At 37.3% G+C, this 144,179-nt stretch overlaps 2 protein-coding genes across 8 annotated transcripts; one reads left to right on the top strand and one right to left on the bottom strand.

The window, feature by feature from the left end:
• Positions 1-44,216: 44,216 nt before the first annotated feature.
• On the top strand, positions 44,217-119,274 carry blnk (B cell linker). Of its 7 annotated transcripts, none has more exons than XM_041261200.1 (24): positions 44,217-44,384; positions 45,516-45,578; positions 59,164-59,210; positions 79,475-79,540; positions 90,186-90,242; positions 94,204-94,253; positions 95,255-95,298; positions 96,489-96,636; positions 96,907-97,061; positions 97,622-97,715; positions 99,181-99,267; positions 100,648-100,673; positions 101,297-101,322; positions 109,960-110,002; positions 111,280-111,325; positions 112,739-112,814; positions 112,904-112,931; positions 113,039-113,075; positions 115,258-115,321; positions 115,412-115,452; positions 116,418-116,479; positions 116,697-116,780; positions 117,097-117,252; positions 118,368-119,274. In XM_041261200.1, the coding sequence occupies exons 1-24, from the start codon at positions 44,310-44,312 to the stop codon at positions 118,482-118,484; spliced, it is 1,692 nt and encodes a 563-aa protein (XP_041117134.1). In that variant the 5' UTR covers positions 44,217-44,309; the 3' UTR covers positions 118,485-119,274. The 7 variants fall into 7 exon arrangements, with proteins under 7 accessions (XP_041117134.1, XP_041117133.1, XP_041117135.1 ...); XM_041261199.1 differs by having other exon boundaries at positions 113,039-113,081; XM_041261201.1 differs by lacking the exon at positions 90,186-90,242 and having other exon boundaries at positions 113,039-113,081; positions 118,368-119,273.
• Positions 119,275-119,569: 295 nt separating this feature from the next.
• On the bottom strand, positions 119,570-137,339 carry LOC121321389 (zinc finger protein 518A-like). Its single transcript, XM_041260306.1, has 3 exons — positions 137,281-137,339; positions 131,469-131,529; positions 119,570-126,187 (listed from the first exon to the last, which is right to left on the bottom strand). Exons 2-3 carry the CDS (start codon positions 131,500-131,502, stop codon positions 121,773-121,775), a joined length of 4,449 nt encoding a protein of 1,482 aa, XP_041116240.1. The 5' UTR covers positions 131,503-131,529; positions 137,281-137,339; the 3' UTR covers positions 119,570-121,772.
• Between the last annotated feature and the right edge of the window lie 6,840 nt (positions 137,340-144,179).

Raw genomic sequence — 144,179 nt, 5'->3', positions numbered from 1 at the left:
ATTAATTCTGAGCGACCAGTAATGCTTAAAAGACTAGAACCCACCACAACCATTGGTGACCTTCAAAAGGCATTTAACTTCATTGGGAAAATTAAAAATGTTCAATGGCTTGATGGGAATTTTCTGGACAGTGTTTTATGTGAATGTGAGGAGCCCCTATGTGTAATGCTTTTAGATAATGAGCATCCTAATGCAGATTTCAGCCAATTCTGGTCTGTAGTTCAAATAAGTGAATGGGATTCCAGTAATGCAACATCTGGCAAGAATAAGGTTGATAATAATCAGCTTCTCTCTGATATCATTCACGATGTGACTGAGGATTTTAAAGAGCAGATAGGTGGGTTAGCAACTTTTCACCAGGCCAGTGCTATGGAAGAAAGGGGATTTTGATACTGGGAGGTTTTGCTAAGCAAGTAATTAAAGAGAGATATCTTACAAAGAATGAGAGGAGAAAAATTTTGGATAGCTTATTGCCTCCTGCTTTGAATGTTGCATTGCATGCTGGAGTCGATGCAATTGCAGAAGATTACTTCCAGGAATTGAAGAAAGCTTATGGCAATGTAGCTAGTGGTGAAAAGCTTTATATTCAGTTCATTAAGATGCATCAAAGTAATAATGAGAAATGTTCTGAGTACTTGTGTAGGCTACACACACTGCAGAAGGTTGTAGAAAGAAAAGGGCTATCTGCTGGGAAAACAGACTCTCAATTGTTGAAGCAGTTTGTTCGTGGTTGTTGGGATGAAACACTAGTAACTCAACTGAAAGCACAAGATTTCTTATCAGAGATTGTGACAGAGATCGAATGATGCTTGGTGTTAGATCTCCTTCCTGAGCTGTGAGGGCACTAGAAAGAAGGAACAGAGTAACCTTAAGCAAATGGCAAGACAATTTACTCCATAGGGTAGGTGGAAGTCGACCATATAGGAAAGGGGCGGAACTACGGCACCCAAGCTCACTGACCCGGACAGTAAACGACGTGGCATCTGGGGATTGGAGGAGCAGATGCCCTCGTTAACCTAGGGGTCATGGGCGAGGGTATAAATAGGTGGGGTGTAGCTTCAGTGATTTGTTCCTTTGCAAATGGTTAAGCTAAATAACGAGAAAGAGCGTGTATTGAATATCGAAAACCATAAGTGTTCTGCGTTGTCTGTGTAATAACGCCGTTTGTCTTTTGTGTCATTTTCTCACTAAGAATACTGAGCACAATCCGAAGCTGCAGCCGCAGGCCAGCAAAAAATCCGGACATGACCACTCACCTTCTCACTACAGGAACTTTTGTACCACTAGCATTAAAATCATGCACTGTCAATATTGTGTCTGTGTTTTGTGTGGGTGAAGGAATCTGACTTTGGGTTACAGGTCAAACCCATGGGATTATAAATCAGAAGTGATACAAGCCGCTGTACCACTTCTAACATTATTATTATTTACAGGTTCGCTATAAGGCACTGGGCATTACAATCATTTAATAAACATCTGTGTCATTTATCCGTCCTGCACTGTACTCACCTGCACGTATTTACCACTTTCCTGTCCCTTGTGTGTTCAGATCAGCCTGACAGGAATAGTGTGCCACTGTTGGTAGGGACAAATATTTTGAAGAATCTTGTTAATCGTTTGTGGTCCTATCTGACATAACAAGTTTCCCTTTCCAGTCCATCAAAAAGAGGTAAAGCACAGGTCTCCAGTCGTTTTTTCTCCAGAAAAGCCGTGAAAACCTTTTAATGGCCAAGTGAGACCATAGGAGCCGAATGAAGCCGGGAAAAAAAGGACGTATCTGATAGCCCCATGCACCACAGAGATAACATGGACATAAACAAAAGAGATAGCTGCTTCTGCATCCAGCACTCAAAGAATATCACAGACATTTGCAGAGCTTTTTGAGATGGTATAGTTAGGGGTCTACTTAAATTGCGGTAAATTTACATATTTTTCACGGGTAGGTTGCGGAATAAAATTATGATTTCGCGGACGTGTTTAAACATTAAATAAACCTGAGTAGACAGTATTTCAGAACACTATAAAGCCTAAAAATAATGGTGCTTGCTTCCTTACTAAAACATAGTGCTGTCATTTGTTAAAGGCAAGCATGCAGCATCCCCCTGCAGTTGACTTGCCCATACATTGAGACTGCACATTCTGCATCCACTGAATTAGTTGGAAGTTAAGCCAAAGCTTTGCCAAGTCACACAGATGTGGAAATCGATAAGAAACAGCTCCAAAACTCGTTTACCCAAGGGCACCTGGCATACTTTAATAAAGGCAATGTATGCAGCACGTTCGTTGTCATGTTATTTGTCCTATCCAATAATTTATTTTATTAGTACAGAGTCAAAACAAAGAGAACATGGCTATTCGGATCTAAAATTCAAACTGTGTAAAAGTAAGCAGCAGGTTGAGGTGAGGTGGCTCTGCTAGATCGCTGTAGTACTGATTTAACTGGACGACAGGAATACTTTTTGTCTGGGCTGACTTTCCAGTTTGGTTTCTGAAATCTGTTAACTTTATGTTCTGTTCAGCAGCCTCTGTAGTAACTTTTGTTTAATGTGTGATTCTGAAGTTAAATAGCAATCGATTGTATTTTCTCCAAAGACATATTAAGATATGCAGAACAATTACCTCAGTCTGCATGTACAGTTTGTTTGGGAAATATCTTGAAACGATCATCAGCCGAAATATACTTTTTTTTGTCGTCCATTTCTATTATTTTATCTCCAATGCTGAAAACTAGATTTTTAGCAACCTAAATCAAAACAATGCAGCACCAACTTTTGTCCAACCCCCTACTGCACAGTACACAGGTCACAGAATAGTAGTAAAGATGCACTGATTCATTGTCATTTGAATAGTAAACAAAAACGTTAACCGCTTTGGAGAATTTTTTTTGTAAATGTTATTTGTGGACGTTTGTTTTTTGTTTAAGTGCAATGCACCCAGGACAGCGAAGGAATAAAAAAAGGGCTGTCTACAGAAGGAAGATACGTAGTTTGCGTCGCTTGCGTTGTGCAGTAGTTCACTTAAATCGGTTTCTATTTTTTCCCCTCTCCGTAATTGTTTGTAAGTATCGGCTCCTAAAAGAGGTGAATTTCGCGGTGACCCCTCAATTTCACGATTTCCGCAAAACCCGCAAAATCGCGATTAAGGTAGACCCCAAATTGTAGTAATAAAATAATGACTTGGATCGCATTATGGAGGAGTTTGGTGATAAAAACTACTGATCAGGAGAGGATTTAGCAGTATCTACGTCTATAAAGAGGTATGTGAAAAATACAGCAAACAAGGGGTGGGGCTTGGCTGGAGATACAGTACTGATATCCTTTTGCTATGCAGGGTCTTTTTTTTTTTTGAAAAAATATATATTTTAAACAGTGCGCGTAAAATAAACAGCGCATATGAAAATAAATTGGACCTGACAAGCACTGAATAAATGGACCACTAAGGGTTAAGTACCCTACAGCTGAAGATCCGTCGTCATAGCTTTGGTAATGATAGGTATGCAGATGATTTTAGACACAGAAAGGAGGGCTTTATGGAAAGAGAGTTTTTCACGATCACTTTAATCCACTTGATTTTAACAATGACAGTGAGACATATCAAAGTTATCGACTGGACAAACAAACTATCTTGAATTTAAGCAATCTCTTATATGGTGACCTTTCAGCTGCACATAGAAATCACGCCATCCTACCTGCTCTGAAAGCAATGGTAGCACTGAGGTTTTATTCCTGTGGAGCGTTTCAGAAAGTGACAGATAACACAGTTAATATTTCACAGCTGTCGGTGTCGAGAATAACTCGGGTGTCATCTTCTCTTGTGCGAAGACTGCTGGACGTTATAAAGTTTCCAACTATAGAATGTGTTGCTGCTGTACAAGACAATTTTTATGCAATCACTTCTTCCACAGGTGTAATCGCTTCTGTTGATGGAACTCACATCAGCATTCAAGCGCTCTGTGACCACAAAGAACAGTATGTAAACCGAAAAAAGTGCCCCTGGGAAGTACTCATGATGATTTTTTAATGACTGCTGGATTGCTGTTATTTCACTTGGGATTGCTCATCAAGAAGCTCTTATATATAATATAGGGTTGGTATTTCCAATTTCATAATGTTACATGGATAAAATTTATTCAATGTGAGGAGACAGTTTTTAACCGAATTTATAGCCTGCTTGAATGCTATCCCTCTAAGACATCCAGCGAATTAAAAAAATTATAATAATTGTGTGAAGCTTTTGTTTCTGTTGATGAAGATAGCTGCATTTTATTTTTTAAATTCTTTTGATTAGCAGGTTTATTACTGCCTCGCATTTCATGAATTAAAATTCCAGATTAAAACATCTGCCTTTACTTGTAAGCCTGTTTTTTTCATTCTTTTTGTCAGTTAAATCATTTACATTTAAAAATGGTCTCCTATTAGAAAAGAAAAAAAAATAATTATTTACACTTGTTTCATGTTCATGATTTTTTTGTTTTTGTTTTTACTGTTAATGAAGATTGCATTATAAATGTTTCATTAGTAGATAATAATTAGACAGGTTTGTTTTTATGGACAAAACATAAGAAGCATTTTGAGACCTTGCGAAATGAACCTTTTCCATTAAAACCTGTTTAAACTGACATAAAGGGCTATACATTATGTTAAATGTTGTCTATTGTGATTCCACCTTGAGACACTTCATTTGTTATCATACAATTATGCATCATAGAGTTCAAAAACTATGTAGATTCAAATGATAGTTTATAATTAAAATAATAAAACATGCACATTTCTCTGCTCACAAAGCAAGGAAATTCATTGCAAAAAACTATGCTAATGCAGCAGTTACGGCTGCACTCATTACAAAAGCAAGGAAATGTGACGTTAGAGTTTTTATTCCTAACTCACCATTCTCACCCCCATACAAGCAGCCAAAGGAAAAATACAACACAGGCAACCGCAGACTACCGTCAACAGGTAAGACATAATGCATGCAACTCTTTCCAGATGACACAAGAGACATCCATCATCATGCTCAACTGGTGCTCTAGCAATGGATATACATGTACATTTTAACACACACACATTTCAGGCTGCAGAACTGTATCAACTTAACAAAAATAGAAGTATATTTCCATGTACTTTTGATCTCAATGTAAGTAATTGACATGTCTCAATGCACTATTACTAGCATATCCAAGCATTCAAATAACCATATAGGTTGGCTGGTAGGGACAGTGCTACGTGGCTTAAGGGTTATTCTACCAGATACACTATTGCCTCAAGGGTTGCTTCCAGGGATATTCCTATCCTGAAATCTGCAGGGCTGCTACCTGGAAGTCAGCACACACCTATACCTTCCATTACCATTTTGACCTTGAGTTAAGCTGGGATGCTTGTCTTGCAGCCTTGGTTCTGCAGTCTTTTCCCTACATAGGGTGTGTGCATCTTTACCCCTCCTCCCAGAGAATTGCTAGGAGTCTGCCATAAGTGTGGATAGTGTGCCTTATCCACATCCCTAGAAATGAGGATTATTCATATATTATTGTAGTTCTAGGAGTGGTATATGATGCACATCAAACAACCCACAACCTCCCCTGGCATATGACACGCCGATTTTTGTTTCCAGCGTGTAAGATTTGATGTTACAGGCCTGTGCCGAGGAGGATACCACCCGGGTAGGTAAGAAGAGCAAGCTTAAAGACCTTCTGGCCAGAATTAACCACTTCAACTTCAGATGTAAAAATGAAACCCCTTCCCGGGTACCAGATTTTGAAAATCTGGTAATTTCTATAAAATGTTAACATATGATGAATAAAACACAAATAAATGACCTAAACTGTGTTTTTTCATTAACCCTTTATGCTCCTGTGTACTACATACCCATGTTCAATATAGAGATAAAAACACGTTTTTTATTTTTTGTTTGAACAATGAAAACAAAGACGCTGCTAATAACACTAGTAACAATAATAATCAGTAAACAGTAATTATTAAATAAAAATCATACAACATCAAAACATGAGCCATTATTGACTTGCTCTGTGCCATTTATTGAAATGTTCAATACAACAGAACCCAGGGTTGTCTTCACAACCGCTTCACATTTTTCCTATCTCCTTTTTTTGTTTTCGTTTTCGTAGCACACCCTGCACCTTTGTTGCAGTCTCTGCTTCCCTTGTGTTGGAGGGATAGTCACAAATGCATGTACAGGGCTACTTTGTGCAGGCATTGTTCTAGATCTGGCTGCCCAAGATGCCTGCTTTATTGCCTATACCCAGTGCTGTGTTTTGATAGTATTTCGTCACGGCACTGCCATTTCAAACCAAACAGCTTCCCGTTTGCAGCTAGCTTACCTGTAAAGTAGCTGCATGCTGTTTTGTTTGTACAGTTTGCACTGTTCTTGGCTCCACATCCTCTTCATCATCATTGCTGAGTGATAAGTCAGCATCACTGTCGCTGGTATCAAAATCTTCTAACCAACTTCCCTCCCGTTGCTCACCACGTACATGTTTAGCTTTCGCTAAAAACGATAAAAACTACAACTAAACAAGTAAAACTAATAATTAAATTTAAAATAAATAAATAAAATACTAGAGTAATAATCCATATATCTTATATTATATTTAAATAACTATAATTTATATATTATATATATATAAACATTATTTATTGTAAAAGTTTACCCAGAATATATGGCTTCTCCACAATATTATCTCAGTTTCTAAAACATAGTATAGATATACGATTGGACATCCCTAAAAATTTGATATGAATTCCCACAATATATCTCAGTCTTCTAAACACTTACAGAAAGATTGGAATCGCTACATGAAACACAATTGGATACAAATGTCACCTGACCCTCCCCCTTCTTTCATTGCACTTTCCAAAGTACTAGCACTGCCTTAGAGAATGAAACCTGAAACGCTAGACTGAGAAACCGCTCATAGAATAGAATGGGAAACTTGACGTACGCAGGTACAGCATGGTACTGTAAGTGGGTTTTCATTTGACGTATGTGCGTCCGTCATGGTGTTGAAGTGGTTAAAGGGGAAAAATTATATTATCTGCATGTCGTTCAGGCCTTTCCGAAGCAGTCGACCCACCCATCATGCAATCTATACCTTCAAACTGAAGAGATTTTGTATTTGATGTTAGGGCATGGAGATAGACCCCTTGTGCTGCCCAGTGGCGAGCGTCCTGGATTTCCAGTCGGGACTACGGTTGACGGCCTCAAAGTGTACTTGTAGCCATATTTTTTATAGTTGATACTGTTCTGCAGCCTGAAGTGGGTGTGTATCTGTTGACCTGTACATGTGTATCCATGGTTAGAGCACCAGTGGACCATGATGATGGATGTCTCTTGTGTCATCTGGAAAGAGTTGCATGTCTTTGTCTTACTTATCTGATGACGGTAGTCTGTGGTTGCTTGTGCTGTCTGTTTTCCTTTGGCTGCTTGTGTGGAGGTGGGAAGCATATTTCCTTGTTTTTGTGGTTATGAGTTCAACTCTAACTACTGCATTAACTTAGTTTTTTACAATGAATATAAAATATATACACTGAACACAAATATAAATGCAACATGTAAAGTGTTGGTCCCATGTTTCATGAGCTGAAATAAAAGATCCCAGAAATTTTCCACATGCACAAAAAGCTTATTTCTCTCAAATTTTGTGCACAAATTTGTTTACATCCCTGTAAGAGAGCATTTCTCCTTTGCCAAGATAATCCATCCACTTGACATGGGTGGCATATCAAGAAGCTGATTAAACAGCATGATCATTACACAGGTGCATCTTGTGCTGGTGACAATAAATGACCACTCTAAAATGTGCAGTTTTGTCACACAATACAATGCCACAGATGTCTCAAGTTTTGAGGGAGCATGCAATCGGCATGCTGACTGCAGGAATGTCCACCAGAGCTGTTGCCAGAAAATTGAATGTTCATTTCTCTACCATAAGCCACCTCCACCGTCGTTTTAGAGAATTTGGCAGTATGTCCAACCAGCCTCACAACCACAGAACACATGTAACCACCCCAGCCCAGGACCTCCACATCCAGCTTCTTCACCTGCGGGATCATCTGAGACCAACCAGTCAGACAGCTGATGAAATTGGGTTTGCACAACTGAAAAATTTCTATACAAACTGTCAGAAACTCTCAGGGTAGCTCATCTGCGTGCTCGTCGTCCTCACCAGGGTCTTGACCTGACTGCAGTTCGGCGTCGTAACCGACTTCAGTGGGCAAATGCTCACCTTCGATAGCCACTGGCAGGCTGGAGAAGTGTGGTCTTCACGGATGAATCCCGGTTTCAACTGTACCAGGCAGATGGCAGACAGCGTGTATGGCATCGTGTGGGCGAGCGGTTTGCTGATGTCAACATTATGTACAGAGTGCCCCATGGTGGCGATGGGGTTATGGTATGGGCAGGCATAAGCTACGGACCACGAACACAATTGCATTTTATTGATGGCAATTTGAATGCACAGAGCTACCGTAACGAGATTTTGAGGCCCATTGTTGTGCCATTCATCCACTGCCATCACCTCATGTTTCAGCATGATAATGCACGGCCCCATGTCGCAAGGATCTATACACAATTCCTGGAAGCTGAAAATATCCCATTTCTTCCATGGCCTGCATACTCACCAGACATGTCACCCATTGAACATGTTTGGGATGCTCTGGATCGACGTGTACGACAGCGTGTTCCAGTTCCCACCAATATCCAACAACTTCGCACAGCCATTGAAAGGAGTGGGACAACATTCCACAGCTACAATCAACAGCCTGATCAACTGTCTGTGAAGGAGATGCGTCGCGCTGCATGAGGCACATGGTGGTCATACCAGATACTGACTGGTTTTCTGATCCACGCCCCTACCTTTTTTTTTAAGGTATCTGTGACCAACAGATGCATATCTGTATTCCCAGTGAAATCCATAGAATAGGGCCTAATGAATTTATTTCAATTGACTGATTTCCTTATATTAACTGTAACTCAGTAAAATCTTTGAAATTGTTGCATGTTGCATTTCTATATGTGTTGTGTGTGTGTGTGTGTGTGTGTTGTGTGTTTGTGGGTGTGTGTGTATTTATATATATATATATATATATATATATATATATATATATATATATATATATATTGATATATATATATATATATATTTAGTTACATTTTAAGTGTATATTCCACAATATATATAAATATATCTGAAAATTCATGCCTACAAAATAATAAACTGTGTCCTGCAGCTTTTTGTCTTAAAGTACTTGATGTTCTTTCTTTTTATCCACAGATTCTGCAGATAGTTAGCAAACGTAGGGTTGGCTTTCTGAATTGCATTCAGCTCAAAGTTGCCTGTCCCGTGATCACCGACATATTTAAAAATACAGTAGGTTGTTCAAATCTTGTTGTGTCAACATTTTTTTTTTTTTTATTTAGTACGTACATTTATATTGTATATTGTAAATATATATGTTGACTAATAGGTTACACCTTTTGTCGAAACCATGGAGACCACACCATCTAGATTCCTAGTTTCTAGGTATGAAATTCCCTCTTTGCCTTTCTTTACACTGTTTCATGCAAATTTGTCTTTAATTTGAACTACCGATAGTTCTTCTGAGGGCAATATTTGTTTTATGCTATGCTGTGGATGGCGCGTCTTTAAAAGTCAGTAAGAAGACATTTAATCTAACCTTACCTAAACCCAATGAGCAGAGGTAGCTAATCTCACTAGAATTAGTTTTGTCATGTTATTTTTCATTTTATGCATGATATGTAATAATGTGTTGTTTTATTATAAAGCTCAATCTGTAATTTATATTTTTCAATAGAACAATTAGAAATTATAGAAAACACTTTCTTTGTGGTTTTTCTTTTTTTTTTTTTAAATGCCCACATAAGTTTGTCTGCGGCTGTATAATGCCGTCTCTGCACTACACCATAAGGCCTCTACACACCAGACACAATACAACAATCAAAGGTGTTGTATGACACACAGCACCACGACAAAAATAATAAAACATGTGTTTTTGATACGAGTCGCTCGCACTGCCTATGATGTAACAGGTGACACTGAAGCGACACAGAAGCAATGTGAAAAATTGAAGATGTACATTAAAGGACACAAAAATTATAACGACACGGCAATGAGAGAGAACATCTAGCGGTCCATTTCCTGGGAACTGGATATAGCTGGTGTGTACAATTTGTTTACCTTTACTGAAATAAATATATATATGTATTCTAAGCTATTATGTATACATTTTTATTAGCTGTATAACAGGACTATAGTACCTGTGATTTTTTTCCAGCTGATGATACAATCTATCACACCAGGCATGCCTGTTGCTCCTGGTGTGAAAGGTAGTGTTACAGCGAAAGTACAATTTTTTCACAGGACAAATCGCATTGCATCCGGTGAGTGGAGACCTCTATCCAGTTTTGTTCTTTTAAAAACCAGATTATGTTTTATTCAGAGCTGCTTCAATGACTTCTTCAATAACATCTGCACTGCCACACTTGATGAAGGGTAAATAAGTGGTCTGAGCAAAAATCCAGATGACAATCAGTTTGGTACTGAGGTATCACCACAGGTGAAAGGTCTCAGACTAGCAAGCAGAGCACCTGTCAAAAGAAATAGCAATTTAAAAGGAAACGGTACTATATTGTCTCAATGACAGCTTTTGTTTAGTCTTCCAGACAGGGTGGGCCTTCTAGGTCTTGCAAGCTGTCGATAGCCCGAGGAAGAGATTTCAGCACTCATAAAGGCCAAACAAGGTCCTTCACTCTCAATGAACTCGTAATTTTCAGACAGAATCTCAAATGTATCATGTAGAGTAAAGCATGTCAGAATTAATGTATTTAAGTCAAAGAAATAGTGCATCTATTTCAGTAAACATTTCAACCCTTTGCAATAACTGGAGACACATGAAAGAAAGTTTCCTTTTTCTATTTATTCTATGTAGATTGAAATCTAATAGCCCTATCACATTATATTTATTTATTTATTTATTTTTATTCTTCTTTAGCAGGAAAAAAGCAGTTATTTCACATTCCTAAAAACAACATCACTCTAAAAGACAATCTCATCATACATTCAATCTGGGATCAGAAACATTTACATTTCAATAATTCTATAATTACTGTATACACACAAAAAATATATATTTAGATCAAATAAAATACAAAAAATCTTCTCCTAGTTATTAAAAAATATAAAAAAAAACATATATTAACTTAAATTAAACTAACAGTCACGTGCACACTCTGCTACTAGGATGTCCATCTTGATTGTAAGGAAAAATGAGAAGGATAAGAAGGAAAAAATAGAATAATAGAATAGAAAAAGAAAATAAGGATACAGAGAGAGATAGAAGATGAAAAGACGCAGCAGAGATATAAAAGCAAATGAAGAATTATAAACAATTAAAATACACAACTAACTAACTAATACAATAATATAACACATAACAACACAGAAACACCCCAGAACAGCTATAGAGCACCCAGCGTCCTTTTCCGATGTTCTTACATGTTTGTCGCACAGGCTAAAACATAAAAGTAGAAAATATTTTATATAGGTGTACAAAATATTTACTATTAAAGTCAAGGGATATTTTCTTTATTTACTTTTTTTAAATTGTATTGTAGGGGGAATATTTAGGGCTCCAAGCTTAACAAAAACAAACATTATATATCTATATATATATATATTTATATATATATATATATATATATATATATATATATATATATATATATATAAATATTATAGAATATATTATTTTAAGTCATCCAGGGGTCCCGTCCCTCTTAGGGGAAAAAACAAGGTTCTTTTTGTTCCCCCAGCATTGTTATTTTGTTTATTTTTAAACATGGTCCACTGTAGTTCTACCCAGTCTCTCCACTCATTATCAGTTGCTTTTCTTTGATGGCCTATAGGCTGGCTCAGTTCCAACCATAATTTTACTTGACCATAATAACCACCATGTAAATGAAAACTACACTGAGAAAGGGAAGAAAGTGGTGAAGGTATGGATACATTAAGCTATTTAGTTCCGACCCAAGGATTAATACTGAGACATCACCAGAGTTTGTATCCTTCATCAACCAGTTTGAGATTTTGAATACACATTTGTGGTTCAATATTTCCGTGCTGTGTATCTCAAATATCCTTGCGTCTCAGAACTGCTGTGCTGAAGCTGATAGTCTAGATAGCCAGTTGTTTGCCTTCACATCGTCCATTATTTGCAAGTATTTTTACTTTTACTCTTCTCTGCATTGTCATCTTACTGAAGGATCGGCCCATTAGTGCGGGATCAGGCCCTGCAGAAATCCTAACACTGCTATGAATGACTAACATTGGAGTTTGTTCAGACCAAGGCCTTAATTATTTAACAACAAGAAATTGGTTGAAAGTCCTGTAATGCAAATGGTTGAAAGAGCCAAGGTTTCCTGTTTACCCCTTGTGTTAATCAATACACTTGCTTCATCATACTGACTTACCATTGTTTATTGAACTTGGGTAATCAACACCTTTCTACACATCAGTACACAAGCAAGCTAGCGATGCCTATACATAGGGCTTGTTTCCAAACACATACAGATATATTGGTTTGCTGTAGTAAGTGGACTATTAAGTCAATTGCTTAAAGTTGATGTGAATATTTTAAAGATAAATGTAATATTATCACCTATCATCATGATACATTTTAGTTATATTATCAATCTATATTCAGGTGAAAGAATTGTAAAAGTTTGATCATTTTAAACAGTTAATAATTGGTGTGTGCAAATAATGTGTACATTTCACAACAAGAAATGCTGCATTTCCCTCACCTATACAATTCAGTGCCAGTTAATGGAGGTACTGCATTGAGTGATATAACAGCCACCTGTACTTTCACCCAGGTCACTGACATTTCTATCGGCATACCCAAGGCTGTAAACTGATGTTGTGAAACTAGCAAATGCCATTGATTCAGCATGTACATGTGGCCTTCCTTACAAGCTAGTTTTGTTCTATTTAATTAATACCGAACAACTTCAAACATGATAACATAATTAATCAAAGCATCTACATAGCCTTATTATTATGAATGGGAAATATCAAAAGTGTGATTTTTATTAAACAAGATTATTTCTTGTTCGCAACACAGTAATTACAAATTATACCAATGCTCTTTAATCATTGCCTGCATACATCTAAGGCTTTATATATACGTTTCAATCATAACTGCTGAAGTAAAACTGTGCAGAATACTGTAAATTTATGTCCAACAGTCTAAAACAACAAAACCCTTGTTCTTGATATAGTTAGAAGCTGTATATAGACACTTATGGAAAAAATAACATATAACTCAAATTGCCAAGCCACTATGAATGATTATTATTTAAAACCAGCCTCTTATAACAGATAGCCAAAATGTTTATTTTACTAACGTCAGCTCGGTCCCTGAACGCAATTCCACATACATTTCAAGCAGGCTGTACTGTGCTCAGATAGTGGGTGGACAGATATCCTAAACAGTGGCAATAGGATAATTACTGGGAAACACTAAAATACTTCTAAACTCATAGGTGAAACCAGTGACAGCAATGTCAATCTGTACGCAAGCACAGTTTGGTAACAGCCACACTATCAACTCATTTTGATTTTAATGAGGAGTATTATTTACACAATTTTTGTAACACAAATAACCACCATTTATGGTCACTTTCCAGCTATGTAGTGTGACTGAAACCTATGTGAAAGAAATAATGATCAACCAAGATCGTATACATTGATCCTTTACTGGAATGCGCTTGTAAAATTATTATTATTCTTTATGTTTTTTAGATGTGCTGTTACAATGCTTTTTCACCATGGCCTATACAATTTTTTTTTATTTTAATTCCATACAAATGTGTATTGATTACAGGGTAAACTCAATTACTAAACTGAAGCAAAACCATAGGCCCAATAGGGTTAGTAAGGAATCTTACTGTGTGTGTAGGTGGCAAAGTGGTTTGTAGTGTTCAGGAATGATAGACACAATGATAGACACAAGGCAGTTCACAGTGAAAAAGCAGCTCTTTATTTGCTGATAATAATGCCTGGCTCTGCACAACGATGTGTATCGCTCAGGTAAACCACGGGGTTCAGTCCTGAAAATAATAATACACTAAACAAGACACACATAAACACAATACGGTCACAAGTCAAGAGTGAGTGCTCTTAGTGATTTACAGGTTTATTCATGTACAATGGTGATGCAGAGTCTAGGTTTAATTGCTGGCAGTTTAGCTAGGTTAGCCTTCTATAATGACAAGCACAGACAGTTAGAAACAAATAAAACACTTAACACTCACTATTCACAAATTGATCAATTCCATTCTCGGTCTTAGTGGCAACCACATCAAAAGGAACAGATTGCTGGGGCCACTTCCCTTAAATACCTTCTGTCACGCCCTCTTTCAGTGGCGCTGCCAATCATGTCTCCTCCAATCCATGACCTACACATCACCTACTGCATTAAGGCCATGACTTTTGGTATCGTTGGTATTTTTTTGATCATGTTGTGCAGTAAGGAACACATTTGGCCATTTAAATTGCTCAGCCACAATCCATATTTAGATGATGTGATCCTTATTTCCTCGCTCAATAGGTCAAGTTCTTGGTAAGTTTCAACCAGAAGTGATACACATTTGGGACAAACAAAATGAGATATACTGCTCAATCTCATTACAAAAAATGTCACATGATTGTATTGAGCAATACTAGAATGGTGTTGTCAGTTTATGAAAGGTACAATAGTGATAGAATGCTGTTCAGACATTGAATCAATGTTATGGTACAGTACCTTGCATATGCTCTACATCTGCTTGATATAATATCGAACCCTCAAAAAACAATGCTGATGCCAGGGACATCTCTGAGGGGTCGGCACCAGATGAGTGGTCTGAACCAGACACACAGACACACAGACACACACACACACACACACTAAATGTATGATGGAAATGTCAATATATACGCATATCTGTTTTTGTTCTGATTGTCCATCACCTTCAACCTGGCTGAAGTGTATTAGGAACATCCAAATTAAGGAAATATGGCTCAGAATGGGTTGAGTAACATATTCGTATTGATAACTAAACCTTTTTGCACAACAGACGGTAAGCTGGTCTCTTCACTTGCCGATTTCATTAAAATTAACAGTTAAAATACTTTAAAATAGATATAGATGGTCCATGCAAGTGCCAATGTGCTACCATACCAGGAAAACAAAGCAGTATTTGTGACAAATCCATTGTATTGCTATTGTTGGTAATGCTGCAGTCTACTGTTATATATTAGGTATTATGTGGTAGTTTAACACTTCATCCAAATCAACCATGGTCAAGGAGAGTATTACTGACAGGCAGTTGAAAAAGGCATAGGCTGGTTCTTCAATTTATACAACGGCTCCTTAAATAAGCACCAGTGCAAAAGTATTTTTCTAAACTGTGTTATTTATCATGTATAACAAAGAGGATTGGCTCCTCTCCATTCAATCTCCTTCAGTGAAGTCATCAATCTGTTGTTATAAGCAATGTAAGTTCAGCATCAAATACTAGACCGTAGAACGCTTGTGATTTGTTTTCCATACATGTTGACAAGTTGCCCAACTAATGTGTAATTGCATTCGTATGTTACCATACACATTTTGCTGTAGTTCTTCAATGTTGTCTTCCTCTGACATGCATACTGGGAAACTGTTCCCATGAGGCACTGGGAAGTTGTCAACCACTGGATAGGTTTCTGGGATCTAGAGATTTAAGAATACAAACATGATTGTTGTTTCCTCCACTGCACATGTAGGTTTGTCTCTTTGGCATCCTGTTTCTTATTGCACCCCTCTAGTCTGGGATATAAATATAGAGCTATGTCACCCCGACTGCCAGCAAATCCTGTGGAGATGATTCTAATTGTGGCCCTGTATGAAAAGGATGGCTGCAGGGGTGACGTCAGACCAGAAACACAAAACCAAAACAAACAGGTAATGGTGGCTGAAACTGAGGCGCAATGGTGCTCTGTGCTTTTTATTAAATTATAAACAAAAGATTTAAACAAAACATAACTCTACACAAAATAAAAGGGCATGTTGGCCAAACAAATAACCAATAACAAATAAGTATCATGTTGGTGTAGACCCAGCATGTGTGTGTTTTTAACCCTTTGCAGTCCATTTATTCAGTGCTTTAATCAGGCACGTCATGTCCACTTTATTTTCACACACGCTGTTTATTTTACAACATTTTTTTCAGAGTAAAACAGGTTTAAAAGGCATTGCATAGCAAAAGGACATCAGTACTGCATCTCCATTCAAGCCCCAACCCTTGTTCACTGTATTCTTCACATACCTCTTCATAGTCATGCATACTGATAAATCCTCTCCTGATCACTCATTTTATTACCAAAATATAATAAATCGATCCAAGTCATTGTTTTATTACTATAACATCTCAAAAAGCTCTGCAAATGTCTGCGATATTCTTTGTGATATTCTTGTTTGTTTGTGTCCGTGTTATTTCTGTGGTGCAGGGACTATGTGTATTGCTTTTAACATAATATTCACAATATTTACAGGGCCTTTGGTACTATGGTAAATGTATATTACCAGAAGAAAAGCATGGGGAAACTACAAAATGATCATGTAAACTTTGAAATGCATTTTTTTAATATTTCTCCTTGGTTGAGTTCAAGGGCTTGAATGACGAAAGGGAGATGGCTGTTCTGCTTGTTAAAAGACTGAATGGGGATATCTTACTCCCTCAGCTGCTTATAAGCTGGCCTAGCTCCCCACAGTCACCCAAAAGGGCAGTTTCCAGACAACACGGATGCATGGCAAAATCACTGGCGTGCACTATAGAATCTTAGCCTGACAGAGGATTCCAGCACTATTCAATGTCTTTACTGTGTGATTTCGGTCTTGTCTGTTTTCAACAAGTTCATTGACAACAAAATGTAACAGTTGTTCATAGCTGCAGGGTGTACATGAGCACTGAAGTCTCTCAGTGACTGGTCCATTCAAGCAGAAACCGAAGCAGGTAAGGTCACAAATAAGCTTGAAAATTGAAAGGAAGTGCGTTCAGGGAGCTTGGATGTGCTGTTTTTACCTCGTTGAAGAAATATTTTAGGGCAACAAACATGTCGTCTAGTTCAGTTTACAACTTCTCGTATCATGTTTTGACTGACCCATCTTTATTTTAATTAACACGGTGGTTGGGACCTAGATAATTGACTGCAGCAACAGTTATGTGTCCAAAGCCTAAGCTGTATTTTTTGTTTTCCAGCATACTTAGCTTATAAAAAAAAACTGTATATTTACTTCTAACTTTATAGTGTACAGTTGTTTTCTGTAAAGGTCTGTAAGACACCAGGTTTTATTTTAAAGATTTAAATGGATTATATATTTAGAGCTGGCAACATTTACAGTTGAATTGGCTTTGTACATGTAGACCAGATTGCAGGACCCTCAAGTAATGTAATGATAAAAAATAAAAGAGTTTTCTTGTGTGATAAGCCCACATCAAACATAGACTTAAGGTCACATTATATTGCATTATTCCATAGAATGTTATTAAATATTTCAAAGGCCAAATTCATGAATATAAAACAGCTTTTAGCAGAGTATGTACAAATATGAATCTGAACATGTACGAATCTGAATGACTTTACTGAGTTTACATTAAATGGTATTAATGTTATGATTTTTAAGAATGTAAATTCACCAGTGTTTTCCCTTTTCCCCTTTGAAATTATAAAGTCTTTTTTTTGTATTATGTTGAAACATACAAGTATTGGTAAGCAATTTGTATGGTTACATGAGTACAAGTGTTAAAGTTACTTTCCTGTATTTTTTCTGTGATTTTATGACTTAATCAGTTAATCCATCATATTTTCTAAAAATATTTTTGAAAACATAATATATTCCTAAAATTTGTAGTATTATATTTGAAAGCATCCTAAAACTCTACTGAAACGGACATAATTAATTATTGTGAGTGTTTCGTGTTTTATTTGATTGATGCGCTAACTGTATCATTTGTCTTTGTTAGGCGGCTAAGCACTAGCCAGGAGCTGTCCGGTGAAGTGACTGTGTCTGTGTTTTGTGTTTCTTATTGTTTTTCGGAACTGTAAACCCTTGTTTTGCATGGAGCAATACACATGGCTGTGTAGCACTGGTTCTTATTCGTTAAGTGTTGTTGACATGCAACCCAGCCGAATAAAGGAGTTGTTTTATTGAACTTTTACTGTCTATGTGTGTTATTACTGTACTGCACCAACAACACCTATGTACTACCAACCACACCCTCACGGGCTGTTTTATAACAGGGGAGTACTGTATTAGCTTTTGGGCCTCTTCTCTAGTCTAAGTAATGCGTTTTGGCCAGAATAGCTAAATCTGGCTTGCTTCCCAAAACAAGATTGTATTTGGCCAGAAGAAACTGGCACAATCGAATTTGGCTGTGTAAGTGCATGTTTGAAGGAAGATCTTGTCATTAACCCAAAATAAACATAGGTAAAGTACTAATATGGTAGCCTGGCAATAGAGTCTAGTTCTATTAAAAATGATGTAGATAATAGTAAGGTGCTGTAAGGTTCCCCACAAATGCACTGTGGGGTTTTCACATGCCTTCACTTACTGGCATAAGCACCTTTAGTGCTATTCACAAAACATTGCTATTAGAATTGTTAGTTTTTCACATGAAAAAATAGCATTTGGTAACCTTCTCTAAAACATCCAATTGCAACTCTTCTTCCATGATCAAATTCAACGTTTTAATATGACGTCACTTTCAAAGCTTCTTCTCTAAATATTTTAGGATCCTGGAACCAGGTTCTATGCCACTCTCCTCTGAGACTGTGTTTCATGCTGCAATACCATGTACTGTATAGTGGGTCATTTTGGTAAACAATTACATTTGACGATTGAGAAAAAATTATAATCCATCACTTACACAATAAAATATTGATGGATTTTGCAAGAGAACCCTGGGGAACCATGGTTTCTAGTGTACTTTGTCGCTGCTCTGACGCAAACCTAAAACTAGTATGTAGTGCTTGTGGATAACTTCTACTGAAAGGAAAGTAAAAGTGATAAACAACCAGGTTAATAAAAGTGAGGTAGAATCCGTTATCAGCACACCAGCAGTTAGTACTTGGTGGTCATGAAGCCCACAGCTTGTAAATTGTACATGTGTTTAACATAGATTCCTATCCTGCGTCAATCTACTACGTTAAAAATGCTTCTGCCAGAGGCTCACATATAAGGGAATAACTGTTTTTAATGTGCTACCCAAAACACATGCGTGATTCGATGGTAAATTGTTGTTTATTAATACGCTGCTTTCAAAAAGCCTTCGGTCATCAGAATTCTTTTTTGTCCTGCATTGGACTGAATTCAGTTGAAATTTGGAGGAAGACTACTTCCAAGATGGAAGGATAGCCCTCCCACACTTTTCATCTCTCTGTCTGAAACCTGTGCTATTTAAAAGACCCAGTTCAGGAATGCACCAGTGTTGATAGTATGGAGATTTGATTATTTTAAGCAAGATAAACTCATTGAGATCTAATTTGTTTGCAGGTATATTGGACCCCGTGTTTAGGGGAAGGATGAAGCTCGAGACAGGAACTTACAATTTGGCAATGCCAAGTGTGTTTGTTATAAGACAAACAGGCAGGAAGATAGAGCAAACACTAAGTAAATGTAAAAACAGCTTTCTCATTGTTTTATATTGTATCAGGTCTGTGACACACTACCGTATGCAGTCATGTCTTTCCTCTCAGGAAGTGTGAATGAGATATAGGTGTAGAGTTTCCTTATATAAATGTGGCCAGGTTAAATTAGCAACCAATTATCCAAACCACAGTTCTGAATGTTTCAATCAAGCTTTCAACACTACAGCAGTGTTATAGGGTTTTTGTTGAGAATGTTGCTGTGATTCAGTTCTGGTTGCTTTAAATATCTACCCAAGGTAACTGGGAAATAGGAATCATGTATTTGGTTACAGTGTTCTCAATAAAAATGCCTCAAGCTTATTAGCACATAGCACATACTGGAAAAGGTGTCATTGGGTTTTTATAATGATAGCTTTAAGCAAAAAAGAACTCCACTGTAGCTATAACTTCTGCATACTTCACAACTTTTTTTTTTTTTTTTTTAAAGGCTAGAATGTTTAAAATGTAATAGTTGCAGTTACATTACATGTTTTATGTAGCAACAGTTTTCTTTGGCATATTCTACAAAAGTGCAGGTGCTAATAAAATAAAGATGCTACTGTGCAAGTTTGAGAACTTGGTGATAATTTACTCTTCATTTTCTTATGATATTAGTTAATGTAACACATTTAGGACAAAACAGTTTGAGACCCTATGGTTGTAAATGAAAACCCTTACCAAATGGATTTGCCTTCAGGGCAAAGTGCAAGGACAGATCAAGGGCTGCAACAATGGAATCAGCCACTGCTATAACGGACCACAGTAGCTATTATATAGCTGGTTGTATTTTATGTTTGCTACAGATCTCCTGCTACTATGCAAATTACCTTCAGGTGTAGGAGGAGACTGTTCTTAATGTGTTTTTGTTGGGTTTTATTGTGTTCCCCCCCCCCCAGACAATATTCTTTCATTTCAAAAACCTTTTCAAAATATTCTTATATTATGTCCTACAGCTATTCATGGTATAAATGATCTTCATTAAATGTTAGTGGTTACATTACAATTAGTTAACATCAGGCCTTCATTTACCACTGAGAATTAAATCAGATCCCCTTGAATGTCTTTTTTCTTGAAATTAAATTACTTTCATTGATTCTTGACATGAAAATGAATATATTTTAAAAATTGGACATGGGAATTTAAGTTAATTCAGACAAAAAAGAAACTAAATGCTTAGCTCATATTGCTAATGCACTGGCATTTAATTCTCTGTTCAGAATTCAACCATTTACACATTTATCATAACCATTAGCTTCAAATGTCAAGCTTGTGGTTCTTCAAATGAATGTCACTAATGCGAGTTTACTGAGACATTAATAAATGTAATGACAACAATTGTATGACATTATCAACTTGCGATTCTTATCTTGGAGAAAAGCGTGTAAAACATCATTAGTAACACAATAAGTTTGGAACACAGAGGATTCTCTATGAATGTTCAGAGTACTGTAGTTATTCCATGAATTAGAAGAGCTATATAAAGGATTGTCTAAATTCCAGTACATCTTATCTTGTGTATAGATATTATCCTGTTCATAGTACATATGACAGAATTCTAAAAATAACAACAATACTTTATTATGTTTAATAGTAGTTCCAACGTAAAATCTGTGCTTTGTGATTCATAATGTAGCAGATGGGCTGCAACAGGTACGATAGTCAAAATATGAAAATATTACCATTTTAGCTGCTTGCTGTATGTGCTACCATTGCTCCTGCACCATTGTATCAGACATGCATTCAACAAAATGTATTGAATTAAAGCTTAACATCGAGTCAGATCAATAAATATACCACACAGTTGCGATAAAGTGGAATAAAGCATACTGATGTTTGCATAACACTTATTTTCAGCTTGTATTTTGCCTGGTTTTTTTTTGTTGTTGTTTTTTTTTGCCTATACAGCATCATCTAGTGTGTAATTGTTCCAAACACATCTAAATAGTCTATGCTCATATCTAAGACCACACTTGACTTCACATGAACAGGATTGGCACTTACTCCAATGTGATGTCTGTCTTCTTACAGTTACAGGCTTCCCTGCTGCCATGCTCTCAGTAAACCAGGATATGTCCACAACTTCAACACCAGGAAGGTCCCCCAGGTTCTTACTGTGAAGCCACTTCTAAAGTTCATCAGGGGCATTCTCCTCTGCCACATTACGGGTGACAGCATCACTAAACAACGCGGGAAAGGCACCTGTATTTCTGTCAATGAGGAGTGCAAATAAAAGTTGGCCCATAATAAAATGTGTCGGTACCAATAAATGGGTTTGTCCAAACAAAGGAGTGTTTTTAAATCTGAATTGTCAAAATATATATATATGTGTGTGTGTGTGTGTGTGTGTGTGTGACCTATAGTAATTTGTGTTACTGTTTATTTCTCACTTGACTGATTCATTTGCACTTGAGACAGATGAATAAAAGTAGACTGGAAATAAGGCCTTTTTGCCCCATAGACCCCTTGTTTAATAAATCATTTGATATCCTTGAAAAGACTCTTTTTAAACTATATGCTAACTATTTTGATAAGATAAATGTTCTGGAAATGTAATGATTCCCAGATAGCTATCTATTATTATTTGATTTTCATTACCCCCAAGAAATGTGATTCTGCAAAAAAGGATAATTCAAGCAAAAGGTCTGACTGGGGTAAACTGGGCAACTTATTCTGCAGCCAGTGTATGTCATACCAAAAGGAATCTGAAATTAAAAAGGTACATTTCTCCCAAATTAACCAAAATCGTTTTTGTAACAAAGCAACATCTGCAGATTTTTATTAATTTATAGAGAAATAACCAATTGCAATGAAATTGCCACCACAAACAGACAAATACCCCTTCTCCACTGGCTCAAATTTGTCGAGCCGAGTGAGAACAAAACCGTGAAACTCTGGCCTCACATGATATCTGAATCCGGCTGTAAGCCGTGACATGGACGGGGTTAAGGATTTTTGTCACTACTTTGCATCAGAGAAGTACAGGCTCTAGTTTCGCTGTGGGCAGATAGAGGTGTTCAGGAAGATCTGCAGTCGTGTGTCAGAAATTCTGAATTCCTGATGATTTAAAGCAAATGGGCATAAACTGTGGGTACACTTACCTCACATACTCAAATTCAACCAGATTTCTCACCCTTAACCTTTATTACATTAATATAAAGAAAACAAATGTGGAAAATAAAAAATAATTCTAAACTTCTTTACAAAAATATAGTAAATAAATAAATAATATAGCTGTACCATTCATACAACTACAGCTCTTGTTGCTCTCACGCAGCTTCTTTTATTTATTTATTTTAATTATCAGGAAGTTCATCAAAAGCCATCTGCTGTCCTGGGTGAAGATACAAGGGAGCTTAACCAAACAATAAAAAGCCAATTTAACACTCCATTAACTCAACAGACCTTGTAAATGAATGTCACCTTTACACTGTGGCCAGGGCAAGAAAACAAGTGCGAAAGTCATGACGTCTGCAGCTCCAGGCAATTCAATCTCCTTGCTACTTAGCCATAATAATACTCTAGAGATTATCAGTTATCATTGGGTGCCAGTTACAATTTAGTTGATTTGAAGACAGTACAGTGACTAGTTCGCAAATAACAGAGTTCAGATGTTTCTATATTTAGTTGTAACTGTCTTAAATATTACGAGATATACATTTTAAAACATTAAAAGGTCTGGGGGGGGGGGGGGGGGGGGGGGGGGGACATGTAATAGTTCATTTAGCTTTTATTATAGCTTTTTTAATATATTTTCTTAATTACAGCAATCTTACATCTTATTCAAATACCTCCATTTAGATTTATTAAAAAACTAGTATATATGACAAAAATAATAAGACCCTGGCAATGCACCAAAATGTGTACTGTGCAGCATAAATAACAACAGGTTACAATCCCAAACAATAGACAATAAACACAAATATCGGCCACACAATAATACTAACACAGTCACCAGTCCTGGGTGCGTGCAGCAGTGCTCGTGGTGGGTGATACAGTTTATTAGTGACAACCGTGCAGGGCTGTTTCGGCTTTGTGCTGGCTCTTGGTGACAGCTCCGAAATCATGTTTAGCCGTCTAGTAATTTACAAAACAAGACAATTACAGACAAACAAACAAAAACACTCACAAACATTTAATTCTCACGAGGTCTCTCACAGTCCTTACAGGTTAAATGCTCAAACCAAACAAAGGAATAGATTACGATTCTCTGTCCCCTTTTATGATGTCACACATGACCCTTTAGTAAACGAGTGCAACCGTCTCTCCAATCTAAGGCTGCCACGTCATTTTCAGAAATTTTTACGTCAAGAATCATTGTATTTCTGGCTTTTCCAAAGGGTCATTATTAGTAAGCACCAACACCATACAATGATTTACTGTGAAGTGCAAGCAATACAATAGGAAACTTGATCCAAAAAAGCAGCTCATTGGATGGTGCTTACTCTTACTTCTTTAAAGACACTTTGGCTGATCTAAACTGTGTTATATACTCTGTGGAAGGCAGCTAGAAATCTAGAGTAATACTGAGCTCCGTTAAGAGCACCTTAACACAGACTTAAATAACACCTCAAAAACCCTAATGAGTAATAGCAATAAGAACCACTTAAAATGACTGTAAACTTTGTAAAAAGGCAAGGGGAAACATTGCTCTTTAATTGTCCGCTCCTGATTGAAATGACAAATAGAAAACCATTTAAACTGCCTGCGACATCAACCAAAATTGGACAGCTTTAAAGCTTGGCATTACATAAACTTATCGATGTTTGACCTAGTCATGAATAACACTGGGATTTCTGAGTTAAGGGAAAAGTATGTTTTAATGTCTATTTCCTGACTTCTTCCATTCCAATTAAAGATATGTAATTAGATTCACAGATGACTTTTGATGGTGTGCACTTGTCTATAATGAAAAAGTCAGTCCAATTAATTTCTCTCCAAAGCTGTATTACCAAACCAATGAACTGATTCAATAGTTATGTGAAAGAGATTGAATTGAAGTACTGTACTAATGAAATTCACTGGTTCATGTATCACAAAAGGTACCTTATGCTGTTGAAGGTGTACTGTACTGTACTGTAAGTAAGATAACCAAGGCTTTCATGCTATTGCCTTTCATTAGCATTAACATTCTCATCAGTCCTTTTCGTTTTTGGGCAAGACCCAGCTTCCTTATTCCAAGTCATGTGCAATGGGACCTTTCACCTGGCCCCACCTACTCTCTCTCTCTCTCTCAGTATATATGTAGAGTAGGTGGGGCCAGCCGAAAAGTCCCTTTGAGCCGTAAGGTCCCATAGCTCACAAGCTATGCCCAATTGGAGTAAGCCAGAGCTGCACTGGAGAATCAGCCACCTATTCTTGGTTAGCCCTGGATTTAACCTTATGATGCAATCTAGGTGGATCCCCTGGCACTGTAAAATGAGCTGTGGTATAAGTTTATCAAGTCAGCCCCTATATGTGACTTACTGTAAGAATCATAGCAGCATCCTTCAGATATAGCCTTGACTATCTAACAAAGTCTATATATTCTATCTATATATTCATACAATGTATTGTAAACGTAGCCGTCGGCTGAGACTCAATTTTCACACTACACACACACAGAGTCAGACACAGAAGGGTACTTTTGCAAAGCACTTCCGTGCACTGTTATTAACACAATAACAAAACAAAGAAACCAAACAAAACCTAACTCCACTTTGGAGCGCTAACTAACATTTTCTCCATTCTAACTACTGTGCTGGACAGCTAAGCCTTTTCCAGCCGGAAAACAAGCACTTTTTCACACAAACACTGGACCTATTCTTCAGCAGGTCTCTTCAGCAGCTGGCTTGCCAAAGGAGGCTGTGTGGTCCAGTGGTTAAAGAAATGGGCTTGTAACCAAGAGGTACAAATCCCAGCTCAGCCACTGACTCACTGTGTGACCCCGAGCAAGTCACTTAACCCCCTTGTGCTCCGTCTTTCGGGTGAGATGTTGTTGTAAGTGACTCTGCAGCTGATGCATAGTTCACACACCCTAGTCTCGTATCTTGTAAAGCGCTTTATGATTGTGGTCCACTATGAAAGGCCCTATATAAAAATAAAAATGATTATAGCTGTCTCTACCTCAGCAGCCCTGACTGCGAGGCTTCCCCTGTCCTTATGCAGGGCTTCATCAGACTCAGGTGCATCTCATTTCCTGTAGTCCCATGGCCTTCTGGGAAATGTAATTCTTATACCACCTCTCAGGCTACAATTCCTGTCCCTCTTCCACTACTCTGCCACAGTATGTAGCCTGGTGAAACCGACGTGTCTGGCACGCTCCCAGACTTGTACTAGAACATTTTGCTTCATGTGTTATTAAACTTTGCATTTTAATATAGATAAAACAAGGAGATAGTATACTGCCTTTTTATGCATACCATCAATGCTTGCATTGCCTTTAAATAAAACATTTATGAAGCTTACTGAGGACAGTGTGCTAAGCTCTTATGTCTGTCTATAAAAGCGTGTTTATAGCTGGATAACTATCTTATTTTAACATTTAAATAAAGTGGACTGTTCTAAGTCTTGTACTTGAATGCTGATTGGTCTGATGTTTAATTGCTTATGGTAAAATTCAACCCACCCATTTAATTACCTGTTTAATATCATATTATCTGTGTTCTCTATCATTAAGTTTTTTTTGTTTGTTTCTGCTTTGCTCAAGTTTTATAATGCTTACAAACAAGTCCAATAAAATGACCTAAAAGCTTAATTTATGAAGGTTTGAAGCTGTGATTTCTCTAATTTACTAACTCACAGCTGCAGTGGGGACAAAATTACACACATAGGGCCTAATTTACGAAAGGGCGCCCAACTTTATGGTGCGCGATAATTGCAATTAATGTGCATTTTAATCATTTCTGTATTTACTCTTGCAATTGTATTCATTACCTCGTGAAATAGTGGGCATATTATGGTGCACTCATTTTATTGTGCCATACTATGGTAATCAGAATGAATATGTGATTTGTATGGAAATGCATGATAATGTATTTAAATGAGCATCCAGCTCAGAATAATGAGATGAGCTGTATCCACATGGTATTTACTAAAGGACGTTAATTTTAGTGTGCACATTAAAGTGATAATTTATTAGTGCGTGTGGGAACCTGGCTTTAACCACTGATAGGTGTGCTGTTTTTCTGGCCTGAAAACTAGTGGTGTGCAGTTTGACTATTTTTATTGACTAGATTTGTTTGATTTACTCAGTTGAATGAATCGATTCAACAGATTTGTTTGTTTGATTCACTACTTGGTTATGAAAATTGGTTTGAATAGAAAAATCTGGCAGCAGGTGAGCCCCACCCTAATATATATATATATATATATATATATATATATATATATATATATATATATATATATATATATATATATAGAATAGTCATATGTCGAGTTGTTCAAGATAATTAGTCACTCCACGGAGATCACGTTCTCTTTTGCTTCCCACAACCAGGTAAGTAAGGTAGAAATAACTAACCTTTCCCAATGGCTGTGATTGAGTCTTTTAAAACTCGGCTTCCTTCCTTAAGTCTTTCCATATAAACCTTTGGTGGTTAACACTATTTAAAATAGAGATCTATCTATTGAAAATGAAGGAATCTACTCAGAACCTATTTGGGATAATTTAAGATCTGCTTTCAAAAATCCAAACCATCTGTTGATTCGTTTGAATTATGTTCATTCTATTTATTTATCTCCATTTAGACGCTACCAAATTAAACTTATCCCTCCCCTGCATTTGCACACTGACCCCTAGATACCATTGGCTCCTTTTTACATGTGGTTTGGGGGTGTCCTGTTATGCTGTGTTTTGGGATCGGGTCTCTTCAGCTCTGTCCACTGTTCTTGAGAAGAATATCTGTTGCTCTGCTAAGATATTATTACTAAATGATGCCGCATCCCTTAATCTATCATTGCAGCAGAAACGTATCTGGTTGGCTGGTCTAACAGTAGCTAAAAAAATTATAGCTCTTCGTTGGCAACCTCCCCTACTGTCAATGTTCCCTTGCCTTTCTTGATATAATTTATACGGAACTTTCTACTGCTCGGGTCCATGGCGCTGGGGAGAGGACTGTGCAGGCCTGGAGATTGGCTGCAGACTCCATTAGATCCTTGATTAATCTTTCTTCAATGTTATCTTACTGATATGGTTAGGGAGGTCCTTTGTGGGGGGTGGTTTGGGTGAGGGAGGGGGGGGTGGGGTGAAAATGTAAAATTTGGGGAATTATTGTATTGTAATTATACTGATATGTTTTTGTATTTTCCCCAATAAACATTTGATCACAAAATGTGCCCTCGACACATTCGGTGCCTCAGTGCTTCAGCATCTCCCAGTGCTCCAGAGCCTCGGTACCGCAGTGGTTCTACACCCTCAGTGATCAAATGCTTCCTGCACCCCTTGCATCGATGCCTCGACACCATCGGTTCCCCCATAGGACAAGCATATCCTCTGTGTCTGGTGCTTGGGCATGCAGCACACTGCTTCTGTCATAAATGACATGATGTTCTACCCGATATGTGCAAAGTCCCAGGAAAGGACTGCAGAGGAGACTAGCAGAGTTCACAGGTGAGACTTCTCACTGCTCAGCTGGACCTTCTGCGGCGTTGGGAGCCCCAGCCTCCCCTCTCCTCCATTTGCCCTTGAGCCCTTCACAGGACATTCCCTGTGCACAAGCTGCAGCCCAACGATCTCGCAACCACTCTTGGTCTCTTTCAAGGACAATCCAGGCAGATGAGAGATATTTCCGAACTAAAGAGCCAGGCGGTCTAGCCAGACAGCAGTCTCCTCCCCCTGCTCAGACCACAGCCTAACCTCCGGCACCTGCCTGGAACCGACCCCGGCCCCACCAGCTGTCTTCCCAAATGTCTCAGAACAAGATGTTGCAAGAGGAACAGGACGCAATCTCGATCACGGCTTCCTGGGATGTCAAGTCCTCCCTACAGGATGTGAGGTCCAAAAAATGACCCAAGGGACTAGCCTGGGTTCTGAGGTTACTTTTCCATCTGGCTCAATTCAGGCGCTTATGGAGCAAGCCTCCAACTTCCTCCTGGTCCCATGGATGGCAGCCCCAGAACAGCATCGTTCCATTTTCAGAACGGTGCAGGCTTCTAACTCTCAGCCCTTACAGGTATTCCCGGATTTTCTGGAGGAGGTACTATCCTCTTGGCACCGACTGGCTTCAGCTCCAAGCATCTTAAAGTAGGCAGCCCCTCTGGCCTCCTTGGAAGGTGTGGGAATGCTGGGCTTAGCGGAATTCCCACCAGTGGATTTTACATCGCGACCCTGGTGCGAACCCCTCTGGTAGGAGGTCTGCCTAAGGACCCTGTATACCCCAATGGCCAATGCAAGATAACAGAGGTCCATCTTAAAAAGCCCTATGCAGCTAAGGCACAAGTCATCCACCTGGCAAACACGGCGGGTCTCTTCACGGCACACCTTGATGACATGCTACAATCAGCACTTTTCCCTGAACCAGTGGCTTCGGAGCTGTGCTTGGTCTCGAGCACACTACTGCAGATTTTTAGACTTCCAATGGCAAGTTATAGGTCGAAGCCTGACAATCCTTGGGGTGACGCGCATACAGCGTTGGCTGTCTCAGGCCAGAGTCCCTGACATGGACAAGTTGGCCTTGCTGGATGCGCCTATCTCCCCTGGCCATACATTCAAGCCAGAAGTAGAGGAATTCCTGCAATGCTCCCACAGAGAATGGGAGGCGTCTAGACAGGTAGAAGCGATGCTCCCTCCCTGTCCTCCAGTACGGGATAGGATGAGATGATGGCGTCCGCCTGTGACGCATACTGTCACCAGGACTGTTCCAATCCCCACTAAGTCTAAGACATTACCTTCAGGCTTCTGTGGCAGCTAGTAACCAGGGCCATCCACAAGGAAGATGGAACACCAGACGTGGGGTCCCAGTGCAGCAGCGCTGTGTAAGGCAATTACAACGCTGTCCTAAACAGCCTCCCAGCAGGGCCCCTGAAGGCTTGCGGCCTCAGAACCACCCCTTTACACAACACCATCTGCAATACTAGCGCGCCTGCACCTCAGACACCTGGGAGCTCGCCACCGTACACACCAGCTATACACTACAGTTCCGCTCGAGACCACCTCCCTTTCAAGGGATCACGGTCACATCCGTGAGCGACCCTCTCCAGGTCTTGGCCCTCAGGCATGAAGTAAATACATTACTTCTGAAACAAGTCATTTTTCTCGTAGAACCCATCTCTCAACAAGAAGGGTTCTACTTGGGTATTTTCTAGTGCCAAAAAAGGACAATAGCCTTTGGCCTGTCCTAGACCTGAGACACCTCATCGGGTTCTTAAGGGAGAGGTTCCAGATGATAACACCATATCCTCTGGCCTGTCCGGCCGGGTGATTGGTTTACAACAAGTGGACTTAAAGGATGCATAATTAAACGTCCCTATTCGTCCTGCATACAGGAAATATCTCTGCTTTGCCTTTCAGGGAAGCATTTAGGCCTATACTTTCCATAGCTTTGAACATCTCTATATGAAGACAGCCTTTTTATTAGCTCCGCAAAGCAGGTTAGTGAGCTACAGGCTCTGTCGGTGCACAGCTCCTGTACGCATGTTTGGGATGATGGAAAGAGGATGTCGTTGCGCACGAACCCCGCTTTCCTCCCTAAAGTGGTTACAGCTTTCCACTTGAATCAGTCATTGGAGCTGGAGGCTTTCCATCCTTCTCCTTTTGCCTCGGAAGATGATCACAGATTAAATTCCCTCTGCCTAGTTGGGCATTGAGAGGTTATGTGGATAGAACGAGAGCACTGCGTCAGTCTGATCAGATCTTCTTCTGTCATGGTGAAAGGACCCTAGGTCAAGCCCCCTCGAAGCAGCGACTGTCCCACTGGATTGTGGATACAGTCTCTGCTGCATATACTAATGCCAGCCTACCCCCACTTTGGAATATGTCTACTCAGTAAATACCTGACCTGTGTCAGGCATATCCCAAAAGATATGGTTGTTGGTCATCTTCTCTTTCAGGGAACTGGGGTTACGTCCATAACCTATCTATATAACTGACAAAAAAAAATCACAAAGTAATATAATGGGAAATAGAGTATTTTATTTCAACGGAAATCTCAAACAGTAAAAAAAAAAAAAAAGATGTCATAAGTATATAATGCTAAGTCTCAGTATTTAACTTATAAATATTCCAAAATATAACATTTTTAACAGCACTGAAAAAAATACTGACAAGATGTGAAAATGCAAAATAGAAAAACCAATACAACCAATATCAATCACAATACATGTAGCATGCACAGTATGATATGTAAGCTAGCCAAATACTGTGCATGGAAAAGAATGTGTTCTCTGTTAGTAAATGGGGCACTAAATTTAGATTTATTGCACACGTTAGACTGATTACGTGCGCACTAACTCCAAATTTAGTGCCCTTTCTTAAATGAGGCCCATAGTTATACAAAAAGTAATTTCTACCTAAGCTTTAAGAAATGGTTAAAAAATAGCTTTTTTTCTGGAATAGTGTAAAGTATCCCTTTAAAATCATGATGTGTCTTTAGGAGTTTAGGAGAAAATGTTATAATATAATATTCTGGAAGAGGACTTTGAAATCACCAAATGGAATATAAGGCTTGCACTATCTGTATAAAGGTTGAACATGGATCTTCCACAGAGTCATTTTAAGGTCACCCAGCAGGTTTTTGTTATTATGATTTCTGACAGCCCCTGTCTGCTGGAATTGACAGATTGAAAGCAAAGTCACGCAACCCATAACATACGTGAAAGAATCTGGAATTATCTCAATTTTTAGCATTTACTTTTAGGACCTTGAATGTGAATGCTGCAAATTGTTTGACCCTGTTGCAGAGGGAGTTATATATAGTATACTGTATAAGAAAGCAATTCCCCTTCACAGTTCTTTGAGCACAACAAAGGGGGCTAGGGGCCCCCTGGCTTTACTCTACTCTAAAAAGAAAATAATACAATTGAAATATACAATAAAGATTGAAACACCTTGCAATAGTGTGAAACAAAAAAAAATCATATTCAAGCTATCTGTTTTAGGAATTGATTCCAAAAGCCTCTATTATATATACTGCATTAAACAGGTTCCGAGCTGGAATCATGTTAAGGTTTGTATTTGGTTCAAGGGAGTTTCAAATGAGGGGCTGTGGAATCCCCAGTTAATTTCATACTGCCTGGATGCTTCTCTGACTGTATGACACCCTGGGCATCACATGGATGTGTGTTTCCCAGGTTACTATAATAAAGAAAGTTACCCTTATTTCTTACAACATAAAAAAACATTAATGAATGTGTTTTGTCCACCATTGTGCACATACACACACACACACACACACACACACACACACACACACACACACACACACACACACATTCTGTTATTCTTTAGGTGCCTCAAGCTTAATTTGAAATGCAAGATAGGCTTGTGGATTAGCAGGCTTCATCCTATTTTTGTCATTGGAGGCTGCAGTTTAGACATTAGGCTGGGCATGATTCCAGTGTCAGCAATCGCACCATGAGTTTCTAAAGCTGCTAATCGCAATTCTAACGATTTATGCTGAAACCCTACCCCAGCACCAAGGTCTTGTTATAGGGATATTGCTTATTCAATCTATGCACCCCTTTGATAAAACAGTTACATTGTTGTTTCACTAGGTTTTGCTTTTGAAGATCGATAGGGAAGTAAAGCGCCCTGTGGACCATAGCCAGGGAACCTTAGCAAGCCGGTGAATGCATAAATGCAAGGAATTTGCCTGCATACTAATTCTGTATAAATACATTTTCAACACCCTCTTATCTCCAAAATATGCCTGCCTGCTTTTTATGAGAAACATATTTTAACAATAAAAAAGTAACTAACTATTTATTAACTTTATATGGACAATAAAACAATTTTCAATGGCAATATCCTAGGACTCATACACACAAATATCATACCAGATGGCAAAATCTATTTTTAATTCAGAGCACCCAATTATTTAACCCCCCCAACAGCTCAGAACTAAAGGTCAGTGGGCTCCTCCAATCCCCTACAATATCACAACTGAGCCAAATGCCTCTTTACATCCAGGAACACGAGTGGATGTCAGCTAGCTACTGGCCTCTGGAGGACAACCTAGCTACTGGCCTCTGGAGGACAAAGTCTGAGCTCAATAAGCACTTGGCCTTCAGGGTCTACTGTAGTCTGATGAGGAAAAACTGTCCCTGACAGTTTTGCCTCCCTAACTATCGGGAGCACCAGAGCTGATACGGTGATCCCTTTGAAATCCTCAGGAGACTTTACATACCCAGGAAAACAACCGTCCACTCCTATTACTATATAACACCATGTGGCCATGCTTTTACCAGGTGAGCCACTGAACTATGGTTTTAAGGCTGCTTCCTTTTTTTTTTTTTTTTTAAGGACTTATATTCATCTATATTTTCAAACATTATGTTTCTACTTAGTAACAGCTTTTTCTTGTGGTGCAGAAATTCTATCCTGTGATTTTGTATCAAACATATATCAAGCATATTGTATACATGTATAAATTTGAAAGCTGCAGATCTGGGAATGATGCCACTTTAACTGAGCCAACAGTGGTTATACCAGTTTCATATATAACCTTCCACCAGTACCTGTGCTGCAGGTGTGGCTTTGGCACAAACTTCAGAATGTGCCAACTGACAGACACTTCCACGCAACTAGATGTGTTAGAACTTCTATTGAGTTTGTTAATTAACTCAACTTAACACAGAGACATATTTCTCCATAGCTCAAAATGCATAGCACATTGTCTTCTGTAAACTGTTTCAATGACTAGCATTTAAACATAATGTCTCATATCTAAAGTCAAAAAAAATTTGTGACCTTAAAATAAGGTTATTTCCCATCTGCAGAAATACCTGCATTAAAACAGTATGCCTGGCAATCAGAAAATCTGGTTATGATTGAGTGGTTGAGCTTACAGTATATTGCAATAGGTAAATTCTGTATTAGACAAAAAAGGTACATTTTGAATTGAATTATTCAGTTTTCCCAATATATTTATTTACAATGATGGCACTAATGTACAAGTACTGGGCCACATGTTTTCCTAGAACATATTGTACTGCACAGTACGGTACTCTTACACACATGTACAATGTGATCTTACATGCACACACATATAACCTCTATGATCCTTAAACATACAGCATTGCAAATATGAAGTCAGTATTTCACATGATGTTTTTTTTTTTTGTATGATATCCATAAACTTGACAAGAGAGTCATACAATACAGCTGTGTACTATACATCACACATAAAATGGTTTGATACAATGGATCTTCATTATGAATCGGTTCATACTATTGCAATATCACTGGTTTGTTAAAATATGAATATGTTACTGCATTCTTTAAGTTATTCATCCCATTGGAGCTGCCCTTAAGATAGCCTTGATGTAAAACCCTTGCATTGCAACTGCACTGCCACTAAAGTTACGGCCAAAAGTTTTGCATCATCAGAAAACTATATGACATAATTTTGATATTTTATTTACCATCATGTAATCAAATAAATTACAAAATGATATTGCAAGTATGCCAGAAGCCATTATAGTAGTGCAGTATTTCATTTCATGTAACATTTTTCATTTAGTAAGCTCTATAAGCACCCTTAATTTCATTACTTATACTTTTCATATTCCTGTTTAAACTGTCAGGCAAGGGCTCAGGTACAGATTAACAAAATCATGAAACTATTTATACTTACACATTGCCTTCATCAAAACATGAAATGATCATTTAGCACTACGTGTCCAAAATCTCTAAAATGTACAATAGGATAGTTCATGAAGTTCCAGGGAGCAGAACATTGTTTATAGTCAGTGGTCCCTGTTTAGACTTATCATGTGGGAGCATTTGGATTTGCCAAGGCTGGCAGCTCTGTTCAGTTTGCTGAAAACTGTATAAAAAGGACAATGGAAAGCATGTTACCGCAGACAAATGAAGTGTCATGTGTATACTGAGGAATCAAAACCTTTCTCTCTGAAGAGAGCCTGTATTTCAATTTCAGTGCCCACTGGGGCCTATCCACTTAAATGAATCTAAATATTGCTGTCAGTTAAATCCTTAATAGGACCTTTCCTGAATTTGTTCATATTTTTACAGATTCTGTGCAGAAATCTTGGTCCATAATGTGGCAATATTTAGATACGCCACCATTTAGATCAAAAACAGACTGTGATCGAGTGGTTTCCAGTGCACAGGTCTACAGGTGATGCAGGTGATACAGGTGCTCCAACAACGAGAGACACAAAGTTCAAAAGAGTTCTTTATTTTCTGTTTTCCCGGTTTGCAATAATAATACTGGTTCTACACAACAATGTGTATTGCCAGCATACAAACAAAGGGGTTCAGTCCCAAAATAATAATACAAAGAACAACACACAACACAGACATGGTCACTTCTCCTGACAGTGAGTGCTCTTAGTACAGGTGCTCTGCAAGGCAAGTATAGTGACAGTCGTGCAGCTTGATGCTGGCCTGTAGCGACAGGTCCCAGTTCGTGTTAGCTGTCTAACAATGACAAACACAGACAGTTAGTTTCCACAAACAAAACACTTAATACTCATGATATGCTTATCACAGTCCGTTTCCTTTCTTGGCATAGCATAAATACATTAAAGGAACAAATTACATCGTCACATCCCCAATTATACCCTTAGTCACGCCCCCTGTGATACACATCGTGTACTGCATTAGGGCAAAGACTTCGGGCATTGTGACTCCACTCCCTTCCTGCATGGCTGACTTCCGACATGACAACCGTCTGGATTGAGCTAAGTAGGATACATCTCTGGGGTCTTCAAATGGGCACCTTCCATCCTCTGTGTTTCTTTAACTAGCCCCTGACAGCTCAAGAGGGCTCAACAGTGATTTTGGTGTCCCAGAATTACCCCCCTCCATCCCCCACTCAGCTCAGCCCAGCTTACTTACCTGTACATCAGTGTTGCTTTCTTTCTATTGTGCTTGAGATCCCCATCCAGAATCTTTCCATCTCAACCACAGCCAGTTGCTGCTCCTTTCTGCTGCTTCAGATAAGTTCTTCACTGTGCGACGCAACTCTTGGCCACTGAACCCGACGTCTCTGAGAAACCGGGTTGTAGAGTGTGCCACAAATCCTCGACAACCCACCTCCACTGGGTAAACTTGGACTCTCCATCCTTGCTGTTCCACTTCAGCAGCTAGTTGAGCATACCGAAGTTTCTTCCTCTCATACACCTCATCCACAGCATCTTCCCATGGCACTGTTAACTCTACCAGATGAACAAGGCATGCTGATCCAGACCACAAGACAAGGTCTGGTTGAAGGTTAGTGGTGGCAATAAGCCGTTGACCAACATCTGCCAGCATCTTCCAGTCTCTAGCAGCTTCCAGTTGTCCTGAGCGAGGCTTGATTTTAACACTTTTTCTTGGTGGTTGTTCTCCTGAATGGAGGAGTATTGTCTTTTGTGTGTAATGCTTTGATGGAACTGGTGGCAACTTATTGGTCAGGTTACACTTGTCTTCCAATGCTAAGGTCAAACATCGCAGCACCTTAGCAAACAGTCCTAGGCTAAGACCCACCTTACATCCTGTCAAAATGTGCCTTAATGTTGCAGGTAATGAACACAAAGGACATGAGGGATCCTCACTTACCCAGAGGTTTAGGTTCTGTGGTGATGGAAGAACATCATATGCTGATCTGATAAGGAAACTGATCCTGCTCTGTTCCACTGTCCATAGGTCTTGCCAGCTGATCTTGCATTGTTCCACACTTTCCCATCTCATCCATTCTCCCTGCATGGCCTGGGAAACGGCCTTTACACACCTGATCCTCTCCTCCTGCTTTTGCACCTCATTGACTACCAGCTTCCTCCTTTGAGCCTGGGTTGTCTTGTGCCATGTAGGAGGAGCTGAACTGAGACCAAAACCTTCTTTTCCATGCTGAACTTGCCCCAAAATATCTCTGATTCGAAGGGTAGCCTTAGCATCTTCCATAGCTTTCTTTGCCATCCTTTTTCTTCCAGTTTTCAACACAATTGCTGCCTCCTTTATGCATTTGTCACGTGAATCTACTAATGTCATTTCCAGTCGGACTTTGGTACACTTAAAGTCCCCGGTTAGAGCAGAGATTGGTTGCTGCAGTATTCCTTTACCATAAAGTCCCACTCTGAGGGGAGGTAGCGCGGAACCCCCAACCATTTCCTGACATATGAACTGATTAAAGCTTCCAGCTTCTCAACTGTTTTCAAGGAAACCTTGTACACTGTCAGTGGCCACAGTAGTCTTGGCAGTTGACCAAACTGAAAGCACCAGAGTTTCAGTTTGCCTGGTAAAGCACTGCTGTCTATGCTCTTCAACCCTTCCACTACTTGTTGTCTAACTTCTCCCACACAAACGGTGTCCTTTAGATCCCCGTAGTACCTTTAATTATAGAGATGCTCCTTGATTTAGTGGGCTTGAATTTCATTCATGCCTATTCAGTGTTATTGGTTCATTTGCCCAATAACAGATTAGTGCAGGCTACTGTTGTAGTCATTGTTGTCATGTCATCCATGTATGCTTGAATTGGTGGTAGTCGCATTCCAGAAGCCAAGCGCTCCCTCCCACTACCTTTCTAATTACTTCCATTGCCATGGTAAAAGCCAGTGGAGAAATGGTACATCCTGCCATTATTCTAACTTCTAGGCATTGCCATCTAGTGCTGAATTCTGAAGTTGAAAAACTAAATCGTAAATCTCCAAAGTAGGCTTTCACTAAATTTGTTATTGTCATCGGTATGCTGAAAAAATCAAATGCTGCCCAAAGTAGTTCATGTGGCACTGAACCATATGCATTAGCCAAATCCAGGAATGTCACATGGAGCTCCTTCCTCTCCTTTTTTGCTGATTGAATTTGTTGCCAGATTACGCTGATGTGTTCTAAGCATCCTGGGAAACCTGGAATGCCTGCTTTTTGTACTGAAGTGTCAATGAAGCAGTTCTTTAATAGGTAGGTTGACAATCTCTGAGCAATAATGCTGAAGAAAATCTTGCCTTCTACGTTTAATAGGGAAACAGGACGAAACTGACCAATGCTTGTAGAATCCTTTTCTTTTGGTATAAAGACTCCACCTGCTCGGCGCCATGCTCTTGGTACAATCTGTTTTTCCCATGCCACTTCCATCAATTTCCACAGGATTCATAGAACTCCAGAAGCACTCTTGTACACTCTGTATGGAACTCCATTAGGCCCTGGAGATGATGATGCCCTTGCTTTTTTCACAGCTTGCTCTAACTCTTTCCACTTAGGTGCACAGTCCTCCATTTGGTATTCGGGTGGATTGATAGGTGGGATATCTGAAGGAATTGACATAGGCTCCTGCCTTTTTGAATCTGTGTGTGTTTCCTCCAAATATCTCTCCAGCTCAAACTTAGATGATTTTAGTGTGCCATTTTTCTCACTGGTGAATATCTTCTTTACAAATTTGAGTGGATCTTTATAAAAGTTAGTTCTCACACGTTCTTTCTTTTTGTAGCGTTTCCGTAGGCGCTCAGCTCTACGCAATGTTGCAAGCTTATCTTTTATGGGCCTTTGTAACAGATTGAGTCCCTCCTTCTGACTTTGTTCTGCTTTTTTCCATTGCTTCCTCAACTGCCTCCTTTCTCTAACTAAGCTTTCAATCTCCTGCTGCCATCTAGACTTTCCAGGAATAGTTTGTACTTTTTCCTTCCTTCCCTAGAGGATACTAATGTACAACTATAAATCCTTATCCATTGGTAATTTACTACTTGATTATACGATGGAGTTATTCACCATTTTCTCTATAAAAAAAAAAAAACATGTAAAACTAGAAATAAATAACGTAAGAATTAATACAAACCACTGATTACATGTTTGGACACAGAGCTGGAGTATAGTCAGGATTTTGTAGTTGCCCATATTACCTTGCGTGCAGCTGGGTTCTGGTGGAAATAAAAGTGCAAAACTACTGTGCAGACATCAAAACGCTCCAGTGAAAAAAAGAACTGACTAAATAAGGTGTGTAAAATAGCTCATCTTGATACTATTACTCAGAAAAAAAACAAGAGATTGGGTGTTTGAAATATTGATATCCATAAATTGTTTGTTAATGCAACACAGGGTAGGAGCTTGTATTTTCAGATTACACTACAGTAAGATTTGAAACCAGTGGAGCATACTTGTCTCTCCCTTGACTGTTTGATGAGATGTTACAGCAGGGAATAAAACAGTTATCTATGATTTTTATTTTCTTCATGACCTTCAAATCAGAACCTTGTCAAGGGTAAGGTCCCGCTGCACATTTAAGATACAAAATATATTTTTTTAAAGTTTCCCTTGTCAGAGTTCAAACTGAATTTACTGTGAAAAAATGTTTTTGTTGGGATTTTAATTGCTTGAAGGTGTTTTATATTGATTTTACATGCCCTTTATGAAATATTGATTTTAAAGGTCAATTGAGGCAACCAATTCTAGGCAACCAATTTACAGTTTCAGTGATGTCAGCTTTGCTGGGAATTTTTCCTACCCATGCTACTATCATTAAGAATACTACAAAATGCTTATTTTATCTATTCTTCCACTGTAAACATTTTTTATTGTTATACTATAAAAAAAAAAAAGTCTTCCATATATCCAATTTTAAGTCAACTAACTCCAAGGCCAATGCTCTTACCAATATCAAAGCACCAAGAAACATGGAAACATTTGTCAAAATATCCTGAGAACTATAATAATACTTAGAACAACTACTGTATAATTATATTAATTATATATATTGTCGCATGCACAGGGAAGGCAGCAGTAGGGCTGGTAGGTGACATTAGGTGTTAGGCTGTACGTCTTTTGTACAGCGGTATCGGCTCTATGTTTTAGTGCGAGAGGTCCTGGGTTGTGCTGAAAGACTGCGCAAACTGTAAAAGAAGAGGCCAGAAAAAAGAAAAACAAACAAGAAGGACTGGTGTTTTTATGTAGGCTTAATTACAAACAGGAGCAAGTGGTCTAACCCTACTCTATACTTACCAATTGACCTATACTGACAATGTAGTGGAAGCACAGGGACAAAGACAGGTTGTACCATAGTGCTAATATAATACCCTGATTTAGAATGTACAATTGTGTCCCCTCATTGCAGCAATCCCACAACAGACATGCTGATGGTCAGTGGGCATCCTCTGATCCCACACCCAAGCTGATTGTCTCTTTACACCCAGGAGCTTGACAGCAGATGTCGCCAAGCTACCACCCCCCTGGAGGCCCATGGCCAGCTCTTCAGGTTTTCACTTTCAGCACACAGGTGCCTGGCCGTTGTAGTGGAGTGAGGAGAAAGTCCTAGCCGACGATCATCCCTAACCTGCGGGAGCACCAGATCAAACACATCGCTCCCTGTGGAATCTCCAGCGAAGATCATCAGCTTCCCAGCTTACACCAATCTGTAGGGAAGATCACAGGCTAATGTTCAGTTATTGGGTTGCTTTAATGGGATAAACGGTTTCTCTCATTCACATTATAATTTAACAGTTATTTAATTAAACTGGCCTAAATAATGCTTAATGTGTTTTTTTATTTAATTATTATTTCAGTTAATTGTCCTGATCAGCAATCAACTCAGTTAACTATTGTGTTGTTGCAGGACATATGAACTCTAGATCCATTCAGATACACTGTGAATAATTAAACATACATCTTATGAAACAGATTCATGTTACCAAAAAAAAACATTAGTGTGTAAATACTGAAATGTGCTTATGATCTGTTCCATAAGACAGTTTAAATTCGTAAACACATGCAAAAGTTTTACAGAGTGAGATGCTGTCACAAATTATATCTAATTCAAATACATTAATGAACACATCAGTTTAAATGTCACCTTGATTATTTCTTATAGCACGGTAAAGCCATTGGTTCCAAAGTGAAGGGATAATTCAATTTACCAACAAATACATCAAAATGCCAATAAGAAACAGCAATCCAAGTCATAAAAAACAAATACTGCACCCTATGCAAAAAAAAAAAGAAAAAAAAACAATCCCAACTGAATTTGAAGTGTTAGTTCTCCTTATGATAATTCCTTCTGAAGCATTCGGGAGTCGTTTTCTTGTTTTCTTTTCTTTATTATTGGAGATTGAAGGCTACAACATCACAAGGCTGTATAATAAAACCACTTTCCTGTTTTCCTGTTGAAGATCTAGAAACCAAGAGGACAAAGAATGTAATGTCAAATGATGTCATTGTGGCTGGTGGCATAAACATGCTAAAATAGCACTGCCTTTGTCTCAAGGTGTCAACCATACCATCCTCTTTTCCATGGTCTATTATTGCTGTGTGCTGAAAAGAACTGGGATCTCATTGAACTGAATGGAAAGGTAAGGGGTTGAAGGGAATCGGTAACCTTGCAGTTCAAAACCGAACATCCTGAACATCATCAGTTCAAAACAATGTTTTCTCAGTGCAATGCACTGCAGAACTAGAGACCAGGGAAGTAGTGACACTGGTAATCCATTGCAATACCATGGCTTTTATCACATTCAGGGTCACTGTGGAGTGCTTGTTTCAAATCCATGTTGTTCCCATTGTTAATGGTTCTGCTAGAATGTCTCCAGGGTAATAATGACAATTATGTTTGGTTATTTGTTTTTACAGAACAAAAAACCTTAACAATAAGTTACATTACAAAAGAAACAGGTTAATAAGGAGACCCATAAAAAAAAAAAAAAATACAATAAAAAAGGTAACTCATAAGATATTGGCAGACCAACGATACATATCACACCCCAATACATATCACATCAATTTTTGGAACTTCAAAACTGGCTTAAAAAAAATAAGTTACCATATTCGTTTTTGTACTATGTATCCCTGAAGGGTACTTTTAGCATTTCCGACAAATGTCTTGTCTTAATTTAATTATAGTTGTTGAAATTTAAGATAACCTACTGGTACCTGTTTCTGCTTGATTTTTCAAAGGATGGAGGTTTAGCATTAGTGCTTTAGCATGTTGCTATCTGCTAACAGCCTTAATTGATCCAGACATGTAATTCCTCATAACTGATCATTTCAGTGTTTCTGATATAGTATTATTTGCATTTTAGACAATGATCTATTTAAATGACATTCAATCAAAGCTCTGCTGTGCTCAAATTCACCCAATCTGATGTATCAGCGTGCACACTGGCAATAGGTGGAATAACCTAATGATCTGGATTATTTTAAAACCCCAAGACTGAATTTATTAGTGTGTACAAATAAAAAAAATCTCACAAAATAGTTACTTTATTGCTGAATCAGTAGCAGCTGGAGTTTTTAGTTTTGTAATGTTGTATGTGTATGCAACTTCCTTGTTCAAAGTAAAAGCCTGGATATGGGACAACACAAAGGCCTCTTCATCTGTTTCACAAGACCACTGTGGTAATGTGACAGGGTACACCTTATTTTGTATTACTGCTATTTAGATGTATTGTGTAAAAATACAATGTTCTATCATTGTTGTCTGACAGCATGGATGGGATTAAAATTCCCCATCCATGCTACACTCATGTAGAGTGTAACTGTCTCCTGATTAATTTATAACTAATTTGGAGACGGTCACATGTATGAAAACCTGTAACTTTGGCTGATCGATGTTGGTGTGTTCAGAGGCGGAACGAGATTTGTGAGTAGGATAGAAACCTAAAGTGAAACCCAAAGTAAACAGTTGCTACGTGTGCTGGGTATAAACCAGCACGATACTTGTTTGTTTGTTCTGTCTTTGTATTGTCTGTTTATTTTAGCCACTCTGCCATTTTGTTTTGCACCAGTGTTTTGTGTTTTGTTCAGACTTTTTATTTGTTTATGTATTATTAAAACGCGCAGCAGCGCTTACATACCCCAGCACTGTTGTCTGTCTACTTCCTGGCCTGCCGTCACCACAGAACTATCCGTGACAAATAGTGTTAGCAGTGAGATACAGCACCTTCACTATGCAGGCCAGGAATAGTACTGCGGGTACATAGTTTCTTTGAAAATGATTTTTTTTGTACTGTCATTGAGAGTGGAGAAGAATGGGCCAAGGGATGGATGTATACCTCACTTGCCTAAAAGGTGAAAAATTTTGCTTTGCCATTGATGAGGTCGGGCACAGGAGGTGGAACTGTACTGGAAGAAGCAGGTGCCAGCTCCAGTACCCAAAAGGGTGGAGCCCAAGCGTCTCACAATCATGAGGGGAAAGCGCAAGCAGCCAATGCAAGGAAATATGGGGCTGGCTGATGAACCCTGAAATGGACCTCATGGAGGCCTTCGACCTGCTGTGGGCCAGAGATGGGGAGCGGTGGGAAGCCTGGGAACAGCAACGCCACCCAGCGTCCCTCTCAGACATTGCAGCCTGGCTACAGATATGGGAATACCCTCACAGGTTCGATTCCCATCGGGAGGAGCCACACCTTCTCCAGATCCACAGGCAGTAGGCAAGCCTACACCAGAGCCCAAAATAAAGCTGCATCAGTCCCCAGCAAACAAAGGAGAGCCGCACCAGTCCCCAGTGATCGAGGAATTCTCCCCTCTGGTCCCACCTTCGCTGCCAGGGGGAGACTACCCGCTGCTGTTAGCGAGGTATCAGTCTAAAATAAAATAGCCATGTGCTAGCAGTACTCTAATATAGTGTCAATTGAAACTGAGCGGAGTTATTAAAGTGCAATAGGAGAGTGGGTGGAGAGGCCAGTTTCTGTTGCCTGGGTAAATCAAATTCAGAAACACTGTCACCCACTGTCAGACGCAGCTACAGCAGCCTTTATCCGGCTTGCACGTACAGCAACCCTGCGTCACTGTTGAAGTGCAACACTGTAAAACCAGCTTGGCAACGTCTCGGTCGCCAAGCAGAACAAGCACAGTCTTCTCTGTGTCGATCCACAGCACACACCCAGCAGGTAACAGCACTCTCCACTCCTCTCTCGTAAACACAAAGCAGCTGATTTAAATAGCCATCTCATGACAATTAACGCAACATATCAGATGTGTTTAATCCCGAACAAGGTAAGGGGGTTGTCAATACATAACTAACCAAAATCTCTCAATTGCTACACTTGCTGTCTTACACATAAATCTCAATGGAACATACAATAAGCATGCTGTGCATTTTTACATATTGCTTAAAAATTGTCCTTTGAGAACAATTTTACCTTGTGATAAGTATTACCAAGGGTTAGCTAAATATGTATAAAATACCCTGGCTTTTGAAACACCAAATGTCTCACATTTAGATGAGAAGTGGAAACTGAGGTAAAGAGAGTGCCTCTTAAAATCTTGAGAAAAATAGAAAGCAGTGATAATACATAACAAATTAGAAGAAAATTCCACCCAGCTACAAAAAAAAACAGTGCAGTCTAAAAAGGCGTGCCCTTCACTTTTTTATTGTCAGACGTATGTCTAAGCCCTGAAGCACTTCCTCATTGAAGTCAGTGTGAAGCAGCTGAACAAAACAGTAACCTAGTGAAGTGCATGTCCACTTTAAATTGCATGTTTGACTGAAAACTTCCTCTGCTGACAGTAAACATGGCCACAAGACTTCCAACAAGACACCACTTTGAACACTGGAGTCCGAAACAAGTGGCGGATTTCCTGACCCAGGTAAGTTAAAACTCTTTCAGCCTTCTTCCAGCCGTTAATCTGTGCAACCAAGGAATAGCCTCTTTAAAATAATTGTTTTTTGTGTTGTGAAGTCACCACACAAATTATTTGTCTTTGGAATGCTCAGTGTTCAGAGTGTTCATTTCCCACACTTTACAAAATTGTATATATTCCTTAAAACAAGCAACTTTGTTTAAAAACATGCATTTACCTTTTTTGCTAAGATAATAGAATATCACTTGAATGTGTATTCCTGCTTTAAGTGTCTGAGATATCAAAAGTGTAAATATTAGTAATGTTATCTACAACTGTTGGCATAAACTGTGGCTTTAACCGGTGTGTGATATCAACCAGGGTGATATTATCAGGTTGCCCCCAATCACTCCCATTATATTCTATACAAGACATTTCAATGTGGTGATAATAAGTGGAGGGTAACATCAACAGCGATGATTTTTATCAGGTTTGACTATACACATATTCAAGTCTAAGTCTGTCTTATGTATACAACATTTAGTGAAATACCTCAACTGTTGAGGAAGTGGTTCATCTTTATGATAGGGTGATCTGGCAATGTTCTATTTGAGTTAGACACCGGCATTCATAACACTTTATAAAGGCTACATAACACTGTATACCTACATGTCTTAATCGCTTTGAAAACCAATTTACATCCATGTAAGTATTCATAACATGCTGTCTTACCGTTTGTTAAAGCTAGAATTACAGTATGCATTTAAAATGTAGTGTTTTAACTGCATGCTAGTGAATAGCAGCTATTAACACATGTATACTGATATCGGTTAAACTATATAATGTGTACAGTATCAAATGATATGATAACACATTTCACAATAATGTTAAGAACACTGTGGGCATGCTATGTATACAGGGTTATGTAATCTAAATACACAGTGTTCAATAGGCTATTTGGAGCTAGTCACTAGAAATATATTTTTATAGTACTTTATATTTATCTTAATTCTGTTTAACTGTACTTGGCTAGAACAAGCCTTTTACTAGTCAAAAACTATTTCTGTGATGCTAAATATAAACCTGACAGCGCACTACAAGATGTGTGTTTTGTAGTAGATTGTGCAGGTGCACTCATTTAAGTTTTTGTACAAACAGAATGGAATGAAAGAATGTGCCCTAACAGTGGAGAGAATGAAGATTGATGGACGTTGGTTTCTGGTAAGTTAGAATTATTATTATTGTCTGCAAAACTGTGGTAAATTAGAACATACACCTATTTCCAGCAAGACGGTGCAATGGCCCTCACAGCTTATTATTCCATTGCTCGGTTGCAAGAAGTTTTTGATGACCGAATTGTGAGCCATGACGTATGGCCTCCAAGGTCACCCGACCTGAACCCCTGAGACTACTGTGGGGCTATTTTAAAAGGACAGTATCTATTGCAATAACCCCACACTCAGCTAAGGAACTGCAGAGAAACATTACAAACTTCATCAACACCTATACCTCAGCAGCAACTGCGACCTGCGTACTTGAACTTCATTCAGCGATGTCAGCAGAGTATAAATGCCAATGGTGAACATTTTCAGCACCGACTGTAGATGCGTTTACATATATGCATGCCAGTATGAAGGTGTGTTTTTCTTAATTTCTTAATTATACTTAAGCTTCTAAGTTTCTAATGTATTTTTTCCCTATTTATTATTGGGTAAACCTGTAAATAAAGCACTGTATATAATATATAATGGGGGATTTTCAAAGCTTTTTACTTCACAGTATAAATTATAACTTCTCAAGATAAAACATTCAGTACAGATTCTGAAATACACACATCTGGTAGCACTTTTAACACAACTATTTTAAGGAATGCTTTTTGAAGATGGTTTTAAATAATTCTTAGGTTAAACAGTGCTTAAAAAAAAAAAAAAAACAATAAACCATATAAAGCAGTTGAAATAGGGTTTACAAACTACAAACTTGATTTAAAAAAAAACATGTTTAATAAAACAGTCCTTAAAAACAGTCCTTGAAACAGTGAGTATTACATTTAAAAGGCATTTTAGGTAATCTAACCACTCAAGGCAAATTAAAATTTCAAATACAGTATACACGACTATTGCACCAGTATTCTAACACCCTGTATCGCCATACTGTCCCAATGCAGGGTATCTTACCAGAGGAACCAATCTTGGGTAATTGTGTCAGCTACTTTCAATTGTTGCTAGCACAGCACTACTATAATATTGTTTCTGATCACACATTAACACTGCAGACATTTTCACCATTTACTGCATGACATGTATTCATAAACCTTGTTTGTATCACAGTCTTTAGGGACAAGGGGAAAAGCCTTTGATAAAATTACATAGGTGAAAGAGGGCAAAGTCAAATCCAGTCAGGTAGACAAGGCAGAATAAAGTGACCAAAAATATAATAAAAAAATAATGTAATAACAAGTAATAAAACAACTTCTGACCCATAGCTAACAGCTTATAAAAGACATATCAGCTACCGAACATTTCTGGACCAAGGGCTGATTAACCAATCATTAGGCCCTAAGCAAGCATACACTTGTGGGTCCCTTACCCCTGAACAAATAGCCACACACACACATATACATACAAATATACATATACACATACACACACCTCTATATACACTACAGCCTTTATAACTAGCCCACCACCCTTTTACAACAGGTAGAATTCTCAATGTGCTAAACACATTTCAGAATAAAACCAGAAAAAATAAGTTAAAAAAGGTTATACAGTATATAGACGAGTGCTCAAACTTCACTAACAGTAGCTCCACAATAGACCACGAAAATAAAGAGTAAAAAAAAAAACATACCAGTACTTTGTTGTGCAGTCAAATACGTTACAGTTTACTGCACGCAAAATCAACAATAATGTTTCCTTGTTTTTTTGTTGATCGGGTGAGTTTTGACTGGCTTCAATCATGATTTTTTTTTTTTTTTTAACTCGACATTTACAAGAAAAAATGTCTCATGTAAAATGCTTTTTGGGCGCTCCATTCACTCAATTCGTTTATTTTACTCGAGTAAACCGGGCTTTTCACCTGACGTCATGCAAATGAATGGGAAAGGTGGGGGTTGATATGTAAATTAGCTATGCGTAAAGTCCTCGTGCTGTTTTTGAAAATTACTAGTGAAAATGTGGTTTCCATGAGCAGAGAATTGGTACACGAGTGACTCTAAGATGCTGTAATAAAGCAAAATACCTTGTGTCTGGTTGGTTAATAATGAGTTTTACTGCTCTTGCCCAAATTGTTTTTCAAATGTCATTAGTGGGGTGTCATGTTATTAGTAGTGAATACCATTTCAGCTAATTTATCTTACGATTCATTAATTAAAAATAAACTCAGAGGTATAAAATGAAACTGACCAACAGGTATTGCAGATCATTATGGCTGAAAACCGGAGGAGACATTACATATATTTTCCTTTCATTCAGGCAATACAGCATAGAGGGGATCAGGTGATGCTGCGTATACTACCCTGGCTTAGAAACCTTATCTGTCCAGATGACTGACAGCTACTGAGGAAGCATTCAACACCACGCTTGGGCATTAATAATAAAGTTTCCTCAAATATTGGTGGCAACCTAGCTGAGGAAACACTTTTAAAAAAAGAGGTAGAAATTTCACTTGATAAAAAGGAGCGATATGTTGAGTACCAAAAATTATAACATTTAAAGTAACATAAAATTATAACATAACAAAAATATTCAATATGGCACCAAATGTGTCCTTCTCTCTCAATTAAATCACTCTCATCAATGTGTCATTCAAGGCCTTAAATTTAAGGTTAGGGTTAGTATAGCATAAATGTAAAAGATGTCAAACCTTGCCATTATCTAAAAACATAGTTCTTGTCAATTTAATTACATTAACTGTTACATTAATAGGCAGGTACCAATTCTTCTAATGAAAGTCAATATATTTAATCTGGCTCTCAAACAGTAAAACTAAATAAAACTCAACATTGTTTTGCCAGATGGAAACATTCTGTGCAAGGAGTAATTAAATCATTTATAAAATGTTTAAATTCTGTGATATTACATTCATGTTTAACAGCTGTCGGGTGCTAAGAACATTTAATATTAAGCTTTCAGTTTGAGCAGCACCATATTTCTGACAGCTTTCTGAATCCCTTGGGCTATTTCATTATGACGACTAAGCTTAAAATTGACTGATTTTAATCAATAAATTATCAAACAAATTAAGGGAAGTTGCCAGCTTGAAAACCCGATGCAAATGCATAATAGTATAATGAGACTAGTACAGTAGTTAACACATGGAACTAATGATAACTAACAGCATCAAATAGCTTTTTCATCAACTCCAGCCACGACTACACCCATAATACATTTCTGATATTAAATATTATTCTACAAAAAGCATAACCCTTCTACCACAGTGAATTTATACATTTAGTTTGCAGTTTTCCCTTAGTTATACTATGCATATGTTTCTTAATATGCTTTACCATTGCTTACCTATGTCTTCCCATGCTTCCACTATGCTTTATTACACTTTTCAATGATTTTACTCTGGGATACATTTAGATGGGAAGCCAGTAAGATTCAAAGCACTGCATGGGTGCTTCTTCGGCAGCAAGTTAAATGAGTAAAACACAGTGTGACAGGGAACCGCCCGTCTCTATGAATGTGTTTGGAACTGGCAGGGAGGGGGTTAAATTTCTCCCTGCCAGGAAAACATGTGAGAATGTGGCTGGAGCTCTAATTGAATGATTATTGATTAATTGGGCTCCAGCCACAGGGGATAAAATCCGGGGGGAGAACCACTGGTTGGGGGTGTTTTTTTTTGTTTGGGAGTTTGCTTTGTGTTAGAGTTTTGTGTTTAGAAGAAAAGAGTGTCTTGTTTAAAAAAATGCTTGGAACCTGACCATTTACTTTGTAAGTTCACTTATTATTTCTGTTTGAATCTCTTTTCTGTTGACCCTTGTGCCTATTTATTTGATTATTTTGTTTAAATAACTTTTTTTTTACTTTACGTTGTCTCTGAGCCTCAGCCCTCAGTCATCCTGTCACACATAGTTGCCTTGTATGTATATAATAAGTCAGTAGCAGACCATTCATTTGCATTATATTGATTGGAATGAATCATGAGGGTTTTACATCTGTGAATGTACTTCTTGTTTTACCCTGATGCATTAACTCAACACACAAAAACATATTTGGAAGGTCTGAAAACATAGCAGCAAATGTACCAAGGGACTAACACTATATACTTTTAAGCAGGCAAGAGATAAAAAAAAAAAAATTCATGCAGTGAAGAGAATAACAAGTGACATCCCTTATAAAAGCTTACCATAATATTTTTGTAGTTTTCACATGCTGTTTCCATGGTTATGCTATGCCTTTATTATATTTTACCATGGTTTACCAAGTTTATTAATATGCTTTACCATTCCTCATTATTCTGAACAAGACTTGCCTATGCTTTACCGTGCTTTTGCTTTGCTTGAATACACTTTCCTATGCTTTGACTATCTGAAATCTGATTTATCAACTGGTTGCCCAGTAAGAGGGCTAAACATATATATTTAAATATAAGTGTCTTTCATTATTTCAGCACATGCAGGCTTTTCAGTGTGTATCATCTAGATAACTCTGAAGCTAATTTTGTTCTTCAGGGTATTCCCCTCGACAGAATATAAACTGAGCTGCATGTTTCAAATACACATAGTGGGTAACAGGAAAAGCCTATGACTATTTGAACTTATTGTGGCTATGAATTCTAAAAGTATGACAAAAAAGTGGATGACCCTGAAGTAAAGTTATGTCCAAAACTGTTGCATTACCAAGAATTTTAGGATTGAGACATAATAAAAAAAAAAAAAAAAAAAAAATGAACACAATTATAATCTTTAACATGTAATTAAAAAAAAAAACTCAAATGAACAGCAAAAAGTCTAACAGAAGTCCTAATAGTAGTACAGTATTTAAAGTTAGATTTTGAAATTACATTTTTTAAAATTTGTCAGATGTTAAGTATATGGTGTGTGTGTATGTATGTATATATATATATATGTGATGGATTGCCCTCCAATCACTTGTTTTCCTTCTTCAAATAAACGCGTTAAACACAGAATGCCAAGAAACGCCATAGTGTGTTTATTGTTTACAATATTAAAAAAAAAAAAAACCTAACCCGTTCTCGGGCCTTAGCTAAACAGTTCTGTCTCAATCTAATAACGAGGCAGGCTAAGCCTGTTTCCTCGTCGTCAAAACCAATTCACAATCCAAATCGTAATCCCAGATACCTTTTCCAATAGTTTGTTTTTCTAGTCTCACTATAATCCACTTGCTCTCCAACTGTCCAACACAAACTCCTGTTATCACCCTCACCAAACACACACACACACACACCCTTTTAAACATTAATTAATCTGCTAATTAACCAACTTTTAGTTTTTAATCCCAAACACTTTATTAATTACTTTGTTTACCAAGCAGTTTGTTTACATTGTCTTTTTGTTTTTTTTAACCAACCAATTCCTTAATATATAATGAAAGACAGTTTAATCCCAGCAGATACTACAGTGAGGCCCCAACCTTCACCCCCAAAAAAGCTTTTCATAACACTATGTAACACAATTTTTGTTCCTGGGTAGTAAGTGTTATTTCCTAATTGCTTATGCCTCAAAAGTATAGAAAATGGCTATTATTCCCCACAAACTTTGCTTTTGTGACCAGGACAGTGATATTTTGAAATTTACCTATTTCCAGTGAGAAAACAAAGTCTTTTCGTTCACATAGTCAGAAAAAAACAACATATGAATCCAAATTAACATGTATTTATACTAAAGTAATACAAAAATGACTACAAAAGATTTAGAAGGGAGTAGTTTTTCGAGATTTACGATTATACTATAAATCACTTTCACGAATCAGCCCCCAAATGTAGTCTCCCATCATGTTCTCATCATACTGTCATTGGTAGCGGCGTTCAAAGTCCAGTATATCCTGGTGGAAGCTCTCGCCTTGCTCCTCCAAGTACGCTCCCATGTTCTCCTTGAATTTATCAAGATGAGCATCAAGGATATGGACTTTGAGGGACATCCTACAGCCCATTGTGCCGTAGTTCTTCACCAGAGTCTCAACCAGCTCCACATAGTTTTCGGCCTTGTGATTGCCCAGGAAGCCCTGAACCACTGCGACAAAGCTGTTCCAAGCTGGTTTCTCCTTACTAGCGAGCTTCTTGGGGAATTCATTGCACTCCAGGATCTTCTTTATCTGTGGTCTGACGAAGACACCGGCTTTGACCTTTGCCTCAGACAGCTTAAGGAAGAAGTCTTGAAGGTACTTGAAGGCTGCCAACTCCTTATCTACAGCTCTGACATTGTTTCATAAGGCCCAATTTGATGTGCAGTGGTGGCATCAGCACCTTCCGGGGGTCCACCAGTGGCTCCCACTTGACGTTGTTCCTCCCCACAGAGAACTCGGTCCGCTGTGGCCAGTCCCGCCTGTGGTAGTGCGCCTTGGTGTCCCTGCTGTCCCAAAGGCAAAGATAGCAGTGAAACTTGGTAAAACCGCCTTGGAGACCCATCAGGAATGCCACCATTGCAGCCTCTTGATGCCATCTCAGAAAAATGCAGATATGTATCCATTTAGGCAGCTGGAACTAAACTGAACTGGAGGGCTTAAGGCCCCTGTGTTTATACTATTATTTATATTACTGGAAAGTTCTAGAAGTTACTCCAAGTTTACTCAGCACTGAATCTATCTGGAATGTTCTGGAAAATAGGTAAATTTCAAAATATCACTGTCCTGGTCACAAAAGCAAAGTTTGTGGGAAATAATAGCCATTTTCTGTACTTCTGAGGCATAAGCAATTAGTAAATAACACTTACTACCCAGGAACCAAAAATAAATAAATAAATGTGTTACATGGTGTAATCATACAGCAGCCCCTCGCTAACCGGATATGTTTGTCCTACATAAGGAGGTGTCGGGTTTAAAAACAATACAATAAAATCACACACAGATACATTTATAGTTCTCGATGTATTTTAAATATAAATCATTGCTCTGGAATAATATTAATGTGTTTTGGGTAGGCTACACATTACATTATGTAAACATATGAATCTGTACAGTAGGCCTGTACAGGATACAGTACAGTTGTAAAATCAAATGAATACATAGTGCACTTTTTACTTTAACCTACTGTCAACAAAAAATAAATCATGCTGCTGCATTGTATACATTGGTGTACAATGTGAACAAAAGATTATTTATTTAAATTTGAAACAGTGATTTTAGGGGGGGGGGGGGGGGTATTTTATTTTAATTTATTATTTTTAATCTGGCCTATTTACTAGTCTAGACTATTAACACACAATAGATCATGGTCCTATACAGATGGTCAGAATGAGCTGGAGGGGTCAGTGGCACATGTGTGCAGACTATTGCTCCCAGCACGCTGGGAAAACCAGAAATGTAATAGGAATTTGTTTTCAAGGCTTGTAAGTATACCCTGACTTTAGTGAAAATTAGGTACTCAAAAATGCATTCAGCACAACTGGCAACACACGAAAAAAATTGGATTGGGAAATGCCAGCAACAAGTGCAACTGTTTAAAACGTGCTTTCAAAAGTTCTGAACAAATTGACGCAACTGCACATGTCGCAATTGTCAGCAGCTTTAGTACATCTCATTTTAATATTTGAGAGCCCTCATTTGCACTCTGCCCCATTTTTGAGAATTTATGCAGGAACGTCCAGAAATATATATTAATCTAAGATTGAACTGCGTAGAAAAACTGCTGCCGCAAAGCAATCCCTAAAAAGTCATTCATTGCGCGTGTTTAGTACATTACACCCTGGCTTGCGACTATTGCGACAGGCACAACCTTTAGTACATCTACGCCTTAGTCTCAGCAGATGTAAATTAGATTTAGTAACACTTTACATCACGTGTCTCTAATTACTGTGAATTCACTTATTACTTAATTACTTATTAAATCCATGTGTGCTTATACATAATTGCAATGTTATTATGCATTAGCACACATGTATTTACTAAGTAACTACTATGTAAATGCATAGTGATTAGATACACAATGTAAAGTGTTACCTTAGATTGGAACTTTGTATACATCACTGTAATCAAAGTGTATGCTGAGTAATGGGCTGTCAGCCCACCTTCCAAAAGGCAAACCGAGTTCCTATCTACAAAAAGATCAGTGGTAAAATCAGATGTCCCCTCTGTCAACAATGAGTGAGAAGCTGGCAAGACAGGCACGTCCTCCGTCTCATTTCCTGTTGCTATCCTTCACGTTCCTTCATTTGCATTTACTAGACGTGATTGGCTAGCTTCCTTTTTCTAACCGAATGCATATTTGTGGTCAAAAAAGTGTCAGGCTGTAGTTAAAAACTTATTAAATACTTACACCTGCCAGAACATTGTCACTGGGGTGTCACCAGCCAGACAGCAATAAGTCAACATTAAGTGACATGAGGGCAACGAATATAATATGCTGTCAGGGACATTCTGAAGGTTGGTCCTAGCTTATAGATGGCTAGATATGATTTTTTTTCCAAGGTATAAAGGTTGCATAGTGTGTAGACTGCAGATAGAACAGACAGCACCCTTATAAAAGTTTGCCATAGTAAAAACATTAAACCCCAGAGAGGTATGGTAAAACATTAAAAACAATGATATTAGCTCTTCAGGACTTCTGTTACTACATCAGTCTCAAATGTGCAAATGTATACGTTTTAAAGAAATACTTATTTTGAATTTAAAAAATGATATCTGGTACTTGACTAGATTAAAGAAAGTTTTCCATGCCTGGGTATCTCTTACACTCACACTTCCTCTGTCATTAAACCACAGTAGTGTCTTCTGGGTTATTGCATGTCAGTAAAAAAAAAAAAACAGTTGAATAATGACAGCAAAGAAATTGTTGAAGGAGATGGGAAAATGTCACCCTTCAGGTGAAATGACCAAAGAATTACACCACTGTCCGAAAGCATGGCTTGCAAACAGAATTGTATGTATGTGTGTGTGTGTGTATATATATATATATATATATATATATATATATATATATATATATATATATATATATATATATATATGTATATATATATGTATATATATTATGTATATTAAATGTATGTATAAATACATGTTTGCTGTAACAAGTGTTTCTTTCAAAACTGGACATTCCTTTATAACGAATTGAGAGTCCACATCAGGTAAGAAATTATGTTGCTAACCACAATCAATATAAATAACCCTTGATACACATACCTTTGGACTTCTGGCTGCATTCCACTGTAAAGTTACTGGCATTTATTCTGCTGAAGTTCTATTATAAATAAAACATATAAACAACGAAAGACATAGCATACTTTAAATATTGATAAGGTATACCCCAATACCTCAGAATATGGACTTGTACAGGTTTTCCATAGTTAAAGCATAGCAAAGTGCAACAAGTGTGTCTGTAACACACACACAACATTACCATTATTGAGTTGTTTTCTATGCTCAAAAAAAAGATTTAAAGGCGTGCTGGCATAGTTTCTATTTTTGACTGCCTAACAACAGCAATGTTGTTAAACAGTAGTGACTACTGGTATGGTATGTCTTTAAAACGTTAATGTTTTGAATGTGAACACATGTTTCTGGTATGTTCATGATGCCTCTACATTTGTCTGAACTTTGATTGAATAGCACCATAAAACAGCCAAATAACACAAGGAACCTCAGTCGGTCTAGATTACCACTAGGTGTGTTATAGGGTAATAATGACCCTTCTAAACAGAACTAGTTTAGCTTAGATGATCCACAAGGTTTATGCAACAAACACCATGTGGAATGTTACTCTTGTTGTCCTGTTGACACAATCCCTTATCTGTTGGCCGCCTCCTTAAACTACTAATTTCCAAAAAATTGTGGCCCTGAATAATTACTTTTTGTGGGTGAACAGACTTCCATATTTTTTAAATGATTCTTTATAAACAATGAAACATTTCTCATATTTCTATACTGTCCAGTATTTGGTTTAGAGCACCACCCGCAGGTACTATGAGGAAGGGCATACTTTAAATTTGATATCCAGCACCTGTGAAAACTAGTTGCCTTGGAGAGATTTTATTTTCTCGTGTGGCACATACACTTTTTTTTAAATTGTCTTGGGTCACTCTGGGGCACACCATTTCTAAAGGGATTTTTTTATTTTGAGCCTAAAAATACATTTGCCATGATTTCTATAATAATTGTGTACACTAGTCTGCATATTATACTGCAAACTGTTCGCTATTTTTTAATTTTTATTACTATAATTGTGTTCTATTTTATTGATCTTAACAGTGGATCAAAATAACCCATCCTTAAACTGTTAATTCCTAAGACCTAATTATTTCTAATATATATATATATACACACAGTATATATAAATATATGTATGTTTAGATACTTTACATAGAAATCACTGGCCCCTATTTGTAATGTTTTAACTCAATAAAATGCTGTCTGATGTTCATTTAAACTGTTATCAGCTTTAAGAGCAATTGTGTAATACAGTTCAAACTGTATATTGTTCATAAAAACAGACGTTTAACAAACACTCATCAGATAAAGCTCAGTAAATATGACCCTTTGACTTTATCTCTGTAATTATGCTGTTGCCGTGGTATCTAGCAATAAACTTTTATTGACAGGCCCCTGCTGTGAAAGTGCACTGGAACACAGACCTGGTGCATTACTGGCCTGTTGGGTGGCCTATTGGGGACAGCTGCTATTATTACTAGCTGCTGACACATACAATATTCGTAGTGACTGGGGTAAAGAGGAGGAGCCTGCATCAGTTCACTGATACTTAGACCAATTGTATTGTAACTTGCTCTGGTGTCTGAGGGTTTCTGGTTGCTCAAACAGTGGGACATTATGTCTCTTATAATAAGACACCAGACACATGACATATTAACTAGTATTCAGGTGCTACTAGTAAACATAAATAAGATATCGGTTTGTTTTTTAACTTTATTATTGTACCATATGTCCCATGCATGGGATGGTATCAGTACACAGGAAAATATCTACTTGAATTTAGACAAATACGTGACGGGTTGATTTATAGTGTTTGCTTTATCTGGAGAACAGCTTCTGTATATAGTTAGAAATGTTGTAGTCTTAACTAGCTGGGTGTTAATTGATCCTGTTTGTTAAGATCAACTGACCCTGATCTGTTGACCAATTGCCAATCAGGTGATTCAAGTTGCTTCACCTGCAAGGCAGCTGGATATAAGAGACTGCAGCTTGCTTTTGTTCTCAGTTGTGAAGCAGTGGGGGCTCATTAAGGCGTGCCAGTGGGTTGCTGTTCATAGCAGATATAATGGAAACCCTACTGTTATTTCTTTAAAAATCATGTTTTGCTTTCTTTTGTTAAATGAGTGTACTCTCATGGCCATCTGATTTTTTGCCAGGTCGCTTTTGCAAGTCTTTTCCACTACCTAACATTTGTATAACTTATAAGCGTAATTTACATTATTGAGAGTGTCACAGTATATGGAAGAACATATGCATATTAATGGCTCTAATCTTGTATTTGCAGCCATATGGAGGATATTATGAACATACTTGTTTAAAGTGTTTAGATGTTTTTCCTGTCATTAGTAAAACAAACGAACAAAAAATCATTGGATCAAGAACCTTGATGTTTTCAATACAAGATCACAAATGTTTTCAATATTACCACTTTTGTAAGAGTATAATTTCTTGGAGTTTGACATATTGGCATTTTGTGCTGCAAAAATAATTAAACACAAATTTAAAACATAAAAAAATCCTGTAGGTGGTGCTATAGAAGTGTATTCAGTTTTTTAGGGAACTCTTGATCATCAAAATAAGATATAAAAGAATATACCTCTTTGCAATCATCACGGGTTGTTCTTATTGCAAACAAACTGATTTTTGTTTTTCACTTTTTGATATAGTTGAGCTAAAATGAGTTCAGGAGCTGAGGTTCTGTTCTAGTGGCCTGCCATAGACATGTTTAACCCAGGCTAGGCCATTCAAGTGCCTTTTGTACATCAAAAAGATGTATTGCATTTTTTTTTCTTTTTCAGCACAACTTTGCAATGCAACTTTGAAACTTCTTTAAACATGCACAAGGTCCTTTCACCAGTTTCTGTCACACCTTCAACGTGTCCTGTTTTCAACACCCGTCAATAATGTCTGAGAGAAACTTTCCTTATTGACAAACAAAAGTTAAACATTTACAAAAAATATATATTTTAATAGGACAACACAATGCTGTTCCTCCTAGACAATGCAGAGACCTGATGCTGCTTTTAGCATGTTGCTCTGCACCACGAAGCCGGCTTCGGCCAAGCTAGCCACAGAGTAGAAATCAATCAGAGAGCGGATGACTGTTTTTTGTCGGTTTACCAAGACAAAGTACAGGAAAGAGGGAAAGTGAAACTGACACCTGTAGACCTCTAGAAGAAGATTTTGGGGGATTCCTTCTCTGATATAAAGGAAGACCAAACAGAATTATTCAACAGTATTCATTTGATTAGTCCCCGCATTGAGTTTGGGGGTATTATTTATTATGTTATGAGGTTATTAAGCACAGTGGAAATTTAATATTTATTTTGAAGTGATTTAATACTGCTCCCTTAACATTTTCTTTTGGATACAATCCCACCATCCTAGATTGGCCACAGCTCTCAGGTTACGGAAGCTGTTTCCTGTCATTTCCGCTCTACTTGCCTTGTTGTGGAGATCCCTTAACCTCCCTTAACCTGCACAACCCCCACTTTAATATTAACTCTAGTCTGGCACTCTCTCAGGATTTAGGTTTTTGCCTTCATGGACCTTTATCCTAGTTCACTTTGCACACTTTTGGGTCCTTAAAATTGCTTGTTTTTTAGTTTTGCAACATATTTCACATCTGCACCATTACTCTTTAACACAAGAGGACCACAATTCTATAATTGCTGCCTGGAATCTTTGTTCTATAATGACCAAAAAGCATCCTAAGATGTGCAGTGTGACAGTTTTCTTTGTTATGTATAAAATGTTATTGCAAAACAACCAACGTCACAGAGTCACATTGTAGAAACATTGAGCTGTATTTTAAAAGATGTTTTATGCAGTATAGATCAAAACAATTCAAAACAAACCATAAAAGCATTAGTAGGAAATCAATTTGAACTGAATCATACAGTCCGTGAATAGGGGATTGTCTTGATCTCCTGTGCTGCTTAAAGTGGTTGTAGTTAAAACAAAATAATTTCATACACATTAGCTGGCCTTCACTTCCATTCATTAACTCAAATGTTTTGTTTCAAAAAAATGTTGCAGCAAACAAGTATTTTCATTTTAAAACATGGTATTCGATGCTACACTAGGTTACAAAAAGTTCTTAGTTTCTGTGCTTTGTTTCCCAGGAAATCTGCTACGCCTGCATTTCCTGGGTAATTTCACCTAAACAGTGTCACAGTTCCCACACCCCTTGGCAAATCTGGTTAAAATAACATTCACAGAATAAATGCAAGACCAGGTGACTTTACAATCAGGTTTATAGACTTCTGTGTTTTATATATATATATATATATATATATATATATATATATATATATATATATATATATTGTATATATATATAGATATATAAAAACAAGTTTTTTCAAAAAATACTACATTGGCAGTTGTTTGTTGGTATATGATAATTAGTTTTCTAGTTTGTATGAAATCTGTTTGTGGATTTGTTATCTGCTATTTTTTTCTTTTTCTTTTAGAAACTAAAAAGCAGTGATATGAACAGATTTAATTTCATTCACCAACCGTAAGTAACTTGTTTTACTGAAAACCTTATAAATGTAATTTTTATATTGTCATAAAATGAAGTGTTCAAGCAAAGGTAATAAAAGCATTCATACCTGAAATGTATGCTGCCCAGTGCAAAGTTCATGTGTAAATGTTTGTTTCATGCCAAAATTTGTGAAAGATCACTCACTAAAGCAATTGATTGCTAGGCAGATTCAAATTAGAGGTTTAATTACATTTACTAGAATATAAGAACATGAGAAATTCAAGACAGAGAAAAGGTCATTCCGCCCACCTATGGTCACTCACTTTGATGCAAGCGTGATCCGTTAGTACTCGGGAGAGGAAAAACAAAAACCCCTAACCAGGTTAGTAGGGGAAATGAAATCTGTAGGAATCCGTGACTAGCTGGATCGGCCTTCCTCCGGGTAGCTAGCTAAAGGTCTTATTGTGGTCAAAGAGGGTTATACAATATTGTTCAAGACAGCATCCAGTCTATTCTTGAAGGACCTGAGAGACTCTGCTTCAACAGCTTTGTCCGGCAGCCTGTTCAAATGGTTCAGCACCCTTTCTGTGAAAAAGCTCCTTCTCCCCTCGGTTCTGAATAAGCCCTTCTTCAGCTTTTGTTTTCTGTGACTTCTGAAAAATATTAAGTCACCTCTGACTCATCTTCTTTCTAGGCTAGATAGATTCAGCTCTTTCAGTCCATTTTAATATGACATGTATTTCCAAGGATTTTTTATAATATGTGGACCAGAACTGTACACAGTATTCTAGGTGTGGTTGTACCAGTGTATTATATAATTTTAACATAACTTCTCTAGATTTGGCTTGGTTAACCTAACATTCTAGTTGCCTTTTTTATAGCTTCTATTAAGTTGACTTAAGAGTTTCATCCACTACTACCACTAAGTTCTTTTCATACACAGCTTCCTCTATTTTGTTACTGCTCATGTTTTTGCGCAAGACTTTGCATTTATTCACATTAAATGGCATCTGCCATGTGTCAGCCCAAGCTTGAATCTTGTCTAAATCTTTGTATGATTTTGTAAAAGCTCAATCTGGTAATACAATAGACTGTATTAATATAATGTATTATGCTCACTAGTTTGCCAGCCTGTATTTTCATTTTGACTCAATGATAATGTATCTTGCCACCTATCAATCTAATTCCTGTGTAGCAATGATTGGGCCTCCACCCCCTGGAGCCTCACATATAGATTTAAGGAGTCCTATTACCAGTGGCACAGGAAATAATATTGTTATGGACAAAATAATTTCACCTGAGAACAAAGGGAGAAAACTAAAAGTTCAACAGCAAAATCACAAAGGAATTGTGAGACTGATGCTGTACTAATGAGAAAGTGATTAAAGGCTTGGTTAGTGCCAGTTCTAAGTTTGACGTATATTCAACACTTCAGTGTCTGCAACAGCATGTTTTATGACTTGTGGTGTTCTCCAGATGCATGTTACCCAGGTCTCAGTTCTGCTTTCCAGATCATTATATAATTACTCAGTAATTTTGTGATGGAGAGAAAAATACACACTCCATCACTGTTTTACTGCTGCTATACTACAGTGATTTAAATGCAGAGTAACTGGCATGACGAGAGGAGGTGGGCACTACCATCTTGGAAGTGCGTGTGCAGATGTGCATCATTTTTGTGGATATTCGCACACCCATGCTAGTCAATGGGGGGGGATTTAAAATGGTGAGTTATATTATAATTATAGCTAAAGTATGTTTATTAAGATTTAAAAACTAAAGGGAAAGTAACTGATTTATTGTGAAGTGACAAATCCAGGTATTTAAATGTAAAATATATTACTTTGAAGAATGGTTTTATTTTATTTTTTTTAAATATTGGACTAATCCAAGGGAGGGGTTAGTCATTGGTACAGGTATAAATGTCTGTGAAGGCCTCACACCCAAGAGGGAATGGTTCTGACAAGACCTGGGAAAGAGTAGTGGTGCACTCTGTGAATATACAGTATTTATTATTTTGAAAAGTTAATATCAGAAGGATAACTAAGTGTCCTGTTATTGTAGGCTGAGAGCCTTTTGTTTGTTTGTTTGTTTTTTGTTAATTTTTAAGGTTTCTCGGTTCAGGTCTCTCGTTTCATTGCTCTGATTAAGTCAGCTTCAGGATCTGAAGACAGCAAGCCTGGAGTGCATTAAAATAAACAGCATTATTTACAAAAAAAAAACTCAAACTGATAAACACTCTATCATTCTCAGTCAATTCTTACCACAGTGGTTAAGAATCTATCACATTTCCAAATATAACACTTTTTATTTAAACTTTAAGAAAAGATTATGCAGTCACTAAACAAAATAGAAAATTATAAAATTGGTCATTCAGTTTACGGACAGTAAGGTGGTGTACTTTCTGTTGGCATTGCTTTTGGTTCATTGTGGCAAAAGGCAGGAAATGGTGGCAATTCTATAAAGATCAAGATTCTATAAAGTGGGCAGTCGTGTACGAATAGTTAACAAGTGCTGATGTTCAACCAAATTGTCTTTTAAATGTATGTGTCAGTAATTGTATTGTAGTCTTACACAGAAACTTATGCTGTACAGTACTTTACCAAAGGGGGACTTCTTTAAGCTCTAGCTTCTTAAAATCTGAAATGATTTGAAATCCAACTTCTTCTTTCCATTCTCAACATCTGTGTGTAAGAACCTCTACAGCTGTGTTTATTTTTGTGTTTATAGAACATGTGGACTTATTTCATAACCATCTACATGTGATGAACCAAGGTCATTCCAAGTTCTGCGCATAGGTGTTTTGTTTTTTCTAAACAAAAAATGTATTTTTTTAACATGACATAAGATGGCCCCAAACAATATTCTTATAGGTACCTTAAGTTTCAGTGTGCATTGTTGTATATATTATAGGCTTAAATGTGTTAAAGCTGTTTCATCTATAAGGATGAAGCTTACATTATGTGCTTCTACCCTTGTTTTGCTGCAGTACACTTTTTGTAGGCCATTGGCGATACTTACAAAAGAAATCAACAGCAGTCTAAAAACATTTCATTATTTACCTAAAAATCTTAATTACCTTAAACAAAAATTTTCAGGGATTTCATTTACAATTGTGAAGGCATTTTGATAACTAATAAGAATGATATTTTCTTCACTAATCTTTGTTAAATCAGTCTCATCTTAAAGCCCTGGTGTCCATATTGGAGGTACTGTGGCATTTACTGTGGGTGGTATACAATTGGCAAATGAACATGTTAGGTTAATTCCATAATGAAAAATAGAATGTAAAATATGTTAGCAATTTAGCACATAGATAAAATTGATTACAATTATCCTTCCATTTAATAGTGCTCAGTTTTACTTCTAGACTGTCTTATAGAAAAACTGATAACCTATGTTACTGGAATTAATCAAAAATGTTTCCTCTTGAAGCCTGCATCCCACCGTATCATACCTATGGGTTGTTTCCTATCCAGATTTCATTACAGAAGTAGCAATAGTAACTGACTTTAAGACCACTAGGCTTTGTCCTGTTCAAAAACCCGTTGATAGACATCACATGAAGGTCTGTGTTTTTTGTTTTGTTTTTTTTTAAATTTGTTGGAAACTTAATGGGGAAACAAGTCATAGAGAAACTGAACTGAAGTAGGATGTGTGCAAATGAATTATATAAAGACTGCCCAGGGACTCCTCGGTGAAGAGCAGGTTTCTCTTTTTCATGCAAGAAAGATTTCTCGAGAAAGGCCATTTCTAGAGCATCAGTATGACAGAAAAGTTGATGACTATGATGTAAATAAAATGCATAGTGATATTTAAGACCTTGCTGGCATTAGGTAAGCAAATTAGTGTTGGTGTCTGACAGGGTGCTTGTGTCACATGTTTGGGTAACCGTTGATGTGCATGACAGAGACATGGAGTTGAAACGCCAGCACAGACGCACAGGATTTATTAATACAAAAGTAAATAAATAAAGGGGTCATGTGACATTACCAGCGATGGTAGCACACAGAGTACACATACAGCAAGCTTTACAAAAATAAAACACAGTACAAAAACTACAAATAAAAGGTGCCACACAGGGCAAGCGCTAGACTTATAAACGAGGTGTCCCACTCCAGGAACAGACTACACTACGTAACCCTCGCTATACATTACATGGGATTAGTACCCCCTAAACTAACCTACTGATGAGCCGGTATTCATACAATGACTCTTACTGCTTCATACAGCCTTGGCTGAGCATTGCCTTCACAAGCACCGCTTGCAGTTTTAGGGTTGCATAGCTGTCGTTCCTGCAGAGCGGACGCTCTCCTCCTGAGTATACACAGCTCCCCCCTGTAGCATGGCTTTGCAGTCACCCAGAGCCATCTCCACTGGATGTTTTTATGCTGCATAACTCTGTCAAGACCCGCCCACCTGCTGATTGATGACCAGCACAGCCAATCACTTGCTGCCCTTCCCCTCAGCCAAGCCTAGCAGGCAGCAAGTCTCAAACGAGCGCCTGTCTGTAAGCAATAATTTAATAGCGCAAATCAACTCCAAAAAGACACACAGTAAACCTATTAACATAACTGATTTACAGTATATGGAATAACTTTTTGTGTTCTCAAGATACATGTAAAAATTTAAGTCGACGATTGCCTGCATCTAACATTACCCATAGTTGTATAAGGCTTTGTATAAGGCTTTCTATAAGGATACAGGTGAGTGCAGTGCAGGTACAAATCACACAGACAATTATGAAAAAGGGGCAAGGGTGTTTACTGAAATGGTTTACAATGTCCAGAGCCTTATGGCGAATACCTGTAAATAACAAGATACAAAGGTGTGTATCACTTCAGTTTGTATAATCCCACAGGTTTGACCTGCAACCAAAAGTCCAGTTTTATCACCCACACAAAACACAAAGACACAGACACAGTTCCTATGGTGCGTGAATTAAATGCTTGTGGTGAAAATACTTTCCTAGTGGAAAGTGAAGTGCTGGTGTCTGGGTTTGATGCTGAAAAGTAACAGTTTCTTTTAAATGCAGGGACTCCTTTTAGGTCTTTCTAACCATTTACAAAGGAACAGATTACTTTGCTATGCCCCTATTTTATACCCTCCCTCATGACCCCTTGGTTAACGAGTGCATCCACTTCTCCAATCTGTGGATGCCACGCTATTTCCCATTTTGGTCACAGAGTTCGGGTACCGTAGCTCAGTCCCTTTTCTAGCCGTCCGACTTTCACCTACCTACGGGAATAAAGTGTCATGCCTTTTAGTCCAGGGTACTCTGCTCCTTTTATCTAGTACCCTCTCAGGTCAGGAGGGAGATCTAACACCAAGTGCCATTTGATCTCTGTCACACTCCCAAATCAGGGTACTTTTTCTCTAACTATGCCTTGATCTTGCCATGAGCTGCTTTCAGCTTGTCTGGGGTATCCTAAGTGGGACTGAACAGATTATGCAATAATGTGACTGTTCAACACTAGCCCACCTGCTCTACTGGGTATGACAGATTTAAAAGCTTACATTGCCACATGATTTAGATGGAAGGGGGAGGGCTGTTAGTCTCAAGGCCAGCTAAAGGGAGATTGAGACAATTGTAATAACTCAAAATTGGAGCCACAGAATCCACCAATTACATTTGAAGCAATTTACTGTTAATACCAAGCTATGTATTTCCCCTCAATAGAAAATTACCCCAAGTGGCTTTCTCTTTCCATTTGGTTGACACAACTTCATCTTAGCTTGTGCAGGTGGGCCTCAGAATTAGAACAAACAGTCCCTAAAGTCAGTGGAGCAGTCAAGTGTAGATGCTGTTACCTCAAACTGTTCTTTTCTTACACTACAGTACGTATATTATTTGTCACATTACTATTGCCCTCAGTACACCGCGCTTCCCTGTTAACTAGTTGATGTCGGCTACAAATTCAGTTCAGTGCAATCCAGTTAATGTTACAATATGAAACACAAAACAGATTGAAAGTGCTTAAGAGAACATGTTTGGTTCTAGTTGGGTAAAATTAACAGTATAAACATATCAATTGAAAGATTAAAGGGTAACATCATAGATAAAAAGAGGATACAAGTATGGTTCTAAGTGGGTAACCAATAAATGAGTGAGGGAAGGCATAAACACTGAAGCCAATTTAAACCATCATGTTCTCTGTGTATCCCATGTGTAATTATCAGTTTAACCATTTTATTTTTGTTTTACGGATTAAACATAAGAGTTGATGTGGATAGCTCTGAAATCAAACCTCTGTTGTGACATCACTGCTACAAGCTGATCATTGAAATATGAAAAACGAGACACCCACAAACCAGGGTCCTTTTATGAACCCAACTTTATTTTGTACATTCTCACAAGTATGGTTTTTCTTATTAAAGTAATAGTCTGAAGTAAGGCTTCTAGTCAAATTTTTTACAAAGAATGTTATTTATCTTGTTTTTACTACCTGTTTTATCACTGAGTGATTTACAAATCTGGATGAACAACCTTTGTTTTTTTTCTTACTTTGGAGGGTTTGGTTTTAAAGACTGTATTCACTTTAACTCATTTAAAGCCATTATACTGTGTTCTGCCACAAAAAATATGTTACAGACCCATTTGAAGTACAAATAACAAGGGAGTAATCATTTGAATAAAGCTGCATCTTAACTGTTCCTTCCTTTAAGTTGTTTCCACACAGTTTGTTGCAGTATAAAGTGTGTTTACAACGCACTGTAGCACAGGGTTATGGCACCTGTATAAAGCATACAGTTTGATTAAAATATGAATTATGAACATTTCTTGGAAGCAAGGAACAACTGGTTATGATACATATAGCACAAATCAGTATTTGTATACTGAATCTGCAAAAGAGTAAAAAGTGAAAATGGCATTTAGGAACTATATCCTTTCCAAACGCTATACATAGATTGCCATATTGCACTCTAGCTATACATCACTCATGTGAACAACAGCATAGTTGCCTGGGCAACTGTAAGGATTTAATGACAAGTACTGACAAGAGCGATCTGACTTTCTCTGCCAATACAGTATATGGGACACAGTGTAAATTGGCCTATGTTAATGTTATGGTATATAGTGTTAGGGAATATTCCTGGAGTTTCACTAGAATATTCTCTCATTTTCTAATACTGGTTGTTTCTCTGAAATGGTGACATATTTTTACAAGGAACATTTGTGTTTTGGACTGCTCCATCTATGCTTGGAGAGCTGTTAATGTTTACTTGTTTTACAGCTGAAATTGTTAATAGGGAGTGATGGGTCCTAACTGCATATGTACAGAGCTGAAGATATGGCTTCCTTCTTTATACACCAGCCTTCTGGTTTTTGGAGTAATACTTTTCAATGTATGTGCATTCTGGACTTAACCCTGCGGAATACAATACCTTTAATTTGATTTTCAGTAAGAACTTTGGATTTGGTTTGCATGAGTAACTGCTCTAGTCGTGCCTTAAGGCCTCTTTTAGACTTTTGGTCTCATGAGGCCATTTAGTGGAAGATAAATACATACATTGTTAACCATATTGATTGTACACACTCACTACTGTTCCTATTAAAATTAGGTGTAATTATACTCTCACTGAAAGAGTTGCAGAAACCAATTTAATAGCAGAATAACAGCAAGGCTATTAATAATTTCATTCTAGTTTCATGCTATTCAAATGATTGTGTTCCTCCTATGCTATGAAATTTTGCAATGCTATGACATTTTGTAACGAGATCTGAAGCCTACAGTTGTGATGACTCAGGTATGGGACATTCTCGATAACAGACTTGGCAACAGATTTCCATAACTGACCGACGTCCCTGAAAGAGCTGGAGGTGGCAATCTTTAAAGAATGGTGCCTTCACTGCAGTTTTGCTTGCAGGCATCAGTGCCATCATGGTTGCTCACACCCTATTGACAGTGTTTTCTTTTTTTTTAAATAGAGGCTGATCATGTCCGTCGGTCAGTCTCACATGGTGAATATGATTTTGCACCAGTCTTCACCAAACTTTTATCATACACTGCTAGCCTCTTAGAGACTTTCGGATTGCATTTGGCTATACGATAAGCTCTCTGTTTTATACACATATTTGTAACCTTTCAGCTACTGTGTGATTCTTACATGATTATGAGGACCCTCTGTATGTGCATGCACTGTTTTTTTTTGTTGTTGTTTTTGTATTTGTAGATGGGAATAAAGTGTATTCCATTGAGAGCATTTAAATATGTTGTCACCAAAATATTGAATAAGCTTGTTTGACAAGACTGGCCACTTCAATTTAAAACTCACTTTATATTCTTTTATCATATTGAACATTATGGAAACTTCTGAGACCATTATTAAAACTAGGGAGCAATCATATGCACTGTATATAATAATAATATATCTAATATTCGACATACAGTTTGATTGTTGTGCTTTTAAAATATATAGGTGTCAAATTGTATGTAAAATATGAACTACAGTATTGTACACTTTATGTAAATATGCTTGTACCCAGGGTTAATGTTGAATGGTTTTAGCCACTACAATGACTACAAATCTTCATGAAATTCAGCATACTAGAAGAAATTGAGGTGAACTAGGGAATGCAATTTGTAGTCGGGAACACTTCTATTAATTGTTTTAGCTATTTACTACAAGTAGTATATTACCATGGTCACTTGGTGGTTACAGTGTGACAGCATCCAAATCAGTCACTCAAGACAAGTTTGTATAAGATAAAATAGCAATTTGTGGAGTCAGCATGGCCTAGAAGCACTGAAGACCTGAAGCACTGTATTCAGGTATTAGTCCATCCAGGAGGCGTTGGTTCAACACTCAAAAGTGTTCACAGAAGTAAAAAAATAGCAAAAATGGGGAAGTGACCTAATCATTACACAAAAACAGCCAAGTTAGAATAATAAGATGTTTTGTTTGTTTTTTTTATTTGGCCCATTTTATAGATATTATATTAAAGAATACAACTGAGCCTAGTAATATGGGTGTTTTCAAAAGCACTGAGCCTATGTGCCTGCTCAAGAGAAGCAGTGCACTATCCCAGGCTCTGAAAGCAAAAATACCTTTCCCTGTGTCGGTTTGGCAAAAAGGTACTTTTGATGTTAAACTTGAGTTGGCCAGTGGGTGATGGGTTTTTAAACATGTAAATTATACATGCTTTTATAAAACCAAGTGTGATGGGGTATTAAAATTAAAATTCCCCATCCATGCTAAACTTGTGTAGAATGTGACTGTCTTCAGATTGATTAATGCATTGCTAACTGGTTACATGTATATAAACCTGCAGCTTTGGTTGAACGGGGTTGGGTGTTCAGAGGTGGAGCGAGAGAGCAAGACAGTAAGAATTGAAATTAAAGAATTAATTAACAATTACTATGTGTGCCGGCTTCACATCAGTGCGATACTTGTTTTATTTAGTGTCCACTTTGCTTTGTGTTTTGTATTTGTTTTGGCCACTGTGCCGTTTTGTTTGTTTTTTTTGTTTAAACCATTTATTTACTTTATAATAAAATGTGCGCCTCAGCACTTTTCTTACCCCAGTGCTGTGTGTGTCTTTTCCTGGTCACCCACAAGGCATCCTTTCCACACCAAGCAAGACTTGTAAACTGGTTTGATTTTCTGCCAAGAGAATCCACCCTTAACCAACATCAGCAAGCACATAAAGACTTCATGTGTTATTCTCCCATGTCGCTTCTTTTGTTTCAGCTTCCTCCTCCCCAGCCAGCACCTTGCAGCGTGCTTTGTCCTGGGGGGAGCTGGCCCATAGCCACTTCCTATCTGTGGCACTGGGATGCATATAACTGTTCATGTTTTTCCAGCCGGCCTCGCACAGGTAGCCGTCGAGCACCCAGCCTCCAGCCAAATTTATCATTCACTCTGGCCCTGAAAGCCCATGACAGTCATCGGGTCCTGAGCGCCCATCACAGTTCATTAAATCATTGTGGATTCTCCTTGATGAAAACTTAGTTCTGTATACTTTGCATGTAGCAGACACCTTTATGCAAATGAGCATCCCTCACATGACCAACAGCTCCCTGACTTTTTCTACTGTAAGACAATTTCAGTCATAATGGGCAAGACAGTAAATCTGACACACAGTGATAGAAGGCCCTTGATGGCAGGTTCTTTCTTGTTTGTGTTTGATTGCGCTATGTAACACAATTTTTGTTCCTGGGTAGTAAGTGTTATTTCCTAATTGCTTATGCCTCAAAAGTATAGAAAATGGCTATTATTCCCCACAAACTTTGCTTTTGTGACCAGGACAGTGATATTTTGAAATCCAATGGGAAAACGGGCAAATGTGTGTCTTTTGGTTCAAAGTCAGAAAAAAACAACATATGAATCCAAATTAACATGTATTTATACTAAAGTAATACAAAAATGACTACAAAAGATTTAGAAGTGAGTAGTTGTTCGAGATTTACGACTATACTGTAAATACAGTATAATCGTAAATCTCAAAACTACTCACTTCTAAATCTTTTGTAGTCATTTTACTACCCAGGAACAAAAAAAAAATAATTGTTACACGATGTTGTTTATACCATGTATTTACCAAGCTATTATTATTATTATTTATCCTGCTCATCTGTGCTTTACCATGGGCATTTGTCAGGACATAACGCATTTAACTTTTACAGCTAGTTTCATATATAACAGCATTAATCGCAACCCTAATCTCGGCGTAACATTGGATAGTTCAAGGTTAGTGCTAATTGGGGTCTGTGAAACCAGCTGTTAGAAGTGTCATGGTAGGTTTCAGGGTCAGCCATTTTTATAATGTCTTCTTTCCACATTGGGTATTATTTAAGTTATATTTGCATTGGACAACTGTGTTTTAATATATATATATATATATATATATATATATATATATATATATATATATATATATATATATATACACACACACATACACATACAGCGCTGGAAAAAATTAAGAGACCACTGCAAAATTATCAGTTTCTCTGGTTTTACTATTTATAGGTATGTGTTTGGGTAAAATGAACATTTTTGTTTTATTCTATAAACTACTGACAACATTTCTCCCAAATTCCAAATAAAAATATCGTCATTTAGAGCATTTATTTGCAGAAAATGACAATTGGTCAAAATAACAAAAAAGATGCAGTGTTGTCAGACCTTGAATAATGCAAAGAAAATAAGTTCATATTCATTTTTAAACAACACAATACTAATGTTTTAACTTGGGAAGCGTTCAGAAATCAATATTTGGTAGAATAAACCTAATTTTCAAGTACAGCTTTCATGCGTCTTGGCATGCTCTCCACCAGTCTTTCACATTGATGTTGGGTGACTTTATGCCACTCCTGGCGCAAAAATTCAAGCAGCTCGGCTTTGTTTGACTTGTGACCATCCATCTTTCTCTTGATTACATTCCAGAGGTTTTCAATGGGGTTCAGGTCTGGAGATTGGGCTGGCCATGACAGGGTCTTGATCTGGTGGTCCTCCAGACCTTGATTGACCTGGTTGTGTGGCATGGAGCATTGTCCTGCTGGAAAAAACAATCCTCAGAGTTGGGGAACATTGTCAGAGCAGAAGGAAGCAAGTTTTCTTCCAGGACCATCTTGTACTTGGCTTGATTCATGCTAAAGCTGCCTGATTCCAGCCTTGCTGAAGCACTCCCAGATCATCATCGATCCTCCACCACATCTCACAGTGGGTGCAAGACATTGTGGCTTGTAGGCCTCTCCAGGTCTCCGTCAAACCATTAGATGACCAGGTGTTGGGCAAAGCTGAAAACTGGACTCATCTGGGGGTGCTTCAGCAAGGCTGGAATCGGGCAGTTTTGTCTTTGTGAAGGGCGCATGAATCAAGTCAAGTACAAGGTTGTCCTGGAAGAAAACTTGTTTCCTTCTGCTCTGACAATGTTCCCCAACTCCAAAACTATTTGTTTACTTAGTTTCTTTGACTTAATATCTTTGACTTTACACGCACCGACAAACTGCTTGATTTGTCATAGAACAAAACTATACTAATAATATTTTTTATATTGTAAACAAACTTGTTATGCCTAACCCCTAAAATACATTAATTAACCAAAAAAAAAACACAGGCACTGGTCTACTTTTCAGTGTATGGTGTATGTATTACTACACAATAAACGCATAGTTTGATTAACAATTTATGTTGGCAGGTCTTTCAATCTCCCCCTTCTACACTGGCAAAGGAAACAGGAGAAAATATTTGTGTTTCCTAAGCTTGTGGCTTTAAACCATAGTAGATGGTTAGATCTTTATTTATACTTACTGAGCAGGTGTTTCTTTTGAGAGAACTTAGAGTCTGGCTCACCCCCTGTTGCATCAGGTTTATGAAGGTTAGCTGTGCAGCCAGTGAAAATCAAATATGAGGTCAGGGAATTTATAGTCAAGTTGGCATTTATGAAACAAGTTCTGGTGGCTTGAGCACATACTGTATCTGTTTTGGTAGAAAGGCAAATTGCAGTCTGTCTGGTCCAAGGATTGAATAAATATAGCATAGCGCAATTCAGGGGGCATGCAACTAGGGATCTCTAATTTCAAGTCAATTAGTCTCTAATTACCTATTTAAGCCCTGATCACCTGCAATCCCATTGTATAGTGTTTCGTTGACATCCTCCTCCTCCTCCCCTCCAACACATTTTTGCATGTTTCTTTCACATCGGTCCCTCTTGGGTGGCAAGTGAATCTCACTTCCCCTACATTAGGTCCAGGCATCTGCTTACCTTCCTTTTAATAGGGTGGGTTCTCACCGCCGTGATTCAGAGCGGATCCCCGGCCACACTCTATCCTATCGCAGCTCATGCACTATCTTACCTCATCAAACCTGCATGCTTTCTTTTTACTTCAGGTCCCACGCAGCATGGAGTCTCAGCCAATCACAGGGTTTAACGAGAGCCCCTCTGCCCTATCCTTACATACCCAGTTCGCACTGTGAAATGCTTATTAAAATAAATCACAAAAATAATTATAAATGCAATGCCCAATGGCTTTTACATAGGCTATTCATTTACAAGGCATGAGGGCCTGATGTTATATTAGAAGCATGATTTTTCTGCAAACACCTCTAGTGAATGGACTTTTCTCTCACTCCTTCAAGTACAAGGCTTTAAAAATATGTTAGAATAACAACCTTTTCATAACCCTTCCAGTCCTGAATTATTTTTGTAGAGTTGAAAAATGCAAAATGAAGTTATATTATTAAAAAGGAACTCCTTTACTGAGTATACATGAGACTAGGACAACATTTTGGTTTACTCTTTTGGTAAATGGGACTTTAAAGTCCCGTCAGCACTTTAAGAACTTTAACTGGCGTTAAAGTAAGGTGGGACATTTTCACTGACACAGATAGAGCCCATTTTGCCTTGAACACTATTCGTTAACTTCCTTGGTTACAGGTAATAGGACTCTACTTGAGTCTTACACTCATGGGAACTTGGGAAACGTTATGTTGTGGAGGTAAGTTTGACAAAGCAGCTAGTGTAGTGTATAGGTATTTCTGAATTCAGCCTCCTAGTACAATATGCCCATTGCATTGCAAGAGATTGAGAATCATTCTTAACCACATCTATGTTAAATTGTCCAACTATGGTTACACTTAACACTATTCACAAAATGTTACAATTTATTTAAACCTGCTTTAATCAATAAAGTATGCACTTGTGGGTTCAATAAATACCTTATATCCCTGAAAATAATTAAACAGAACTGTTGTTTGGAGATTACAGTAATGGACTTGCCTATCTTAATGTTGTCACTTTTAGTGGAAAAATTGAAAAATGTGCTTGTATTTGCTGATCACATGTGGAATGACACACTTATCTGAATCATGACAAATAGAAGAAACACACTGTCAACAAAGTCTGTCTCAAAAAAATAACTATATTCTAAATTAGATTAAACAGAAACCAATATATTTTATATTTATATTATACTGGATTGTGGTACACAGCAGAAAGGGATAATTAGAATACTAAAAGTCACTTTTCAACATGATTATATCAATCCCAAAAATGATTAACTGGTATTCTACTTTAATGAATTGCAAACAAAATCAACTACAAGAAAAGGAAACCAATGAAAACACAATGTCTGACTGCATTCAAGCGCTTTTAATATCACTTCAAAGCAAAACTGCAGACAATAACAAGTTAAAACACTGAGGTGTTAAAACAATAAATAAGTAATAAAATCAATGACAAACGTGTCGACTAGAAGTCTTTCGCAAAGTACTTTATGTGAGATGATGTCCATACTGTTGTATAGAATTTTTCTAATGTTATACTATTAATTCACAAAGTGACATTTATTTATGTGAGGTGGAAATAAGTTGTACGATTGATAAATGTGATTGTTATTATGCAGAGTGTCACAATAACAGAAGAGACATTTTCAGGTGCAACAGTAATTACATTCTGGTTGGGTTATTTCAATATGATAATAAGCAGAGCGCGATATTACCAGTGGCAGTGTGCCTCTAATTCCACATTCATTTGTAAAATAGAGAACTATGGAAAACAATAGGCTACACATTCAGAAAAAAAAAAAGAAAAAAGACAGCAGTGAGGACGTGTCACAGCAAAACTGAAATGGAGATAGCCTAAAAATATCTACGAGCAGGAAGTTAAATGTAGCCTCCATACCAGCTCATGACATAAACACCATTACAACGAGTAACGTAAACAAATACAGAACTATTAAAACAATACCACGGCATAGCGAGTACAACTTCCAGATCCCATTCTCAGATGCTAGGTAAAGTTGAGCGCTCCGAGCAATTAATTATAACAAAAAATGTATTTGGGCATGAGCACCATTTAGTCATGTGACAAGAAACCTGAAACCACAAACTGCGCCCAGATAGACAATGCTCGCTGGTAAAAAGGAGTACATTTATTCGCCCACACGCTGCCGTGTCATAAGTGACCCATGCCACGATCACGGTGTGTAATTTTAGCAATCTTGTCGAGAAACCTGTGAAGGAAATCACAGTGCAGACCAAAAGAGAACTAGTAATGTTGTCTACAGCTTGGATCTAGAAGTCAAGTTTTGGAACGGATTTTTTTTTTTCTTTTTTTTTTTTTTTACCTGAGCCTGTTAACAGCAAGGGGAATGGAAAAAATAAATAAATTCACTGCACCAGCCGGGGAGAAGTTCAGGTGAGAAGTTATGTGAGACATACATTTTACCATACGCTATGATTCGGTGTCATGATTTTATTACTAACACCAGGAGGAAAGCTTATTGGTTAAATTAAGATTATAAGAAAGTTTCCCGTCCACAAAGAGCCATACGAACAGCGAGCCCAGTGTACACCTGCCTATTTGCAAGCATGATAATATACTTACCTATTAAGTTTGTTTCCGGAAAGTAGCCTGGCAGCAATACATTTTTAAATAGTTTATTAAGTGGTCTGTTATATACAGCCCGTTAATTTATCTGGTGAAGTAATAGGTTCTTATAGCTTCCATGTTATAGTTTGGTGCTCATAGCTCACAATTAAAAAATAAATAAAATAAAATAAAGTTTAGTCGATATGGCGATGTTTATCAGAGAGTATAAATTAAGCTGTACTTTTAATATAATAGAAAAAATAAATACATTTTAAAAAATACATACAATCTGTAACTGAAAGTGAATGTGGTAATAGTAGGGGCACAAACGCATTAGTTCCATGGCGACCCTGGCATAAAGAATTAAAATAATTAGGGGTCTACTGATGTACAATGCCCTAATCTGTTTATAAAACAATACATTTTAATGACACCAGCCCAAAATGTGTAAAAACAAGTAATGTAAAGATCATCCTTTTTCTTTTTTTTTTTAAGAGAGAGAAGGATACAGAAGTGGGTCAGTCACCCACCACATGTGGTTTGCAAGATCAGTGGCGTAGCGTACTTACTGAGGCAGCTAAAAATCAGCTAGGCATTAAAAAAAAAAAGTACAAAAATATATCTAAAAAATGTTTTTTTTAATAATGTGCCCACTTAAATTTTTAAGACTGATATAACCGACATGTTTTCGTATTATTAATTTTTTTATTTGCCATTTCTTCGTAACATTATTGTTATCTTATAAATTTGACAGCTGACTTCGTGCAAAACAGACGTGTTTGCTTTTCGTTCTCATTGGTCAGTTTCCCTAGTTACGCCGCGTGTAGGTCCAGAATTGGATCCAACATATCTGTTTATTATTCAACTCTTGTGTATTCGGATCCGTTCCCATGTTTTGTTCTCGTTAGTGCAACCAGCCCCCAGGAGCAGCGGGTAATCCCGTATATTTGCAAGCATGATTGAAGCTGACACCCTGGGATCCTTCAAGAAGCTGCTTGATGAGATTCTGGGATCAATAACATTCTAACAACCAAAGGAGCAAGATAGGTCGAATGGCTTCCTCTCGTTTGTAAACGTTATTATGTTCTTATGTTCTTATATTATTTAGTGGATGGTTCGGTACTGTTCATACTCAAAGATGAAACGAAGAAATCAATCTGTAATGCATTTCTTTAAGAAGAAGCCAACTCTGGGTACGAATGTTTAGTGGTTGTATTTCTTATATTAATATTGTTTTTTTCTGCTGACAGTCCTGTGCAATGTGATGTTTAGCTGTGATATACCACTCTTCTAGAGGTGTCAGCACCAGTCTTACCAGTCCCAGCAGTGAAGGCACCAGTCTTACCAGTCCCCGCAGTGCAGGCACCAGTCTTACCAGTCCCAGCAGTGTCAGCACCAGTCTTACCAGTACCAGCAGTAGCAGCACCAGTCTTACCAGCTCCAGTTGTAGCATCAGTGTCACCAGTCTCAGCGTTAATTTCAGTAGCAGTGACCCAAACACATGTCTCTCAGTGAAGGTATAAACCATCTACTTATTCATATTTATACATTCTATTCTTCTTGACCTTTTGAGATATTTCTAACAGTTTGAATAGACTATTTTTAGGTGGGTGTTGTTTTTGCTGGGAGATTTGTTTAAAAATACTTGTCATGAAATTTCAAACATCATCCAAGGTGTGTCACTAACTAAAAAGAATCAGCGATTTACATTAGGCTCTGTTTAGCATTGCTATGCTAGGACTAAGAAAAGGTAAGGTTCCGTGGTTTGTGTAATTGTGTGGCAGGGGGACTGTAAAGTAACCTGGCTCTCTTGCAGTCCTGCTGTGGCTGTGGCTATGGGTGTGTGTGTAGGGTGGGGGCGGAGTTGACATATTCATTTGAAGGGTGCTATCTGCTGTTTTGCATGTCCCTGTGAAAATACAACATTTTTGTTTTTAACATTGCATCGATAATGGAACACTCCCTCAGGGAAAACGGTTCTAGCACTCTTGACCCATGGTGTTAAATGTTAATCCCATGATTTGGTGTCTCCACCTGCCAAATAATTATATTAATCTTGTACATTGTGGTTTAAAATATATATGTATATATTTTTTGGTGCATTCCTGCTTATTTTTTGATAAAGCGGGTAATGTAAAAAACCATACAGTACCAGTCGGGAGTATTCCATCAGTGTTGTTGGACACACAATTTCATCATGGCACAATGCAACTAGATGTTTTGCTTTCTATAATGGAATCATCAAGCCACGGTGACGACTGTGCTGCTAAAAGGACTGGAAATCACAAACACACAAATCACGTCAAATTAAACCATTTAAGAATGTAACAACTAGGTTACGTTTAGTAAAACTAAAAAGCTTACTAAATATGATTTTTAGCTATTAAGTGTAAGTGCCCTTCCCTAAGCTGTGCAACGTAAGGACCCTGCTGTATATTGATGTAATAGCAGCACAGCACACTTCAGGTGAAGACATGACTGTACAAAACCATGAGGCTGCAAAACAGCCCTGTTATATTCAATAATAATAATGATAGGCCCCAGAACTGATTCTAGAAGGCCAACCATATAATTAGCTATATAAATGATATGTAATTTATAGAATGCTTTATTTGCAAAACATGTTGGTTATCCTTGGTATATATACAACTGCTGTATAGTTTCTTAATACAGAAATATACTGCTTGCAGTTTCATGCTGATTAGGGTTATATAGCTGCCAGTGCAGTAGTTTCAAAATGTGGTTTCATGAACTATTCGAAAAGTGCCTGCTCAACCAATGGAGCTCAGTCACTGAATCTGGAGCCTGGGTTCCATCCCCAATCACTGCCTCTACATTTGGCCCCTGTTGTATTAAAGACACTGATGTGTGGTACCAGTGGTTCCTTAAATTGTTTTTTTATTATTTAACTTTAATGTTGTTAATATATGATGGGTGTTAGTTAGTGTTATCACTGGGGGAGTCCATCATGTGTGGTTATTTATGTGAAGTGACGATGCGCATGCATGTTGAGAGAACAGCTCGAGAGGATCAGGTTTGTCGCCACAGAGAGGGATAAGGTCAATCTTATTTACCCGTGAGCAAGTCGTAAAACACAGGAAATCCACACCCATTTTCACATGGAAACCTGCATTTCACGTGAAAACGTCCACTGCTCCCAATCCAGACAACTTTAGGAGCATACGTGGAAGGTGTCTGGCACAGATCTCTATAATCCTACGTCTCTGCCGGATTTCAGCCATGGTGATCTGCAATAGCTGGGTTGGACAGTTTCATTACATACCTCGGGTTAATTATTTTCTTCTTCTTTAATTAATAAGTCATGTGATAAATGAGTTGAAATATTATTCACTACTAACGACATGCCAACCCACCAATGGACATTTGAAAAACTATTTGGGCAAGAGCAGTAAAACACATTATTAAACAACCAGGCACGAGGCATTTACAAATCACAGCTTTATTACTTGAGTTTAACTGTGCTTTTAAGTTTCACTCAAACAAGATGTCACCTAACAACCATTGATTTCCAGGTGAGATTCTCTCCTGTACCTGTTCTGTACGTATGGAAACCACATTTTCCCAGGCTTCCTGCGAAAACAGCACGTAAATGCTACGCATGGCTAATTTGCATACCGACCTTCTCCTTTCCCCTTCATTTGCATAACGGCAGGTGAGAAGAGGGTCTTGTCGAGTAAAATAAACTGAGCCAATGGAAACCTGAAATGTATAGGGTCATTTTTCATTTGGCTCGAGCATAATGTCTCGAGAAAAATTAGAACACACCCTCAACGTGGCCGATTTATAAATATACTGTCTTGGAGAATAGTTTTATGTTTTCTTAGGATATTTTTGTCAGGGATAGAAATACGACTCCTATTGCATAGCAGTTTCACACATGCCATGTTTTAATATAAGCTTAATTAGCCAATGTGTAGGTACAAACCTCAGGTGAGTAGTAAAACCAGGAATGGATCCAACCGCTGTGCAATGGGAGACTTCTTTTCACACTGTTTGCTGTTGATGTCATTTATTGATTTTTTCCATATTTCATTGTATTTCTCCTGTTTCCCTTTATATATATTAGCAATCAAAAGATCTGTAAATAATAATTATACTTGAAGGAATTAATGCCAATAGGCATTAAACTAAAATACTAGATAGCAAACATGAGTAAAGTAACATTTGAGTTATAAAAACCTTTATACAAAAAAATATATATTTTCAGAAGGGAACAGAAGCAAGAAGTAAAAGTGACTGAAGAGAGTTTGCGTTTAACAATATGGTCCGGATATCTCATTACCTGAGATTACCTTAAAGCCTTTTCCATCACTGTAATAAACATGCCATGCAGCCAGGCATACAACCCAGATGTGTCTATGAAATATGTATCCCTACAAATTGAATGAAAAAATATCTGCCTGTTTGATCAAGAGACTTTCTCAAATGCAGCCACCACAGCAGCCCCCCTGTAGCCCCCACAACAACTCTCTTAATCAACCTTTATCTTAATCGACGCCACTGTCCAGTTTCATACCCCACAGTTCATGCTGCTTGCATTCTGACTTCTAAGACTTCATCTGTAGCTGCTATTGGCCAGCATTAAGTCAGTATAATCACTGCATGTTGATTGGCCACGCTTTCATTCTGATCAGATTTCATTTTTGGCATGTGTCACAAATCTCCGCCCATTTGTCCACCATAAGTTATATATTAGATAGATATTAGTAATACCTATTACAACATGTTTTGCTTAGCACAGATATACCATTTTGCCAGAATTTGTTTATAAAATGGCAAGTGTGGGAAAATAAACATACATTTGTTTTCTTTTTAATTGTAGAGATAAATTGTTATACAAAATTACATATTTAGCTATACATACAGGGTTTTGGGGTTCATAACAGGTTGATTTGTCTAGGTGAACAATGTATCAAACTTTTTTCCAGTAATCAAGACTTATCCTGTTTTCTTAAAGGCAGCTTCAGAAGATGGTACAAGACATCAAGAAGAATGACGGAGGCCTTATGAACAAGTTCAGAAAGTAAGTTCAACAGCCAGTTTATATGGAATAGTATATGAAAATCAAATCAGTACTCAAGATCAGTACCAAGTGTGATAATGGAAGGGCTAATTGATGAATGAGAAAGTGTATATAATGAACGTAGTTATCCCAGGTCAAGGTTTACATGCAGCTTGCGTGTCTGCCGATGAAACTGCACCTAGCAACGAACGATGGATAACACCTTCAAAACTATAGCTAACAGTTTAGGTTAGTTATACATTGCCTTATTTCTCAGCCATACATAACTTAGTTATGCACTAAAATCCATACAAACATATGGACGCCAGGTTTGAAGAACCTCTGATAACATAATGTTAGAGTATTCAGAATGAATCACTGCGAGATACAATTCAGGAAGGAAGGACATTGCCCAACTGCACTTATTTAATTTTTTTTTTGTATCAGGGATGCTTTATCGTTTTTTATCAGTTAAAGCCGAAAATCAGAAGCCCTTGTTATATTATTAGATTCATCCCGGAACAGAGGCTGATGTTTACTTTTCTGTGTGGACTTTCCTGCATTCAGTGTTTTTTCTGATACATAATTTTTTTTTTGACCAGTGTCTATCTCATGATTCACCATGTGTCAATATGATTTCACAATGACAATGCTTCTATACAGAACCCCACAAGTTTATGGCCTCTGGCCTTCCCATTTACCAGATCTGAACATTATTTAACTTTTGTGGGTCATTCTAGAGAGCAGACTTTCCTGCAAATTAGTGACGTATCCCTCCAAGTACATTTCAGGCTTACCACTAGGGCTGTGCAAGTACTCGGATTGTCCCTGTTTTTCCCTCGGCAGGTATTAAATGAAACCTCTCCTAAGACAAAAAGCTGCATTTCTCTGCTGCACAATTAAGTACCAAGAGTGATTTAGAAGCACATTTTCCTTTTACCCAGGGTGCTGTTCTGTTATTTTGGCTTTTTGCTTGTTGAAAACTGACCTTGAAAAGTAAGTCAGTCATGACTCACAAAATGAATCAAGTCCATCTGTAACTAGGCTTGCTACTTTTCGATTTTAATCAGTAAAGCTCTTAAACATTGAATTCTCCCAAAAATATGAGTTTGACTGAAATAATTTATACAGGATAAATGTGGGTAAAACCACATGCTATTTTTTTTTCTTACCAAAAATAATAATTTAGAAATCATCACTAGTCTGTGTAATTTTTATATTTGCTGTCTGTCCCATCTCCTTTCCACTCTGAATGGCTAGGAGTCACTGTCAGTCAACTCGGTGGTCCCTCAATAGGCTAGTGTAGTTTCACCATCAGTCATTTCATCCTATTCTGACTGATCTCGTTGGCTAAGCAGTGTTAGAATGCTCTCATTCGTTTAAATGACTGTCAGTCATCCAGACCAACTGTGCACTTTCATTTGCCAGCTACAGCGCCTGTCATTCAAAACGCCTACTTTGAAATTAGCGGGTTAAGGTGTAGGTAAGCTTTTGCTATTATAGGTATATACAGTGACAGTTACTAATTTGATTTCAAAATGGGGGGCAAGAGAAAAACACTTAATGAATATTGTGCACAATACTCTGATCGACGGCTGAAGTCTCCGTGGCAGGATGAAGCAGGCCTGTTTGCCTTGCCCCAGTGACTGAGTCCGGCTGTGATGAAGCAGGAGAGGGGCGGAGCTCAGAATAATAAGTGCAAGTTCGTTCTGTTTAGCTGTCTAATGTTTTGTTCTGTGCATATTAGTTTTACTTGTAAATGTATGCTTTGAAAGTCTGTGTAATACTTTGCTGTGTTTTCTACAATTTATTTGAGACAATTTTCTTTAATTTGTGAAGGAACTTTATCTTTACAAGGTATATCTTTGCTGTGACCAAACGTTATTTCAATTAGAATGTTGGTAACCATGGTTTTGTTGCATGTTGAATATGATAAAGGGGTTTCTCTAAATGAGACATTTCTCAATGGCATACATTTACTTTTTTTTTTTTTTTTTAGCATAAAGGTCGATTTCACCCATGTTCTGCTTGAATTGAAAAATAAAGTAAAGTAACAGTAACAGTAATTTAAAAAAAAAATAAACATTGATATTGATCAAAAAAATAAAAATCGAATAGGAGCAAGTCTACTTCTAATTCATTCTGAAACTTAGTCTACACACATGCTAGTTAAAAACTATGTATGTATGTATTTCAGTGGCTTATCTGTATAATAGATACAACAAATTGTAATTCACACTTTATTGGGTGTGTCTAATAAATAGCTTTGTCATTGTGTTTTTTCATGCTGTCATGCAGGGTATTACCCAGCTTTTTTTCCCTAGACATCTACTCTGCAAAGAGCTGCATTTATGGACAAATTAAACTTAATCTTGGTAGAAAAGACTAACCACAGCTTCATCTGAGAAACAATACATTTTTCAAGAGGAAGTTGAATTCTTTACACAAAAGTTTGACAACTATCATTGGACGATCATTGTTACACATGTTTATCACCAGTAATGGCTGCACAGCATATTGGATGTTGATGGGTTAAATCCGCCGAGTATGATGGCATTGATCCACCAGAGTCAATCCGGAAAAAGAACTGTCGGCAGATTACCATCCGACCAGATTGATTTTCCTGTGAAATGCAAATGTTAAAAAAGTCAGCTCAGCAATAAGCTTATCAAGGTTGATAGCTATGCCAACAGGCACATTATAATTAGGAAAGGCAAATTTTTGTTTTGTAAGGATACAATTGGGGCAGTATAAGGCAGTAGAAATGTTAAAAGTAGAATACGTCATGGCGTTTGGTCTCTTTGATATTGATAAGCATATAACTGTGGGTTAGCACCATTTTCCTCTTGCTGTCGCCAATTGAATTAGCAATGCAACCAGGGTTCCTCGTTGGTTGACTCTTATACGCTGCCAGACTTGTTTTAATACAGTTCATTGCACCTTCCTCAGACTGGTCCAACAGCAGAACAAGGCTCTGTCATTGGCTCAGACACCAGGCTTTCTGAAAAAAAGAAGCTTTATTCATAGTAAACAGTGAAATGTTATACACATCTGAGATAAAGTTAAAACCAACTGCATAAAGTAGAAACACATTTATCAAAATACTTCCATCCATTAACAGGGTAAACTATTTTAGTTACTGTATCACAATTAAACACAGTTTTTAGAAACATGTACTGTAAATGTAGTTTAAAAGCAAATATGTTTTTTTTTTTATTAGGCTTGTCTTCCGTACTTACACTGTGTTTGAACAACCAATTGCCTCAGGGTAGATACTGTATGTAAAGCAATGTGCAGAATGTAGATTCTTTGATTAAGCATTACAAATCAGAAATGACACATAAAACATTTGAACATTTAAAGCACTTCCCTGAGCAAGACAGTTCCTTTTAACATGGGTCTTTTGAGGAACTCCTGCATACCATCACAGAGACAATAGTGAAAACATCAATTGCTAATAACGATATTTTGCTGTTTATTTGCTTGCCTTCCGGAAACCAGCCCTGTCAAAATATTTTTTATTCAAAACAGAGACTCAGATATGGCTAAAAACTAGCCACATCTGAGCCTGCGCCAGAGCAGCCCCCCAATAGCCCCCTCCCTTACCGTCAAATTATCTCCAAGATCAGATGTAGGCAGATCAGAGGTGGCCATTCTAGTCCCGGTCTTTCCTCCAGCCATCCACTTCAATATTAAACCAACTAAATGTAAAACTCTCTGACCAGGTTTAAACTTTTTAATTGTTTAACTATACCTATTATTATACAGGGCCACCTCGATACTTCCCGATTTGATAATTCACTCATTTTTCACATATATATATATACACACACACACACACAGAGCCTCGCTGTAACACCCTTCATTATAACGAACCTTCGGCTATAACGAACCTAGACACCAAATAAAACAATATAAAAAGATATTGTTGGCTTATTACCATAAGCCTGGTTCCCTGAAAGAGAATGACAACCATTACCGAATGGGAAGAGCCTCTCTGAACAGCAATCACTGCGCATATATAAAAAAGCAAGGGGGAAGGCCCTCCCACCTCCTGTTGAAGAGGGACGTCCTCACAGTAGCACATCGACATTTTTTTTCGAAAACAGAGGTCAGCTGGGGACACGACCTCGAAGGGTAATGGTTGTCATTCTCTTTCAGGGAACTTGGGTTATGGTGATAACCTAATGTTCCCTTTCAATTCGAATGACAACCATTACTGAATGGGAAAGCTGTACCAAACCTGTCGTGGTTCCAGATTACCGACAGTACAGCCCCACTGCGATATCCTCAGAGCCCTCATGACGCCTAAGGGCATGCCGCCTGCAAAACTCTAGAGCCCAGAGAGGGTCTCGCTCGGTTTGCAACATCAAGGCGGTAAAAATGCGCAAATGTCTGACTACCTGTCCATGCAGGAGCACTGCATAACTCATACAAGAAGGCGCCATGAAGGAAAGCCCACGAAGTTGCTTGGCCCCTGGTAGAATAGGCCATACTTTCCCCCGGTAACGGGGAGTCCGTCTGTTCATATGCCAAGCGTATCGCATCTGTCACCCAGTGCGCTAGACGTTGCTTCTATAGGGCCTGACCTCTAGAGCGGGACCCACAGCAGACAAACAGCTGGTTGGTCTCCAGGATGCTGTCCTATCCAAATAACAGCACAGAGCCCAAACTGGGCATAGCATGTGTTGTCTACAGTTTTCCTCTGACTTGTGCGGGGGAGGTCTGAAATTTCCAAAACCATTGATTGGTTAATATGGAAAAAGGACACCACCTTTGGCAAAAAGGATGGATTTGTTCTTAATGTTACCCCCGAGTCATTCCCAGTGAAAGCCATACATGTGTCATCGATGGACAGCGCATGAAGCTCACTTACTCGTCTGGCAGACGTAATGGTTATTAAAAATGCCACTTTCAGTGAAACAGGGCGCAGTTCTGCTGTCACCATGGGCTCAAATGGGAGGCTGCCAGGTAGACCTTCAAAGTGGACGCTGATTTTCCTGCATCAAACAAGTGTTGTAAGAAGGTTAAGCACCAGTCTTGGAAAACTTTCCATTTATATGAGTACTGGGCTCTTGTGCTCGGGGCCCTAACAGACTATAGTGTTTCTACTACTGCATCTGGCAAACCTCGTCTGAATAGACGGCTCCGTTCAACGGCCAGACCCGGAGTTGGAGCTGGGCTGGGTTCGGGTGCCATAATAGCCCCTCTGCTTGGCTCAGAAGGTCCTTGTGCAGCGGGAGCTGCCACAGCTGATCTGACAACATGTCGGAGAGGAGAGCAAACCAGGGGTGTCTCGGCCATCTGGATGCAACTAGCAAAACCTGTGTTCTCTCCACCCTGATCCTCTCTAATGTCAGTGGTAATTGTGGTAGCGGAGGGAACGCATACAATAGCCCCTGTGGCCAGGGGTGAGCTAGCATGTCTACTCCCAGGGGGCCCCAGTTTCTCTCCATGGAGAACCGTAGGGAGCAGTGAGTGGACGCAGCTGTGGCAAAGAGGTTGACTCGTGCAGGTCGAAACCTCTCCCAAATCTGTTTCACCACTTGAGGATGCAGTCTCCACTCCGAGCTGTCTGGAGCTCTTCTGGACGGGAGATCTGCTGCATTGTTGTCCACACCGGGGAGGTGAACTGCCCTGATGGAACGCAAGTTTCTTTGCGTCCAGGACAGGAATCTGTGTGCTGTGTAGTGAAGGCCCGGTGAGCTCAGGCTACCTTGGTGGTTTATGTATGCTACCACTGTGGTATTGTCCGTCCTGACCAGCACATGTTTGTGCGCTAATTGCTGGCGAAAATGGGATAACGCCAGGATCACTGCTTGCAGCTCTTGTGCATTTATGTGCACTTGCTGCCGATGCCTCTTCCACTGGCCTCTTATTCCTCTCCCGTTCCAGACCACTCCCTAGCCCAGGCTGGAGGCATCTGTAGTGATCACTTCCCTGTGAGGGGATCCGAGGGGAGATCTGAGGTGCAGATTGCTGGGATGGAGCCACCACTCCAGTGTCTTCCGGCATTTTCTGGACACCAGCCGGTACCGATCTCGGGCCTGGTGCACCTTGAGCATATTCACCCAGGCTTGAAGCGGGTGCATTCTCAGCAGCCCTAGTGGAAGGATTCTCGAGGCGGCTGCCATCAGCCCCAACAACCTTTGATATACTTTCACCTTTACCCGGAGTAAAAGCCGCTGAGGGCATCACTTGGACTTACCAAGTGTACAGCGTTCTTCCTTTGAAGATTGTCAATCTCCTGTTGAAGGAGTATCACCCTCACTGGTTCGACGGTGGTGAGGAGCACACCCTTGAAGGGTGGCGGACCTGTGCGGAATTGTGGAGTGTATCCATGTCTCATAGTCGATAGCACCCAGGAGTCCTAGGTGCAGCCTTGCCATGGGTCGTTGCCGTTGGTCAGTCCGGTTGTGGGGGGGTTTTGGTGGCAGCCGGGGCCCCTCAGGGACGGTCTCCCTTGGGCTTGGGAGGGGGCAGGCCTTTCTTAGGCCCTGGCCTCGGTCTCTAGCTGGAGAACTGGTTACCCCTGGCCTGCGGTGATCCCCTGACCCTGCCGCTGACTCTGCCTCTGCCTCTGCCTGCTTGCCTACTCTGGGGTGGAGGGTGGTGTTCAGACCCTTTTACCCCAGCAGGCTGCAACTCTTTGATGTGTAGTTGTTTTAGATGTGTATCCATGTAGCTGTGCATACATTAAGAAAATGCTTTCAATTGGTCTTTTATCATTATATTTGTATTACTATTAGGATTATTATGACTGAAATTGGTTGCATCTTTCTGAAGAAATGTTTGTAAAAAAGGCTTATAAAACTCTGCTAGGCTTAGGTTAGTAGAGACTCATTTTCTCTGCAAGTAACAGCCTCTCTGATAATGTACCTTCGTTATAATTAAAATTCTGCACTATCCTCCAACTTATTTTTGAGTTATAAAATTGATGACTTGATGATTTAATTAAATACTGTATACCTCAGTTTATTACCTTTTATATTTTGCATAGAAACATACATACTGCATTACATAATAATGGAGATTAAATTAATTACATAGCTTGTTTCATATACAGCAATTAGCGTGCTTAAAACGCAAGGAGAAGTTAACTATTTGAGATTGAAGAAGCTTTTCCCATTATCAATGATTGGTACAGAAAACAACACATAGATTGAAGATGCATGCAAAAGTAGGGAATCTCATCTTGTAATTACACGTTTTTAATACCTGATATCTGATTGTAAAATGTGTTAGAGGGGAATATTTGGAAATACCATTAAACTTCTGTCAGCCCCAACCACACCAGCCACCACTGAGATATTTCATTGACTAATAAGTATCGTTTAACAACCAATATTTATTACACTTATCAATTAGTGAATAATCTTGTTTCATATACATGGTGTCAATACTTATGTCTGCAACTGTAGATACGTGTATGTGTGTGTGTGTGTTTGTATATATATATATATATATATATATATATATATATATGATCATTGAAAACTTGACACTGAAAGATAAAGGATGTATCATTCTGAGTGTAAAAGACAAGACTGCTGATAGTTAATGGATAGTTGAGTGTGAAAGGGGATTTCCACTCTTATGCACATTAAAATATAGTTAGCATGACAATGCGTGATGCAATAATGATGTGAATGATGTAATAATAATGGCCGAGATAAAACTCCAGGCAGAACATATTATAGTTCACACTTAGAGAATGTCATAATGATAAATAATTTGCTTTATTTATGTATTCATTTAATATTTTGAGTAATTTGGTTTGGTATGTTCACAAACCACCATTTGCAGCTATGTTCAGGGAGTTATCCTTTATGTCTGGAAGTCTGATTCAACAGAACAGGGAAATAATACAGGGGATAAAACTGCTGTGGTTGTTAAATCTACCCATAAGTGTGCAATCTGAAGCTAGATCACAACATCTTGGATTTGTGTGTTGCCAAAAGTCTTATTACCTAATCTGATGATGGTGTTTAATAATGGAGGTAACACCCTTTGACTCCCTGCCACAGAAATGTCTTCCATCTACAGTGTATGAAATTAAAGTATTCAGCTTCCTGTAAAATATCTGGCATATCAGGGTGGAGTACCTGCCCTCCCTAAAGGCAGTTTTTATACACATTATAAATGGTTTCAGTACACATTGTGACGTATACAGAAAGAAAGAATACTGAAATGCTGTGCAGGAGCTGAAAAGGGAATGGCCATATGCATTTCATTCAGTCAACCTTCTCATTTCTTCTTTCTGTTATATGGTTTGTTGGTATTTAGAAAAAAGAAAGTTAAAGGGATTCTTTAGACCAGCGGGTCTCAAACTTTTGATTGTCACATACCCCCTTCCAGACCTCTAAACATTCTACATATTCTTAGCATACAGGTTTATATTGTAATGTTATTTTTAACATATGCTTTAATGATACACATTTTTATACACATACACAATATAATACATACAATATAAATGACTACAATAATACAATTTGACCTGCATACCCCCTAAACACGTCTCAAAAGCACACCACAGTTTGAGAACCGCTGCTTTAGACCATTCTACATTTTTGGGACTATCTAATTTCTTGCATGTTATTTGCATGACTGTCTAATTTCTTGCATCCTATAATGTTTCAGCTTAGATAATTATTTACCAGGCTTATTAACTAATGTCCTTTTTCAATCACAGGGGTTGCTTCTGAAAAGACACCTAAATACAGAATAGTGTTTTTACAAGTGATAACTTAGGATGTGCAACTGTCATTTTTGCCCCCTGTATAACTGTGAAAAAAACCCTATATAAATTCACAGTTAGTGGTCATTTTTTTAAAACCTTCACCCAGAAATTCAGCTTTTAGACATCTTATCATAAGCAGATCTACAGTAGCTGGAATAAGTCAGCAAGCACATGGTAAATAGTGATCTCAGCAGAAGAAACACAACCTAGGATATCAAACAGGTAAGAGATGTAGTAAAATCAAAATTGTAAAAGTATCCCTTTAAGAAAATATTTTCTAATCCCGTCATTTAAGTTACAATATGTTGCTGATGAATTTTAGTTTTCAGTTCCACAAAAACAATTAGTCAGGATATAGTCAGTGGTTAAAGAAACAGGCTTGTAACCAGCAGGTACCTGGTTCAAATCCTAGATCAGTCAGTATTCTTTCTTTCTGTACATGTCACAGTGCTGTCTTTGGGGTGAGACGTTGTTGTAAGTGACTCTGCAGCTGATGCGTAGTTCACACACCCTAGTCTGGTATCTTGTAAAGTGCTTTGTGACAGTGGTCCACTATGAAAGGTGCTATATAAAAATAATTATTTTATTACATGATTAAGCCTATACAAACTGATGGGTAGAAAAAAAATTCCCAGGCTAGTACACCTTAAATAACAGATTGGCACAGGTACGAAATATCACAGATATCTGAACTAATGTATTCTTGTTGATTTGGAATCACTTTGTATGTCATTATCGGCTTCTGTTTCAGAACTCTAAAGTTTCAAACATTGTTGTGTCTTCATAAGGGCTCTCAAACATGTCTTCTGTCCAAGTACAGATAGTACAAGACTACAACCATTGATCTGTCCTCTTGCAACATGCTGCCCCCTATGGGTGCGCTTTAATCTTCACAGTTTTAAAAAGTGCCCAGGTGTGATACCTGAAACAAAGTGATTATAATGGCTGTGTTACGATACTCGTATTTTCCGAGTAATTGCCTTTAAGTAGTCAGGTATTAAATAAATAAAAACACACCTGTTTATTAATGTGTTGATTTCAAAACAAGAAAAGCTGCCATTCCCTCACCTTTGCAATTGAGTATCAATCAGTGGCAATTAACTTCCTGATCAAGTGTTTTAAAAACAGGTGAATGAACAATTGAATGTTCCTCTCATCTGGGGCGCTGGCGTCTGTATTGCTGCACTAAGGGTGTAGGCTGATAATGAAAATATTCTGCAAAACTAGCAAATGCAGCTGATTCGTCACATAAACATGGCCTTTCTTTAAACCTGACACAAGCTATCGCTGGGGAAACTGGGGTATGTATTTCTTTGTTCAGTTTAATTAGAGATTACACCTTGCCCAGGGCTTCAGTCCCTTAATCCACTGCAGAGATGACACAATTCTAAGGAAATGAATATCAAAAGGATAAAAGAAACATAAGACAAATAATCACATATAAAATGTAAATGAGTTTTAGTTGGTTTGATCACAACAAGTTCTGTATTAAGTAGTACTGTCAGATTAGTATTGATTGATACTCAATAACTGTGTAAACAAGTTTCATGTTGAGAAAAAAAAAAAACTTTTATTCCATTTTACTGATACCTAACAAATTCAAATTTCTTAAAGGTAATTACTCGGCACACCCCTAGTGATGATTATTAAGAACAAAAAAAACACATTAGTTATAATAACTGTGATATTTCAGACATATACCAAGTTACTCTGTAATGCACTATAATTGTTAAATACATTTTTCAATTAATTAAGTCTTCACTCTTCAGTTCATAAAAATGAAACTTTGCTATCATTGTGATTTATAGAAAAAGTTTTTTATTGTTTGTTTGTTTTGGGTTGGGTTTTTTTGGGGAGGGGGGTGGTGTTGCTTTTCTGTTCACATAAAAATAACCCAATCATTTTCCTCTATTAATTACACAGGTTTCAAAATGAGCAAGTGGCTAATATGCGCAAAACTGGAATAAGCACATGGGGCCGGTATGGATGTCTTCAGCAGCAGTGTCATTAGCTGAGCAGCAATCCTGTTGGAATGGCATTGCTGTGTAATTTTACTTACTCCACATTGCTTGTTAACTAGCATGTTTTTTTTTTTTAAAAGCGTTCATCTTTCTAACACGTGCCCTAATAAATCCCCCAAGTCTATGGAATGATTGTTTACAGTGCAGGAATTATGACTTTAATGAAGCATTAAAATAAACTGGTGAATATTGCCTAACTTACACTTCGGTGGTTACATAATAGCTTAAACTTAAGGTCATCAGCAACATATTAAGTCTGGGTATTTTTGGAACAAGTATTGGCAAATGACAAGCGTTTATCATTATTAATAATTGAATCTTTAGTTTTTGAGCATGGTACCTAATTTAGAACTAAAATTAATTGTTTGCGTTTATAAGAGGAAAAGGCCAGGATTTTCAAAAGCAAGTGTTATTGTATCAACTGTGGTATAGTAATGAGGGCTTTAGTAGCAAGTGATTTTCAAATGAAATGTGTTAATTAAATCAACCCGTTAATGCTTTGAAATTGAGACGGTGAGGTCGTTAATGAACGCATTTCTCGTTAAAAAGCTTAATTGTTGTAGTTCACCTACATCACTTCCTGTCTCAATGACTAGATAAGGGGAATTCGTTAATCAAAATGCATGTTAACGAGATCAAGAAAAATGAATGGCAGCATAATTCACTGTTATGGAAACTACCAGCATACAGGGAGACGGCTCTCCCACCAGTGAGCAGAAGCCATATGGAAATAAAAAATACTGGGAATATATATTTTGTGAATAATTTGTAAACTTCATTTAAAATTGTGCATTATGTCATGCAGAATGTACATTTATTTAGAAGACTTCACATATAAAATGCTAATACTATTATCTGGTGTGTGGGTAAAAATCGGACGGCGCGGATTAAAAAAAATTATAAATACATAAAAATAAAACTCCACTAGTCATTTACCATATTTCAGGGGGAAATTTTGTCACAGCTTACTATAGACAACTCTTTTAATGTGCATTTTGCAATATTTTTCTGGTTAAAAAGAAAAAATATCGTAAGCCATCTATTTTGACATCTACTTGTGTATGTATTTTAGTATGTACGATTGTAGGCTATAAATAAATATGTTTGAAGTGTCATTTGTGATTGTAGTTGTTAGCTATATTATACATGTACACCATGCATGTAACACTTGATTATTATGCTTTTAAAATGACGATATAATTCCTCACCCAATACACAATTTGTTTATAATTAATTGTTCGGTGAATCTTGTAATCGTGCATTATTTATTGCTCAATAAATAAACTCAACATGATTAGAAGTAGTCACGAACACTTACAATATTTTAAGAACATTTTATATGCATACAAACGTGTGAAGGTGAAAGTGTACTTTGTACATAAAGTGTGGAGGAGTCTGACAACATTAAAATTCCATGTCAGTGATCTCAGTCACATTCCTAGTGTATCTGTGTGCTCTTGTTCTTGTGTGGATGAGACACAGGTGTTAAAAGCCAAGGACACATTGCAGATCCGCAATCACCTAAGGAAACTTTATTGTAATATCTAATATGCCGTTTTCTATACCATGATTTCAGTTGTATAATTCAAATAAAATCTACAGTAGAGGTCAGCTGTCATATAATGTATGTATGCAGAATTCAAATAGGCTGCAGTTGCATTGATAATTTCTTGGTAGTAACATTACACTGTTCAAATAATGGTATATCATTTTAGCAATACAACAATCATTCTGTAAGGTTACAAATGTGTACAATAAGTGAATAATTCATATAAAAAAAAGACTAAAATACTTTCATAACTACAGATATTGTAAGAAATTAACCCTGGTCTTGTACACTGTCTCTCTCTGTCTGTATCGTCAGCCAAAGTTTGTTTCAAGGTGAGTTATATACTGTTTCGTTAATTAAAACCATCCTTTTCCAAGTGCATATTAACTCTTGATAAATTATGACAATTAACACAGATTTGCTTTTAAATTCCCAGGCAAACAAAAGAAATAGTCACAAGAAGCACTGTTCATTAAGATGTTAACATTATTTTGTAAATCAACATCATTTCGGGAATCGCATTAGGACGATTAATTAATAACAAAATAGGCATAACGACTGCTTGAAAATGCCAAAGTCAATACTACATAACGACTGGAGTCCCAATACTGCATAACATGTTGCGGTTTAAAACATGAAGGGATACTAAGGGATATTAAGACTGTGGTTTCATATATGATCTTGATGGGTTTTGAGCAGTTTTGTAGATGATGTATGCCATGGGTGGTCAATTCCGGTCCTTGGGAGGCAGTGTCCCTCCTGGTTTTAGTTCCAACTGTACCCTCAATTAATTAATTGGACAAATTAAGCTTCTAGTAAGCAATTAGTTGGTCCAGTTAAGTAATTTAGGATACAGTTGGAACAAAAACTAGGAGAGACAGTGGCCACCCTGGACCGGAATTGTCCACCCCAGGTGTATGCATTGCGCTCTGGTTACGCATGTGGTCATGTTAAAACAATCATTCCATATTAGACAATGCAATCTAACCTGCAATGTATGAGTTAACTCTATTTGTCTTTACTGTAAACCTCATTAACACCATTGCCTAATACAGCTAAACTACGCATTGGTTTTATAAGCCAGCCTTAATAATATTTAACCAACAAAGACAATTGCAGCCCTTCATGCAACAACATATCAAGTGTTTTTTTTTTTGTTTGTTTTTTTTGGAAAAAAAAAATGCAGTCTGATCCATGCTGCTAATCTTGGGACCCTGCAGGGAGCACTGCTTCGACTTTATACAAGGGCTGGGGAGGGAAATTGGTGGGGGAAGTTCGCCTCATTATGCTGCACTGACCCTTACTAGCTAGGATGACACTAGCCAGTCTGGGCCTTGCCTTTGTTGCTTATGTACCACTAGAGAGCGGCTTCCTTATGAGATGGGGGCTTGGTCCTGGACCAAATTGTGTCATCAGGCACTTGATTATCTCTTTGCCATTGTCCATTCTCCAATCCTTTCTTGTGTGATATCCAAATACATTACATTTTGCAAGCCATAAGATTTCTGGACAAGAAATTTCTATTATCAGGGAATACAGTGCAACTTTAAAACAGCAAGGTCACAATATGTTGTTGACATTGTTTTTGCATGAAGGAATTCAATTGCGCTTGTTTGAAAAGAATGTTTACTATGTAAGAATTGCATAAAACATTTTTTTTTTTTATGTTTTTGCTTCTGCGTTTTGTAAGTGACCCTGTTCCCAGCAATGCAATGATTTGATGTTTTAGCATAAGGTCTTTGAAAGATCAACGTGATTCACTCTTCAGTTCATATGATTGACAGATCTGCTGATAGAACTTTAGGTTGAGTTAATATCTGCTGTGTTTTCACCCAAACTTTCATTCTGAACAGTGACACAACATTTCACCCCCTTTTATAATTCTAAAATGTAGCAACCAAAAGCAGACTTGTCCACAATTACAACTAAAGTCATCCAGCCATTATATCGGAAATGTTGACCAACAATAATTAATGTTACTGTGGAGTTCAAGTTTAAACCTTGAAGGCTTAAAGCTTAACAAAAATCACCAAGCAGTATATATGTATGTATTCTTATGTAAAAATACTAAACTTGATTTGTATTAATTTATTCTCAGTATTTCCTTTTTTTTATTTCTAAAGAAGTCATCTTTCTGAAGAAGTTGATAAATAGATTCAACTTTTAAAGTTTAGTTCAAATGGTCATAACCTTTCTAGAGCTATGTAGCTTTACAGAACGACAATCCAATTTCTGTATTATTCCTAACGTACACAACTCAAGGAGATGTGTATCAACTTTATTTTATCAACACAAGGAAGGCATCAAATAGCTGCTGACCAGTAATGCTTTACATTTGACCTCATGATCTCTCTTTCATTAAATATCACAGGCTAACCAACAAAGGACCGCCATCTGTACCCACAAGAGACTATAATCCAGGTAAGGCATGGAAGGCACACCATTTTCTGCATTTAAATGAGGTGGTATAGCCAACAAATGTCTTAAGTTACAATAATACATTTTCAATAGTGCCTTAAAAACAAGTGTTTCAGCAAAGGTTGCAAATTTGCATTTTCGCTTTTATACTTTACAACATTATTTTTTTTTTTTTTTTAATGCAACTGATGCCACTACTGTATGAATTAAAATGGATCAAGTTTTCACTAGACTTCAATAGACTGGTCTCTCTATTGTTCACCTTCACACTAAAGGGAAATCCGAGAACAAATGCACCTGTGAACAAAATAATCCTGCCGGTGGTTAATTGGCAATGTGCATACACATGGTTACCTACAGTGTATTAGCTTCTCTTCACAATCAAAATAGATTTGGTGCTTATAACTTCAATCCTAGCGTACACTGAACCACGGCTGAAGTTGTAAAAAGATAAGATTGAGGGTTTGACTGGTAGACAATGCCAAATACAGGTAACATCTTTGAAAAACACACGCTACTTCAGCATTTTGCTGGTTTAATGAAACTGTATGCAGTAGCGACACACCATAGAGAGCCATTGAACTTCAGCATTGGTCAACAACGTCTTTCCCTTTAAACATTAAACTGTGCAAGATTTCAGTTTCTAGAATGAAGTATGTTTTATTTATTTATTCTTTTTAAGTCCATTTTATAATAAGTTGACCATAATTTAAAACACTCAAACATAAAAAGTAAACAATAAGACACATTAGACAAATGACAATTGAAGGCATAGTAAGTTTTTAAAATTAACAATCTTGATGAAAGTACTTCGACACAAATGGGTGCATGCCTGTTAGGCAGATTTAGTGCACAAGTGTTTGATCCTGAATTTAACACTATAGCAGCTGCAAAGCAGTCAGATTTAAAATAGAGTCATTAGCCATTGTCTTCAAAGTATAAAATCTCATTTTCATTTTAATGTTTGACATCCTGCAAAAACTGAAATTATTTTTTTTTTGTAGATGATGACAATGAACAAGATCAAGAGTGGTCTGACAATGAATTTGTAAGTAAATGTAATCATGGCTCCTGAATATAGCCTGTAGTTACATATTCATGGAAATTTGATAAATCTTGATAAAGGTAATCTTTAGCACACATAATTGGAGTTTCAGGGTCTGGCTGTTTAGCTGAATCAAATATTCTCTATTGTGATTAATTAAGGTTGAGGTCTGTTTAATTGATCTACATAGTGGCAGATTGTAACTCTTAATGTCTAGTATTTTACATTAAGAGCTGCCATTTGCATATTATATCTGTACAGTTAAGGAGTATAGTGACAGTATCATTAAAATACAATTATTTGGTGTCTATTTACAATATTTATCCGACATTAGGCAGGGCTGTCTACATTCCCCATGGATATACTTTAGCAGTAGGGGTAAAACTCTTTAGAACTGTTCTGTGAGCTAAATTGCCATTTTTCTGTTCCATCTTGCAGCAGCTGGGTGTTATAGATTACATATTCAAGCTGTTTTCCAGTTCACAGTTTTAATCTTATTGTTTTAAAATTGTTCTATGTAACCTTGGGTACATTCTGACTGCTAGTTGACTACATTAGACCATTACTTCAAATAATCTAATAGTGTGCTTTACAAAGCTTAATGGTAGTCCTAACTTACCAATGGTTGTGCTCAATCAAATTTGTTTATATGTTGGATGAGGATGAACAATTAATATATGCAAATTTGTACTTATTATAAGTAAAAATGAGTTGTCTCATGTCCCTTGTTTTGCTGTTTATCTTTTTTTACTTTATTTCCACTGTGACTCAGGTGAAGCCTGTTTTGTGTGAAAAAATGTATGTGTACATCCTGACTGTGGGGTCCTATTACCTCTAACTTAGTACTTCCACTAAACTTACTATTTTGTAGTGTAAAGCCACAGACATATTTTCAGAGAGGAATAAAAACAATGAAATGGTCCAAAACAAGAGAGAAACTACTCAGGACAGTAATTGAACTGTTGCTTCCAGCAGTTAAATTGTTTCTTGTCAGCTTTATGCTGCTACAGTTGTTTTATTCATCTCAGAGAATTTGCCTTTGCCTCAAAATAGGTTGCAATGTTTTGGCTGGATAAATTAGCTTCCCTTAAAGATAAAGTCTGGAAAACAATCTTTAACTACAGCGTTCAGGTTTGCTGGTAATTCATATGATCATTGATTAGTTCTGCACTAACCTGGCATTTTCCTTTTAGGACAGCGATTATGAAAATCCTGATGACCATTCCGAAACATATGAAGTTCCAGAACATGAGAATGATGATAGTTATGAGCCCCCTCCGTGTGAACAGGAGAACAGGAACACTGCTCCAGCCCTTCCTATTTCCGGTGGGGAATACGCAGGTAAAGCACATACACGGGGATGAGTCAGTTTGCACTGCAGATGAGTGAAACTTGGGAGGCGGATTGTCTATTTAATGTTTTATAGTTTTACATAAATAATTATGATGTATAATATTTAAATGACCCAGTTTTTTTTTTTTTTTGAACATTGAAATTAGGTGTAGTGTACTGTGAACGAGATCATATCTGTTTGCAGGATAAACTGGAATTTATAATCATTTGAAACTACATGGTAGATGGTCAATCTGACACAAGCCTTTTTATTTTCAGACAACAGAACTGAAAGCAAGAGGCTGTCTCTAGGAAAGCCCCTTCCCCTCATGCCAGGTCATTCAGCCAGTAAACCCAGGCTACCACCTCCTCAGAAAAAACCATCCCAGCAACAACACTCTAAACCCGAACCAAGGGAAGAGGAGGCTGACGATGTAATGTACCCACTGTGTTTTTTACCAATTAATGTCTGTGCAGCTGTGTATCTTAAAGAGTGAAAAGATGTTCCAGTCCATTTTTCCAAGTCATTACTTAGAGACTTGAGAAAGTCAGGCTTTTGGGTCAGTATAGTATGTCTTGAAAGTGTATTGAAATATGACATGCTTAGCCTATACAGACGTGTGAAATTCACAAAATAACAATTATAAAAACTTCAATATATGAAAATGTTTTTATTATTATTATTTTAAGCCAATAAGTCTAAATTAATCTTTAAACACTCTAACCAGACCTAGATGTAAATAAACTTCAACTGTTTCTCTACTGCAGTGGACATAAAGGTCTAGGACACATGTGTGTCAGATCCTATATATACAGATATATATAATATATAATATATATATATATATATATACATATATACACACACACTGACATCCCTGTTAATTATTTTGTTACTGTCTGAGAGACTCCCCTCCCACTCTACTACTATATTTGTGTGATGTAGATTTCTACAAGATACGCTGTATATTGCAAAATCTCTCTTTTTCATTAGTGTGATTATGTGTGCCCGAAAGATGATGATGATGATGATGAAGATGATAATTACATTCAACCCACAGAAGAGTTTGCTTCTGCAGCTTCTCACCGTGAGTTCCACAGGATCATTGTTTCAGTTGTACAGTACATCAGGATTTCAATGGCAATGCTGTGATAGAACAATGCCCATTCAATGACTCTGTACTAATAAAGAGCAGTGGTAGCACAAGTTACATTGATATGAGCCCTGTTTCATATTTTGACATAAGCGTTTATGTGTAGAAATAATGCATTAAAATTACTTCTTGTTTTTTATTTTTTATTTTTTTTATGTTTAGGTAGTTTTTCTATTATAGTGTTATTGTATTATAAAGAGAAAATAAAGGTATGGCAATGAGACAAGGGTATGGATATTTTTTCTGTTGTAAAAGCAACCATTAACTGCACTTTATGCAAGTAAAAGCTTGGTCTCTTGCATTTTGTGATAATTCTGTATTACAAAATGCATCAGGTAGACTATTAGTATTACATAGTATGTTGATATATCAACACGTGTTAAACCGTCTTTCTGTTCCAGGCCTTTTTTATTTTTAAACCTAAATATCTTGTACTTTTTTGTTTATAATAGGCATGCTTAAAATTGAATTCATCCTGCAAAGCTATAATTTCATTTAAATGTATGAAAATTAGACTTGCTTAATTTGTACAGAGGTGCCAGGGTGCAAACAGAAAGATTAGTTTACTACTAGTGTTACAAGTTGGTTGGCCGTGGTATATTTCTGTCAGTGTTATAACTGGTATTGCAACGGTATCATGTTTACCATAAATGAGTTTGTGTACAGTAATAGCGGTTAAAAACTACTATTTTAGTTTGACTTCTTTTTTTGTAGCTCAAAAAATTCTGGCTTCAATGCCTGTGAATTTCTCGCTTACCCTAATATATACACCATTGGTATTGCTTAACATTTCCACAATGATGGCCGCACGAAAGATAAACTTTATAGTACTGTACATCTAACAGCATATAGTATTCACCCAGCGTTTGATGACATAAAAACAACAACTGAGAAGTGCACGTATATGATCTTCGCTCGTTGAAATTCCACTAACTTCAATGTCATCGTCTAAAACACGTATTATTCTTTTTGAAAACAACTAGAAATTCACAGGCATCGAAGCCAAACTTATTTGTCAAATGTTGTCTAACTAAAATAGTAGTTTTTAACTGCTAGTATTACTGTACACAAACTCGTTTACGGTAAGCATGATACTTACCATTGCAATACCAATTATAACCCTGACAGAAATATACCACGGACAACTAAGATACTTAAGACTCAAGTTGTGCTTTCTAAACAGCTTCAGCTTCTCCAGAAACAGGTGGAGAGTCTGTGCTGGGTTATCTGGGGGACTGGCCTCAATCGTCACTTCCATTGCATTGTGGGACTTTTATATTTGTGTTTTTTTTTTTTTTTTTTTTTTTTTTGTATTTGTGTTTTGCACTTCAGGGTCACCATAGACCAGTGATACAATCCTGACACAAAACCAACTAACACAGATTTTTTTTTCCCATAGCCCCACCTGTTGTTAACAGAAATGCTAAGCCCACAAGAAACCATTCTCCGTCTACCATCAGAGCAGATAATGTGGCTGAAGGTCCAGGTATGCATTGTTTATATTAGTGGAGGAATACAGTACTTCAGACAGATGTTTTCATGTATTAATACCGGAGAAGTAATTTCGTTATGCTGATATATTAAGAATGAATGTAGGTCAGTGACTGCTCATTATAGTAAAATGATAACCTTGCAGTTGAAGATGCAATTTTTGTAACACAACTACAACAAAAGGCTACTTAATAGAAACAAGATCTGTGGGTTACAGGCACATAAGGCCAACAAGGAGTTTGAAAGAACTTTAGGGTTCCTGTGATCTAACCAGAAATGTCTAGTTTTCTGATCAGCAGAACTGAGAAGTGTACTGCTGTATTACAGAAATAATTATCTGCAATTTATAATCATTGTCATTCCGAAGCCCATATGAATGAAAAGTCAAAGCTTTGTTTTTTCTTCATAACTTGGGTTATAGTTCTTCAATCATTATACATATGGTATCACTGAAGCAGAAAATTAGATCTCTAATGAATAAGAGAACAAAATAGAATCAGAGCCCAGTAAATTCCACAAAAAACCCTGGGAAATTTTAAATGTCAGTTGGGCAGGCTGATCCCTTTTTTTATACATGTAATGTTTTTGTTGTTGGAACATGACACCTATCAAATTTAGCATATTGGCACATATGCACACATGTTCCCTAAGTGTGCTGAAAACTGCTTTGTATTGGTGTTGCATCATGTGTATGTATACCGAGCATCAAAGAAACATCACTATTATAGCACATTTTTGTTTTTAAAAATAAGGTATATAAATGATGGATGTTGACAAAATGTTTTTGGTTTCTTTTTAATTACCGAGTCATTCATCCTTGACCATGATCATGACATGACTGAAGCATATGCACTTAATCACCTAATTAGTGAGACAGCTGTTGAATTGCAAGCAAGAATAAAAGCAATAAAGAAAAATCACAGAAAAAAAAAAAACTATGCCACATCTGTCAAGAGAGCAACGCCAGTCAGCATGTTGGAGACTGGACTAGGGCTGCATACTGTGGTTCGTTGTCTTGAGTGCTCACAGCCAGCAATTTCAAACCTGGCGAGGTGGTATAACCAGACTCTGTCAATGACAGGCCATGAACTGGGAGACCAAGAGTCACAACACCTGCCCAAGATCGACAGATCATTTTGCAGCATCTTCGTGATGTCAGTTGTTAATCAGCACAATAAAAAGTCACTGCACCTGCGCTAAAACAGAATTTGTCATTTTTCGATCACATCTAGTGAATTTTATCCAAATATAAGTGATAAGTTTTTTTTGATGCTCAAATATAAGTGATACATTTCTTTTGATGCTCAGTTTATATGCAGTCAGCTGTATGTCATTTATAATGTAACTCGTTGTTCATATGTCTCTTCTCTTCCAGTGGTGTGTGATATACCAGCTTTGGAGGTTGGTTTGAAATTATTTCATAAACTGTTTACAGATTAATGCTTAAAAACACAATCTTAAAAGTATGTACATCTGCTGTCTGTAGTACAAGTTGCTGTAAATGGTAATTTCGTCAAGCGATTGGTCGATTTGGTATGCCAATGAAATCCTTGGCATTCTGTAGTATATAAGAGCTGCATCTCTCCTGTTGCTGGTCATGATGACAAGACAACATGGGCTAGTTGTAGGCACTTGGTTGGCAGGTACGTCTGTAACCAAGACTGAAGAAATTATGGATGTGTTGTAGCAAAATTGTGGTGAGAAGAAAATGAGAATCTGGGACATTTAATCATAGAGGATTAGTCACTTTGAATCATGGGGCTTAACACCCTAGTTAAAATTTTGTGTGAAGATTTCTCCTGCTGTGACCCAGATTTTAAAGGTTTATAGTTTGTGTATTTCTGGTATAGAAATACAATATTAAGTTATTATAGCACTTCCATTACAATTTGCATTGTGAACTGATCTCTTTTTTTTTTATAAAACTGATCCAACCATTAAGATAAAATGTTTATACTACAGTAAGTGATAATACTAATTAACAAGATGTTTGTTTGAATTAATTACCTGCTTTCTTTTAAAAGGAAAAGCCGTCTCCACCAGTCAACAGGTACGTCTAGAATGATAGAAACATTTTGAAATGCTGTACCTCAATATCGACATTTTAATTCATAGCCAAGTATTGAATCAATATGCTGCAGTATACTGTAGTTTTTCCTTTAAATAATTCAAAGGTGAGGCATGCTGATTGGCTGAACTTTCATGAACACCTCTTTATCCAAACAGCCCCCTGATAACCAGCCCTATTGTGTATAATGGCCTACGTTCTATTGTCATAGAAAGACGCATCCCACCATCCCTGGAGTTTACAGTGCAGTGCAGTATATTGCTTAATATATTTCAGAGGTGAAGGGGGCTGTATAGTAATCTTAAAAGAGTAAGTCACTTCAAATGTCATTTGAATTGCATTTTACATTTCCCTAACTATTATATAGTCCTGGTGATCATTCTGAGTGATGCTGGGTTCTGTTGCTTTCATATAGAGCTATTTTTTACGGATTAGCCTAACCTACTCAAAGTTTACACACCCCAGTGGAAATGTGTAATTTCTAGAAATTTCTCGAAAACAAATAATTTTAGGAAAAATCTTTTGTAGCAAAAGTTTTACTTTTTTGTGAATGAGGAAAAAAAGTTACAAGTAATAGATGTCTACAATTATTTATTTCAGCAATTGTTGCAAAACTTCAAAATTGTTAATTCAAAAGTATTCATACCCTTTGATGCCATGATAGTATTGTCTACAAGGTGCTAGAAGTTTCAATATGACAATGGAGAACATAATTCTAGAAAAGTTTAGAAAACAATATGAGACTGATTGCCAAAGATATTCAAAGTGAATTGACTGTAAGTGGGACTGGAGTTTCCATTTCAGTCATAGGTCAAGTATTGCATGGTGAAGGTCTCAATGGTCGCAGGCCAAGGAAAAAGCCACTCTTAGGAAAATGTCAATCACTTAAAGTTTGCAAAATGGCATTTTTAATGATGGATACAGTGGCTTGCGAAAGTATTGACCCCCCTTGGCATTTTTCCTATTTTGTTGCCTTACAACCTGGAATTAAAATTGATTTTTATTTGGATTTCATGTAATGGACATACACAAAATAGTCCAAATTGGTGAAGTGAAATGAAAAAAATAACTTGTTTCAAAAAATTGTAAAAAATAAATAACGGAAAAGTGGTGCGTGCATATGTATTCACCACCTTTGCTACTAAGCCTCTAAATAAGATCTGGTGCAACCAATTACCTTCAGAAGTCACATAATTAGATAAATAAAGTCCAGCTGTGTGCAATCTAAGTGTCACATGATCTGTCACATGATCTCAGTATATATACACCTGTTCTGAAAGGCCCCAGAGTCTGCAACACCACTAAGCAAGGGGCACCACCAAGCAAGCGGCACCATGAAGACCAAGGAGCTCTCCAAACAGGTCAGGGACAAAGTTGTGGAGAAGTACAGATCAGGGTTGGGTTATAAAAAAATATCCAAAACTTTGAACATCCCATGGAGCACTATTAAAGCCATTATTAAAAAATGGAAAGAATATGGCACCACAACAAACCTGAAAAGAGAGGGCCGCCCACCAAAACTCATGGACCAGGAAAGGAGGGCATTAATCAGAGAGGCAACAAAGAGACCAAAGATAACCCTGAAGGAGCTGCAAAGCTCCACAGCGGAGATTGGAGTATCTGTCCATAGGACCACTTTAAGCCTTACACTCCACAGAGCTGGGCTTTACAGAAGAGTGGCCAGAAAAAAATAAGCAAACACGTTTGGTGTTCACCAAAAGGCATGTGGGAGACTCCACAAACATATGGAAGAAGGTACTCTGGTCAGATGAGACTAAAATTGAGCTTTTTGGCCATCAAGGAAAACGCTATGTCTGGTGCAAACCCAACACCTCTCATCACCCCGAGAACACCATCCCCACAGTGAAGCATGGTGGTGGCAGCATCATGCTGTGGGGATGTTTTTCATCGGCAAGGACTGGGAAACTGGTCAGAATTGAAGGAATGATGGATGGCACTAAATACAGGGAAATTCTTGAGGGAAACCTGTTTCAGTCTTCCAGAGATTTGAGACTGGGACGGAGGTTCACCTTCCAGCAGGACAATGACCCTAAGCATACTGCTAAAGCAACACTCGAGTGGTTTAAGGGGAAACATTTAAATGTCTTGGAATGGCCTAGTCAAAGCCCAGACCTCAATCCAATTGAGAATCTGTGGTATGACTTAAAGATTGCTGTACACCAGCGGAACCCATCCAACTTGAAGGAGCTGGAGCAGTTTTGCCTTGAAGAATGGGCAAAAGTCCCAGTGGATAGATGTGCCAAGCTTATAGATACATACCCCAAGAGACTTGCAGCTGTAATTGCTGCAAAAGGTGGCTTTACAAAGTATTGACTTGGGGGGGGGGGGGGGGGGGGTGAATACTTATGCACGCTCAAGTTTTCTGTTTTTTTGTCTTATTTCTTGTTTGTTTCACAATAAAAAATATTTTGCATCTTCAAAGTGGTAGGCATGTTGTGTAAATCAAATGATACAAACCCCCAAAAAATCAATTTTAATTCCAGGTTGTAAGCAACAAAATAGGAAAAATGCCAAGGGGGGTCAATACTTTCGCAAGCCACTGTAGTAGTTCTGGTCAAAGGTTTTGTGGAGTGATGAAACTAACATCGAGCTATTTGGTCACTCTGATAGAAGTTACATTTGGAGAAAAGAACACCATACCTATGCCAAGCATGGAGGTGATAATATCCTTCTATGGGGCTGTTTTAAAGGCACAGGCAATTTAGTTCCAATACATGGTAAAATTGATTCCATAGCATACCAAAGGGTATTGGCCAATCATCTGAAACCCTCTGCTACAAAACTTGGTTTAACGCGCAACTGGACATTTCTCATTGACAATTATCCTAATGGTTTAAAAGAGGTTATTATCGCTAAAGGTGCCTCAACAATCTATTAATTTCATTTCCTTTGTTAGGCTATGAATACTTTTGAATTTAGAATGTTTGGAGTTTTGCAAAAAAATTGCTTAAATAAATCATTGTATACATCTATTTCTTGTAACTTTTTTTTTCCTCATCCACAAAAGCAAAACTTTTGCTACAAAAGATATTTCCTATAAATATTTGTTTTCGAGAAATTTCTAGAAATTATAAATTTCCATTGGGGTATGTAAACTTTTGACTACAACTGTATGTATGTGTGTTATATATATATATATATATATATATATATATATATATATATATAATATATATATAATATAATCTGTAATTTTATTCATATAGACAAAAAAAAAAAGTAGGAGAGTCTGAAAGCGCTAAGTGGTCACATGGTTTGAATGGAATGAGGCTGTTCAATCCTGGCAGCTCAAACCCAGGTAAAGACATTTAGAGAAAAGTTTCAATAACTACATACTGGAGTAATAGAATCAGGAACCCTTCACACTGATTGCAAACACCATTAGCAGTAAGGGAAATGAAAAAAAAGGTAATTGCATGATATTTTAAGCTACTTATTCTTTGACAATGTTTTGGAATGAGCTGATAACACTATGTAACACAATTTTTGTTCCTGGGTAGTAAGTGTTATTTCCTAATTGCTTATGCCTCAAAAGTATAGAAAATGGCTATTATTCCCCACAAACTTTGCTTTTGTGACCAGGACAGTGATATTTCAAAATATCACTATTTCCAATGGGAAAATGGGCAAATGTATGTCTTTTCGTTCACATAAAGTCAGAAAAAAACAACATATGAATCCAAATTAACATAAGAACATAAGAAAGTTTACAAACGAGAGGAGGCCATTCTGCCCTTCTTGCTCGTTTGGTTGTTAGTAGCTTATTGATCCCCAAATCTCATCAAGCAGCTTCTTGAAGGATCCCAGGGTGTCAGCTTCAACAACATTACTGGGGAGTTGATTCCAGACCCTCACAATTCTCTGTGTAAAAAAGTGCCTCCTATTTTCTGTTCTGAATGCCCCTTTGTCTAGTCTCCATTTGTGACCCCTGGTCCTTGTTTCTTTTTTCAGGCTGAAAAAGTCCCTTGGGTCGACACTGTCAATACCTTTTAGAATTTTGAATGCTTGAATTAGGTCGCCACGTAGTCTTCTTTGTTCAAGACTGAATAGATTCAATTCTTTTAGCATGCCTGCATATGACATGCCTTTTAAACCAGGGATAATTCTGGTTGCTCTTTTTTGCACTCTTTCTAGAGCAGCAATATCTTTTTTAAAGCGAGGTGACCAGAACTGCACACAATATTCAAGATGAGGTCTTACTAGTGCATTGTACAATTTTTAACATTACTTCCCTTGATTTAAATTCAACACTTTTCACAATGTATCCGAGCATCTTGTTAGCCTTTTTTATAGCTTCCCCACATTGTCTAGATGAAGACATTTCTGAGTCAACAAAAACTCCTAGGTCTTTTTCATAGATTCCTTCTCCAATTTCAGTATCTCCCATATGATATTTATAATGTACATTTTTATTTCCTGCGTGCAGTACCTTACACTTTTCTCTATTAAATGTCATTTGCCATGTGTCCTGCCCAGTTCTGAATCTTGTCTAGATCATTTTGAATGACCTTTGTTGCTGCAACAGTGTTTGCCACTCCTCCTACTTTTGTGTCGTCTGCAAATTTAACAAGTTTGCTTACTATACCAGAATCTAAATCATTAATGTAGATTAGGAATAGCAGAGGACCTAATACTGATCCCTGTGGTACACCACTGGTTACCACACTCCATTCTGAGGTTTTTCCTCTGATAAGTACTTTCTGTTTTCTACATGTTAACCACTCCCTAATCCATGTACATGTGTTTCCTTGAATCCCAACTGCGTTCAGTTTGAGAATTAATCTTTTGTGCGGGACTTTGTCAAAAGCTTTCTGGAAATCTAAATAAACCATGTCATATGCTTTGCAATTATCCATTATCGATGTTGCATCCTCAAAAAAATCAAGCAAGTTAGTTAGACACGATCTCCCTTTCCTAAAACCATGCTGACTGTCTCCCAGGACCCTGTTACCATATAGGTAATTTTCCATTTTGGATCTTATTATAGTTTCCATAAGTTTGCATATAATAGAAGTCAGGCTTACTGGTCTGTAGTTACCTGGTTCAGTTTTGTTTCCCTTTTTGTGGATCGGTATTACGTTTGCAATTTTCCAGTCTGTCGGTACCACCCCTGTGTCAAGAGACTGCTGCATGATCTTGGTTAGCGGTTTGTAAATTACTTCTTTCATTTCTTTGAGTACTACTGGGAGGATCTCATCCGGCCCAGGGGATTTGTTTATTTTAAGAGCTCCTAGTCCCTTTAAAACTTCTGCCTCGGTTATGCTAAAGTTATTTAAAACTGGATAGGAACTGGATGACATGTGGGGCATGTTGTCAGTATCTTCCTTTGTAAAAACTTGTGAAAAGTAATCATTTAATATATTTGCTATTTTTTTTTCTTCATCTACGATTTTGCCATTTGTATCTCTTAAACATTTAATCTCCTCTTTGTTCTCTTGCTGTTGTAATATTGGAAAAACATTTTGGAATTGGTTTTAGCTCCCTTAGCAATGTTAATTTCTATTTCTGTCTTGGGCTTTCTAACTTCCTTTTTGACTTGCGTTTGCAGTTCTGTGTACTCTTTCTGCGTACTTTCTTTTTGGTCCTTTTTTAATGCTCTGTAAAGTGCCTTTTTTCACTGAATATTTTTTTTTAATTGATCTATTAAACCATTTTGGCAATTTAGTTTTACATTTAGATTTGTCTACTTTAGGGATGTAATTGTTTTGCGCCTCTAGTACTACATTTTTGAAGAACAACCATCCTTCTTCTGTGGGTGTTTTCTCTATTTTACTCCAATCTACTTCTGTTAGTCTCTGTTTCATACCTTCATAGTTTGCTTTTCTAAAATTGTAAACCTTAGCTTTAGTCATTACTTTTGGGGTTTTAAAAAACACTTCAAATGAGACCATGTTGTGGTCTGAGTTTGCCAGTGGTTCTCTGACCTCTGTTTTAGTTATTCTATCTTCGTTATTTGAAAAGACTAAATCAAGGCATGCCTCCCCTCTAGTGGGTGCCTTGACAAATTGTGTTAGGAAGCAGTCATTTGTCATTTCCACCATTTCTATTTCATCCTTCGCGCTACCCACCAGGTTTTCCCATTTTATTTGGGGGAAGTTGAAATCCCCCATTAGTATGGCTTCTCCTTTGCTACACGCATTTCTAATGTCATTGTATAACAGATTATTGTGCTCATCGTCTGAATCTGGCGGTCTATAGCATGCTCCTATTATTATGCCCTTTGAATTTTTGTCCGTTATTCTGACCCATATTGATTCGGGTTTATTTTCTTTGTCCAGGTTTAACACCTGGGCTTCAAGACTGTTTCTTATGTATAGCGCTACCCCTCCTCCTCTTCTGTCCTGCCTGTCTTTCCTATACAGTGTATACCCACAAATATTATATTCATCCCCATCACTCTCAGACAACCACGTTTCTGTAACACCTATCACATCATAGTTACCTGTTAGTGCAGTAGCTTCAAGTTCTAGAATTTTGTTTCTGATACTTCTAGCATTTAGATAAATACATTTAATGGTTGTCTTACCTGAGTTGTTGTTCTTGTTTTGATGCGGTCTCCCTTCTGTTTTTTTGTTGATTTCTCCCCCCTTCCTTTCTAGTTTAAATGCTTCTGAACCTGCTCGAGGAGCTTTTCTCCGAGTAGACTGGTTTCCTTGTTATTTAAGTGCAGTCCATCCCGTCTATACAGATAGTCCTCGTTGTAGAATGTGGTCCAATGATCAAGATAGGTGAAGCCTTCCCGTGTGCACCATGTCTTCAGCCATGCGTTTTGATTAATTATTTTCAGCTGTCCATATGGTCGTTTGCAAGGTGCTGGTAGTATACCAGAAAATACCACAGTTTTGGTTTTCTCTTTTAATTTCCTTCCTAGCTCTCTGAATTTGTTTTGCAGGGATTTTGGTCTGTCTCTTCCAATGTTGTTCTACTACCGGATCGTCTCCTGTTCATTCTAGGAGCCTGTCCACATTCTCAGTGATGTGCTTGACCGAGGCTCCCGGAAGGCAGCACACTGTTGTAGTAAGGGGGTCCAAACTGCGAATTGAACTTGCTGTGTTTCTCAATATGGAGTCCCCAACAATCATGACCTCCCTTCTTTTTGCTGTCTGGTCACCACTGTCAATAGGGTCCTGGATGTTGTTCCTTTCATTCTCTTGTTGTTGGTTCTGCTCATCAAAATTCTGAAGTGACTCAAATTTGTTGGTTGTTTTGATTTCTGGTGGTTGTGTTTGACCAAGTTTCTTTTTTTCCCTGCTTCTGCCTACCTGAATGAACCCAGCTGTTCTGACCTTTTATCTCCCTGACGGCTTTCAGTCTGTTAGGGGTGATGCAGACTTCCATGAATTGTGGGTGTGCCAGTTCCTCAAGATCCTGTTTCTGTCTCACTTCTTCCAGCTCCATTTCTAGCATACTTACTAGTTTATGCAAATCCTGGATCGCGCGGCACTTTACGCACACTTGGTTAAGCTCCGCTGGGTTTTCTCGGATTTCCCACATCAAGCAGGTGTCACAGATTACTGGCTTGAAGACCACGTTGAGGGTTTTTTTTTTGAAGTTTAGTTTCTTCTGCAGCCGTCAACCTGCTTTCCAACTGCTTCTAAACTGCTCTGTACTTTTCCACACCTCTACCTCTGCCACTCTCTGTCGCTTCCACTCGCTGTCGCTGGGAAGACTGCCTCGTTTAACTGCGTTTATCAGAAAAACACACGCGGCTGTTTGATTTTGAGCTGCTGCTGTGTTTCCCCAATGTCCTGTGTTTTCTGAGTAAAGCAATTCAAGATGCAATTTCTCCTTACTGCTTCTAAACTGCTCTGTACTTTTCCACGCCTGTACTTCTCCCACTCGCTGTCGCTTCCACTCACTGTCGCTGGGATGACTGCCTCGTTTAACATGTATTTATACTAAAGTAATACAAAGATGACTACAAAAGATTTAGAAGTGAGTAGTTTTTCGAGATTTACAATTATACTGTATTTACATAATAACAGAAGAATTATGAAGAAGAATTATGCCACGTACTGTAAATCGGTCATGTAATATGCTTTACCATGAAACCAACACCTCATCTGCTTATCTAATGGCATGTAGGTATTTGGATCCAGCTCCAGTTTGAATAGTTGCCATTTCTTATTCTATACTGTTCTGTACCTGCTGTTGATAGAAGTCATGGTCATCAAGCATCGTGTCATACTGATGACTAATTTTGAATTTACAGTGGCGGGGATGTGTGTTACTTAAATGTTGTGAATGTTGTGAAGAATGCTAAAGATTGAAGGTCTCTGGCTGTTTTAAAGTTCTGTTCCTCCAGGCCAGTGTAATTAGGTAATAGTTTGTGGCTGCCTTTTAAGTACCCATATCATTTATTTAAAACAGACACAGAGACTTACAATACTTCCATTATAAAAGCTTACCACAGCAAATATGCACAGTAATTTTGCAATTTTCCCAGTTATACAATGCATTTACCATAGTTTACCGTGCTTTTTTTTTAATTTATTTTTTTAACCATACTACCATTCTCTGCTTTACAATGCCTTTACTATTGAAAACTTTTCTAAGGGTTTAAAACATTGTTAAATATATATAATTATTTTTTTTTAGGCTTGTTAAACCTGGTTTCAGAAAAGTACCTCCTCCTAATCCGGTACGTATTCTAGAAGTGAAGCTTAAATGCAGTCTAGAGTCCTTGAGACTGGCTTGAGGATGTTTACTCTGGCCTTGCTGGGCCTCAGGATCCCTTGGTCCCAAGACCTCAAAAACAGGGTCACTCGTGATTTATCACCCTTTAGTACTGTCAGCACGCATGTGTCCGACCCTATCAAATTTTGACTTCAGCGACGGTTAAACACATGTGACGCATATCTGATTATTTTGTTTTGGCCTGTTCCAACCCTTGCATCTGTTTCGTGTTCCCTGAAAAATAATATCAAAAATACATCTGAAAGGCCTGTGTTTTAAAATAAGTATGTGTTTTTTTTTTTTAAATACATCAAAGTATCTAAAACTGTTTAATGATTAATTGTTACATTACCCTAGCTTGTCTCTTTCGCTTTATTTTTGCTGCATTTTCATCAGATGAAACTGGAGGAAGCGCTGTGTAACTGCACAATGTAAGACAGGCTGATTTGACATTAGAGAATTTTATTTATTTTTTTTTTTTTTTAATATACGCGGGCTGTGACGGGTATTCAAATAAATTCTATCATTGAAGAGATGGGCTTTGTATCAGAAAACTGGTGACTGAAATCATGTGTGACGGATAAGTGCATTAATTTGTTACATAATATAATGGGGATTGATTTTATTTTTAATACAAGGGCGGTAAAACGCGACCAACGTGTATCTGGGTAACGTATATCCGAATGCTGACTGTATAGCTGTTTGGTTTTATTGTTTCAGAAAGAAAACAAGGTCCCTTTTTAATTACTCTGATGTAGTCTTAACATGAAATGTCTTCCAGGAGACAGTTTACAATTTGATGGAAACTTCCCCTTGTAAATAGAAGTACATGTATTTCACTTTAACCTTCTTCTCTATAAGTATACAAGGATCCTGGCTTCAACCTATTTATTACTTTTAAAAAACAGTGGCTACATTTTCACATTATTTTTACTTTATGTCATGAAAAGTTAGTGACAAGAACCTCCTCACAATTATATTTTGTAATTTTTGTTAAAATTCACAATCACTCAAGGTAAATGGATTTCATAATAGTTACCAGTATGATAAATTAATTGTATCTAGTATGTAAAGCCCTGTCTAACTGACTTCATCACCCTGTGTTTCGTTACAGGGTGGTTGTACCTTTGATAACCAGTTTAACAGTAAAAACAGAAATAGAATAGCCTTTCTGTTCCTTGTAAATAATTTGCCATCTACAATCTGAATAGACAGAAACATTTCATCTTATTATTTTTTCAGGAACCTGGAGATGATGAAGAGTATGAAATATGCAACCCAGATAACAGTAAGTTTTCTTAACATCATAAATGTGCTGAAGGCACGGGGGCCGGTTACCTTAAGTTATCCTCTAAAACAACTAGGATAGGAAGCAGTGGAAAAATGGGGACAAAACTAATGAAAAATGTTGGCAAATATGTGGGTACCCATACAATGTCGTGGCCATACTGGCTTTTGATATGTTGAGTACCAATTTTGCCAAAATTTAAAAGTAATCAATGACATGTTTTTGTTTTTTTAACATTCGAATGGGGCAATTTACCAGCCTATAGACATCTATTCCTTGTGTAGGGATCTGAGACAAGGCAACACTGAGTGACAAGCTGTAATGTTGCATTTACCATACATTTGGCCTCTCTCTCATTTTGTCAGAGGTGAACAGCGACATCTAGTGGAAAAATATATTTAACATTTAAATGTTTTTTTTGTTTGGTTTTTTTCTGCCTCTTCCACTGTAGCGCCATAGCTACAGCTTTTACGGTAGTTTAATTATCTGCAGTGCTTGACGTAAATTAATTAATTAAATAAAAGCTGTAAGCATGTTTTATTTTATTTCAAATTAAGGTACACAAGTCTCCAAATTAGTTCTTATTCTTTACTGATAGTCCTGAGTACCACAATAAAACATTCAAAATAGAGTGATCTCTGCTGAAATAGGTTCTTTGATCGTTCCTGTAGTTAGATTCAGCTGCAAATATAATTGAGCTGTTGAGGTTTAAATGGTAAAATAAGAGAATTTAAACCAGTGCAATATTCTACTAAACAAATAACCCCAAAGTTACTGTTTATGGGGATGTTGCATTGATTTTAAAGTGTTCATAATTTATAGTATTTTCTTATGCATTGTTTGCTATCTGGAATTTAATACTGGTATGTGAAAATCTACCTTTACTGAAATAAATACACAAGTAAAATAAAAATGAATACTTTCAAGACGAAATTAAATCTGCTTTTTCACTGAAAGTGTATGATAGTAAAAGAAACTGTTGGTGACCTTTTACACAAAAGGTTTAAACGTTTAATCTATTAAACATAGATTTATAGCCTTCATTTCTAACTGTATTCTTACATTTTACTGGAGGTTTTCTTTAGCTCAGAGACATATTTAATATATTTTTTTTCTCACAATTTTGTATTGCTTATTCCAAGGAGACCGTGGATTATGGAGAAATAGTTTGTGTTGCCATTTCTGTTATCTTCTATGATTTCTTCATCGGTATTATAATGGCATCACACTGATATTTTTTAAGCTTTTCTATAAAAGAGATAACTATACATATCCAAAGGTCATGACTTTTGAGATCAACATCACAAAATTTGTATGTAACCAGAACATATCTATTATACAAAAGTGCCATTTGCATTATCTACAAAAGGGTATCAAAAGCAACAGAATTAAGCAGAGTATTTTGTTATACAGGTATAAGCAGTAATAATTCAGAGGATGCCAGTGCACTCACCGTACTGAAAACTCCAATACCACGACCCAGAGAGGGGTAAGCTAAACTCAAACCATTACAGTTACATAGGCCGATCTTTTTACTGTAGCAATCTACTGTAATTGTATATAATTTTGTTTTTTTAGGAAACAAAATAACCCCCCATTGAAGCCAGTAAGTATATATGGAAAACCATGTTGAATCCAGCTCCTCTGCAAGATTAAATATACCATATGGACTAAATATGTGTCATATTTTTACATTATGTTCTTTCATTACAGAAACCTAACTTACCATCAAAAGACAGTTTGCCTACAGGTGAAGGTAAAGATTGTTTTTAATGTCATCACAAGGGATGCTCTTTAGCTAACAGTCGACACAAGAATTACAGTGCTTCACTGGATAGGTACCTGATGTCACCATCTCTCTCTAAACAATACCATTTTTTATAATATCTATCACATCTCAATTAGGGGGTCTACCTAAATCGTGATTTTGCAGAAATCGTGAAATTGAGGGGTCACTGCGAAATTCACCTCTTTGAGGGGCCAATGCATTCCGGACAAGCACGGAGGAAAAAAAAAAAAACTTGTTTAAATGAACTACTGAACAACACAAGCGACGCAAACTACGTATCTTCCTTCTGTAGACAGCCCTTTTTTATTCCTTCGCCGTCCTGTGTGCATTGCACTTAAACAAACAAAAAACGTCCACAAATAAAATAAAAATAATTGTCCAAAGCGGTTAGCGTTCTTGTGTACTATTCAAGTGACAACGATGTTTTAATCACCCTATCAGTGCGTCTGTACTGCTTTTCTGTGATCTATACTGTGCAGTAGGGGGTGGGACAAAGTCAGTGCTGCATTGTTTCGATTTAGGTTAAAATCTAGTTTTCAGCATTGGAGGTAAAATAGTAGAAATGGATGACGAAGCAAAAAAAGCATAGTATATTTCGGCTGATGATCGTGCCAAGATATTTCCCAAAGAAACTGTACCTGCAGATGGAGGTAATTGTTTTGCATATCTTAATGTGTCTACTGAGAAAATACGATCTACTGTTATTCATCTTCAGAATCACATATTAAACAAAAGTTACTACAGAGGCTGCTGAACAGAACGTAAAGTTAACAGATTTCAGAAACCAAACTGGAAACTCAGCTCAGACAAAAAGTATTCCAATCTGCAAGTTAAATCAGTACTAAAACGATCTAGCACAGCCACCTCGCTTCAACCTGCTGCTTATTTTTTCACAGTTGGAATTTTAGCCACGTTTTCTTTGTTTTGTCCCGGTACTAATAAAATAAATTATTGGATGGGACAAATAACATGAAAACGAACGTGCTGCATATATTGCCTTTATTAAAGTATGCCAGGTGCCCTTGTGTAAACAAGTTTTTGTGCTGTTTCTAATTGATTACCACATCTGTATAACTTGGCAAAGCTTTGCCTTAACTTCCAACCTATTCACTTTTAGTAAGGTACCACTATTTTTAGGCTTTATAGTGTTACTTAGGTGTATTTAATGTTTAAGCAGGTCAGCGAAAAGTCCACAAAATCCAGATTTTATTCCACACCTTGCCCGTGAAAAATAGTTAAGTGTACCACGATTTAAGTAGACCCCTACTCATAATGATTAGCAACATACAACATACAGAGGACTGACTGAAGTTGTTCAAAGATGGTACTGACATTAATAATTTCATGGATGCAAAGTAGGACAAATAATATAAAAATAAGTGTAAGGTACTACACGCAGGCAGTAAAAATGTCAATTTTAATACCATATGGGACACACTGAAATTGAAGAAGGAATCTATGAAAAATATCTAGGAGTTTGTTGACTCAAAAATGTTTTCATCTAGACAATGTGAGGAAGCTATAAAAAAAAGGCCAACAAAATGCTCGGATGTATAATGAAAAGTGTTGAATTTAAATCAAGGGAAGTAATGTTAAAACTTTCCAATGCATTAGTAAGACCTCATCTAGAATACTGTGTTCAGTTCTGGTTACCTCACTACAAAAAGGATATTGCTGCTCTAGAAAGAGTGCAAAAAAGAGCAACCAGAATTATCCCTGGTTTAAAAGGCATGTCATATGCAGGCATGCTAAAAGAATTGAATCTAATCAGTCTTGAACAAAGAAGACAATGTGGTGATCCGATTCAAGCATTCAGAATTCTAAAAGGTATTGACAGTGTCGACCCAGGGCACTTTTTCGACCTGAAAAAAGAGACAAGGACCAGGGGTCACAAGTGGAGATTAGATAAAGGGGCATTCAGAACAGAAAATAGGAAGCATTTTTTACACAGACAATTGTGAGGGTCTGGAACCAACTCCCCAATAATGCTGTTGAAGCTGACACCCTATGATCCTTCAAGAAGCTGCTTGATATGATTCTGAGATCAGTAAGCTACTACCAACCAAACGAGCAAGATAGAAACATCTATTTTGTATTGGTTTAATTTTTTTTTTTTTTTTTTTTTTTTCCCTCCCCCAAACAGATAGGCCTGCAGCTATGAAACATAATCCCCCGAGTGTGGTTTCAGAATTTGCTGCAAGAATAAAGTAATGCATTTTAATATTTACTCCCATTTATCATTCAAATGCACATTTCAGTGCTTATTAATCCTAAACTGCATACATCGCATTTTACAGGCCTCCACTTCCAGGGCAAAGCCCAGGAACAACTCCACCCAGTAAGTAAAAGTCATGTCATAATACCAATTTGTATTCACTATACACTAGAAGGGTTTAACTGTAGCGAGCGACTCATTTTTATATACAACACAGTGGGCTAGATTTTCATAGCTGTTTACTCCAAATCATTGTTTTTTTTGTTTTTTTTTTTCTGAAAGGAAAAACCCCCCAATCAATTTTAAAACAAATAAACAATTTTAACTAAGTCTTGGTTGTTTATTTCTGGTTTGGTATTGTGTGTACTCTGAAAAAAAAAAAAAGTGTTTATGACCATTTGGAATAAACAGCATTGAGAATTGTGCTGTATATGCTAGACAATTACCTTTTTTATTGTATTCATTTTACAAAGAATGATATACACAAAAGGACGACCCCAGCAGCATACATTACCCATTTTCTTCCCCCTTGAGGTTTGTAAACATGATTTTTAACTGGTGCAAAAAAAAGTCTACTACAGTATGTTGGTCTAACAGTTAGTGTTATTTTTAAACAAATGATAGTTACATATGTAGTTAAGTTTGTAATAACAACACAAAATAATATAATCAGTCTTAATTTTGTTACATTCATTTTGTTTACCAGCACTTCAAAAAATGCCTTCATGCATTTACCTAATTTTATATATATATATATATATATATATATGCGCAAAGTTTTAGAACATTGTTACAATTACATATACAGGACTGGTGTTTTTACCAAATACCAGTCCCATTGAAATTTACATTGGAAAATGTCACAAGCTGCAGGTTCTTCGACAGTTTATTATTATTATTATTATTTGGATTAGATTTTATATTCATATAAAGAACCAGGTGTTGTCTAGTTTAGTAAAAGCTAATTCAAGGTTTTGTTTTGAATGAATATCAAAAGGAAACACACAGATTAAATGAACCAATGAATCTGTTAAGATTAAGGCTTTCTCTTTCCTTACTGTAATTCATTTGTGTCTGTTGTGTTGCAGAAGTTCCTGCAGTCACAAATCGAGGGTCCGTACCCTGCAGTGGCCTGAGTTCTGCAGAACAGGTATGCACACTGACTTTGGCAGGGGATATTACATTTGTTTGTTATGTTTTGTTTTCCTAAATAATGAACAACCTTGTCCTATTATTTAAAGTTTCTCTAAATATATCAATAGAATTAGAAAAGATGTGCCTATCTGTTGACACAGATTGTAAGCTACACTGACATGTGCTGAACAAAAACCTTAAAGATGAATAATCTTTGTCTTTTCCTTTCCAAGGAGGCTGGTGTTTATAATAAAGTTTGGTATGCCAGTTCCAGTGACCGAAAGACTGCGGAAGAGGCCTTGGTCAGAACAAACAAGGTATGCTTTTATTGAAGACAGTAATTCATTCAATTCCAGAGAGACTCAGTATGTTTTTGTTTAGGTTCTCTTTGCATCAATCTCCATTGAGGCAGCCTGTGGCTTTATTAGAGATCTCAGAATCATGTCAAACTACATCTGACACATGTGACAATTATCCTGTCCCTCTGCAGCACTCTGATACCAGTGGATGTAAGAACTACCACGATTACACCTCTGACATTCTTACATCCACTTGTGTGTTCCAGGGGGACAGGATAACGGTTTCTGTTAAAATACATCTCAATATTTGCATTTTCTTTTTTTTTTTTAATAGGATGGGTCGTTTCTCATAAGAAAAAGCTCTGGTCAGGATGCAAAGCAACCATTTACTTTAGTTGTGTTCTACAAGAAAAAGGTCTACAATATCCCTGTGCGCTATATTGAATCATCACGGCAGTACGCTCTGGGTAAAGAGAAGACTGGAGAAGAGGTGAGCTGTTATTTAACCTTACATACAGTAGCCCGTACAGCATACAGAATTCCAGTCGCACCCGTGCTGGCGAGACCAAATACAATTACTAATTGCATTCATCTCTACAAAAACACAAAATTACTCCAAGAAACTTAATTTCAAGGTACCAACATATTACAAACATAAATCACCAGATGGTTCGCAGAAGCTCTAGCACAGTGATTAACAGGAAAAGAAAACGCACTGAGTAGCAATCCTTGTAGTTTAGCTACTGAACTGGAATCTTCAGTTCTTTCAACTTTTTTTGCATGATGTGACAATTGGATTTTATATTCAGGATACAACTCCATTCAAAAGTAGTAGCTGGGAAGCAAAAGGATCCAACAGTTATAGCTGTGCAACACAAAATTAGGAACCTACCTGATCCTATCTAGTTCTACATTAAGCGTGAGGCTCATGTAAGGTCTTACTGCAATGTGTTGTGCAGATGAAGTGGGTCTAACAAGGTAAATCGGCTTTGTCCAAATTAAAGGGACAATGAAGTCTGGAATAGGTTTATAAAGCTGTGGTTATTATGAGCATCTGGTTTAAGAATCATTACATTTGAAGTAATATGTTGCGTGTTTATTGACTGACTCAGATTGACTATTTATTAGTCACAGATATTGGTGCATATTCACAAAGGATTTACCACTGTGCTAATTTTGCACCATTTTTGTAAAGTGGAATGAATAGTTGAGGTGTTCTAGATAACTTTAAAAAAAAAAAAAAACTTTTTCAGTTAAACTGACAGATATCTTACAGGTTTGAATGATGTTCATGGCTGTATCAACTCTTAAAAGATTAGCAGCCTCTTGTATCAAAATTAATCTTGGGAGACATTTCTAATAATTTCTAGAACCAATGCCAAATAATAGGCAGTGCAAAACTGAATCTGTTTAAAATGCACTGTTCCAAATTAAGCTGCATAGCTAAAATTATGCCGTGCTTGATCCAAGGAAAGTCATTCTGCCATTTAGATTACGGTTGGTTATTTGGCCACCCTCATTTTGCAATAAACACTGGACATCATGAATGACTTGACTAAATAATTCTAATGCTCAGGCTAATTCTTTATTTTTTCCTTCAATCAGCTTTTTGGAAGTGTGTCTGGTATAATTGAGAATCATCAGAAGACCCCACTGATACTAGTTGACAACCAGAGCAATACCAAGGACTCAACAAAACTGAAACACCCTGTTAAAGTTTAACAACAAAAACCTTTGTATGAAAACAAACTAACTTTGTTAGCCTATTTCACATCATCTACTGTACATTCTCATGCTAAAGAATTTCCAATATAGAATCTACTGTAAGTAACGGAGTTGGATGAAATCACATTGATGGGCAGGACATATCTATTACTAGGACTAGTTGTTAGCTCCATAGACCTTTTATTTAAATCAGGCATCAGGAGCATCAGACAGAACCATAAACTGAATGTTTATCAGCAACAAATAAATATACCGACTCAAGGATCTGTAGTTATATTTAATTTTATTTCAGATTGCAAGTAATATACAGATTGTACCTAGAATGTGTAAACATTGTTTTGTATTTTTGTAGTTAAAAATCGATTCATACAAAAGCAATTTACTACAAATTTGGAAATCATACTTTTATCAATGTATTTTTTGTTCCTCAGGAGGTTAAGAGTAAGACTATACTGTCTAATTCTGCAAATGCTTGAATTGCAAATGTCAAATGCTGGGTACAAAATATGACTAATGACAGCAATAGTTAAACATTTTTAAAACTCTGAAATGCTTGATTTGTGTATATTTATAATAAAGAACTTACGCAGAAAAAGTCACTTTCATAAATACTGTATACTGCACAGATCAGTCTAAAAATAGTTTCATAATAATTTGTAACATTTAAAAATGTCTGCTTTCAGTTATACTACTGTATTTTAAGGATTTTAACTATTTATTGAACTTTATGTACTTTTGCTGGAAAAAATATCTGACATTCATTTTTATGTATGTTTATGTATATTTTTTTTTTTTTTTTTTTTTTTTTTTTTAATATACAAGGTATTTAAATTAAAGTTTTTTAAGATCAAAAAATTTTATAACGACACATGACAAAATACTACTGTGTACGTCTTTTTTAATGCCAAAAAAGTTGTTTCCAGTATATCCGTTAGATGTCTGTCATAGAATTTCATTTTTTTCACGTTCATGTGTATAGGCCGTCTGAGTAGCAGTCAAGTCACACAAAAGGAGTCAAGATAGGTCATCGGTTCATTTCCGTTTCAACAAATAAAACCAAACAATAAGCCTCCAACTGTTTTTGGTTTGTTTTTTCTGTTGCAGTATTACTGTACAAAGTGGCATGTGATTTCATTATTGCCCTGTTCACTTTAAATAAATATGTTTTATATTATATTCTACCACAAGCTTGGATATATCTATCATGGGACACATTTTTGTTATTCCACTTAAAGGAATAACATGCTTACCAGGACTAGTTTCGAATGTGTCTTTGCTTACATTCCATTCCAGTGGTGTGCTGCTGAAACTGAATGCCTGAGGTTCTATCGAAGAACATTGTGAAGAGGCCATAAACAGGGTTTGACATTAATCCACGTCTGAGCATAGTCTGTTGAAAATAGAAAAATCTGCCAGGTAAACTAATCCCTGAATTAGTTGATTTAATATTAAAACATTACAAATTGTATTGCTATTTATTTATAAAATATAGCTGTAGTATAAACAGAATACTGAATGACTGTAGCATACAGTTTTCATTCGCATTAGCAAGCTGTCCTTACTGGGACAACCTCCTGCAGTGAATGCAAAACATATGAGACGAACGATCATTCAGAATCCTCTATTCAAGAGGAAGCTTGTTTTTAAATAATCGACAATAGTGGATATGTACTTTCCAATAGAACTTCATTATGGTGTCATACAGAAGAACTGGGTCACGTACAAGGGACAAAGCTTACGTAATTGTACATCAGAAAGTTTGTCTGATGGAATGATAAAATATGAGTCCCCACCTCTGTGATGCAAAGCATTTCTCCTTGAACTTCAGCACAAAATATCTGCTGTAGAAGCTCAACGAGCAACGATACCATACATACTGAGTGTTACACTATACATATTGCTCGAAAAATAATAATAAAACTTGTTGCACAACTAGGTTTCATGATGTTTCAATAAAGAGCCCAAGCTGGCTCAAACATCTTTCCTCTAAATTATAAACAATCAAAAACTAAATGCTCAATATTTTCTACCAGAATAGAAATGTCAAGTTTATGAACATCAATCCTTTAATTAGACCCATTCTTGAATAGACCCTTACATCTTCAAACATTATTAGAATCAAATATACAAAACTGACATATTTTAGAAGTATTTACATTTATTACGGTTCTCAGTGTACATAGTATAACCACAAACAGGTGTGTTTTACAGTACACTGTAGTGTAAATCTGTAAGGACACATCGCAGGCACTTATTCAGCTGGAATAAAAAAAATAGATATTTGCTAAGCTATTTTTCCTGTGTTAGGCAATACTTTAACCTACGGATAGGAAGAAAAAGAAAAAAAAAAAAAAACACACACACTTTGTGTGGTACACATTACCTAAATATCAATTCTAAAAGATTTAACTAAGGCATAAAAGAAATAAAGGTGTATTTGGTTATCCAGTGCTGTTGTATTCTCCAGAGAACAGTAAAGAAAACAAACCTTTACTTTCCACAGGGATTATTTTAAATTTATATATACACACAGAGTACGGTGTTATTTGAAACCACTAAAGAAAAAAAAAATTCAACAAGACAGACATACAGTTAACATAAAACTACACTTTTCAATATGTAAAATATAACCTCCAATAAATTGATCTGTAAGCTAGTGTTGAAATGTTTTTGAGAAGCACGTATCATACCTGCCTTTTGACATCTGAAGAGGGTATTTAAATCAGCAGTTTGTCTCCTGATAAACAGATTTGATTACTTGCCTTTTTATATAAAGACATGTTCTTTCACTTCCACAGCAGTGGACAACAATGGCCTTTTAAACATTATATGCATTATTGGAACGTTGCGGTTTCATGTCACCTGAGTTATCTCTCAAAGGTCCCCATCTTACACACACTAAAATCCTGACTATGCAGACCTTAAAGAATTTCTTCACATTTCATTTGACCAAATAATTTAAACACAGGAAAAACAAAGTAACTATAATCCAAATACCAACAACACAGAATTGGAAGACATCTACCTATCAATCTTCTAAGTTTGTCAGCAACCCCATAAATCTGATCTGACATGAGATTTAATTCACCAGCACTTGTCCATTTCACATTAAGGAAACTGAGCCAATGAAAAAAAAAAAGTGTGTTTTCACAATGGCTTTTCCAGTGCTACAGGAACCAAATTAAATTAAAAAAAAAAGGCAAACTATCACATAAAAACTGATTGCATGACTGGGTATTAATGAATAGGCCTGTCTTTGCAGACATCCTCATTGCTCTTGTTGGTTTAAAACAATTTGTTCCAGTCTCTGGTCGCATCCATGAGATGCCGCTGGCCGTGCCCTATCCAGTCCTCCTGGTTTGTAAAAAGTCTGCCACAAAACCAACAGCTAAAGGTAGATTTCACACAATTGTTGGAGGTAGAGTTCACTACTTTATATTTATTCCTACTAGTTTTTTTAAGTTTTAATTTCAGAATGTATCTCTCCTTCACAGGACTTACAGGCTTAACCTTCCGACCTCGAATTGACCTGAAGTCCTGTGATGTTGCCTGAGGATGAGAGTCGCATTCCAGTTCAGAAAGAGCAGCTATTGTTCTTTGCGATAATGCTACCTTTAATACATGTCCTTTAAACTTGTTAATTGTCCGCATTACATTAACTACTTCAGGGACATCTGCGTCTGGGTGATTAAGAACAACTACTGGCTGGTTTCTTCGTGGGCATTTTATGAGCTGTGAAGGACTAAAGGGAGCAAGCCTCAATGTCCTTTCAATGTCCTTTGGCACTGTTTTGCTAGTGTTGTGCATTATATCTTCATCTTTTTCATTTTCTTTCCATTTTGTGTTTAATGCTCTCTTTGCCTTTGGTGGGTCTTCGCAATCTTCCTTAGGTGTCAGTTTCCTTTGCCTCTTTCTGTTGGCTTTTGGGAAAATTTGTTTTGGTCGTGGACATTCTTTCTGGAACTTGCTGCTTTTACTAATCACAGCAGACTTGTTTATTTCAGTTCCACTGGCTTGAATATTGGCCAGGGATGAACCTCTAAACAATTGTCCAACTGTAGACATCGATGCTCTTGTAGAATCATTCAAAGACCCTGATGAAATACTACTCATGGAGAAGTTTGCAAAGGACTGATTTGATGACATCAGTATATACGGTGATTGTAAAGCACCACTTGCCAGAAATATTTGCTGCTGCACCTCTGTAACAGTTCGAAGAACAGCCCGAGACTCGTCTGCAGTGAAAGCCGAAACGTCTCGTTTCAATGGATCACCACTGCTACCAACTGGTTTCTGATCAGCAGGCCTTCTAACAATCTTTAATAAGAAATTCTGTGCATCATCTCCACCTTTTTTGACTGGTGAATCCTGATCAACTCTTCTTTCCATTTGACTGTTCAAAAGTATGCTTTGTTTAACTGGAGTTATTCGCTTGACTAAAAACGCTTGACGTCCGCCAGATAAAACAGTAGGATTTCCAATGGGATTAATTGTTACTGGTGTGGCGAGACTTGTCTGTTGAACTTGAGAACAATGGCCAACAGAGGAACTGTTGTGGCCTGAAATATACATACCCTCTGGTGGTGGTTTCTTGATGAAGAAACATGTTGGGAAGTTTGTAGACTTTTCTCCAGCAATTGATGGGAAGGAATTTGACAAGATTAAAGAGCCTTGAAGAGGCATTCCGTTCACAAGAATATGACCTGTGTTGGGACTAACAGAATTTCCAATTTGTAGTCCAGACTTAGACAGCACATTATTTCCATCAACATTAGCTGCCCTGCAACCTAACAGCAGAGAACTGCTATCACCCACAATCTTGGTGACTGCCCCAATTCTTCCATTACTTATAGTAAAGGACAAACCATTTTGTTTATCAGGTTGTTTGTTTCCAGTGTGCACAGAAGTTACATTTATCTGAGGAACTGAAACACTTGTAAGTACCTGCAATCCTGATTGGCTTCCCAGTTGCAGTGGTAATAAAAGTCCATTCTGCGGAGACTGAAGTAAAACATGTTTGTTTCCCTCTGTTAGGTTTGATGGCTGAAGGATCCTCATAGTTCCAGCAGACAGGTTCAGAGGTCCTTGACTGGATGTGCACATCCTCTCCTTTACCAATTGCTGATTTATTATTGCATCGGAATGCTTTTTGAGAATCTGACCTAGCACTTCAGCTATTGGTGTAGACTTATTTCCACAACAGCTTTCGCCTTCAGAAATGCCTTTAGCCAAATAATCAGATTTCTTCTTCTCAGTTTCAAGTTCTTGCTCTGGGTGATCGTTAACGTTGAGATCTGAATGGCTTGCATCACTTTTACTTTTAAAGGAGAACAGTGATGTCACTTTTGGCATTAAAGCTGAATCTACATCATCTGGAGTTTCACCCAAAGCATCAGCATGCTGTTCAGAATTCTCTGCTGCAGTCAGAATAGCTTTGTCTACTTCTTTTTCATTCTCCGATTTATTTTCGACAGACGACTGTTCTGCATTGGTAGACGCCTGTTCAACATCTTCAATGACAACCTCATTATTTACATCACAGACCTGTGGAACCAAGTCCCCAGCTATTGTGTTCCCAGAAGGTAATTTTTTCCTATCTTGAAAATCATCATCATCATCATCATGCAACTTCTGAAGCTCTGAACTCTCATCTTCACCTTCATCTTCATCTGGAGCTATTTCAGAAAACTCACTGGAAGCCCTACCTATATCTTTGGAGTAGTTGTGGAAACTGAAAACTTCTTGGCTTGGAAAATTCTGAAGGGATTTATTTTCATGCTCTTTCACAATGTTTTCCAAAGAACCTTCTGACAACTGTTTGTGTTTAGAAAGCACTCTTTCCTGTTCCTGCTCTGTTTCATTTGATAGCAGAGCAGCAGAGGATGGTTGGTCAATCTCCTGAGCAGAAATGTCACTTCCAGAACATGTATTATTCCCAGCTTGCACTGTTGCATCCATGTCTGTACATACTTCTGAGGAGAAACTCTGACTTGGGACTTGCACTTCATTTTCTGCATGATCTGAAACTACATTTACTGTAACATTTCCTGGGGTACTCCCTGATTCCAGAGTCTCTAAACACCCAGATAATGAACCAGACAGAGAAGTAATTTTAGATGCTGCAGACTCACAATTTTCAGCAGTTGGATTGCTGTTTCCTTGCACTTCATTTTGCACTCCAATTTGTTGTTCTGTTTCTTCAGAGGTTTTCTCTTGCAAATGGCTATTTGCATCACTTTCAGAGGAAGACTGCAATTTTGGGGTAGAAGAGTCTGCCTTAGATGCTGGTATTACCTTGAGCACAAGATGGCGTTTTCCATCTACCATCTTGAACCCCATAAATTTAGTGGTACAATTTGGTGGAATCGATATTTTATTTTTCACCATTAGCAGAGATGATTCATTGATGCCTGTTTTTATGAAACTTCCATTAGAATTGGAAACTCTTTCGAACTGTGAAGGACTAGGCAGGGGTTTAGGTACTGGGCGTGTGTGATGTTGATCATTCCTTTTTGTTACAAGCCTTTGTTGAACACTGTCTTTTTCATTAACCACAGTTCTCTCCAAAAAATGTTGCGTCTCTTGTAAAGTCTGTTCTGGGCTAGACAGTCTTCCACATTCATCTAGAATGCCTCTTCTTAGAGAATGCAGTGCTTTGGTCTCCCAGTTTGCTTCCCTTGATGTTCCAATTGCTTTCCTAGACAATAAAGGCATCAACCCTGTTGAAGTATTTGCCAATTTTTTGGTGCCATCTCCATTTTCCTTCCACTTGCACTTTTTTTCAATTTGATCACTATGCAAAGCTGTCATATGCTTTAAAATATAGTCTTTACGTACTGCCCCATAGTCACAAAACTGACAGTAAAATGGATATGAGCAAGTATGAACTAAAAGATGTCTCTGAAACTCGCCTTTTGAATAACTCACATGCGAGCATCTGTCACACTTGTACTGAATTTCATTATGCCTATGTATGTGCTGAACAAAGGTTCCCACATCTTTTGTAGAAAACTTGCACTTTTCACAACTGAAATGGCCATTTACACTGTGTTCAATATTGAAGTGTCGAGTAAGCTGCAGTAAAGGGTAATGAACACCATCATTACAAACATCACATCTGACCATAGTATCACGGTGTGTCAGCCGATGTTGCTGAAGTATTTGAAAGTCGTAAGTGGAATAGTTGCACATGTTGCAAGGATAGATAGGCGTATATCCTTCATGCTCTACTTGGTAATGTTTCAAGAAGTCATTTGGACTAAACCGAACATCACTCTTGCATAAAGAACACCTGAAACGTAGTATTTTGGGGTGAACCTTCGCCTCTTCTCTGGGTTTTTTAGGTTCTAAATGCTGTGCGTTGCAGGTTTCTGTGACTTGGCTTTCCTTTCCAGATGTATTCCTTAAAGATTTTCTTGCTGTCTGCTCTCTGCCTCTTGGTTTGTCAGATGCTTCGCTCGTTTCTTGACAAAGACTTTGATCCATTGTACTTATTCTTGGTAGTACAACTTTAAGATATTTCCGCGCAGGTTGACAGTGCTGCTGCTGTTTCGCTGCAGCTCCTGGCGGCTGCGAGTGTGAAGCGGCACTTCTCTCTTCAGCTTTCTCTCCATTTTCAGAGTTTTGTGTTGCAGCAGTGTTTGTTTCATTATTTCCTGGGTCTGTCTTGTTGTCAGCTTCCATGTTTAGTTTCCAGGTATCTACAAACAGAATGCAACAATAATATCAATAACAATACCTGCACCCATTCCTGTATTTTCTAACTACTATCAGAAACACCTTTTACATTTTATTTTTACAATGAAAAAGGCATAAATCACTGTCATTCTGTGTACTATATTTTAACCGGTTTACTGCATGTTAGCAACTGTGTCAAACTGATGTTAAAACATTTACATCAGCCTATTAGTTTTGCACCCCCATACATTTTGTACTTTTATGATTATAATTTTTTTTTAATGATTACAGAATCAAAATATGCAGTATACAACAATGTTTAATATTACAACAGAAAAAACAATAAAAACTGCAATCAAATTAGCAAAACATTTTTTTTTTAAAGTAATAAATATGTTAATATGACTATAAGGTTGGGTCCCAGTTTTCAAAACTAAATGTTAGTTTTCCACATGAAGAATGGTATACAAAGATCTATAACGCTTTTTGGGGTCTATTTTATGGCAAATGGAAACAATGCTACCCTTAAATCAAGCTTAGTCCTCCTCAGCCCCATAACTCATTCAGCCTGGCAATGTTAACGTTACTGCCGCTACAATTTCAATGGGTTTTCCCGGTTAAAAATTCGCATCACAGAACACATCCTAGTTACCTTATCGTATCTAAAGAAACATCCAAACCACATAAAAACCATTAAGTGGATAAAGTAACTAACTTATTTTTTTGAGGTAAAGGTTAAGAATAATTAAAAAATTAATGAAACTTTTAGAAATAGAAAAAACACACACCGGTGGTGGAAGTTGCTGATGTTAAGACACAATTTTAAAAGACACCCTGTTTTTTTGTTTTTTTTTAAACAACCATGTAGTTTTCTTTCAATTTGAAACCAAAGGGAACGGAAAACAGCTGCTAAAAACAATAGAAACCCAGGGAACACCTGTTATGCACATTCATAAACCTGTTCCCACTTCTCTGAACCTGTGCCGGTGTCACGGGAAATAAGTTAGCCATGAAATCAGTTAGCGCTTGCCTTTTTGAGCCTTTCTACGCATGCGTGAATCTTAGAGCTTAAAAGGCAAGGTTCTCTGTGTTCATCGAAAATTACAGGACACCATTTGTATTTTCTTTGAGAAACGGAAACAAATAATAATTTGTGTTTAAATATGTTGTCATCAGTATGCATATTTACGTTTCATTTGTATTATAAATACATACAATACAATTATACTTTGTCGGTATAATTTATGTCTATGCATAGTTAAAATCACTACTTACAAAATGTGTATTTCCTTTTTAAAAAATGTCATTCGTGGACATGTCATATACTGTGGGGTAAGCAAAAACGTGTTTAAGTGTTTATGTAGGCTCACTAACAGTTATAATATTCTCATGGTAAATTGCTAGTTGACTTTTAACCTTTTCAATAAATTGAGTGGGAAAGTGGGTACAAACACTTTTCTTCATGTAAAGAATAATGTTTTTGATGCTGTAATCAAGTGTACGTGGGATATCGAAAGCTGTTAATATAGAAAACGTACACGTTTTTAGTGGAAGATGGTCTTTTAAGGTGTATATATAATTTGAGAAATGCACAAAACGATTGGCTTCCTATACATACTGTCCTAAAGTGCAGTTACATTATTTACATGAACATCTGTAATCCTAGTTGACGTGGTGGATGTACTCGCACAGCACCAAATACTGTACTAAATTCAGATAGCTCTCCAATTTAATGTAGTACCCTGTGCAAATCTCTGATCCTCACTTCTGCAATAAAGGTCCCCACTCAGTGGTATTTCTGGAAAGCTAAAACATCATATCACAGGTTATATTTTTTATTTATAGATTATTATGTGAAACTCTGTGTGAGAACTTGCTCTTAACGTTATCTGATTTGTTTTAATGATGTTTTACACCAGATCTCATTAATCAAATATAAAGATATCATGAATATAATGTAGACATCATACAGCATTCATTGCACACCAAATAAAACGCCACCTAAGCCCCCTCCGTCCAAACCAGCGGAAAGAGCAGTTTGGCAGATGCAGGTCCAGGCCGAAGCAATTTTTTCTTTGGTAACTTCCATGAAGTTCATGTGTGTGTGTGTATATATGCACACACACACACACACGTTTTTGGTCAAACATTTTAATAGTAAGCAACAAAAATGTCTGTTCTCAATAATTTAAACATGGAATCATCCTGACTGTGTTACAATACGCTATTAGTGAAACCGCCGTGGTTATACTCATACCTAAAACCACCGCTGGCAGTCATAATAACGGTTACATCTTAAACAACATCAATATTAAAATGAAAGACAACTATCCAATACAAAGCCGATACAAATTAAAAATATGTAAATGTACAAATAAACAAAGTTGGTTTATTTTCTAACTTACCACATTTAAAGCACTACTTCAACTAATGAAAATAAACATAATAAAAGAAACATTTAAAAGAAACATACAAAACTGTAAAAACAAAAGTAGTTTTTCATTTAAAATGAAAGTAACATGTTAGCTCTTGTGTGTGTCATTCGGTGCAGCAGAGAATCCAGGTTACCATAGACAGTTACAAACATTAAAAATAAAAACCATCATGAAAGAATATATAATTATACTGGGCCAGGCATCAGGGCCAGTAAAACCACTAGCTCAGTGACTCAATGGGCCAGTAGTTAAAAATCTAAACGTAGAGCCCTGATTATATATGTATGTGTGTGTATATATATATATAGACATTTTATATATAGACATATATACATACATACATATATATATACAGCTCTGGAAAAAATTAAGAGACCACTGCAAAATTATCAGTTTCTCTGGTTTTACTATTTACAGGTATGTGTTTGGGTAAAATGAAAATGTTGTCATTTAGAGCATTTATTTGCAGAAAATGACAACTGGTCAAAATAACAAAGATGCAGGCCTTGAATAACGCAAAGAAAATAAGTTCATATTCATTTTTAAACACAATACTAATGTTTTAACTTAGGAAGAGTTCAGAAATCAATATTTGGTGGAATAACCCTGATTTTCAAGCACAGCTTTCATGCGTCTTGGCATGCTCTCCACCAGTCTTTCACATTGATGTTGGGTGACTTTATGCCACGCCTGGCGCAAAAATTCAAGCAGCTCGGCTTTGTTTGATGGCTTGTGACCATCCATCTTCCTCTTGATCACATTCCAGAGGTTTTCAATGGGGTTCAGGTCTGGAGATTGGGCTGGCCATGACAGGGTCTTGATCTGGTGGTCCTCCATCCACACCTTGATTGACCTGGCTGTGTGGCATGGAACATTGTCCTGCTGGAAAAAACCAATCCTCAGAGTTGGGGAACATTGTCAGAGCAGAAGGAAGCAAGTTTTCTTCTAGGACAGACAACCTTGTACTTGGCTTGATTCATGCGTCCTTCACAAAGACAAATCTGCCCGATTCCAGCCTTGCTGAAGCACCCCCAGATGAGTCCAATTTTCAGCTTTGCCCAACACCTGCTTGTCTAATGGTTAGACGGAGACCTGGAGAGGCCTACAAGCCACAGTGTCTCGCACCCACTGTGAAATGTGGTGGAGGATCGGTGATGATCTGGGGGTGCTGCAGAAAGGCTGGAATCGGGCAGCTTTGGCATGAATCAAGCCAAGTACAAGGTTGTCCTGGAAGAAAACTTGCTTCCTTCTGCTCTGACAATGTTCCCCAACTCTGAGGATTGTTTTTTCCAGCAGGACAATGCTCCATGCCACACAGCCAGGTCAATCAAGGTGTGGATGGAGGACCACCAGATCAAGACCCTGTCATGGCCAGTCCAATCTCCAGACCTGAACCCCACTGAAAACCTCTGTCCTTTATTAAGGGGAATTCTGGGGGGTGAAGAGGAAATATTTTGGGCTCTGGAACCAATCAAAGATTATAACAAGGGAACCAATGGGGATTTCATTTCTGTTATACGAGATTTCGCCTAACAAGCAGTTTTCAAAGAACAAATTACACTTGTATAACGAGGGATTACTGTGTGTGTGTGTGTGTGTGTGTGTGTGTGTGTGTGTGTGTGTGTGTGTGTGTGTGTGTATAAGAATGTTGTAGATAAAAACATGCATTAAAGTCAGTCAAAATTACGGCTTTGTTGCTAGGTGGACGGGCTTATAACTGCCTTACTTTCATGATCCTGACTTTCAAACGCTGTCGGGGTATTTATTTAGGAAAAGTCATAAACTGGCAACCACATAACTTTCAGACATGCAGAGTAATTTAAATTTGAAAACCTCAACCGGTCAAAATGACTATTGTGGCTAGTGTTAAGGTGGTATACGTGAATAAAATATTGTAACAACCCCTAGTCTTGAGGCTCAAAGCAGAAGACGAAGAAAGGATTCTGGCACTAACAAAACTACTTTTTTAATTAAACAGGGTCTGTGTTTAGGTCAGGACCACACCAGAAAAAGCTCCTGTCTCTATCGTAAAAACACACTGACTGTCTCTCGCTCTATTCCACACACACAGACTCCGGCTCTATCAGTCCCCTCACACACAGAGAACAGAGCGGATCACTACTCTCATGGAGAGCAAGGGCATCTAGATGACATGGTCTGCACCCAACAGCGGCACACACCCACACTACCAAAACTAGTGGTATGGTCCCAACCTGGAACAACACAGATAACGTGAATGTGCAGAACCAGATGAAACAAAAGTCTGCAAATCTAAACTGGCCATATCGCTCTAATATATTGAACTGAGATTCATGAAGAGATATTATTTAAAAAATTTTGAGTATTCAAGTAATAAATTAGTGCTCGAGTAATTATAATTATTTCATTTCGAGTGCTCTATCCCACCCCTAGTGTAAAGTAATCAAAAAAAAAAAAAAAGTTAAAAATGTCATTGTCTCTTTCCCCAAATAAATCAATTTATGCTGTTTGCATTTGTTTGTGTACTTTATCTGTTTAACCTGTAAGAATTTCTAAGGCCAGATTGTAGGCGACTTAAATGAAAAATGCCCTTTAACCCAATAGCCTGTTCAGTAACACAAAGTTGTTTGGTTGTAGTTGTGAAATCAGCTGCTTTATTTCTCCTTTCAAATAGGAGTTGATTAAAGACTGGAGTAAACGCTTTGAAAATAGAGCCCAACATCTCTTATACAATGACAGACACCCTTCAAACAACCTATTAACTAGTTTTTAAGATTAGAAGATTCTCCATAATATGTTCTATTTCAATCAAGTCACAAAAAAAAAAAAAAAGTTTTAAGTTTTAGATAAAAATTTGTTTCCATAATTATAAAAGATAAACTTTACTTACTTTTATGTTTTCCTTTTTTGGACACTGGAAACATCCAGTTTCCTCTCAGCTACTCCCCAGTCTATAAACAGAACACAACATAAATATTTGTCTTTAATCTTTCCTTTGTTTTGCTTATAATCTGTCATACTATGAACAGCAAAACTTAGAAAAAAAACATAACTACTGTACATTGAAATATGAATACGGTCAAATGGTAAAACACTGCTTTTAATGTATCAGAGACAACAAATTTTGGAAGCCTATTTCTTTTCATCTATAAAACTGGATTTTTCATGTTTACTCTTAATAAGTTAATTACACCCTACTAATCTGTAATACACTTGTATTAAATGGTTTTGACAGATTGATTCCAATGCAACTCCCTGTCATGCAAAGGAATACAAACGCTGAATCAAAATGTTAACCTTAATTACATTGTTAAAATATCAGCCCTTAGGGCCCAAAAAACACAGCAAGTCAGTGGAAGCCTAAATTAACCCGATGAGCATGTCCTGATTTTTATGTTATATCCATATCAGGTTTCTCACCAGGAATTTTTCACAGCGTGGTGGTGGGAGGATCGGGGGCGGGGAAAGAAACGGAGATCCTCGTAACCCCCTGCAGGCGAGGCAGGACAAGTCATGCACATGCTTTGTTGTCAGCATAATATTCTATATCTATGGTTGGCAGTAGGTAGATGCAGAGTCTGCATCATAGGATGACGTACTCCCTAGCAACGCATGGATGCCATTCCACGGAGGGGAAACTAGATTTTTGCAATGGTGTTATCGTTTCTGTCCAACTGAGAAACCTGTTTTTACCTTTCAAAACATTAAAATAGCCTACAACTATGTGGATATAATCAGTGCTGTTTTTATTCTTCTCTCAAAAATACAACGGCTTTCTTTTTGCCACTCTCCGATAAAAGCCAGTTTTGTGAAGCACCCGGGCTATTGTTGCAGCATGCACAGTGTCTCCCAGCTCAGCCGTGGAAGACTGCAACTCCTTTAAAGTTGCCACAGGCCTCTTGGTGGCCTCCCCGACTAGTGCCCTTCTCGCCCGGATACTCAGTTTTTGAGGACAGCCTGTTCTAGACAGATTCACAGTTGTGCCATATTCTCTCCATTTCTTAATAATGGACTTTACTGTGCTCTGGGGGACATTCAATGCCTTGGAAATGTTCTTATATCCTACCCCTGATTGGTGCTTTTGAAGGACCTTATTCCGGATTTGTTTTGAACGTTCCTCCGTCTTCATGATGTAGCTTTTGTTAGGAAATGTACTAACCAACTGTGGGACCTCCCAGAGACAGGTGAATTTAACCTGAAATCATGTGAAACACCTTAATTGAACACAGGTGGACTCCATTCAACTACTTATCTGACTTCTAAAGCCAACTGGTTGCACCAGAGCTTATTTAGGTGTGTCATAGCAAAAGGGGTGAATACTTATGCAATCAATTATTTTCTGTTTTATATGTGTAATTACTTTAGAACAATTTGTAGATTTTATTTTTCACTTCGACATTAAGGACTTTTTTTGTGCTGATCAGTGGCAAAAACTCCTAATTAAATCCATTTTGATTCCATGTTGTAACACAATAAAAAGTGGAAAAGTCCAAGGGGGGGGGTGTGAATACAACAAAAGTTTTTTTCCCCCACTTATGGCATGTAAAACTGGACATGCAGCCTACTGTGTCCCACATTTTATATTTTAAAACCTACATACTGAAAATCTATCTATGGGAAACTAGTCATACAAAATGATTATTACAAAATTGTGGAACTTTGAATTTTTTTCTAAAGACCTTGAAATAAAAGATTAAATATCTCAAAACTGTTTGGAATACACATTACTGTTCTTCGTCTGAACGAATGAGTTGTTTAACCCAGCTTGTTATGCTACGTTCCCACTACCCGCTCGCCACAAGCAAAACGTTTTCCCTCGTGGCTCAACTATTTTTCCCCAAAGTTCGGCACCACCAGCACATTCAACGTGTGCTGGTACCGACTGTTCAGTTTGATTTCATTTTGCCCAATGAAAGCTCTTTAGCTTGATCACGTAACATATGCATGCCACAAACGTTGTTTGGCCAGAGGACAGAGGCTTTCATAGAAACAATCAGCGGACGACATTGCTTGTAAAAAACAAAAAACCCACATGGCATCCAAACTGAAAAAAAATGTTATAAAACAGATTGTACAGACCTACCAGAATCATGTTCCAAAAGACGCAGCCCAAGGAATACCAATCACCCATGTACACACAACTAAAATATGACAGTGGCACTAGTCACAGGGAGGTGAAAAAGTCATGGTTTCAAACATACCCTCTGGTCCCAAAAGAACCTTTTCACTGACGGCAAGGCAGAAACACGCAGAGTCAAGATCACGGCCTAAGTCGTCTTCCCGCATCCCCTGTCCCCCCTGTTGTTTGCTATCTCTTTAAAATGTGTTTTACTATATTTTGGAAATAGTAACAAAGCGGATTCAAGGGAGGAATAACTTAAGAAAATAATAAAACATTTATTATTTTAAAAAGAAGGATTCGTATCTATGGTTTGCGTTTTAATGTTAGAATCGGTGCATATTTTACTGTCAGTAGACATAGGTGAAACAACAAGGTAAAAAAAAGTTTTTTCTAAACACAATAGTGACTGTAAAATCCTACTAACATTATTAATCGCATTAGTACAGTTGTGTAACTACAGCTGTGTTGGTCAGGGAGTGTGGCAAAGTGGTGAATACGTACAGGTGAGTGCAGTGCAGAGCTGATTAATCACACAGAGGAATGATTTACAGGTGTAAGGGTGTTTATTAATGATTATAATGTCCAGAACCTTATGGCAAAACCTGCAAACAATAATAATGATGGAAATGGTACAGCGGCGTGTATCATTCCTGTTTGTAATCCTACGGGTTTGACCCGCAACCAAAAAAAAGTCCTGTCTTTCCTCACCCACACAAAACACAAACACAGACACAGTTCCTACAATGTGTGAATTAAGTGCCCGTGGTGCAAAGACAGTTCCAAAGTGAAAAGTGAGTGTTGATGTCCAGGTTAATGCTGGCCTGCGGCTAAAGCTCCGGATCGTGCGAGTACTCTTTGGAAGACAAACAACACAAACAAACAGTGTTATGAGACAGACAAATACACAGAACACTCACAGTTTCTATTTCACAATTGTACGGGCTCCTTCTAGGTTTGTTTACTAACAGGTACTATTATGCAGTATATGAATATCTCTGCAAATATCTCTGCAAACCTATTCAGAATATATGAAATCTGTAATGTTTTTTCACGTGGGACTAAGTTTGGCATTTATTAAATGGGAATCAGAGTTATAGAGCAAATTAAATATAATATTTGTGAATTGTAAATGGTGGGTCTGGCATTATATGACAAAATATCTATGCGTTTTCAAATAAAATACATCTTTTTGCCTTGCTGAAACAGTATGTTTATAACTTGTTTACAGTATTATTAAGTGGCTAAAGTTTTTCTAGTGTGGCTAAAAAAATGTTAAGTTACTTTATCCACAGCCACAACTAGATGAAAGTCTTAGAGGGAACGTAATTATGGTATAATTATAAAGATTTGCAACTGTGTTGCTTGTTACAGAGCTGTGTATCTGGGGCGCACCCTAGATCTAGTGTCATCTGTCAACAGGGGGGAATGTGCTAATAAAGCTCAGTGAAGTTCAATCTCGTCTCCGTGTCGCATACATTACATGCACCAAACTAAAGAACATGCTGTCACAACCAACCCATTGAAGAGTACTGAGAGCTGAAACAAGTATTTTAAGCAAACTAATTTCTCACAAAGGAATAATCAACAATGTTTCACAGGATTATTATTTTTTGGCCATTACGCAAACTGAAAACACATTGTAGCGGGCTGAATACAGCATCATTTTTCCAGGTAACAACGTAACGGCCCATTCAAGCTCAACAGCGCTGGTGAGAACCCTGCCTATAATAATACACAATTCTTCAAAGCCTTTTTAACTGAAATAACTTGTGGTCTGTTTTACCAGTAAGATATGAACAGCAAAAGTAATTCAGTAATTGTAAGTGTGGAAGGATCCCATTGCACTGCAGTTTGCCAATCCTGGGTTCGGCCCTAATTTTAAAATCACAACACTGTAAAACCAATGGGACCCAAGTGCCTTCTCGAATGACTGAAAACTGTGGGTATGATTGTATTGCTGTTGGTTTTTGTCGCTTTATATATATTTTTGTTGTGATCAAAATTTTTTTTATTGGAAACTTATAAAAACAAAAAAACAACAACAACAATACAACTGTACAGAACAAAAGAATATTCCCCCATGTTTTCCATCCCCCCCCCACTCCACTCCTACACATAGGACCCCGAAGACCCAGATCAGGACAGTGGTAGCTGGGAACAGGTTCATCAACAATTTAATGCATTCATATTACATGCTTACTATAATATTTAAATAGTACTGTTTCTTGCTTGACAATTTTATGCAGAACTATTTTAACGTTTTTATTTTCCAAGCATACTTTCTGTTTTCACTTTTATGGATGCCACTACAGTTTGTGTTGAACGCCATCTGTTGAGTATTAATCAACCACTGACCCTTTGTCTCCGGAGGTTTGTGTATATCTCAGGTGTTAGTTTTCAGGCCCAGCCGGTTATACACCGACTGGCTCAGACTGCTTAACAGAAGTCATACAGGGTGTAGTCAAAAAAAGCAAACTTCATTATAAGCATTACAACTATCTACGACAACCGTGTATCAACAGACAGATACTGTACCAATCAGTATTTCAGAACCTTTCCAACAATCATATTCAAATAGATACAAAAACATAATTCACTGATGACTGTTTACTAATTAATGTAAAACGGTGTGTACTAAAAAAAAAATACCCAATAGTTTAATATTTTGTAAAACCATACCTTCTGCTTCTACCTGTAGCAACAGGTAGTTATGCAGAACATTACTAAACGTATTTAGCCTGTAGCCCAGCATCTATTTTTTATTCCAAAATCTTTTTATTATCTTTGTTTTTTACAGAAATACCTGCTAAATAAATATGATATTTTCATCACTGGTTCCTAATGTATCTGTATTTATATAAAACTATTTGCAGCTTTAGTCTTGTGAATCTATAGGTTTCAAAAGATAGAGCACACAGTTTGTTAAACTGTGGCACTTAACATTTTTGAATCACTTAATTCCCAGAAGCAATCAATGCATGTGTATGTCGATATTACTATGTAATACACTATTCACTTGAATTTCACCCAGCTGTATATGAAAGATACAATTTCTCAAATGCAAAACGTTATTTGTTTCAATTATCAATATATAAACACAAAAACTACGTGTCATAGAAAATAACGTTTAGGTTTCTTAAATAAAACACTGAAACACACACTTTTATTACATTTTACAAACGGGCCTCCTCAAAAAATCTACTATTTTCCAACTCGCAAACAGGGCGGACGTATACATCGTTTCATGTCGTAAACTGCGAGTTCGTCAACTGTTGCTTTGAAAAATGAACTAAAGCATACACGGCATCTGAAAGTAATTTCCAGTGTACTATTGTTTCTTTAACCAAAAGAAACAGAAAGCTTTAAAAACTTCCCTACTTTAGACTTAAACTGGTACTATTTGTTTGCATTACTACACGTCCCCACCCATGCGCACAATAAAGTAAATAATAACGTATTTAAAATACACAAATCATCAATTCTGTTTTGTGAAAAATATAAAACTTGAACAAACGTATCTCATAGTCTCTTCTAGCTTACAAAACACGTTTTTAAAAGCAAAGACTTTTCTTGCAATTACCTTTCCTTCCTTGCTAGCTTTGCAGGTCACTTACAGCGGCCATGACAGTTTCATCCGGGAATCTCTCAAATTGAGTGCACTGTTGTGTGATTGTTTGGGAGACTCAAGCGGAGGAATATGGATTACCTGAAAGCGCCTTGCTTGTTATGTCTTTGGTTGTGACTCTAAAGCTTAAAACGGTAATGCTAGGTTTGATCGTTTGTTTTAGAATGGTATAAGCTTCGCTATGACTATCTGTTAGTATTAGCCCATAAACAACTGTTATATCAAGGCCTTGATGTGTCATTTAGAATTACCTGTGTGAAGTGGATATCGTCATATTCTAGAAGTTTTGGTTGCTGCTGGCACAGTGGGGGCAAATTCCTTTTTAATCTATGTCGTTTATTGGTAGCTTTTCAGGATTTTTTCAGATAATTTCTTAATTATTTGAAGAACAAATCCTTTATCACTTTATTATGTATTTTCTAATTTGGTTTTAATAGAAAAAAAGAGGTATGAACCGAGATATGCGATGTGAGTGGTTTTTTTTTTTTTTTTTTTTTTTTTTTTTTTTATATATATATATATATATATATATATATATATATATATATATATATATAACATATTAAAGAGTCTATTACCCTTAAACATTTAAATTAGTCAATATATTTATAAAAATTCACTGTACATGTTGGGACCCTGAACTTAGTCATTTTCTTTATTTTATTTATTTATTTATTGATTGATTGTCTAAACTCTGCACACCAGACAGCATTTTCAGTTGTTATTTACCAGTTACAATTATAGAACAGTTTTGTTGGATGGCATTTGAAAAAAACATGTTTAATAGCCATTCACGTAAAGCAGGACACATGTATAAGACTATTTTGCCTTTATGTGAACAACAAAGTGTCACCTGTTATAAAGTGGTTATAAGATTACTGATTTTATTACTTGATAACACCATTATTAGCTGCAATTGCCTATTGTGGTTTGAAATATAATTATTCAGCTAAAAGTGTAACCTACAGAGTGGTAATGCACGAATACACAGTAGTCTTAGAAAACCATTTTCTTTTTAAAAGTTATTTAGAAGTCCTCCTTATGATGAATGCAGGCTATTTTAGGCAGTTAATGCTACAGAGCCCCCCCTTGTGACCTGAGGTCATATTCCTAAAATCTTGGTGCATATTCTTACTTACCTACTTACCATGTGTTGCTGCACTGCACTAAATGTTATTTTTTTTCTACATCATTTACCAATCAACACTTTGATATTACAGGGGCAGACATTGGTATAGCAATGATTTCCCATTTCCCCCAAAATACAGTTTCACCTGCACGTGTTATAATCAAGAAAGACTATCAAAGGCTTTAACAAAAACCCTTTAGGGGAAAGAGAATGCTATTTAAATATTTTTTTACCACTTTTATTGTAACAATGTGTAGATATGAAGCCACGAAAATATACATTGTAGTTTCACAATGTATAAATTGTTTTGGTCTTACACTGAATTCTTTTTCAGCTCCATACAGCACATTTAAAAGAGTAGTAAGTTGAAATAAAATAAAAGAATGATAAGCTGTGCAGCAGGTGTGGATTGTAACCACGTTACCAAAGTCTTGCAAGCAGATCGTGATCTTTTTAAGATATTTCACTCTGCCGTTTTTTGCTCTTTTTTTCATTTACACATTGTTCCAATCATTTAACACAGTCGCCAGGTGCTCTGAGGAAGCTGTTTTAAGTTGCTATCTCGGGAAGGTAGGTGGCATAATTGGTAGGTGCATCGTCTTCATACAAACCATTTTTACCTGAGGTACTGTAGTTTGAGCTGCAAGCATACCTTTAAATGTTTTACTAAGTGTTTCTGTGTTACGTACTGCACAGTAACAACAATGGGGAGGGCTATGTTTATACATCTCATTTTATTTGTATGCAGTATAGCTATATACTTGTATAGCTGTCGTTAGAAAACAGTTGGAAGTCTAGACGAATCTAGCTAATCCTTGCTACAGTAAGATGTATTGCTGCTTTAAATGTCAAATCTAGTGCTGCACATTGATTCTCTGAACTCACCATTAAAACCAGACAATTCAGGAACATGGTTGCTGTTGGTCTTTGTTTATTCCATCTGTGTCTACACATAGCCATTGAAGTTTGATTATTTTTTATATCTATTGCCTTTGTAATAAAAGGTCCTGAAAGAACTAGGCAAGCAAATTTCAAACTGCACCGGTAACTTAAATGAATTACAACCAATTTTTACAAACGAATTTCAACCAACGTCTTCCTGTAATCCAGGCTCTGCTTCTCTAACTGCTTCCAGGCCTTGTGACCTACAGCACAGGAAGTGATTCGGCACCAAGACACAGCAATTTCAACTTTTAAATCAGCTTATTCTGAACATATCAAGCAAATACCCAAAATAATTGCACAACAAAAGGACTGTAAGTTCTAAAGTGTAATGAAGGTTGAGAGTGGATTTTAAAGTCTTGGTTATGACTTTGTTTGTTATTGCTGTATTTGTAAGAAGCCTGTGACGCAGAAATATGTTAACCTTGTATGTGTTAAACATTTATAAACAAAATTAAATGAAATAAAAAAAAACCTGGGATTGTTTTTCTATAGAGAAAGATGATTATAAAACAATACAAAAACGTGGAATAACAAAAAAAATTATTTAACAAAAGGAGAAAGATATTTAATAAAATGCTGTAATATATGTTTTAAAAAGTATGGTATGCTTTAAATAAAACTGGGAACCAATGTTTTAATGTAAATTCATTGTGCTACCTTATTGGCATCTGAATTAGAAGATGTAGATATTTCAAAGCCACAACTACTGAAGAAATCACTCCAGTATTCCAATATATCAGTATACAAATTGCAAAGAGCAGTGAAAGCTATAATATGAAAAGGTCAACAGCAATATGAAGTTACAACTAGTGCTAGTATTCATTTGCTTGTTTTCTTTCGGGGGGTGGTGTTGTCATTGGCATATCTGGTGTTACTATTCATAACTTAAATGCTTTTGTGCAGAAAATGGTAGGGCAGATAAATATTACTGGTACTCAGTAAGAGCAACACACATATCATCCATAAGAACATAAGAACATAAGAAAGTTTACAAACGAGAGGAGGCCATTCGGCCCATCTTGCTCGTTTGGTTGTTAGTAGCTTATTGATCCCAAAATCTCATCAAGCAGCTTCTTGAAGGATCCCAGGGTGTCAGCTTCAACAACATTACTGGGGAGTTGATTCCAGACCCTCACAATTCTCTGTGTAAAAAAGTGTCTCCTATTTTCTGTTCTGAATGCCCCTTTTTCTAAACTCCATTTGTGACCCCTGGTCCTTGTTTCTTTTTTCAGGCTGAAAAAGTCCCTTGGGTCGACACTGTCAATACCTTTTAGAATTTTGAATGCTTGAATTAGGTCGCCACGTAGTCTTCTTTGTTCAAGACTGAACAGATTCAATTCTTTTAGCCTGTCTGCATATGACATGCCTTTTAAGCCCGGAATAATTCTGGTCGCTCTTCTTTGCACTCTTTCTAGAGCAGCAATATCTTTTTTATAGCGAGGTGACCAGAACTGCACACAATATTCAAGATGAGGTCTTACAAGTGCATTGTACAGTTTTAACATTACTTCCCTTGATTTAAATTCAACACTTTTCACAATGTATCCGAGTATCTTGTTAGCCTTTTTTATAGCTTCCCCACATTGTCTAGATGAAGACATTTCTGAGTCAACAAAAACTCCTAGGTCTTTTTCATAGATTCCTTCTCCAATTTCAATATCTCCCATATGATATTTATAATGTACATTTTTATTTCCTGCGTGCAGTACCTTACACTTTTCTCTATTAAATGTCATTTGCCATGTATCTGCCCAGTTCTGAATCTTGTCTAGATCATTTTGAATGACCTTTGCTGCTGCAACAGTGTTTGCCACTCCTCCTACTTTTGTGTCGTCTGCAAATTTAACAAGTTTGCTTACTATACCAGAATCTAAATCATTAATGTAGATTAGGAATAGCAGAGGACCTAATACTGATCCCTGTGGTACACCGCTGGTTACCACACTCCATTCTGAGGTTTTTCCTCTAATCAGTACTTTCTGTTTTCTACATGTTAACCACTCCCTAATCCATGTACATGTGTTTCCTTGAATCCCAACTGCGTTCAGTTTGAGAATTAATCTTTTGTGCGGGACTTTGTCAAAAGCTTTCTGGAAATCTAAATAAACCATGTCAATATTCATTTCGATCATATATATATATATATATATATATATATATATATATATACACACACACACACACACACACACACACAGCGCTGGAAAAAATTAAGAGACCACTGCAAAATTATCAGTTTCTCTGGTTTTACTATTTATAGGTATGTGTTTGGGTAAAATGAACATTTTTGTTTTATTCTATAAACTACTGACAACATTTCTCCCAAATTCCAAATAAAAATATTGTCATTTAGAGCATTTATTTGCAGAAAATGACAATTGGTCAAAATAACAAAAAAGATGCAGTGTTTTCAGACCTCGAATAATGCAAAGAAAATAAGTTCATATTCATTTTTAAAAAACACAATACTAATGTTTTAACTTAGGAAGAGTTCAGAAATCAATATTTGGTGGAATAACCCTGATTTTCAAGCATAGCTTTCATGCGTCTTGGCATGCTCTCCACCAGTCTTTCACATTGATGTTGGGTGACTTTATGCCACTCCTGGCGCAAAAATTCAAGCAGCTCAGCTTTGTTTGATGGCTAGTGACCATCCGTCTTCCTCTTGATCACATTCCAGAGGTTTTCAATGGGGTTCAGGTCTGGAGATTGGGCTGGCCATGACAGGGTCTTGATCTGGTGGTCCTCCGTCCACACCTTGATTGACCTGGCTGTGTGGCATGGAACATTGTCCTGCTGGAAAAACCAATCCTCAGAGTTGGGGAACATTGTCAGAGCAGAAGGAAGCAAGTTTTCTTCCAGGACAACCTTGTACTTGGTTTGAATCATGCGTCCTTCACAAAGACAAATCTGCCCAATTCCAGCCTTGTTTAAGCACCCCCAGATGAGTCCAGTTTTCAGCTTTGCCCAACACCTGGTCGTCTAATGGTTAGACGGAGACCTGGAGAGGCCTATAAGCCACAGTGTCTCGCACCCACTGTGAAATGTGGTGGAGGATCGGAGATGATCTGGGGGTGCTTCAGCAAGGCTGGAATCAGGCAGCTTTGGCATGAATCAAGCCAAGTACAAGGTTGTCCTGGTCTGCTCATAAACGTACAGTAATGAGTTTTTCACTGTCTGCTGATCAATCGGTTGTCGCAGGTAACAATAGTAAAGTTCATACTTCAGTTATAATACAAACAAACTAAAAGTACTTATTGAAAATTACCCCAGTGTATTAAAATAAAAAAAAATTATGTGTGCAGTTTTTCAAACAAACTTTTTTTATTCAAAGCTGTAGTGGTTAAACTGAACATTATTATATAAGGAGATTAAATGTAAGCAAAACTTGCAAAGAAAATGAAATTTACTGGTTGCATAAGTATTCGGTCCCTTAAGTCAGTACTTTTGCAGCAGTTAATGCTATGAGTCTTTTTGGATAGGTCTCTACTAGCTTTACACAGTAGGATGGTAAAGTTTTTGCTCATTCTTTGTGGGAAAATTGGTCCAGTTCTGATAGGTTTTTTGGGGATAGTCGATGGACTTCAATCTTCAAGTCTCAATATAAATTTTCAATTGGATTCAAGTCAGGACTTTCAAGAACTCAAGAACATTAATTATTTTGTTCAACCACCAGTGTGGCTTTGGCTTTGTGCTTCAGGTCATTGTCCTGCTGAAATGTGAATTTGCTCCCTTGGCTGACTCAAACAGGTTTTCCTCAAGGATTCGCCTGTAATTCACACCATCCATTCTCCCCTCTATCTTGACAAGCTTCCCCATCCCCATAACATGATGCTGCCCCCACCATGCTTGACAGTTGGGATGGTGTTGACTGGGTGATGTCGTTGGGCTTTCGCCAGACGTAACGCTTGGAATTTAGTTCAAGTTCAATTTTTGTCTCATCTGACCACAAAACCTTTTTCCACAAGTCTGCAGTATCATTTACATGCTTTCTTGCAAACTCTATGTGCTTTAAGATGAGGCTTTTTGAGTAATGGCTTCTTTCTTGCCATCCATCCATACGGGCCAGCTTTGTGTAGGGACCGGCTTATTGTTGAACACTGACTCCCATCTCAGGCACAGAACTTTGCAGATCTCTCAAGGTCATAGTTGGCTTCAGAGTGACTTCCTGAACCAGTTTCCTGCTTGCCCGCTTGCTCGGTTTGGGAGGGCGACCTGATCTGGGTATTGTCTGGGTGGTATGATGGAATGATGGGTGGGTCATTCCCATCTTACACATGGGAGGAGTCAAATGCAAAAACACTGATTATCATATAGTATACTTACCCCCATGACACGACCATCATGACAGTAAAAATATACATAAATAATGTATAAATTAGTGATCAGCAGATGTGTCAGTCGCATGAAGAGCATAGCGTGTGGTTTTCACTAACTCAACTGTGCAGAATAAATGATTTATTTATTTTTTTCTATAGGTAAATATCGCGACTTTCTTCCCATATAGACTGTTGGTGGCTGCATGTAGTATTACCACGTGGTGGCTGGTCATTTTACAGTCATACACTGTAATTAAAAGAGTAGCCAATCACCTTCGGGATAACATTTTTTTTTTTTTAAATTTAAGTTTTAAAAAAATCAAGAATAAGAAAAATTACAGATCATGGCGGCGAGGGATGTTCTACAGTGCAAATATAGATTTACTGAGTGGTGCCGACGTCTGACAGACAAACTTGACCATAACACGGTTCAGTTTGATTAGCAATGAAGACGGGTTTTT

The sequence above is a fragment of the Polyodon spathula genome, chromosome 10 (assembly GCF_017654505.1).
Source record: "Polyodon spathula isolate WHYD16114869_AA chromosome 10, ASM1765450v1, whole genome shotgun sequence".
Classification (NCBI taxonomy): domain Eukaryota; kingdom Metazoa; phylum Chordata; class Actinopteri; order Acipenseriformes; family Polyodontidae; genus Polyodon; species Polyodon spathula.
Note: the sequence above shows the minus strand (reverse complement) of the source record. Positions and strands in the feature narration are given on the sequence as shown.

Coding starts and splice junctions, on each gene's coding strand:
- blnk (XM_041261199.1), top strand. CDS start 44,310: ATGGCCACAAGACTTCCAACAAGACACCACTTTGAACACTGGAGTCCG. Junction 100,674..101,296: donor GTGATATACCAGCTTTGGAG/GTTGGTTTGAAA, acceptor TTCTTTTAAAAG/GAAAAGCCGTCTCCACCAGT. Junction 117,253..118,367: donor AAGAGAAGACTGGAGAAGAG/GTGAGCTGTTAT, acceptor TCCTTCAATCAG/CTTTTTGGAAGTGTGTCTGG.
- LOC121321389 (XM_041260306.1), bottom strand. CDS start 131,502: ATGTTTCCAGTGTCCAAAAAAGGAAAACATAAAA. Junction 126,188..131,468: donor CAAAAAAGGAAAACATAAAA/GTAAGTAAAGTT, acceptor TTCTGTTTGTAG/ATACCTGGAAACTAAACATG.